Raw genomic sequence first — 144179 nt, forward strand, 5'->3', positions numbered from 1 at the left:
GAGTCAGAACCGGGATCCGCACGAAACTATGATCCACGGAGAACTGCTAGGGGAGAAAGCACAAAAAACTCCTGGAAAGAAGCTTAATTAGTGATGTACATTAATAAAACATGGATGATTGTGGAAGGAGAGAGTGAGAGTGTGAGAGTGAGAGAGGGGCTCGGTATGTCCTAAGAAGTCCCCCGGCAGTCTAAGCCTAAAGCAGCTTAACTAAGGGCTGGTCCAGGCTAACCTGAGCCCGCCCTAACTATAAGCAATATCAAAGAGGAACGTTTTAAGCTTTATCTTAAATGAACTGACCGAGTCTGTCGGACTCTGTCAGTCTAGAAGTAACAAATGCATGAACTAGTTTTTCTGCATCACTTTGAGACAGGAAGTTCCTGATTTTCGATATATTACGTAGATGAAAAAAGGCTGTCCTTGGAGTCTTCTTTATATGAGAGTTGAAGGACATATCCTGGTCGAAGAGAACTCCAAGATTTCTGGCGGTGCTGTTGGATACAAGAGCAATTCCATCCATAAAGACTGTATCACGTGACAGCTGACTTCGAAGGCGCTCTGGGCCTATCATGATAACTTCCGTTTTTTCCGAGTTTAACATCAGGAAGTTGCAGGTCATCCATGTTTTGATGTCTCCAAGACAATCCTGAAGTCTAACAAGTTGGTTGGTGTCTTCTGGCTTGATCGATAGATACAGTTGAGTATCGTCTGCATAACAATGGAAGTTTATGTGGTGTTTTCTGATAACGTCGCCCAAAGGAAGCATGTACAGGGTAAATAGAATCGGTCCAAGCACAGAACCTTGTGGGACTCCGTGACCAACATTGGTGGTCCTTGATGATTCACCGTTCACAAACACATCACAAATCCATTGCAGCGTTCACGATTGTGAGCACTACCATCACAACCACGTATGAAAACCTGTATTTAAGAAAATATATTTAAAAAAAGATCGGAACGATCAGGATTCGAACCCCGTGGGTCAAAACTAAAGCCAACAAGCCCACTGCTCTACGCAGTGAACTATGGAGAGTCACAGGTTTTAGTTGATGATTTTAAACCATGAAAAACATCCCAAGACCATTATCCCACCTTCAAAATGTGTCAATATAATTTTGCCTGCAGTATATAGTGTAGCAAGGTAGTCTTGCTACACTATAGACCCCCCAAGAGTCCTAAGTCATTTCGAACCCTGCTATCAGGTATACTGCACATCTTTTTTACTCACCTTATTCATCCACTGATCCACTTTGGCTCAAAGCATCAATTCAGGGTCCAGTGATTTAGTAACTTTTTGACCAAATGAAGATCTTGCGCAAATTTACACAGGAAGTCTAAGCCTGTAGCGTATTTCTCTTACATCTTCCCATCTCTCCTCACACATGCAAGCTGGAGCTGTCAATCAAGACGTCAGCTGTTCACATCTGCCGGTCTCTCCTCTGCAAAAAAACACAAGGAAACCATTGCAATGTTTGCCTGTCATCTTGCTGCAGTCTCTTCTAAATATGAATGTCTATCCACACTCAGTACGTTCATCCCTTTTAGCATCCCTTCACTCTCCTTCTCTGCCCAATCTTCATCAGATTAATCAGCTTCATCAAATCATCATTCTAGCAGCCTCCTCAGCCAACATCACCAACAGGCTCCACAATGGGATGTATCCTGCCACAGCTCAGGTTAGAATTAGTTACTAATTTAAAAATATACATGAAGTATACATTCATTTTCTAATTCATTCAAAATCTCCTCTGTGACTGTTTCAAATCCCATTCAAAAGCCAAATTTCTCTTTTCATAGCAGACCCACTCCTAACGTGCACATGGGGACGCATGAAGGCGAGGGGCAGGTGAAACATCTTTGTCAGGCTGCAGCACTGGGTCGTGCTGTGAAGTGACCACAGAGTGTGACAAGGACCTACAGGGGCCAGACTGCTCCAGTCTTAATGTGTTAACCTGTGCCTTGTTCCTGTCACATTCCTCTTACACAAGAACAGAAAGGAGGGCGGCGTGGGGGGCCTGGCACCAGCATACCTGCCATTTGCCCTCCCATGCTGCCGCCTTAGCCAGATGGACATCTTCCTGACTGTTAACGACACGGGTTGAAGGGATTAGAAGAAGAATAGACATGTCTGCCGCCTAATGTTAGGGGTCACGTCATGTTTACTGGAGCAAGACAGACAGAAATTAGAGGAATTTTTCATGGGTGGAATGGTGTCCCAGCTTCAGAGTGAAATTCCTCATGAAAAAAAGAGAATGAATTCTTATTGTGTGATTTGAGGAGGGCTGGGGGAGAAGTGAGAGTCAGTTTTGGGATGTTTTACAGCACCCGTGGGGAAAATAGTGTAAATGCTGTCAGGATGCAGATGTAGGTTATATTTCCTTCAATGGTCCTATTTGAGATGATGTTCTGTCTAAATAGGATTTTTATTTTGTTCTAAATGTTCTGTTTCCAGATCGCCCTTTAACTGCCTCATTGAATGTCATGGAATTCCACCTCTAAAGTCTTGGGTCAAATCACAAATGTGGAGACGTTTTTCTTAGTTAATTTTTAACTTAAGCTACACAAATTACTTGTCCATGTTAAGCAAAGTATTGGCTCTTATTTCAGTGGTACCTCTCTGTTTCATCACAAGTTCTACTCAACAGAGAAGATTCACTTTCAACTTCTTTGCGAAGACTTGCAATGTCTTTCAGCTTTCAGCATCATATGTAGTTCAGCACCAAATACATTTTAACTTTATTAGTAAGGTGAGGAAAATACAGTGTTTCACAAGGAGTCCTTATGGCGAAACAATCGGAGAGGCACTCTGATTGGCAGTTATAAATGCTAAACTTTGTCAGGGCAACCAATGAATCAATCAGAAAAGCGACCAAACTCAAGATAATTGAAATGTAATATAGTTAATCATGATACATTTATTTTAGTTACAAATGCATGATCACCAATACACAAATGAAACTGGGTTAACTGCACTTGAAACTTCCTTTCGAACCAGCAGTGGAATCTGCATCACAAAAGCAGGAAAACGTGAACAAGTGAAGGATATTAACTTCACAGCTGGAACTCAATATAAATCGTACACGTTTATATATATGTAAATATATCATACATTTGAGACAAAAGTTTTCACAAGCTCCATAGCACACACTTGAAACTGTGGCTCACTGGTAGTTACTTAACTCCATAATTGCTCCAAAAAGCTGTTCCTCCAGTGTTAACGGGTATGAATGATACGTTAGTCCTGATGGCAGCCTCTACCAGTATCAATGGGAGAAAGGATGGCGTGTCAGCAGCATTTTGAGTCAGTCACATCACTCCTAGTCAGCAGAAAAGGCCTCACTGAGAGCAACCCCGGAATGATGACTTCTCAGGGCGCGAACCACATCCCACACTTTACCCTCTGGACGGCGCTTTGCCCTCCGGCAGCTGCCTACACACCGGCAGCGTGCGTGTGCACGTTACACTTCTGTTAGATTCCAACCCTGATTTTAATGCAGCTATTAATTTGCTACAATTCAGTGGATACTTTCAGGTATTTAAACCTGCACTTACCAACTGCTTTACACAACACATCTCAGTTATTTATGGTAGACTGGGGGGGGACGTCAGAACCGACAAAACATTTGACCGACAAAACATGATCAGCAAAGAAAGCAGCCTCCCTGATCTAGTGCCCTTGAGCAAACTTCAACAAAAACAATATTGATCTGAAGTTCCACTTTACAAGGACCTTGCCTCAATGTGGAAAAAAACAAAAACAAACCCATTAACTGGAACACACATTTTATGCTTTATTTACAAAAGAGAAACTGTTGAGTTTTTGAATCATAAATAATGAAGTCAATATGAGTGCTCTTAAATGTAGAATACGTTTTGGGGTGATGCATTACAGCACTTAAATGGCAACACAGATGCTTTACAAGAATTACCCGATACAGGGAACTATTCAGTCACTTTTTCCAGTGGTACAAACACATCACTTCTGAGCTTTGTTTTACAGTTTGAATTTAAAAAAGGCACATTATGTAGATACCATTTCCATCCAAATTTATTATCGCGTACGTCCGGCACCAGTCTAATGACTAAGTGTCTCCTGAAGTGCAGTTAACCCCACTCGAGTAATGTGTTCAAAACCGCTGCAATATCTGAAGTATCTCCGCCTCAGGAGACTGTTACCTTTGGCCCAGATTATTTCACACAGATCATAATCCATCCAGTCCAACACAATGCGGAACCTCTCCTTTGAAGATTTGTAGAAAATTCCCCACCTCTTCTGCCACGGCATCACTAAAGGGAGTCCGTCCGTCAGCTTGGCGTCCTTCATCCTGTCCACCAGTCCGTGAAACACAGTGCGCACGCTGTGGTAGTCCTCAGCCGCCGACACCTCGTAGAAGTGGCAGTCCGTGTTGCGCGCCAGCAGCCGGCCCTCCTCGCTCAGCACGGTTCGCCTGTGGTGCAGGTCCCGCTTGTTGCCCACGATCACGATGGGCCCTTTATCTGCGTTCACGTAGTCTTTGGTGGACTTGATGGTCTCAATGAGCCTGCTGACAGAGTTGAAACTGGCCCGGTCGCAGATGCTGTAGACAAGGACGTAGCAGTCTGCCCATTGGACCTTCTTCTCAAAGAGGGAGGTCTCCGAGGACAAATCCTGCAAAAGTTAGGGGAGTACATGAGTTCAGGGTACAAAGGAGCAATATAAATTAACCGCAAAATGGACATTAAGAGTTTTTTTTCCACTTTAGGTTACTTTTTACTTGTACACCACTTCATTTCAGACAGCGAAGCTTGTCACTAGACAAGTGAAGTAAATCATTGACGTAATCGTTCTTCACCTCAGAATAAGGCGAATCCCAAATATTGAGGGTGAATTCCCTTCCAAAACTGTGACTGTAGATGGATTCTGCGAGATGAAAGTTCCGTTAGTGTAAAGCCGCGAGCAGGTAGAATAAGACACTGCATCGCTGTTAGTAAAACGGACTTACCGATATCCCCATACTCTCCGATGAATCTCCGAGTCAGCAGACGCACCGTAATCGCTGCAAAACAACAACAGCAATTCACAAACGTGCACCGGAAGGCGACACACGCATAGAGCTATTTATCCGCCACAGGCGTGTTTTTACCTGATTTCCCGACACTTTCTGTCCCCATAACGACAATGTTCGCATCCATTTTCAGCGGGACGGCAGCGTGCCGCGTCCGGGCTGACTGGGAGCTTTCTTATAGGACCCGCAAGGTGGGCGGGGGGAACAAAACCACCTCCGAGAACAATGGCAGCAATTATTGCAGTCACGTGGTCTTGCTCACGCGTATCAACGCGCTGCAGGTGAATGGAGGTAAAAGAAGAAGAAGGAAAAAAAAGAACGACACGTGAACGTAGCTTCAGGACATTTAGAAAAAAACAGTAATTATATCCAATAGCTGTACTTCAATGGGCTACCAGATGTAGCGCTGCTTATACCTGAACGCACCGGTAATGACAAAGACTTCATATGATATCACATGCAGGGATATTCTGCTTTTGCATGCCACATTTTGCTTATATATATGTATATATATTACTTTTTACTACAAAGTAATATGTTCGTGTATCTGGTTTAATAAGAAACCACAACTTGATAAAATACCACAAGTTGTTCCAACGTCAAAGCCAAAGTTTTTCTATGAGGCTGTAAAAATGCAGTCTCAAGGTTTTTTACTATGCAAATTAAATTGAAATACTGTTTATGTATCACAGTGTATTTAGGTGTTGCTCATTTTTAAGTTAAAGTTTCACCTTTATAAACAATGAATCCAATGAATAGTTGTTGGTGTTGCAGCATTAAGAGCAGCCACAAGAGGGAGCTATAATTCAATAATTGGGTCCCACAAACGGATTACTGTATTTTTCCTCAGAAAAGACCAGTAAGCCATCTAGACACTGATCGGTTTGTTGATGTGTGTGCGCATACACGTCTGCGTGTATGTGTGTGACGGATAGATTTTTCTCGCTTTACTTACTCTGCTGAGGGCTACACTTTTTCTCCCCCAGTAACCTGGCTTCTATTGTGCAAGTACAGATTGTGCATGGTTATAATATTCTGTGTATCACCCAAGATCAAGTCAAGTATTCTTTAAGATGCAACTTTACAAATGTTTTTAAATTTGATTTACCTCTGTTTTCTTTCATTTTTGTTATTGCTGTATTGGCACTTATTTCAGTTTCAGCACTAAAATCAGATCACAGAAACCTTTCTTATCCTCTCTAACATAATTTGTTCTCTCATACCCTGTGTTAATTAGATATTGTATTTGCAATGATGTTGTCAGAATTTGAGGCATGTATTTTCCACATAAGATGTGGAACAGCTTGAGCTTTACCCTCAGAGGTTTATTGCCATCTACTAAAAACAATGTTGCTTTCAGTGTGTCATGAAATAACGTGATCACTACTTATTTAGCATTTATGTCAATTAGAATCAGCATACATGCTAAACATATATTTTAAGTAATTGCCCTGTAACCCTGTTTATCGGTTCATTAACTGAATCATAATTAATAGCATTTTCATAAAAACATACTGTAATATACATAACCCCAATAGTGTGTAAAACTACGTGGTTGGGAGTGTGAATGTATGCTTTGAATCAGCCGGTTGTCACATTTTTAATTGACAAATGACCTTTTACCATCCTGACGTGTCCGTGTAAGATTCATCACAGGAATCAGAAGCACATGAAGTTTCCGGGCCATCCAAGGTGCCACATTCATGAAAATGGTAGTGCAGCTGCTGAAATACTAGAGTGCTGAGATTGACCAAAACAGAGGGATCTATGTTGAGTTATTTGTGTCTACAATAAAACATCTTTTTCTTAATAACACATGTGTTTTAGCTTTAGATAAAAAAAAAATTCCACTGGCATCTCATTTAGTCACTGTAAATAACCACTAAAAATGTGTCTGTGATGACGGCGCTCACACTTCAGCAAACTGAACTTAAACTTCCTCAAACTATTTGCAAAATGCAATCATTGAAGTGATTAAATGCAACATCAAACACAGAATTTTGAAGATTTAATTGAGCAAATTGGTCATGTTCCATAATTCATCTTTATTCTTCAATGAATTGAAAATAGGGAAATGTGGGGGTTTAATCATTTCAAAGGACTCGGGTATTACTGTAGGTGTTAACATTACCATCAAACACATTTATGAATACATTGAAATGAACATTTTTACAATAAATTAGAGCAATACAAACACAAACCTCTGCAAAACCCAGAGGTACAGTACTATTATACTACCAACAAGGTCTTTTTTATCAGTAGATGTTTCCCAGGAAGTTGCTTTGGCTGTGTGTGCTTATGCAAATAAATCCTCTGTGGGACTTCACTTGCTCTCACTGTATGTTTGGGATAATTCCCGGTTTCCCTGTTAGAGGAGTGCAATAAGGAAATGAGCTGAAAACTATCCGCCTTATTAAAGACTTCTGATGTCAGGCTGTATTTAAATTTTACAATTAATTTGCAATTCTGTTTGAAATGTGCCACTCTAAAAAGGAAAATTATAAAACTCAACTGAACAGAGGCTCTGCTTGACAGAGATGTGCAAGCATTCTTAGCTGTATTGGTCTGGTTGAAATATGACAGCATGTCTATATACACACACACACACAGGTCTACGTGTTCATAGTGGTCTGTGCTCAACTTAAAGATGTGTTATTTGATCTGCAGCAAAACAACTTTTTAAACTTTTCATCTAAGAAGAAATGAGCCTCTGTTTGAAGTTGTTTTTGTATTCATGTGATGAAAGTTTAATCTCTTTTTGCTTCTTCTTTGGTCTCCCACAACCCTTAAGGGAAATACTTGGATCTTAAACTGCTAAACGCTCCACTATGTTCACCAGTTGTTAACTCTTCAGTCTGCTGTTAAGGGCTAAGCAGGAAGTGTCCTGCGAGTCTCTCAGAGATGTATTGCCAAAAAGAGCTGCCTGCCAAACCATACAATTGCAAACTATAAAACGTAGAACGACCTTTAAATAGCTTGTGGCGATAAGGAGAACTTTCTATATATTTTTATGGGTTAATCACTACACCCCCCCCTTCCATCACACGTGGTAAATAAATCTGGGATGTTAAAGACTAGGTCTCCAGCCATGCTAGCAATTTTGTGATGTTGCACTGAGGCACAATAATGCCCCGAACGTCTGTTGGATTCATATTGTGAACCACGAATGTCTGTACAAGACGTCATGCCAATCAAACTATTTGAGAGATTTCCGTCTGGACCAAGTGGTGGACTGACCGCCAAAACAGAAGGACACTGCCAGCGTGCATAAAACCATTCATCACAGCCTCTTTTAATATGTGCACATATTGTGATTGTGAGTGAGAATATTGCCATCACTAAAGGATGCAAAACAGAAATCCATATTTGGTAATCTGCAGACAAACACCGATTGAGATTTCAATCCAATGAAAAAGGATAATTTCTTTAGAGTTAATCAGCTTGCAGCTGATAAAACTGAAGGCATCCATCATCAGCAGCCACTTAAACAGTAATGCTCTCATTAGACAGCTGCAATGCCGGACTAGAGAAGAGGGAAGAGCAGGCCATTAGCATGTAATTTCCCAGACAGGAAGGAAGCTTTCAGACTCTTACTATCAGAATTACAGGATGAGGAAAAAGACTAGGGCACACTAGCCTCTGTATACAGAGATTCTTCCTCGTGCATGGGCAGCAAAAGAGGAGAAAAGAGGCCTCTCTAAAACCATACATTCAGTTTCAATGAATAACGAACTCATGTAAGAGCATCAACAATGTGTTTCTGATTCAAAGTGTAACACATGAGGGTTTTTTTCCAGCAGATATTATATTCAATTATATTAAAGATTAGATTTAATAGCATGAACATACAGTAATGACTTCAGTTTTCCTTGCTTAATAAAAAACGAACATTTTCCACAGGCAGCTGTCCCACTGCGGCTGGGTCTGTCAAGTGGCTGTTTGTCTACATGTTGCTTTCTAGTTTTGTTACATTTCAGTAGTTGTGTGTTTACTGTGAAAAGTGCTGTCTGAATATTTCATGGTATAAATACGGTAAGTGGTTTGTAATGGTCCCGGGAGGCGCTTCAGAATTCCACATAACGTCCGCGCCATCTTGCCCCATGTTTCCTCTCACTTTGTGCCCCAGGGCGAGAGTGCTGCTGAATGTTTTCTACACCTAAACCACTTTTTGATAGATAGAATTACAGAGGCTACAATGCAAGCTGTTTGCTAAAACATTCACTGTTTTAACACTATTTCACCTAAAAGCATGATGTTCACATAATGATGTTTGGATTTGAGATGAACCAGTACTTGAACAGGCGTTTCATAACTCAACAGCTGCACTGATAAACCTTCTTTTCAATTTCAATGAAAAGCTTCCTCTGTAATGCGTAACGGGTTGATAGTAGAAATTAACTTGCGTGTGATGGTCTAAAATTCCCATAAGCTCAACAGCGTTTTAAAATTGTTTGACAGCCATCATCTTTGTTCAATTGATTTTCAAAGCTCTTGTTAGCAGCGGACAGCGGTTCGGCCCTCTGGTCATTGCACGCAACAACAAAGTGACACTGCGAGCCACGAACGGGTGAGTTAAGTAGAGCCTTTTGCAGCTAAAGAAGTTGGTGGAGACCCAAACAAAGCTAAAATGGGCTGGTAGCAAAAAGTAATTGGTGACCAAAAGAGAGCTAATAATAGTTATAATGTTGCTCCAGATGTTTAAAATCAGGTTGTTTAATAGAACAGTTCGCTCTGCTGCTCCTTGTGTATCAGAGAATAATTACAGAGAAAGCAGGGTCCATGCGGAGTTCTCTATTTGGTCTCTATTTGGCCCTGTTTTGAGTCTTGAAATAAGAAGTTTTGATGAATAGTGACAATAGCAACATCCCATATTCAGATGTTGTATTACATTTCTGAAGCTGCCACTGCGCTGATACTAGGAGTGCCACTGGCGCCAGGAAAGTCACATGAATATCTTTTGCTGTGCTGAGCAAAATATGGAAGTGAATTATCTCTTTAGCTGCATGAAATCATCTTAACTGGACAGCCTCTAGTGACAGTGAACCTTTTGGATGTAGAGTCCAATTAGTCAGCTTTTCAACATGAATTATTTGCCGACCACATGTCAAACACGGACCATCAACATGCCAGCAAAGCTAATATTTGGAAAAAGATCAATGGAGTGAAGGGATGAAAGCCTGCATTGCTGTTACTAAGGATTGTTTTGTGCTTTTCAAAAAATGAAACCATACTGCTGAGGTATGTGCTGGTTACTGTTTCTCATCAGTGTGGCTGACAGAGCCCACCATGTGGATGACCCAAGTCATTTTAAACAAAGCTTTGCTTAAACTTCCCCTTAAGTGCAGAATAGCAACATTTAATTTATGAGTATTTTGCTCTGCACTTGCCAGTTGAAGCTGAGCCACAGAAAGAAGGCTTTAATTAAAGGGATTATAGGCCTGTGGTAAGAAGTCACATGACAAAACGTATACTTGCACTAAAAGCTTTTTGCCCATAACCCTTCACTCTTAAAGGGCCATTGTTTAGCATCTCGGAGGATTTATAAAGAGAAATATAATACAATATTCCTAACTATGTTTCAATTGGTGCATTATGACCTGAAACCTGACCTGTGTTTTCATTTGGCCTCCATGTCTTCACGGAGGCATGGTTGCACCGGCATGTTGCTACAGTAGCCCATAACAGACAAACCAAACACTGGCTCAATTTTATGTTTACGCATTACCCAAAGGATATCCTAAATCTTAGACTGTCAGTGTGACCATCTGGTGACCTGGTGCCTCCAAAACAACTTGGAGCTCCATGCTTCGAAGACAGTGTAGTAGATGGTGGACTTCAGGAAGAACGCAGTCCCACCTCCCCCCATCACCCTGTGTGACTCTCCCATCACCGCTGTGGAGTCCTTTCTGTTGGCACTAAAAAGGCTCAGCAGAAGTTGTTCTTCTTGAGGCAGCTGAAGACATTCAACCTGCCAAAGACAACGATGGTGCACCTCTACGCCGCCATCGTCGAGTCTGGCACGCTGCAGTAGAGGACCAGGGCAGGCTGCAGCGTGTCCTCCGCTCTGTAGGGAGGGGGTTCGGCTGCATCTGCCGTCTCTCTAGGAGTTGTTTGCTTCTAGGTCCTTGAAGAGAGAAACATTGTAGCCGGCCCCACTCACCCCGGACAAAAACTGTTTGTGTCCCTTTCATCCGGCAGAAGGCCTCGCGGGTCTCCCACTGACTGACTGACTACTCAAAACGCCTTTGGACATCGGTTTGCCTGTGTACTTTATCCATTTCATTTTGTATTTCATATTTTATATCCTTTTAAATTCCATTGCTGATTACATTGTACGTCATTCTACTTTGTTCCATCAATGCCTAGTGACAATTTTCTCGTATGTCACCAACATATCTGGCAAATAAATGTTTCTGATTTGTTCATTCTATACCACGAGACATATGAATATATGAAAACCACAATGATACAAGAATACATGTTGACTGTGCAAGTGTTGCCCGCCAAATTTGTTTAGGCTCAACTGTAATAATTTGGTGTGGTAATAAAATAATCCAGAGGCATATGCTTCTTAAGCTATTTTAAAGTGTAATAAATAATGTTATGATAACTTCCTCTGAGCGTTAGGGTTGGATCTGTTTGCCTTCCTGTGACACCTCAATTTGTATAGCAAACATGGGATTGTTCTCTGAAAAAAACGTATTTTCATGGGACATTCGTGTATTTCTGGATCACATACTTACAAAGCCAAAAAACCTTGTCTCAAAAGGTCATAAAGGCTTGAACTTCTGTCAATAAAGTCCCACTGCAGTCGCTCCCGATTTCACATGTTCATGACCTCATGGCGGCACAACTCTTGTGGGGTTTTTTTTTGCTTTGGGAGCAAGTTGTTCCTGTTTGCAAATATTGTTTTGACAGACAAATGCAGCCTGATGTGATAAAAAACAATCTATTCAAATCCAGACTGAAATGTCCTTTCGACGGTTCCTCAGGGCCATCTATTCTGTCCTTCCATTGTTTCCATCTCACCCCACTTGTAACTCTAAACGTTCTTTCTGTGCGCTCTCAGGCTCAGGCAGCCCTCAGTGCTTCTTTGTCACTCACTCTTTGTTTGAATGCCATCGGACTCTCTGGTTTTAGTAGCTTTGTATTTCTCCTCCCTATGAACACATGAAAACATTCTTGTGTTTCACTCCCATGAAGCAGGTTGGGCCTGTGTCCAAAAAGTTCTTCTGACAATACCATCTTGGACTCCAGTGTGATTTTATTATCACATGTTCAGGAAAAATTTATATTGTAAGCGAATAGCAGATTGAAATCCTCATTTAGCCGCAGACGTTATTACTCTGTTTTAAAACCACAAGATGCCCTCTCTGTTGATATTGAGGTAAAAATAGACATCTGAGCAGCGGCATGAAATGGTTTAACATCTAGAACAGACAGTAGCACTATTTTTAGACAGGAAACAATAAAAAAAAGGGTCCGGTTGACATTTTAGTAGCTACTCATTGAAGCTGCAAATGCCATTTCACTGTCCTTTGGTCCATGCAGTATTAGTATTTATCTCCACTTATATCAGAGGAGAACATTGGCTTTGAGGTGTTATTTGCTATGTATGTTTGTTATTTGCTTGTAGTCAAAGTGACTACAAGCAAATATATATAGGAACGAAATATTTGAAGCCACTCATTGAATCTGCTAACTTCATTACTCCTCCTCATGGAAGGGAGATCTTCACCATATTTTTCTTTGCAGTGTGGGGAATCATGCAGGGACGGTGGGCTCGTCATATTGATATTGATAAACACAAATACTGTGGATTCTCAAGTTATACTATTTCACATTTATAGTAGTATACAGTAAAGGTTTCAATCCAGCACTGACTATTTTAACACAACACATACGCACAAACAAATCACAACAATTGCTCTCATTACTTGACTCAATGTGGCTGATCCAACAAAGCATAGAGCTGTGGGGCAACATTACTACATATTGCAGTAAAAATTAAATATTGTGGCACATTGAGTAGCGTGGTGTGCTGGGAACTGCAGGCTTGGTGGTTTGAATCCCGGATGCTCCATGTGCCATGCCTAAGTTTCCCTGAGCAAGACACCTAGCCCCTAATTGCTCCCCAGGCAAAATGTAACGCATGGGTTTATAATGCAATGTAAGTTGCTTTGGATAAAAGCGTCAGTTAAATGACATGTAATGTAATATTCACGGGGGCTCAGTGGTAAAATACACACTTAAATGCTTACATTTAAGTTAAAAAAAGGTGACCGAATAGTGACCTTTCTCTGCCCAGAAAGCTTCCCCCAAGCCTCGCTGAAATCCCTCAACATCAATGGTGTGCCTGCTTCCGTCTTTCGTTTAGCGTAGTTATTGTGATAGAGTAAATTTCTAATCTTCTTTCCAGAGGTGATTTAAGAAAACTGAGTGAGTTTAGGACTGTTTTCGGGTACCAAAGTTGTTCCCTCCGTAATCAACTGAAAGGTCGCAGTGTGAAGGTCTGTTTTGTGCGGTTTCATGTACTATGCGTTTGGCCTCTCTCTTGGTTTCAGCAACGTGGTGAAGTCCCAACAGCAGTATCTGTGAGTTTTATGTAAATGCCTTTCTCTGCAGAGGCCACTCCCTCCAGGGGAAATTCCAGCTCAGCACTGCTGCACGTCTGAATGATGCAGCACACAGGGCCAGAATGGCTTGGCATCTGTCTGACAGAGACCGCTTTAGGCTCAGGACTAAAGAGGACGCTCTCACTGTTTGAACATGCAGGGCGGCTTAGCAAGCAGAACTCTGTATAAAAGAGTTCTTTTTGTGTGTGTATAGATAAGTTGGACCTTTTGTCCTCAGGTTCATAATTCCTAATGATGGATGGATTGATGGGCATAATCAATATTGGCATTGGATAACATAAGTTGATTTTAGCCGACAACATTGGTGAAAGATGGGTCTTTCTTCCCCACGCTTCTGTATTAAATGCATGCACTTGTCAAATCAAAACCTTAATGACACAAAGCAAAGTTGGCCATAGGAAAATGTGTTTTTTCTGCTTTAAATGACAGGTAAGGTTTATATCTACGTTTTTAAGGAAATCAATATGTTACATTTTGAGTGTCATTTTATAAATTACAGACTTCAGTCAAAGATTAATCCGGTGACCTTTACAATTAAATGATTTACATTTTGAGGATACAGACGCAGCCTCATAAACCAGCTAAATCAATAGCATTTCCAATTAAAGCTGTAGATACACTCACGACTGTCCCACTAAAAGACCCTCTGCACTGTTCCTGCTGCCCGCATCCTCCATTTCCATGGCAACCACCGCTTAGGAGAAAGGCTGGAGATGTTTTGGATGGATGCAGAGAGTTAACAACGGATGAGAAAAGAATTGCAAAACATTTAGACTTTCTTTGTGAAAATACAAATAAAAAGAAACATCAAATTGCAATGTGCATTTGAATAAAGAAAAAGCTGAGGATGTTCTCATCCAATGTCAAGTTTGAATTTGTGTTTAAGGTTTCAGTTGTTGAGGCAGAAACTACTCTTGACAGCTGTGGGTAACAGACAAAGACAGACTGTTCTGAGCCTTTTACTGGAGGTGGAACCCTGTGTGGGACCAAAAGTGCAGTGAAGAATGAAAAATAGGAGACACTGTTCCTTTGTGAAGGTAATGGTTTATGGCTCGTTTACACACTGGATCTGTACAAGAAACGTGATGTTTCTCAGAATACTGAGTTGTGTGAAATAATAGGTAGTGCAGGCCTGCTTTCCTCAAAAGTTAAACAGGAAAACTTGCATTGTTTGTATTCCCAGTTATGCCTTTGACTTCTCCCATTTCCCACTTTCTCCCAGCAGACATGCTAGGCTTCTTTTTCAAAGTGAAATCCTCTAAATAGCAGTTTTTTAGAGTGCAGAACAATAGTCTGCAGGTTTTCCATTCATACATTCCTGGCACCGGTCTGAGGCGTCTCCGCCCACGGTCACTACGTGACTCATGTCAGTGCACGTTTACTGTACGTAAACAGTGCTGCAAACACACACTGACCCCATCACACACACACACACACATTTCTGCTCCTACTATTATTTTCCCTCACACACTGATGTGAACAGACTTCTAACTTGTTGCAATAATAGCAGAACTGTAGCCTATAAAGTGTTTAGCTACCACAAGGTACCACTGCAACAGGGTCCGATAGACTTCCCTGCTCACTCCTGGTTGTGTTTCTCTAGTGTCCTCTCCCTCCAGCGGGCCCAGCGTTACTGCCCCCCAGCAAGGCAAAAGCTCTGATCCTTGCAGGAAGAAGAAACGCAGCTGCCGGGCACTGAGCTCTGCTCGCCGCGCCCAAGCTTCCCCTCAGCAGGTTGAAGGCAGAGCCAGACATGTGTCTGAGCGCGTTGGGCCTGCTGATGCCGGAGGCCCCACGGGAGTCCGAGCTGGAGGACCTTCTGTCTATCTCGTATGCTAAAGACACAATCGGTGCTGTCTCGAATGTTTCTCGGTTCACTACACCTTTTGTCACAGACAAGGGTTCCACCTGCAGTAGAAGGATCAGGGCAGTCGCTCTTTGTCTTTTTGTTACCTGCAGCTGTCATGAGCAGTTTTTGGTATCAGTATCTACAACTGAAACCTCAACCACAAAATCCAACTTGACGTGGCATCATCTGCAGCCGTGTGTTCTAATCAGGCAGAACCACTAAAGACAAATGTGTCGGGCCTTTACACACACACACACACACACACACACACACACATACACACACACAAACACAAGTTATCCTGTTGCAGGTTACATGGAATTAAAACCAATCTCTGAAACTGACATGTGGCTTAGACCACACTATAGATTTACATTTCTCGCAAGACTCTTATTTCACCTGCTAATGTTTACATACTTTAGCTTTGGCACATCAGCGCTCGGTGGGATTTTAAAAACTGTCAGCTGGACAGTCAACGTTTTGCTCCCGCGGCAGCAAGCTGCCTGCAACAGCGTAGGAAGGATTTCTGTGTGGGAGTGTGTGCTGGTCGGAAGGGAGAGAGTGTCTTTGATTGATGACCATTTTGCTTTGGACACATTTGGACACATGCCAAAAACCCAGACTGAGAACGAAGAGGCGTCCCTGAATCACAGTCGCCTGTTAAATCACACAGTGACCCTTTCTCATTTTTTTTTGTCGTGGGTTCATTGGTTGTTCTAACAGGAGACAGCTCCTCTGGTTTACTATGAAAGGACAAAATGTCATACAATTGTGTTGATTGACTACCACATCGTCAGTCCACGCTGAATGTTCGCAGGCCATTAACAAAATCAACCTCAGATCATTTGACCAGCACAATAGCAAAATGTTCCAACACGTTGGAATTCGACGCTGGAAATGGTCAAGCGCGTGAGCAGAAATAAAGAGGCCGTCATCGCCATACTTGCCAACCTTGAGACCTCAGAATTAGGGAGATATTCAAAAGGACCGGGGGGGTGCGGGTGCTAGCGGTCAACGGGGGTAGGGAGGGTTGGGGGGGGGTGCTAGCGGTTTTCTTTGCAGCGCCAGTCTCATCTTTTTCCGTTCTAGTTGCCGCGCTTGACTTCAAGGTGTCACCTTAATTATTGTTCGGTCTGAAACGGCGCTCCCAGTGACGGATGGTGTAGCAATATTGTTGTTAGGGTGGAAATCGGGAGAAATTCGGGGTAAGGGCGGTCCGGGAGATTTTCGGGAGGGGCTTTGAAATTCGGGAGTCTCCCGGAAATATCGGGAGGGTTGACATGTCTGGTCTTCGCAGCCCTGGACCATCAGGAGCACAAACTCGTTTTGCCGACCGCAGCAGAGTGGGATTAACGGCAGAGGCTCGAGACCCTTCTAGAGCCATGCAGGGAAATCAGTCTGTAACTTATCAAATAATATTGCTTTGATTATTTTCTGGAATGAATTAAACCAAGTCAAATATCAATGTAAAACATGTAAAAAATAATAATGATGATAATAATAATCATAATTATGTATGAAGTTATTTATCTTTGGTAAAAAAAGAAAGAAAAAATGGTTAGGATTCAGGTGTAATTGCAAATAGTGATTAATCCTGATTAATCCACTTAAAATTCTGATTAATTTGATTAAAATTTGTAATCATTTGACAGCCCTAGTAAAAAGCATATATCCTCAATGATCATCCGTATTTATCGCGAAAATAACTTAAATGGCAAATAGGTATGAAAAAAATATATATGTTGCATTTCTAAGCAAACTGAGAATCTCAACGATCAGATTGAACAAGACAATAGAATACATTGGATTAAGTTAGAATTATTATTATTATATATGACTATAATAGAAAATAAATTGTCAGAAAATAATACAAAATGTGCTTTACAGTTTTCTAGAGTGTGGCATGACTCGTCCTAAGTCCCAAAATATTTACTTTACTTTGATTGAAGAAAAAATATGAACAATAACAACCATTGTTTTGGAGGGATGGGAAGTGTATTCTGCATTTTTGCTTGTATAATGACTCAAACATTTTGCACTTAATATCCTGCTGATTGACCAAGTTATTAATCAATTAATCAATCTATCTCAAATAGAATTAGTCTGAAACATCTAATAAAGCTCTCATGAACTATCTGACATGTTATCTTATTGTTTTAAACTGTTTTACAGTTCACCATTACCTTAACCTTTACATGTCCTTGTGCTGCTGTTTCAAGACAGAGAAAACAGCTTCAGCCTTTACACAAGATTTGTTTACCATCCTGAGAAGTTCCACCCGTCATCACCAACACCATCATCACATTATGTGGTTACATTACATCATAACCAGTGAAATACCTCATGGAGACACGCTGACAACACGATAATCCCATAATAAATGCTGGGAAAATGGGCAAACATCTCCTGCTTAAACTTCACCAAAGAGCTGCAGTGATAATGCTATTAGTCAGCAGCTATTTTACAAAATGATAAATTGTTTTTAAAGAAACTGTTTTTAGGAATACCAAATCCCCTTCACGTTCACAACAGTTCAGCTCTTTTGGATGATCGTGTGGACTGAATTGTAGTTGTTCCCCACTTTTCAAGTCTTCATCGTCAAACTCTAAACAAGAAAGCGGATGAGAGTCTTTGATTGTTTGGTCTCTTAATTTAGATACTCAGGTATCACATTTAGACTTCATGGGCTGAGGAATAAAATACAAAGATTGTCTATTTACAGAAACATACTTGCATCAATTTGCAATTTCAACTGCCGGATCACAAATAACGAAAATCCATCTTGAAATGGATTTAGAAATCTACTTAGTCTAGTAAGCCACGAACACGGACCAAACAGCATCGTGTGAGGAGCTGCCGTCAGGTAGAGGTTGGTTTATGTGTGTGTAACCATGTCCACATGGAGAGGAACCAGACAATAGTGTTTCTCTAAGACACAAGAGCAGAAATATCACTGCAGGCTTTTCCAGATGGAAAACAGTTTTTTCTTACAGTGTGGAACCTTTTTCCAAACATTTACCGAGGGCTTTCAGTAAATGACCAGCAGGTCAAGTTAAAGCAACACATTCACACATTGGAGAAGCCCGAGTCATCTCTACAATAATAATAATACAAATATTTAATATAAATAATACAATCTTTTCACATTCATCCAACGACGCATCAGAAAGAAGCATTAAGTAAACTAAACGCGCGCGTGCACGCGCACAGACGCGCACTACTGTACGGTGATTGTCCAAGTCCAAGGCGCGTGGAGGAGACGTGTGATGCTGCAACAGCGCGCCGGTAGGGCCGTGCGTGCGCTGCCAGAGGAGCGAGAGGGAGGAGGAACGCGGACATGAAGAGCACTCACTGTGCGCCAAGGACCACGACGGTCCGGAGCGGCGCGAGTTAGAAGAGCAGAAGAAGAAGAAGGAGGAGGAATAAGAGGAAGAAGATTTGAACCAGGACCTTCTCCTGCACCCGAGGAGGGAAACATGCGATGTGACAGCGATTCGGCCGCGCGTGGCTCACTTTTGCCTTTGCGAACGCCCTCGGGGAGTTCACTCTTACCGCTGCATGGTCCTGCGCGTCGACGAGGAGGCGACGTTTAGGCGCAGACTGCCGGCACCGCAGCGCGGACACCAACGTGCGTGAAGACTAAGTAGCGACAAGGAGCCGCGCGAATGTAGTCGTCGGCTCGAGTACAAAGCGAAACGCCGTGCCTGCCGGGTGTCACTTTTCCTGCGATCACTCTGCTGTGTGTTTTGTTTCGCGCGCGCGCGCGTGTGTGTGAGTGTGTGTGTGCGTGTTGCTGTTGCAGAACCGCGTGGAGTAAAAAGTAAAGGCGAATATGCAGGTGAAGAAGCACCGAGATTCGGGCCGGAGCGGCGGGGACATGCTGGAAGAAGACGGCCCGCGCAAAAACTCTTCGTGCTTCTCAAATATCAAGATATTCTTGGTTTCGGAATGCGCCCTCATGTTGGCTCAGGGCACAGTCGGAGCGTACCTGGTGAGTGCAACGCAAACCTCCACCTATGGATCACGTGGATCACGTGGATCGCCGTGGGTCATCTAGACAGACTGGCGGTGTCCGGGTCCAGGCTTTGCTTTATGCTGTTTTCTGTTTTAAAACCTATTTATATAGCAGAGCTGCTGTAAAGTACAGTCTGCAGGACATTTACGTACACCAACTGTCTCTTGAGTGTAATAGTTGTGTTGAGAATATAATGCTGCGTCGGTGCCGTGATGTCTGATTTATCTTTACAGGCGGATTATTTATGCATTTAGCTGTCACTATTTATTAAACGGAGCCCTTCTAATCAACCGTGCATCATCAGCTATAGGGTGAGCTTAGAATTTATGTTGATGCTGTTTTCAGAAAAGCAATCATTGGATAATTCTACCCAAAATGTCATCCAAGGTCAAGGGCTCCCTTCCCTTCGATTACTTTGACTTTCTCTTTGGTTTCAGTTATATTTTACTCATTTTTTAAAATGAATCACACCAAATGGGTGGTTTTACACATAAGGTTTTAATACTTCCCCTCTTCTCATAATATCTCAAAATGTGTAGTTTTGTTTTGCGGATGCAGTGAAGATATAACAAAATCTCAACTTCTTCAGAGACATATACAGTATATGTCCCAAATATTCCTCAAAGCGTCCCAAATTGTTGTTTTGTTTATTCTTGAAGAATAAAGCTTGGGTTGCTCGCAATTAATAGATTAAACCCTGGATGCATTTTCCATATTTGGATCGGAACATCTTATCTTCTCTGCTAGTGGACCTGCTGAGCATCAAGTCTCCACGCAGCTCCGAACAGCGACAGCAACTCCGAATTAGTTAGCATGATGGCCTAAAGAGGACTTCCTTACTATTGTTCATTGCAAGAGAGGCTTTTGTTCTGTTTTTTTTATCGCCTTAGTTCTGCAAAACTGTTTGAAACCAGATAAACCAGATGAGGTCTCGAATGGTTTATATTTATACTGCCTTTCATCCAACGGAGCTAATTGACATGGAGTTTTTTTTTACATGCTGTAAGTAGGACATTGGGTAACTGGTTTGGTGACAATCTGGTGAACTGGCGTCGACCTACATGGGCTATCTCTCATTGGATGATGGGACTTAAGAGTGCTTGCTGGCAGGGAACGGCCCGAACTCCGATATCATGGCCCCCTTTGCTTTCTGTGAGCCGCTCACTGTACCAGACACTTAGCAGCATGCTGGGCGTCCTGATTCATAGAGCCTGACTGCGAATACACAGACAACCTGGAGCACAAATACCTCAGTATACATGGAAGTGTCAGTTTGTGGGTTTTCTTCAGAAAGTCCCTTAGCTCTGTTTACCATTTATGTGTGAGAGACGCTGAATTGAATTTACGTCTATGAATTCTATAAAAAATATCTTTGTCTATAAATGTGGAATTATCCAAATTGTTGCAGAATATTTTCTTGTCAATTGACTTTTCGATCATTTCATCGTTTCTGCTCAAATGGACGTAGAATACATAGAACACGGGCTGGGGATGTATCCTTCTTTATAAACAGCCAATACATTGATTAATTGTTGTTGTTGTTGTCATATTGTTCTATAGTTCAAGAGTTGAATATAGATCAGAAAACTAACTTGTAGCCTTTTTTGTTTATTTTACTCATTGTTCTATCCAAAAGGGCAACATTCCACCATGTGCTTTATTACGTTTTCACGTATTTCTGACATTATACTAGCATACCTCCATAATAAAAGTAATCTTTGGTTCGTGCTCCAGCGGGTCCCAGAACCAACTTCACATTCCTCTGAGTCCATTTAGACAAAGACAAAGTTACATGCACAGATCTTTCCTTCACACTTTACTGCAGTAACCAGCAGATTTGAATTGCTGTTTGTATTATAAATGAAGCTCTGGAAAGTTCTATTTGTGATTTCTGCATATGCATCGAGGTTTTTATTTAACACCTCCCTGATCAGAACCAGTTCTGACACGGCAGAGCTTAAGCTGCTAAGTGCAACTAACACCTGAACTGTGTTAACCTGAACTGAATAGTTGCACAAAATCTTGATTGTGATTTTTAACAAAAACATTAGGGCTGCAACTAACGATTATTTTGATAATCGATGAATGGGTCAATAATTTTTTCGATTAATCAATGAATCGGATAAAATACTTTAAAATTTATTCCAAGACAGAACTGCAAATTCACATTGCAAAAATACTTCCGAAAGTACAGGTTGCTCCTTGAACATATTAATTTATTTAAAATAAACAAATACAAATCAGAAAATTTAACAGGATTGGTTTTAACGTCGCAACTTGTTCTCTATACTACACTCACAGACGCACAAACTCTCACACTCAGACACACTCTGATACACACCCCCACGTTCACTTGAAGCTTATTCATTAAAGTATTACCATCATTGTAGTGCAAGTTAAGTAAATGTATACACCACATCTACATAGAGCTAAACAATAGCCAAGTGCTAGGGTGGATTCAGGTATGTTGGGACATTTTATGTAGGGGGTTGCTTCTTGTTTGATGCTGACCACACACCGCTGTGTGATGTCACCTACGTGATGTCATATGGCTAAGCAATGTGTTAGCACACCTAACTTTACCATAGCCTTTTCAAGGCAGAAGTAAAATGCTTTTTTCTTATGCTGTCCCGAATTACCTGAATTTAAAATGGCATTTGTAAATAAGTGCATTAGAAGCTTCTTAGTTAGCCGCGCTGGTTTAATAGATCACCGTGTGTCTACAGGCATAACATCAACTACCGTATAACCCACAGTAGTTGCGCATTAGACTACCGTGTATGACAGCATTACAAAGTAAAACACATACAAATATATTAATCAACAATAACCAACATGGGACAAAGCAAAAAGTATATTGAAAATTGAATGGTCCAAAAAAGGCGAGTAAATAAAAAAAGCGTCTTTAGTCTTGCTAACTGCTTTACTGCTGTTATTAGCAAGCTAACGCTAGCTTGATCAGCTGGATGACGAGTAAACAGCAGCAGCAGAAGAGCTGCTGGTGGCTCCTTACGTTCCTCACATCAAAACGGGACAACGTGGTTTATACAAAATCTGCTTAACTGTATGTGTGGTACTTTACACGCAAACATAAACTAAAAATAAAGGATAGAAAATACACAAGCTAAAAATGATTTTGAAATATATCCACAGGGCCTTGATGCACTGTAGATGTAGCTCATTTCATTTAAATTATTTTAAATACAGAGTCGTCAGTTGTGTGTGTCCCTTCACAAGTAGCATAATTTCACCGTTTTCACGTTGATTCTAACCCTTAATGAGATGAGAAACGTTAAGTCGCTTTTTAGCCTAAACCTCTCAGAGAAGCCTGGGAAATGTCTGTGGAAGTTGGGATTCCTCGTGTTCGGATAAGGCTCGCCGTCTGCCCGTTGCTTGGGTGTTCCGCAACATGACGGACAATATTTTGTTCTGTTGCCATGCAACAGATTAAACATTTCCCCAGTTTGAGTTATCTGGAGAAAATGTAGCTGTCACCACAGACCGGTCCAATCCACTCGATTCTTTCCTGTATAATTTTGTCATGGTGTTTTCTTCCTGGAAGGCTGCCTTTAAGGCATTTAAGGCACAGTGGGATAAGCATAAACAACAAGGAAAGCCGTAAACACGTTGAACCAGAAGACGAGGGCTAAAGCTCATCCACAGTGTTTCCACCACTCCGCTGCACGACGTGCTTGGGTTGCTCCGCTGTAACTTTGCCGCAGTGTCTCGGTCTCTGTTGAGACGAAGCTACAGTGTCAACAGGCTGGTTGTCAGGGCCTCGCTTCTAGGAGCTGAATCCTCAGCGTGAGTGTTGCCTGTCCAGTTTTTTTTTCCGCTTAGTGAGGAAAAAGACCCCCAAGTGGGCGCCACGACTCAGCAGGTAGTTTTCTGTCGACTCCTCGTCACCAACAGCACTCCGGCTGAGCCGCCCCAAAAAATCCTCCTCCCCCGTGCTTTGATGTGTAGCAAAGGAGTCTGCAGCTGTGTCCACAGCAGCTGCAAAATCAACCTGCTGTCATTTCTGCTTCTGAACAGTCACAGAAGACGCCGCTTTGTTCTACTGCAATTACAAGACCGGCTGTCCAGCCTCTGTTTCAATGGCAGCAACATCTCCTCACTAATGCGCCTGTTGTGCATTAAATATTGTTTCAAAGGGTCAGAAACTAATCATATTTTTACAGGTAGGTTCTGGGATTCACTCTTCACTCTTTAGATTTTAGTTTTGTAGAATAAAATCAATTGAATCTCTAAAGAGTGTGAAAAGCACATAATGGAAAAAGCAGAAGCCCAAAGTGTTCACACCGTATATGTCGCCGGAGGTGGATGACACATGGTCAACTAAACAGAAAGTGGGAGTAACCCCCCCCCCACCCAAAAATCTAAATTTTTCCAACAGAAGGAAGTCTGTTGCAGATGACATTTAATAAGAAGCGAAGTTTGCCATGACATAACCTTAAAGGTCATTTTCTTTGTTTAATAAACATACTCAGATCGAATCCACTTCAACTGTGGTAATTAACATAATTCTGCATTTGTTGGGAAATATTTTCCAACAACAAAACCACAACCACATCATGCGGTGAAGTCACTTTTCTTTCTTTTTTTTTGAAAGGGATGTTTGTGTTGGCAGGATCCTTTTTTTTGTTGGACTGAGCTCAGTCAGAACACTTTTACGCAGCCAGTGGGGGAAATGGAAAATTGTGATGCCCTTTCAAGGGCAGTTTGGGACATAGCTGAAAATAGCATCATAACTGTTTAAATGTGACGACGTGGTTCACATGGCACACTGATACTTTTCCCACAGGCCAACACAGCCCTGCTCTGCTTGAAAACAGCTCATTTATGAGGTCTTTAACTTTGAATCATCACAAACTTATAGTTTCACGCTCAGCAACGTGTGCGCGATGATCTTTCGGGTGCCGAATTAATGCTGCTACTCAAGCCAAAAGCTTTGCACATTTTTTTTTTCTGTCTTTCAATCCCACAATAAAGCAGGGGTTGTTGCAGACACACCTGGCAGAGATCTGAACTCTAAGGGCACCGTTGCGGTTCAACACTGTGCTGCGAGTTGCTGGTGGGCTCTAGCACTGGATGACAGCTGGTTATAGCTGGAAAGAAGCTTGCGATGGGCTGTTGACACTAAAACTCGATGATCTCCCTGCCCAGCTATTCAGAACCAGCGACCTGTTTCCAGGGAGGAGCCGCTGTGTGCAACGCCGTGTTATTTAAGATATTCCGATGAAAAGCCGCAGTTTGGAATTCATGAGGAACACGTGCTTTCTGAGAATATTGGCCCCATTTTCTCCTTATTGTTAGCATGTGCTGTGTCTGGATAATGATCCACAGGCCTTTGCACATACACCTGGTCTGGGAACCCATCAGATCTTAACCGGCTGATCGGATTTCGTTCCGGTCTCATTTGTTTATCCAGATGCGACGTCGAGACTTGGTTACATGACGCCAGGTGTGGATATAGTCAAAGAGTTTCCTACGTCGATGAATAGACAACGCATTTTCTTTTTCTGTCTGAGACAATAGATTTCCACATGCTTGTTTTTTTAGATTTTTTATTTCTCGTGACTGGCCTCTGACGTTGTGTCCTGTTGTTTACAGGTGAGTGTGCTGACGACCCTGGAGCGGCGGTTCAACCTGCAAAGTGCCGACGTAGGAGTGATAGCCAGTAGCTTCGAGATAGGGAACCTCGCTCTGATCCTGTTTGTCAGCTACTTTGGGGCCAAAGCGCACCGGCCCCGTCTGATCGGCTGCGGGGGCATCGTCATGGCGCTCGGCGCCCTTCTCTCAGCTCTGCCTGAGTTTCTGACCAAGCAGTATAAGATAGGGAAAATGTGGCGGACTGACGTGGGCCGGGACATTTGCTCCAACGCCAGCAGCAGCGAGGCCCAGCAGGCCGAGGACGCGGTGTGCGACAACAGGACCAACACCAACATGATGTACCTGCTGCTGATCGGGGCCCAGGTCTTGCTGGGGATTGGAGCCACACCTGTGCAACCCCTGGGAGTGTCATACATCGATGATCACGTGAAGAAGAAAGACTCATCCCTCTATATAGGTGAGCCACATCCCTAAAACTCTGTGAAGAACATGTTAAAAGGCCAGATTGTTCTCTAATCTGTTACAAAAAAAGGTGAATGTGGTAAGTAACCAAACGGTAGCTGTGTGCTGACGGTTTGATGATCTCCGGCTGAATTAAATTGCTGTTCAAGCAAAGCGGTGTTCAATGAAACAGATGATTATCACACTGTAAATTAAATCTATTTGCCGCAGCACACTGATTTCCCAAGGCAACTAAGACTGGCAAAGCGGAAAGACGCCATGAATGGGTTTGTCCATCACGTGCAATGTTTGCCCAGTTTGAGTAAACACAGTGTACACAGTGTGTGCTCTTGTGCTGCACGCCATATGCCTTTTTTTCCCCAACAACAGGCCTGGCCATGTGCGTGCCAGGTGAGCAAATCTTGGAGCTTTTTAATCTTCATTACAGCCGTTTCAGTGGCCAAAAACGGGGTCAAATGTCTCTGCTTTGCTCAATCCCGTCTCAAAGGAAACATGCTGCTGATGTGGCTTCTTCGAGGTTTAAAGGTGCATTCAAAGAGCTTTCTGTGCAAAGTTCTTAACACAGTGGCTGTTTAGGGGATATATATTTTCTGTGAGAAGGATTTTCACTGCAGTTTTTCCTGTGTGTCCACGTCAGATGTCACACAGGAACAACCCCCAGTGAAATATGTTAACGGCATGTACATATATATTGTGCATGAAGGAAAGCAACACATGCAACCTATTTTGGGAAATGTGTTTATCAGCTTTCTCACCGAGATACCATCAATACACCTCTGAAAGTGAGGAGTGTATCTACTACCGACAAAGTGCACAATAGTTCATTACGTCATAGCAGTTGAAAGTAACTTTCAGCGGCGGCCGTTGCCGCATGACGAACCTTTCGAGCCACAGACAGAAATCTGTGGAATGGTAGGTTTCCTTGTTTTGTTGTCCAGACTGCCACATGGGCCTTTGATCGAGTGGATGAGATGTGTCTGCGTGGTTTGTGCTGTTTGTTATCAGCGTGGAGCAGAGACAATGAGAGCCTGTGTGGCGGAGGCGTTTACCCTTTCTCTGATACAGACACACAGCAGCGCGCCGCGCGGCTGCCTTTTGTCACTAAAATACAGATGTGACCATCGGACAAAGGCAGCCGTGTGCTCCCTAATCTCAAGTCCAAAGCTGATATTCTCAATTGCCATTCGTGGTGTTTTCGTTCGTCCCAAACATGAGAGCTCCTTGAGCATTATTTGGAACAATAAAAAACCTGAGGAAAGTGCCACAAAGAGGCTTTGACATATTTGCCACCACTGTTCACAGTGAGCAGTGGACTGCGAGTGATTCAAGTTTGGTGACATAAGGGATGCAAGATTTGGTTCTGTCCTCCTCTGATAAGCTGCAAGGCGAGTTGGAGGAAAAACAAGCGGTGAGCGGTGAGAAACAATGTGGTATTGAGTTGGGCTCAGCTGATCGTCCTAATCCTTCTGCTGCAGGCACATCATGTGCCCCCCGCTGCATGAATGGAGTAGATTGTCTGAAATTCTGTGAGATTTCGCACTGTTACCGCAGCTGTAGAACATTATGTCTTTGTCCTGGCTAAATATTTGCTTACTTCCTGTTGGTTTTGCAGAAGTTTTGTACACTTCAGCTTCAGTCTTATATTAAATTCACTAGAAATACTACAGGAAATGGGAGGATATTTTCCAAACATGAAAGTAAATCTGCCCATCATCAGTTGTGTTATTTTGATTCTGCAGACAGGTAATGCGGAAGGGGATTTTTTTTCAAGAGATTCAAAGAAACCGTTAAAGCAAAATTAGATGAGAACACCTTTGGAATTTGATAGCAGAAATTTGAACCTGACATGTGTCTCATAACAGCTGCAGACAGATGTACTGTGTGAGCATGTAAAGTAAAAGTAGCTGCAGGCTCATATTTTCCTAACGCCAGATTACAAGTGTGTAAATCTTCATGGTTTTTGTCACGTAGACTCTTGCACAGCTTTAAGTGTTGAAACGTTTTCACACACTCGCTGCGAGGACAAGTTGAAAGCAAAGTATTATTTCATTCTCTTATTCCCTTTGATTTATCTTATAAGAAATAAGGTCAGTCCAAAGGGAAGAACATCATGATTCACTCCAGACACACCGAGTGGAATTGAAAATACCGCTTCTCCCCCAGTAACTGTTACCCGCTGCTGATGTCGGTGCCCATTTGTGCCTGGTGATGTGTTATTGTTGAAATTAGAGGCTGAGCCAAATGGCCAGGTGGAAAGTGTGAGCCTCTGACAGGCCAACCCCGCCCTCTTAAGACCATTGCCGTGCAGGAAGAGCAGCCGACCGGCCTGGAGAAGAGCCATAATTACAGAGTGAGGCAGGAATGCCAACCAGCCGGCCGCAAGGTGGGCCCGAGTGGGCCGGGCTGCACAAGCATACCACACAGCCCTGTGGAAAAACAACTCCTTCAGAGGCTCCAACTGCCTGCTCTGTGTACACGGCGGCAGGCTCGATCTGCGGCTGTTTCAACAGCTGTAAAACACAGGCTGTGGCTCTTTAGGGAGCTTTTCGGCTCTGTCCGGCTGCGATGGCTTCGCTGTTATTGTTGATTGTACTTTAAGGAGATTGTATTGCTACGCAGGACATGTTGATCTTCAAAAGGAAGCACTTTGGTGTTTGAATGCCGTCACCAAGCAGAGTCCAACATTAACACCATGTATTCTTACCGCACGGTGTTGTTTTGGTTGGTTTCTCCCGAGGTCTAGACGTAGGCACTGGTCTGTAGCCAAAGGAAATACATATAATTGGGAAGGTTGCGTCAACAGGATCTCTATTCCCACTGCCCTTTGACCTTTCACTATCCACGGCTAATTCTGGCTCTTCCCACAGGACCCCTGCATAAATATTCTGTACAGGACACAGAGAAGGGTTTAGAGCTGGCGAGAGCACAGACGCCACCCTTCTGCCTCTCCAGGTTTCAGAAGCTAGCCTGGGAATTTGTCATGAAAATATAATGTCCAGTATGTGGTGCCTGGTGAAGTACATATGTATGGCTCAACTCAAAGTGTGGCATTAATTAATTCATCAGTCTCAAGCCTTTTATTCGAAAACCCAGACCGTTCCACCTGTAGACATTGCTTGTTATATAATTAACGTATGATCAAATTTAAAAGCGGTGTGCACCTTTCTAATTCAGCTTTCTACACTGGCAAAACTGATTTGAACACTTTTGTAGCTTTGTAAGTCATTGTTGTGCTTCAGTTGCATGTCCTGTGCTCACCACGGTCATGGTGACTGCTAGGTGACGTTTTAACGTACACACTGTAGTTGTTGCTGTGTTGTTGCGGTGTGGGTTCACTTCCTGTTTTATTTTGTAGTTTCCTGCCTCTCATGTGTTTTCCCCTGTGAGTGCGATTGTCCGCCGTGTCCCTGATGGTGTCCTCCTGTGTCCAATCACCTGCACCTTCCCAGTGTATTTAAACCATGTGTGTCCCTCGTCTCATTGTAGGTTCACAGTGTGTCGGTTATTGGTTTGGTTGGTTGGTTTTCCTTGTGTCTCGATCTCCGTTTGCCCTTGGGCATTCTATAGTTTAGTATTCTACATGTTACTTAAGTATTTGTGTTTTTGAAATCTGCCTTTTAGTCCTCTGTGTCCCCTGTCTTCCTGTGTCAGGAAAAAATCCTGACAGTGGTGGTTTAAGCTGAATGCAAATGTTAGCTGACCAAAGGGCTTGTGAACCTTAATATGCAGGTACAAAAAGGGGATCATTTCTTTAGATTTCAGACTCTAGTCACCAACGTCAAACAACTTTAACAGTTTGCAGCAGCACATGAAATGTTACCGTATTCTGCCTCTATTTTTCTCAGCCAAAGTACAAAATTTATTTACATATTCCTGCAAAATTCTGTGTTCACTTGGGCTCAACGGGGATAAATCGCTTCAGGTTTGTTTGGAAAACAGAAGTAGTAGCATGGACAATAGTCCCCGAGGGATCCTCAAGGGACTTGTCAACATTCCTGCTAAAATGCTCCGACTCCAAGCGGTTTCTGCAGTGGGGCGTTTGTATAAGCTACTTAAACTCGGTGCATGTTAATGTCATCTTGAAGGATTAGACTCTAAATGGGTTTTTCCGTTACTGCCATAAGCTGCGTGCTCACTTTGCCTAGCAACATGAGTTTGTTTTATCTCGAGATGATAAATGGCGTGGCAGTAATCGTTCGTCAGCCAGCCGCTGCTCCTCTGCGTGGTTCTAATGAACTGTGTGAGCTTGTCTTTCCACCACGTGTCACAGGAAGCTCCACAGCCTGCTTTGCTCCGAGCTGAATGAACCACAAGCGTTTACTATAAACGGCTCGCGCCGAGGCCTCCCGCTGCTCGGTTACCTCGGGTCGGTCCTAGAGGGCAACCCGAGATTACCTTGTATCCAACTTGTCAACAGCGTGTTGTTATCCCCAAATGTTATCAATTACAGTATAATTTACTGAAGTGAGAACGGAAGCGGGCTGAGCAGAGGAAGAATTTGGCTGTTCACAGTGCTCCCGTTTTGGTAAATGTCATTGTATTTGATGAGTGGCTGCCCCGAGTTGAGGTTTGATTAAATCCCAGCAGGAACAGTTATTTGATTTCCATCTGCTGTCCTTCAAATCTAAACCTCTCAGTCCTGCTTGTTTATGAGGCGCAAAATCAGGGGCAAATTTGTCTGCTGTTTATCATTTTACGGTCTCCCTCCGAGGGGATGTGCCTCGGTTGATTATTCCATGCCCATATTTCCGCTTGTCAGACTGTATAGTAGTCTCATAAAGACTCGTCATCCAGCTGCTCGTCAGAAGGGAATCACCTCCCCCAGTCAATCTGGTGTTTTTGTAGGATGGTATTGCACTGACGGTAAATATGCCGTTGTATGTTTTACCACAGTCTGCACGGTCCTGTCTGTCGGATGTCTGGGCGGTCGGATCGGACCAGATAAGCATCCAAAGGTTTCACAAAATCCCCTTTTTGTTTTGATTTCCACAGCTTACACACAAAAACATAGAGGAAAGCAGCTTAACCTTTGTGAACCAATTTCCATTTCAATTGTTCCAAGGACCAAATATATAGTAGTAGAACACAGAAGAGTTAGCTTGGAGGTCTGGAAGATGACTTATTAGGCATAAAATAGGTCTTTATCTTTGTGAAACTGTCCGGACTTGTCCAACTTGCAACGTTAAGTCTGAGGTCTTTTTAGCAAACTCTTTAGCCTCTTAATGGCACAATTTGGTAACCCTCAAAAGATTTTTTATTTCTCAAATTCCCCCTGAAGATTGGCCAACTGTGATAAACCTTTCATCCCTCAGTTGGACTATGACAGAACTGAGAAAGCGTCAGTTTGGAAGCCAGTAAATAGGTCAGACCTCTGCAGGAAACAGATCAGTGTTGGATGATATGAAACCGTCAGGCCGTCCCACCAGGGCCTGCAGAGCCGTATGTTGGAGCTCCTTCCTCATTGCCGCGAGTGCTTCTTTTTTTTTTTTTCTACCAGATCATCTGCAGCAGTGGAGACGAGGCAGCGGCCACCTGCGAGGTGACCCATGCAGCATCCTGCTGCATTGTGGCTAGTATTTTGGCTTAAAAATGCATTTGGCACCCTGCCCCCCCCCCCCTATCGTGATTCCCTGTGGCTTCAGTAAACCTCACCATGTCTTCAGTCTCGAGGCCATCTGGGTCAGGTTCTGTTACTGCTGATTAAAAAAATTATTTTTTTGGTCACTCACGGGGGGGAGCGTGGGGATAAGAGGTGTGTGGAGGCAGATGATAAACACAGTAGCAGCAGCAGCAGCAGCCAGTCGTTGCCACAGAAACGGTCTTTTGTTAGGCTGTTGTGTTTTTTTTTTTTTACTATTAGATTGAGATGCTCAGTCCTGCTGTGGCGGATGCAGATGCCCTTATAAGGCACTATGTATTGAGACATGGCTAATCTTTTTCCGGCATGTTTCCTAGAGTGTTTAGAGATCACCCGAATGGCTCTCGCGTCTTGGAGTTGCGAGACGCACAATTGTTGTGAAAAATTAGGAGTTTTAACTGTACGGCAAGAACGTGACCTCGGACAAGGACTCTCCTCAGGAAGTCCAGATGCCTGCAGCGCCTGGCTTTAACACAAATCTCAAGCCGCATTGATTGAGTGGTGTGTAAGTGGTTGCTCTCTGCGCTCCAAGGATTACTCAGAAGCATGTCTTTCACTTAATCCCCATATCACTGATGGCGAGGAGTGAGGGATAACAGTGCCTAATTAAATGGACTCTGATCAATATGTGGGTCGGTAATTAAAATTAACCGCTTGATTCAGTCAATTCAAATGAAAGAAAAGCGTTTTTACACTGGCTTGAGATGTTTTCTGCCTTTGTCAATGAAATATTTATGCCCCAAATGGATTCTGAATACATTCGGACGTAGCAAACATTTAACTCACATTGATGATGTCGGCGCCTTCCCGGATGTATATTCATTTTGTCTTTGTCTCCAAACAGCTTGAGGCTTGGCAAATGCCAGCTGACATTAACGAACAAATGAAACTCGCCTCTGTGAAGATTTTTCTTTTTTCTTGTGAAGATTTGTGTCTCGTCGATGTTTTGACGACCAATTGTTTCTTTTAACGGAGGTCTACCTCTAATTAAACTGATGGGTTACACCCATGCAACTCATGACCCAACTACCTTGTTGCTGAGTTTATTCACTCCAGACTAAGTTCAAACATCAGGTAAGCTAATAAACAATAAAACTGTGAATCACCCGCCCAAAGGTTTGAAGGTTTGAGCTGATGTGATCTTTGAACTGTTCCCCCCCTCCCCACCCGAGTTTTGTCACACTTAATAACCACCTTACTTTTTAGAAGTTTAAAAAGACCAATAGAGAAGCCTCATCCCGGTGAAAACCTTGTCAGTAACACTGAGTCCTCGTTTGTTTTTATTCCTCAAAACACCTCCCATGTGTGTCCTTCTCCATCACTTCTCTTCCTCAGGATCCAGCACAACTACTGCCCCGTTATAATTGGCGGCAAACACGGTGTCATTCCGCATATTGTGCGCCGGCTTCTCACATGTTCCCGGAGAAAGGGGGGGGGGGGGGCAACGAGCTGTTGGCATGCTCTATGGTGACAATGAGGCCAAGCCACCTGCTGAAGATGCTGTTACCAGCTGCTGTCAAATAAGTCCCAAACCTCTCTGCAGCTGCGAATCTCGATCGGAGAGACGTGTGTGCGCGCTGTGCTCTTTTTGCCCTTTCTCCTTCATGCCTTCATCCTACCGCCCGACCGCCCAACAATGGAGACTGTGGGTAGCGGCGTCTCGGAGCAAACATCTGAAGCGGGATTACAAACGGACCACTGTAGCAGGGCGGCGAGACAAGCCTTCGCTCTGTTACGTTGACTCCCGCCCGCCGCCCCGTCCGTCCGTCTGTCCGTCCTTCGCTCCGTCCACCGTCCTGCTGAGCTGGTGTTCACAGAGCCGGCAGGTCAGCCTCCAGCGTCGCATCACATGCCCAGTCTGTTAGTGTGATCTGATGGCACAGGAAGAATGGCGTTGTTTATTGTTACAGCCGCACAAAGCGCACACTGCCGGCGTGAAGATCATTTTGTTAGTTTAGGAGCGTGGATTTAAATCTGTCGGACATGGAAAAACAAAACAAATGGACTTTCAGTCAGAGCGGACAAGAAATAATGCCATTCAGGTTAATGCGGGTAGTTTCCTGGAATAGTTGACGCCGTGATGACACAAGGTCAGCGGGACTCACAGATTAAGTGGGTACACGTCGGGTTAAAGCAGCCTAATGCCACTGATCTGCAGGGTTGAAGAAGAGCCCGATTACAGGCTGCCTGAGCACATCCAGACACATGTTTTATGTTCACATTAGCTACTTCGCTTGTCTGGATAAGTAGAGTAAGAAACAATACGTCAACATGAGCAAAACATGTTTTTTTAGATGATATATAACTCACTGCATGCTGAAGGTGAGACCAGTTCATTTAAGCAGCTTAATAGAATTATTCATTTTAGTTTTAACACCTGTGCTTTTCTCTCTGTGACATGTCAAATAGTCTAAACACCTTGGAGCTCTTCTCAGGGCTGTGGGGGCGGGAACAGCCGGTCCCTCATTAACATCTCCTTTACTCTCCTGTCAAACAGATTACCAGTTTATCCCCCCGGTTACTACGCCTGGTAACATCACAGGTTTGGAAGTCTTCATGAAGTTTAACTGCTAAGGAAGTCGAGTTCAGACAGCGATGCAGACAAAACAGATAATAGCTTTTTAAAGAATAATTCCCAACTGTTTCATTTTCCCTTGTGTCTGTTACTCGACCTTTCTTTGCTTTCATTAGCAACATCCAAGTCCTACCCTCAAGTATTGGACACAAGGAGTCTCACAGGATAGTATCACACTCACGTAGAGTTTGTTATTTTCCTGAAGTTTGATATGATGGCTTCAGTCTGTTTTGTATAACAAAACAGGGCCGGATGTGGATATTTTTCAGATTGAAAAACAAAAACAATTACTGATATCAGGACTTCGCTGTTCCAGCCATGTCGAACACAAATGCTCAATTTACAATGATATGAATGGAGCAAAACAACAAATCCTAACATTTGAGAAGCTGGAAACAGAAAAGGTTTGCTTTACAAATGTCTGAAGCAATTAGTCCCTCCTACTTTTACTTTTACTACTGTTTTATAGTAGTCAAGACCCCCAGACCCCCCCCCCCCCCCCCTTCATCACAGGCCGTCACCTGTCGGGGGCTTAGATGAGCTCAGCCTCATGTGACGTGTTGTAGGGGATCAGAGGTGCCCCTCTAAAGACATCTTCGCCCTCATGGTCAAAACGCTGAAAGTTTTTAAAAAACGTCCGTTTTGCATCAGTGGAACCCTTGTCTGCTCCGGGTCAAAGGTCAGAGATGACCAGACGAGAAGACTGCTTTTTGACTTCAAAGGTCATTGAAGTCATTTCAGTGAATTTGAGAGTGTTTGACGTCATCAGGAGTTAAAGCAGGATGATCCTGATGTAACGGCGTTTGAATGGAGTTGAGAGCCTACTTTAAGCTTTGGCATGTTATTTAGGTCATTGCTGTGCAGGGTCAACGGGGTTACTATACGGTACAACTGACCAGCCAGCAATCTTGGGTTGGTCCCTTTTTTATAGTAAATTGATCATTAATAATCGAAAAAAAATTGTGAAAAATTCAGGACAACAGCTGAGCCGTTTTTTTCATTATAGTCATTTAATTTAATTTTCATTTAGTGGTAACTGTATCCTATAAGACGTTTTAAACGGCTAGTACAACTTCCTGCCTTCGGTGCAGGCTTATTGTTTGGCTGAAACAAATTGATCATCATGTCCACAGAATCAGAAGTCAATTATGTTAAATATCAAATCAAGATTTAATGATTTACATTTGCACCGTTGCTCTCTGCAATCTTGTTATTTCTGTTTTTTGCTGGCTGTCAACATCCAGGAGTCACTGTGCAACAGTCTGCAGTTTGATTATGGTGTTAGGAGTATCGTCCAAAGTAAAAGGAAGGGGAAATGGCGCTTTGTAAGATATTGTTTGAGAAATGTAAGATAAGAATTTGTTCGGTCCCTGAAGAGTGCTTGTAGACCAAAGACTTTGTGATTGAGATCAGATGAGATCGGTCAAAATGAGACTGCACAACCAGTTCCTTAGCGTTTATTTTTCTTGAAACATATTTGACTATAAGTTGTTCAGCAGAGTTTCGCTGTGTTATTAGCAAATAGATTGGGCAAAAATTTCAGAGCCACTGTTGATGTAATTGCATGTGTGTAAAGCTTCTTACTTAAGAGCCAATATCTTAATGCACTTTCTATTGAAATCCTGGTGAGAAACCGCAGTGGGTTGTCAGTGATGAGAAATGGGACACAAGCTTGGTAATAAAAAATGTTCCGTTTGACCCCAAATAACTATTGACCTGCAACTAGCTACAATAAATGTTTGTCACAGTCAGATCACGTCACAAAACATATTTTTTACCTTTTTCTGCAGCCTTTTTTTTTTTTTTTTTTTGCAGCGTCCAAATGCATCATCAATGCTGGTAATTCAACTGCGTTGCACCCCGTAAACACAGCACCGATTGATGAGTTTACGACCACCAATCACTCCGAGCGCTTGTGGCAATGATCAATGCAGGACGTTTTGTCATCGTGCATATTTACTGCCTAGCTCGTAGTCTGTAGTCAGTCTAAAGCGGCGGGTAAAACCGAGGCAGTTGAAGGTGGAGCGAAGGTACAAATAGTTATCAATCATTTGTTCAGTCAATCATAAGTTGAGGGACTCACTCAGCCCTCCAAATGAAGCTTTATTCACGCCGGCAGGATGTGGCATAGCACACTAAATAAGCATTCCACTTCTTCAGAAACAGAGAACATGCGTTAACAATAACCAAGGATGCATGATAATAACAGGATACAACTATCTAACTCCATCAAAAAATAACTTTTTTTCAAATGTTTAAACCCCTAATTTTTAAATATTAAACGGTTAACAGACCAAATGGCTTTTAAACCTTTTAAAATGAAGCCTGTGTGATGAAGAAATGCATTTAACTTGAGCAATATCAATGAATACCACTGCAAAATAAATACACATATTATATATTTGATATAGTCAGTTTTTAGTTTTTGTTAGTTTTTACTATGTTCATTTATTTATTTTTCCTTTAATGTTTGATTTCTTATTTTCTTATTACTGACAATGTTTGTTGTGGAACTACACCCTTTACTGTCAATGTCTCCGCTGTGGGACAAATTAAGGATCAAGTTATCTGAAACGTGGCCCAGAACAGATTGAGTAGTTTCTGTTTCTGTGCAGTCGATGAGAGGAGAGGAAACGCGTGAGTGGGAAGTGGTAGTTGTCGGGTGTGGTGCTTGAGGTGAGGTGGGTCCGACGTCCTTTGTGTAACTGTCAGCGTGAGCGATGCCCCCATATTCCAATGGACATGCAGGAAATAGTCTCTTCAAGCTCAAAAAATGTCTTTGCTCTCCTACTCAGAGGATGTTGTCGCCTGATGCGGTTCGGTCGTTGAGGATGACGGGGACTTTGGTTTGAAAGCTCTTTAAATTGCGTGGTGTCGAAACAGTACACTTGAAATCTTGTTTCCGCTCTTTTTGTTACTGCTGCCTATTGACCTTTGGGCATGAAGTCATGTTGGGGCGCTGCAGATGAAGAGCTGAGACACTGGCTTTACAGTAAGTATTAATTTAGCCCCTCCCCCTTCCCGGGCCCACAAGCTCATTGGCCTCCAACATCGCCACGTCCTTCTGTTCTTATTAACTCATCTTGGGGAGGATTAATGGAGGAGAATTCCCTTCGTACAGTGGGAGAGCATGAAATACACTGAATGCATCTGACATTTCGATTACCATGAGCTTCTCTTTCCAACCTCACGCTGTGTTCAATTACAATGTCAACCCGGCTCTGGAGGCCTACAGAAATTTGACTTTGGGAGGAGATTTTTTTTTAATTATCTTTGTTGAGGACCTTGTATCTGTGTGGAGCGGCATCAAATCGGCCGCTGGCCGGGTTTCACCTGTTCCACACTTCTCCTTTATTATGGCTTAATCTTTGCATACTGTTTTGGCTGAGCCAATACAGAAGACCATAAGGGGCTTGTATGTGGCCATGTGTGGACGCAAATTTCTGTTTGTCCACAGAAACATTTTTTCATATGAGATGAAACCTCCTTGTAAACTCGTCCAGGTCGACTTTCAGTGGCTCGTCTCCCGGCTCCGCTGGTTCACGTCATCGCGTGTCCTTCGTCAAGAAATTTAACGGTGGCAATATGCATGAATGGTTGAATGGTTGAAGTGTTAAAGTGCTTCACAGTTTCACTTACCATTCATCATATTTCTGTGGAAACGCTCGCCACGCCGAATGCATGACGTCAAGGACCTTCCTCTTTTGCTACACCACAAGTGCTTCATGTGAAGAGACATGCAGTGTGCAGTCTCTCTCTGTGTTCTATAAGGGGACTGCGTGGGTAAATTCAACATTTACCTTAAGACTACTATTCAAATCTAGTTCATGGTATGTGGGATGTTTCTGTGGGTCAAGTAATATCCGGAAAAGGACATGCGCCATGGAAAGTATTTTTCCACGCTTTTTCTTCTATTCTCTAAACAAATTTGAGGCAAACAAAAACAATAGATAGTAGCTTTGTTATGGAATTACATCTGACACGCTCCCCTGAGAGTATAACTCACAGGATGCTGAAGGGCTCGGGCGAACAACATGAACAAATTAGTTTGCTTTTGTACTTGTAAGTGGACCGCTGGAAGGGCAAAAATGGAGTTTGTGAAATTTAAGAAAAGTGGTGTGTGGTTACGTATGGTCCTTTTTGGAGATTTAATGTGCTTGCTGGTAGTCTCCTCTGCTCTGCTTCTCCCTGTATGCAGAAGAGTTTACTTGAAAGAATGTTACCATGAGGGGAATTCTTCTTTTTTCATTATTTTTAATATAACTCCCTAAAATGTTGACCTGTTCCTTCAGGCCAAACTGGAGAATTTAACACATGGTCTGTGTTACTCAACACGTAGCAGCTTCCCGAACGCCTCACATTCAGTAGATATTGGCTCTGGTTGGTGGAGAAAACATAAAAAACTATACTAAAGCAGACTCATGTTTTGACTACATGAGTTTCATGTGGGGCACTCCGCCTGCTGCATGCTTCTCCTCTGCTGGTTTTAACCTTAAGAAAATCTTTCATCTGAAGATTATCATCAGCTTCACACGTGTGTTTGCCTTGTTTCCTGCGCAGTGGCAGCGTGTGGATGAGAAGGCTCTTCTTCATTAGATTAGTGATCTCCGCCACATACGAGGCTCGCGCTGTGCCACAAGGTTATCATCAAGGAGACAGCGTTTCTTAGAGCGACCAGGGGTTGCCACAGATCTCTCTGTGCAAAACGCTACCTGACATGTTTTCTCCTGCGAGGTGATTTCACTATATTTCCTGTTTGAAGTATTCGTGATGTTGTTGCTATGGGAAGAAGTGCTGTAATGTGCACTAACTAGTGAACACTTCCTCATGTGCCACAACCGCTCTTCTCTGTTTGTTTGGGGGTGTGAATCTTTCTCTCTGTCTCGATAAAATGTATTGAAACACCTTGTTGTTTGAGCTTAATTGCTTTCCATTGTGATTTCAGACTGAACATACCACAGAGACATGTATCTGTATCTTAGTTATTTTCCGTGCTGGCTTGACCGCACAGATGTTTCCACTGAATATGCAAAACAAAAAACATAAAAAAAATCATTAAGCTCTTTTTCTTTCGTTTTACTCCTTGTCTTGCCTAAACAAGTCTCTTCATAGCACATTAGGGAGCCGCACCTAACAAATCTGTGAGCCATTTCCTCTATGTGGAAAATAAACTATGGTGTGAATGAGGCTACAATTATGTGAACGTGTTGCCTCCTTTGCTAAGTGGGTGGTCAAGGCGGGAAGCCGGCTCTCAGCGCTAGCACAGCCCTGCAGAGCTTAGTCACAGTTTCCGCGCTTGGTCATTACGTGGCTGCTGCTGGCATTCAAACAACTTCTTAACTGGAGGCTGTGTGCTGATCGCAGACATGCTGGGGCCAATAGTAAAAGGGCAATTTTTTAATGCTGCAGGCCCATGGGGAGGAAGTGGAGTAGCAGAGATAATTGAATTTAATTTTTGATACTTATCTGATGCTGTTCATTGTCGTTTTTGTAATTCTAAAAAAACTGTCTTTTTCATATATACGCGTCAGCAGGGCAGACTGATAACACCACACGTCACAGGAAATGCAGGCAGCGTGACCGACTCTCCCAAATTGAGCTTTTGAGTTTTCATTATGCACGCAGTCGTGAGTCACAGCGCCAGACCCCCCCCCGCTGACGGCGCCCTAATGAGGACTCGGGATCTCCAGCATGCCCACTGGAGCGTAATGGGACACAACAGCTGGATTCTGTTGTTTGGCGTCATCCTAGCAGCGTGTTTTTGTATCGGCCTGTGCTTCGCTGCGCACTACCCTTCAAGGGTGAGAAGGCGGAGCCATGTGATCACAACGTGTACTGTCACGGCTTGCCGCCGCTTCCCCTGTCTTGGGGTTTTAACTAGCTGATTTGATCTTTGATGGCAGCCAAAACGCTTCCCTTTCTGCTTTCTTGCTTCACACTGAACCTCCTGGAAAATGCCACATCAACATAGAGTTGAAGTGAAGCTCAAATGTCAAATTCTCTCTGGGCTCAGCCACTCAAATGTCAAGATGTGTAGCTTTTCTGTGTTTTATATCATTTAAAATTGAATACCTTAGATTTTAGATTTAGAGTTAGACAAAGCAAAACATTTGACGATGGCATTTTTCTCGTTACATTGTATTGACTTCAGCGGACACAAAATCAAATAAAAGACAGACAATTTGTAATTAATTCCTTGCCTTTGTTTATTTAAATATATCTGTGAGATAAAGACATTAAACACACAGGAACAAAATACTAATAATCTTCAATACAAGTGCAAAGGTTGATGCTACTTATTGAAACCTCCCGACATGGGGACATAGACTTGGGAGTTCACCAGAACGGGACGTCCTTTCAATCCCCCGTTCTCCTTCCCCACATGTCAACGTGTCCTAGTGCGGGACGCTGAGCATCCCAGTGGCTCCCCGAGCACTTCACAGTAGTCCCCTACCTCCTGATGCTTCGAGTGGCTCAGAGGCTGAAGTCAAACATCATGTATGTCACCTTTTTTCATACAAAGGTTCCTGTTTTGGTCTATCAGAGGTGTTTTATAGCATTACAAAGAGATAATTTTGATCCAATATTCGCAGTGGTTTTATAAACTAAAATTTTATTTAAAATTATTCACTTGATAAAACAAGATATTTTTTGTTTGTTTCCCTGCAGGGATCCTCTTTTCCACTCTGGTGTTCGGGCCTGCCTGTGGTTTTATCCTTGGCTCCCTGTGTACTAAGTTCTACGTGGATGCTATCTCCCTTGACACCAGTGAGTTCAAGATTTTTCCAGTGTTGCGTTGCCTCAGCGTGTCCCTCTGTGTGCGTGATTCACGGACTCCTGCTGTGCCTCTCCGCAGATCTGCTGGGCATCACTCCAGAAGACCCGCGATGGATCGGCGCCTGGTGGGCCGGCTTCCTGCTGTGCGGTGCCTTGCTCTTTTGCTCGGCTCTCTTCATGTTTGGTTTCCCTCAGTCACTGCCGACCGGCGAGAGAGAGGAGGGGGCTGAGAGTGAGCAGGTCATGCTCCCTCCCTCTCCCAGCGCCGACCACGAGACCCAGAAGACCAGCAATGGGGTTGCACACAACCACGAGCCTGCCAACAGCCCCACCTGCTGTCAGCAGCTCAGGGGTGAGTTTGCAGGAGCCGGCAGAGCGCTGCAGGGCTGCCGTTGCAAGGATGTTACTCTTTAAGATACACGAGACACGTATTTTGCTGTTGGATTGCTAAAAATATTTTAACGATATTTTGATAGAAGTGTCCGACTTAAAGGCAAGAGGAGGATGGTTGTACTGCTTGCCGGCGTGCTAGTCTACAAATGGTCATCATTCATTCATTCCTTCATGACCAGTGATCCCGAAGGTGACCAAGCACCTCCTGTCGAACCCGGTGTTCACCTGCATCGTCCTGGCGGCCTGTATGGAGATCGCGGTCGTGGCCGGCTTTGCCGCCTTTCTGGGGAAATACCTCGAGCAGCAGTTCAACCTCACCACATCCTCCGCAAACCAGCTGTTAGGTCTGTGCCCCGGAGCAAACGGCCACGAGCGCCATGAACCCCCCCCCCCCAAAGTCGGCATGATCTAAAAATAGGTTCAACTTTATCTTCAAGGTATGACAGCCATTCCGTGTGCGTGTCTGGGGATCTTCATGGGCGGCCTTCTGGTGAAGAAGCTGAACTTGTCGGCGCTGGGAGCCATCCGCATGGCCATGCTGGTCAACCTGATCTCCACGGCCTGCTACGTCTCCTTCCTGTTCCTGGGCTGCAACACCGGCCCCGTCGCAGGAGTAACGGTTACGTACGGCAACGAGTAAGCGAGAGAAAGATGGCAGCCATTTGTGTTATGCTTCGAATGAGGGGTTGGCAGACGAGGAGTGCAGACAAAAAACACTTTATTATTTAAAATTTGTTGATGATTTGTTCTTTTGTGAGACACATTTTCTGTCAATATAAACAGAAAATGTGATAATATACTATTTCCATTGCAAGAAGATCTTCTTATGATGGATATAGTGTTAATTGACTCTTCTAAAAATGTCATCAGTAATGAGTCCACTTGTCTCTTTAACAACAACCAAAATAAATCCAGATTCTTGAATTGTTTTTTTTTTTGCAATGTTTGTTGGAACATTTAAGAGGATTTACTTAATATATAAATTTACAACTCATTTGCATTAGTGCATCGGGACGAACCAAGAAGTGCAGTGTTTTCATCAGCTTATTAACCCTTCATGTCCACATATGGAGCAGCTCCTCCCCCCAGAGGTCACAATGTTGCATCACCTACACCTGACACCCAACATTTTCCAGATTAGCCAAGATTTAAGTTTCATTACAAAGCTGGTTTTGTAACGACTCACATGCAGGTTGTGAAAGCTATACTTAACCGCCTTAGCAGCAAACATGTGTCAATATAAATTAATTTCACCAACGGCCATTGGAGCCCATTGGGTTTTTATTCAAACAACTTTATGTAATTTAAGTCTAATTCTAATTTGTGGCCTTGTGTTCCTCCGTGCCGCAACGTCTGAATAAGAACGACTTCATGATGTCTCAACAGACTTTTCAAAGGAATTTCAAATAGATTTTTATGATTATTTAGTTAATCTTCCTTTAATTTATCCTTGATTATCAAAATCCTAAAATGATGATGTTTCATGCTAAAAGGACATATTTTAGGTACACTGAAATGTGAACATCCACTCTGTTCTGTGGAAACTTCCAGTGTTCCCCTTTACTTTGGATTACAGATCACTTTGTAAGTGATTAACCAGAGGCTGTCTGTAAACTTGCACCGAGCCTTTTTTTCATGCATTATCTTTCAGCTTTTTATCTTTTTAAAATTAAAAACACCATCGACTGATCTGGACTTTTGGTTTCTTCTAACAAAATTGTACGCTCTAATACGCAGCCATACAGTTACCTTTGGATCGCTGTGGCAGCCGTATTTTTGTCCATGAAGTGGGCCGGTAGAAATACTGTCTTTAGGTCTTAACTACATTTTCATTTGGTAGCCTGAACCCAGTCTGCTTCTGCCCTGCAGTTTCCAAGGAGATGTTAAACGTGATCTATTTCACTGATAAAAAGCTGAAAAAGTGCTTCTTTAACTTTGTTTGTGCCACATACAGATGTAACTCGTAGTTACATCAGGTTTCTCTGTGTGTCTCTGTTCAGGACTCTGCAAGTGGGCAAGAAACCAGACGCTCCATGCATCAGTAAGTGCAACTGCTTCACCTCCTCCATCAGCCCTGTGTGCGGCTCCAACGGTGTCACCTACCTGTCTGCCTGCTTTGCCGGCTGCACCCAGACGGGCAGCTCTCGGACCACATCAAACATCCCCCAGGTCTTTACCCTTTAAGCCTTGAGGTAGCGGATTAGTAACACTCATTGTGTTCAGCGGGAAAAAATGACTGCAAATGAATTGCACTCGGGGCAAACTTTTCTAACTTCTTAAAACGTGCTTTGATGGTAAAGCTCAAGTAAAGGAGAGCTGTAGTATCCCACAGGCCAGTTATCAGCTTACACATTCGACTTCAGATTGCTGTCTTTAGTATTTGAATCAAATGTTTTGGATTTCACAGAACCTGACAGGATGCGCATGTGTATCCTCGGAAAGCGAACTGGCCACAGCCGTTCCGGGCAAATGTCCGATGCCCGGCTGCCAGGAGTCTTTCCTCATCTTCCTGTGCGTGATCTGTGCCTGTAGCCTCGTCGGAGCCATGGCCCAGACGCCTTCTGTCATTATCCTAATCAGGTACGTCGGATACCCACGTGTGTGGATATGTGTGTTCCTGCATCGAATTCAATAACACAACTGTGATGTACTCCATCTGCCTCCCGTGTAGGACTGTGAGCCCGGAGCTTAAATCGTATGCACTTGGAGTGTTGTTTCTTTTGCTGCGACTCCTCGGTAAGACTTTCTATCAGATAACACATGCATTTCAGATACGTTTAGTACGGTATAGCATGTCTCAGCACTCAGACTTGGTCTTTTTGCCGCAGGACTCCCTCACTCAGATAATCTGAGGAGCAATCTCATCATTCCAATCAATACTCTCCTAAATCGACCTGAATATGCATTTTGTTTTTCTTGTGTCATCAACTCTAATGCAGTTGGGCTGATCTGATTTGTCTGTGTGGGGGATGAAAACTAGCAAAGCATCTCAGGTCGATCGAGGCCTGTATTGGTGGGAGAAGTAATATAATTAAGGACTAAATTGAGTTACCGCGGGTCTACTTCTACAGATCATAAATGATATATTCTCTTTAATTATCTGTTTGGGAAGTATACGGGACATATTTTGTATTTTGTTTTGTTCCGTGTTTTTTTGCTTAGCTGTTTACCAAACATTTATGAGCTTGGAACCGAATTTAATATCTAAATACCAGCGCATAAAAAGCAAAAGAAAATAACCCTCTAGATGATAGACAAAAAGAAGCGACAGAGTTATTTGAAGTTGACCCCAAAAGTAGTCTTTCTTATCTTTTGAATTATTTTTTTTGTGTGACAATTCCATGTGCTCAGTGAGAGTTTCTGTCTGGCAGGATTCATCCCGCCTCCCCTGATATTCGGTGCCGGGATCGACTCCACTTGCCTATTCTGGAGTTCAGACTGCGGCGAGCGGGGCGCCTGCCTGCTGTACGACAACGTGGCCTACAGGCACCTGTACGTGAGCCTCGCCATCATGCTCAAGAGCGTGGCCTTCCTCCTCTACGCCACCACGTGGTATTGTTTACGCAGGAATTACAAAAAGTACATCAAAAGTAACGAGGGCTACATGACGGCGACCGAGTTTTACCCCTCCCTGACGGACGGCCCCAAACTGGTCGACCGGACAAAGTTTATATACAACCTGGAGAACCACGAGGTGTGCGAAAATATGGAGTCCGTTTTATAAGTTTGTCACGCACGTCTTTCATATCCTCTCAAAAGAATTATTATTTTTTTTTAATTTCCTTCAAAGGATGAAATGAGTTGTTTTTGATGACGGCCGGTCGCAGATGGTGTTGCTCGCCCCTGCCGCCGCGTCCTCGGTAAACGTTCCAGGGTCCATTGCAGTCGTTTGGCGTACCAGCGAGGTGTCGCCCAGTGTTGCCGGTGAATTCCTGTGTTGGCCCGGTGGTAGAGGAAAAGACCAAAGTACTGTCAGGCTCAGTCCTCGACCAAAGGCAGTGAGCGGACACACTTTTTACAACTAGTTGCCATATTGCTTTAGGTCTGTTATGATTCCATTGTTATGTGTGAAAAATGACAGTTTCCTTTCAGCCAGTGCACTGTGTGTTCTGTCTGTTCATGCTCTCAAAAATGGGATTTGTATGATAGGAAAAAAAAAAGACTCCTCCAGTTATTCATATTTAAAAGTTGCCACGTGTTTACAGACTAATAGTTAAGTTAATTCATTTGAATTCAATGCAGGAAGGTTTCTTTTAAAAAGAGAACAGAAACTGTATAGTGGCCTACTACATGTTTTAACTGTCCTAAATCAACTCTAGTACCTTTTAAACAAGGTGGTGTTTTCATGTAATCATGCACTGTCTGGTTTCTGGTTTCTGGTTCTCCTGCTGAAACAGCCACTGTTTTTGATACTGTTTAGACTAGACCGTGAAGTCTTGTCTCATAGATACACATGTGCAATTCATATCTGACACATCAATGTTTATTACTAGCTTTGTGTCAGACTGCGAAGTTGTTTTTCATTATAGCCATTATAGCTGTTTTATTTCCATATACGTTTTTACGTCTGCAGAGTTTATCCAGCCTAACATGTCTTAATAAGGGATTATTCAAATAAGAATGTTAATCATATTTTCTTTGTCTTTTGCACCTAGGGGAAGAGCAGACTAGAAAATCAAGAGTAGTATTTCTATATATATTGAAGTAAAAGAGATGGGGAGTAATATATTAGTTGTTTTAAGCCCAGAATGATTTATTAGATATAGTATAAATTTGATATACTCTAATTGTCTGAGATATGTGTCTGCTGTCATAGTAGATTTGGGACAATTCATATAACACAAATAGTATGCTGCAATGTTGGTGCAAACCAAAAAAAAAACTAGACTTGTAATGTCTGGAATAGGGCTGCACAACACTTTATACTTTATTGAAATAACAGTTTGACTGATTACAATTTCCAAATTACCTTTTGCACAATAATTGTAAGAACTAAATCTGTCTCACAAAACTATTTCAGATTCAGATCTTGGTTTGGTACAGAGACCTGAAACATTACGCTATTGTCATTTAAAATTTGAGTAGACATGTAAAATAAATCACTTCCACTATTATTCCAAATCAGTAGGCAAATGCAATATCGGTCAAACCGCAATTGGGTTCAATTGTGCAGCTCTAATTTGGAATAAAAAAGACAGAAATAAAAGATTTTGTGTGGTCAAACAAAGTGAACAAAGAACACACTGAATTTATGAGACTCACTGAGTCTGTCTGCTTTCATTTGAAGAGCTCATTAACACGACTTGGCACACACTGTATGACCTTTTTCTCTGATCTTTAATCTCTCCACATTTAAAGTTTTGACATCGTCCCTTTTCTTACACTTTTTGTATGGCAAAATTTCATTTATTTTACTCTGGAAATAAATTATTTTTCAGAAAAGAAATTCTCATATGAGTGTTTTTGAAAGCCTTTTTTACAGGACTTTTCATGAGCTGCTTTGAGCCTTTGGTTTTCAGTCAAGTGCTTAAAAAAAATATATATAGTTACATTTTACAATGAATTTTCCATTTTCATCTATCTTGCATAGACATTGTTTCTATTAAGCCATAAAGGGAGGAGCATTACATTTATTCATGACTCCTCAATATAATACTAAGTGCCCACTTGGTAACATGATATTTTGAAATGAAAACTGAATGCAGACCTAAGACTACTGAGATTTTAATTCACACAGTAGATCGACATCTTCTAGTTTATCTTATATCCTTCAGTCACTATTCAAAAAGGGGCTGATGAGAATATTGAGTGGTTGTTATATACTGTATATCGTAGATACACATTATATATATATATATATATATATGTTAATATTTCAGCTGCTTAATTTTCTTGGAACCAAAACTGACAAATATTTGGAGCTTTGACTGTAACATCTTGGCCGTGAAATGAGGCGACATTTCTTTGAAGCCAACAGCCATATTCTTAAAATATTTGAAGGTCACCGAATCCTTCCACAAGGTAGCTGCACACCTGCGTGTAGCCAATTAGAGGCTGACATAAGGGTCAGCGGTAGGTTTATTGTGTTTTTTGCTTTTACACATGCACTTTTTAAGTGCTTTGAAGTTGAAGACTGATCCGAGAAGCTTGTGCTTGAAATGTTCATAAATGGTTCAGGCTGAAGGCTTTCTGCAGATCTAAACATCTGAGCCAAGACTAAGCTTTTGGTTTTAGTGGCAGCTGCCTTGTGGTAATATTCAGTGGTAATATTCATCAAGGCTGGTTTGTCCAATGATTTCCTACCTCATATTACTGCTTATTATCAAATGATCAAAATGCAGTGTGCTGGACTAGATTGAATCTTGGCATTTTATTATATCAAATATCTCACTGGGATAGAATACTTTATTTAAACCATGTAAAAAATAAAAAAAATAAATCACAACTTTATTCTAAATGTCAATGTTTGGCTTGTGTACAGATCACAGAAAAAGTATCTTGTCAGGACATGTCATATCAATAATTTCTTACATCTTCTGAATCCGAATATAACAAACTGAGTGTAGTTGTAACATCTAATAATAACACGAAGATAAAATAAAATCTGGTGTATGACAACAGCTACAGTGTCAGAAGCATCTCCCTCAACATCCCTGTGTGATACCTAACTCGCTCCTGACGCTCGTCTCATCAAAGACACATAAAATGCAACTACGAGACTCCGGGAGACATGTCCTTGTTGAAAGTCAAAAAGGGCACAAAAAGCAAGCAACCTATATAGAAGCTGCTGCAGGAGGGAAGAGTTTTCTATTTCAATCAAGCAGTGTCAATTAGCCTAATGGGTGCTTTAGCCAGACAAACTTGTGCAACTCCAGCAGGAAAAAACAAAGCAATGAATCGTCCCCGTTGAAGTTTGACTCATTTCTTTTTTCAGACTTAATACTTTTTCATAGGAATATAATGTTTTTGTTTCAGTGAATTTTCATCTGGTGGAGTGAGTGACTCACTGAGTTCAGCCTGCTGACGTTTAGATGCTTATTTTTCAACAACATCCCAAACTGCAAAACGTCAATGCAAATAGGAGCTTCTCATCGCATCACTTTAGTGAACGCTATATAAATATATATACGCAGAATACTGTATGTGAATCAGCGCTAGTGTTAGATATTATGAGCCGGGTGAATATGAGTCCTGTCATTATGTGAGGCTCCATGCAGCTGCACCTTTCACTCTATGTAAATCGGCCGTTTATCCATGTCTATAAAACTGAATTGTGTAGATAATATATGCACCTCATTTGAAAAAGCCCGATCTAACCCTTTCATTCGCTTTTGCAGATTAATGCTTCATTTGCAATTAGATCCAAACCAGCCATGTGCTCAACTTTAATGCATATAGTTTAAATTAGTACATAAAAATAAAATGTGATTCAGCTGAAAATGTGAGGTTATTTAACAACTTTGACGTCTGACGTGCAAAGCAGGTGCTAATCATCGGATGAAGATGAGCAGGACGGAGAGAAAGTCCTGAGAAAGTCCCTGAACGATGAAGCTGATGAACAAATGCCCAATGTCATTTGTGAGGGCTTTAAATAAGCCATACTCTAAAAAACATCATTCTTTTTGTTGCATTTAGTTGTCTAGGACGTGAGCACCAACACAATAGCTGCTAAATTGTGGCCACAGTGTTCTCACACACCTTCTGACGGCTTTCAGTGTAGCAGAAATGATAAAATCTTATGTTTGTAACATATAGATAATTCAATTAAAAACACATTTTTATACACACAATTCTTAATTACTGGTTAATCAAGCAGCAATGTGTGAATCTACAGTATTGCTGTTAGGGGAAATATATTGTAACCACCTTTAACATTTACGTTCTGGGCCATAGTAAACATTTTAGCATGAAACTGCAAGAAAATATGCCCTGCTAGCTTTTTCCGGATAAACAAAGGCTTTGGGAAATATATAAATAATAAAAAGTGTAGACACAGCAGAGCTGGTGGTAGTGACGGTAATACAAAGATCTATGTTCTGATTTCTTTTTTCCAGGATCAGCAGCTGCACTTTGTAGCAGAAAAAAAATCCCTGACTGATGTCCAACATTCATGAATATCTGTTAAATGCACCACAAACCTGCACAGCGTATTAGAAGTATTTTGGTTCTACATGACATCAATAAATACTTCTATTCAAAATTCTGCATAAACGTATCAAGTGTTGCAGCCGTTAGAGGTGGAGCTAGCTTTAACTACTTTATATTTGCTTCAGTGGTTCCCAATCGAGAGGTCAGACCCTCTCCTTTGGGTCACGAGACAAATCTGAAGGGTCATTAGTGATTGATTGGATTAGAAAGAAGAAGCTGTGCAGCACATATTTCTATTTCCTCCCCTTTAGGCTGTTTTGAGATCATTTCACATGGTCAGTTCTTGAACAGGCCTTCAAATAAAACCACCTGGAAGTAACAGAAGTAAAACCAGTCTTCAGTGGAACTGCTGGTGACAAATGGCTTCAAGTGTTTTATCTCAAAACACTTTGTTTGAAAGCACCCAGAACCCAAATTGGGACTAACAAATTTAACCATGAACAAAGCATTCATAGTTTTAAGTCAAATAAAAATATGTATAAAGCTGTATAATGCAAACGTAGTGGAGTAAAACTTAGTGTTTCTTTGTGAAATACAGTGGAAGCTCAACCCTCCACTGGCGTCCAGAGCTATTAAAAGATGTCCCCATTAGATTCAGCACTTGTCTAATTGGGGCTCACTTGCTGCGCGTGGGGACCACGTGAGCTTCTCTCGAGCTTCGACCTCTATTATATTCCTACATTAGACATCCATTCTTCTCCTCGTTGCCAACCTGCCCGCTGCACCTGTGACTCTCTCTCTCTCTCTCTCTTACCATGACACCCCCCCCCCCCCCCCTCAGTGAGCCGACTACACCTGTAGGGGGAGAGCTGGTGACCACTGCGCCTTTAAGACCGGCGGGGAGGAGGGAGAGGGGGGGGTCTCTACATCTCGCTGCTCCCATGACCGGCCGTGGAGGCGCAAGGTTTCAAAGTTTGACTGGGGAATAAGAGAAAAGGAGGGGGGGTAACACTGGAGACGGCAGCAGCATCGCCCCGCCGGGAAAACCGACACTAAAAAAAAACCCTCCTCCTCCTCTGGAGGAGAAGTGTAGGTGGGTAGGGAAGGTGGGGGCTGGGGGCTGGGGGGCGCAGCTGGCCGAGGACTGTCCGGCTCCGGCGATGAGAACAATAAGCGAGAGATGGCTGAGCGCATCTCGGATTGATAAATGGGAAACACGAGGAGACTAATGTAACGCAGTGTTTGCAGAAAGGAGGGACTCCAGGCTGCACCCCCCCCCCCTCTCTCTCTCTCTCTCTCTCTCTCGCTCTCTCCCTCCCCAGCCCTCAACCATGTCGCTTGTATTCCGTACGTTGTTGTTCGGCTTCGTAACGCTGCTGGCTGTGGTTTTGATCATTGATGATGTCGCAGAAGTGGAGGAAGAAACACCGTAAGTAGAACTATACGTGTGTGTGTGTCCATTGTATTCTTGTCCGGCAGGTTGTTTCCTATTAAGGTTGAAGTGACGGCGGGGGTGAAAAAGAAATAACTGAGTGACATAAAAGAGGTTCTCGTTATTGGACGTAAGTACACAATGGGTGCTTGGCTTCTTTTTGTAACACTTGGGTGCAGCAGCAGCAGCTGTCCCGGGGTCTCCAGGGATTAGGCTATTTGTCTTGCAGCAGCCTGCATGCGGGATGGGATACATTTTCAGTATAGGAGTAGACTCAGACAGGTTTGGGGAGGGGGGCAACCGATTGGAAACAAACGAAGCTTTCCTCTTTTTTCTTTTTCATTTGCACTCCTTGAAATGTTGAGCTCTGCTGCAGACATCCTCATGCCCCACTTGTATTTGACCTGCAGAAATACATTCTTAACTGAGGACTAGAATAAATTGTGTCAAATGTAAAAACCAGCCGTGCAGACCTTGAAGGTGCAACATCCCTCTCTACCTCTCCTCATTATCACTACACTTTAAGATGTGGTTTGTTATATTGCTCTGTGCAGCTTTCGGAATAATCACATCTGCCTTTCAGCAAGAACATTTTGCGTTGAATGCAATTACTTGGCTGTGGCTCACGTTGTATTGAGGTCATATTGGTTTGTGATGTGAGAGGACGACCAGAACTAATTCAACTTCTGCATAACACGATTGTAACAATATATTTAAAGGCACCAGGATTGTAAAATGAGTGAGAACCGCTCTGTCAGAGGAGCAGTTTTTCACTGAGAGCTTGTCATTGTTTTGCCACAAGGTCATCATTTAAATAATTCAGTATGTTTACTATGAATGCATGTTGGTTGCATGGTGTATACGCCATTTTATAAAAGATCCTTTTGGTAGGATTGCTCCTTTAAGTATATGGGGCTTGTTGTGTTCAAATAATGAAGAAACACCAGACAGACGGGAGACATCTTGGGGTGAACAGTTAAAATCAAAAGTATTTGTTGTACACTAAATGCATTTTATCTATAGTTAATTTATGAACCTGGTCGTCAATTCATTTTTTAATATCCTACAGGCTCCATTAGGCCCCATTTCTCCTCATTACATCAGAAAATGGGCCCATGGTGCATTGCTTTAAAAATACCTTGATGGATGCTATCCCACCTTTATTTTCTTCTGAAACGACGGAAGCACAGGGCATGGGATTGAAGGAAGTGGGTGCATTATTGCTATATGATTACAGGAAGGACTCTAATAATCAGTCCATTTTCAACCAAGCCTTTGTGTTGCAGTGTGTGATTCATAATTCAATATAAACCATCTTTTTTCCCCTTGTAGAAATACCGGACATTCAGAGAAGATGAAGTTACATCGGCTCATCCCTAAACCGCACAGGTCTGCGATCCAATTATCTCTACACTCATGCGTATAGCTGTAGAGCACCAGTGCAGAGCTCACTGGTCTTTACATTTCCTTTTTATAGTTGCCATTGGGCATTTTAGTCCTTTGCAGCCTTCACAGTGAGTCATTCGCAGTGAGCGTCTCATTACTTTTGAGAAGGCAGCTGCTATAAATACCCATCAATGCGGCGGTATCATGTGATAAGAAAAGAATTACGCTGGATGAAATAGTAAATAACATCAACTTGATGTTGAACTCATTGCAGCCATGTCAATTTCGCCTAAAGAAAGCGGTGGATGAATAATTCGGATTTGAAGTGAGAGTTGTTTATTGATCACAACTTTAAATATCAACAACGACGTGTCAATGACACCACTTTCCGTTCTCATTTAGAAAGGCTGCAGCGCACGTGGATCCGACGGCTCCGACAAGACCGAGCAAAGATTCAAATCATTCCAGTTCAAGCTACAATAACACTGCCGACAACTGGATCTTCAACAAGACCCTCTCCAACCTCATCAGGCAAACTCAGCACTCTGCGCCATTATCTTGTTTCACGCTCCACTCAGCACAGTCTTTCACATCCTAGTGTGTGTTTTCTCTTTTCACAGAAAGAATATTCTGAGGTTTCTCGATCCGGAGAGGGACATCTCGATTCTAAAGGGCACACTGAAACCAGGAGATATCATCCACTATGTGTTTGATCCCCACAGCACCACTAACATCTCAGAAAATCTATATCGTCTTTTGCCGACTATATCGCCCATGAAGAACCAACATCACAGACGTTGTGCCATTGTGGGAAACTCTGGGATTCTACTGAACAGCAGCTGTGGACCCGACATCGACTCGCATGACTTTGTTATCAGGTATTTTTTTTCTTCTCAGAAATGTTATCAGTGATTACAGGTTTGGAAAGCCTCCACTCGGAATAAATGAGTTGTGATTCTAATTGTACCGGTATTGAAATGAATAGGAATTAGAGTATAATTCACATTGGAATGATAATCACTTTCTCCATTTTACTCTGGTTTAGAGTTGCTCACACACCTGGAAATATATTACATGCACTTTTGAATAAACTGCCTTTTAGTGATTTAAAGTTGGAAATGAGCAGCCAGACTGAGAGCAATTAAATATATGATTAAACATTACACTGACATTTTCAAAAAGGCCTCTGCATCCAACTGAAGCACATTGTGCCTTTTAGAGAAACACCAGTGCTTTCAGGGGTCCTGCTCCCATTCATTGTGTTTAGGAAGCCATCAGCGGGCTCTTTCTCGTGTTTAAGGAGTCGCTGAGTGGCTTATTCATCATTATTCACTTGTTATTGGAGGAAAATAAACCCGTCTGTGGCCGTATTATAATAAAATATGTAAAAGAAAAACAAATATAGAGCAGAACAATCTGACAAACCATGCAGAGCGAACCACTGTGAGCCTCTAATAAATCAATGATTTTAATGTTGCTGTATCAATGGAGCAGAGAGTAGCCCTCTGTGATAGCACCTCATTGAGCTAATTGATCGGTAGCTAAATAGGCCTCAAGATCCTTTTTTGTGTCCTTTTCTTATTCTGAAGTGGGGAGAATCTCGTCTTGGTGAGGAGGGGTCACGATTTCCAGACCACAGCAGCAGGATCATAACGCGGGGCCACGGCGCTGATAGTTGGCTGAAGACAGACAAAGGGGGATGTGACATTTTGAGAAGCTGAGGAATTTTCTCTTGACATTCACATATCCGATACAGAGATAATGCCTCGGCTAAAAATAGCTCTTTGTCCCATGGTGGGTTCCCACAGATTAGGTGAACAGTATTTTGGGTTCAAGAGTGTTATGATATAATGGAACAATTTGGCATCCTGGAGCAATTTATTCGACCTTTTACCAATAGATCAGTCTGCTGATGGTGCATATTTGCCATGTTTTCTCTTTGAACCTATTCCTAAATAGTATATTGACAGTAACCATTAAGCTGTAATGGTTACCGTCTAGTGGAAATCATGCATCTATTCCTGAAGATTTGGAGTTTTTGGATGAAACTTAGTTAAATTAATTGTGTTGTTTTGCATACTCATAAGTTCACACTGGACGGTGACCACAAGTTTCAAATTAGATGTTAAGCTATTAAAAACGGGCACTGATGCTTTGTTTCCCTTCCACACAGAGAATAGAGTTGCCTCATCATGAAGATAATTACCGTCTAACCAGGATTTTTTGGTATTTACTTGAAGGACTAGGTTAGCAGCAGGCTTTTCTGCAGAATTTCACTTGTATTTCTGCTCTGTTTCACTCTTGGTAGTGAATTCTGTGGGGCAAAAAGTCTGACTAGCTTGAGGACATAAACAGATAGAGCGTAGATTTAAGGGGAATACTAAAACTAACAAGTTGTCTTCATATTCTTTTATGAAATGCTTTTAAGCGCCCGCTATGTGTGTGATGTCAAATCTTTATCCGTCAGTGACTCTGAACTGAGTTAGACGTGTCAGCTATCATGCTACAGACCTGTCCCCTCCCCTATTTATATACCAAGTGGGTTTTTGAAGCTGTGTTGGAAGCTCAGCATGTTTTTTTCTTCATTTAGAAAATGTAGCTTTGTGTGTGTGGTAGAGATGCTCAAATCTGAGAGAGAAAGAGAGAAACCAGACAAAGGAAATCATTTCCCATTGCCATTTCCCACTTTGAAAATGAGCGGCGCGCTTTGCTTTCTCTCAGGTGTAACCTAGCACCAGTGGAGGACTTCTCTCGGGACGTGGGGCGGCGGACCAACTTGGTGACCATGAACCCTTCGGTAGTGCAGCGTGCCTTCCAGGACCTGGTCAGCGACGAGTGGAGGGACCGGTTCCTGCGGCGGCTGCAAAGCCTCAGCGGCAGCGTGCTGTGGATTCCGGCCTTCATGGCCAAGGGGGGAGAGGAGCGCGTGGAGTGGGCCCTTCGCCTCATCCTGTCGCACACCGTGGACGTACGCACCGCCTTCCCCTCGCTGCGCCTTCTCCACGCCGTCAGAGGGTAAGAGGCTGACCGGGCTGTTCCCGGGTTAAGATCACTTGTGAGCGGTGTGCTTAAAGGGGGGTTGGCTCCCTCTAATCTGTATCCCTGGTGGCTATTCTTAAACAGAGCTTTACAGGCAGATGTCCTGAGGCAGCGGGTGCGAGAACGCTACTGGGCCTGTCTTCTCTCATTGTGCACCTGGAGCCATTAGGAAATGAAGGTCAAGTAGACATGTGCTGTGCTAGGAACAATTATCTAGGCTCTTCAACCAACTGGTGAAACATTTTGGGATATGCACTTATTGGTTTTCTTGAGTTGGAGCGTTGGCTTAGATGGTCGCTAAAACTAATCTCAAGTTTGTGTTTTAAGTAAGAAGCAGGAGTGAGGAGATGAGCTTAGTGTGGAAAAGCTGAGCCGGCTCATTTCAAATTAGTAAGACCTAGGCCCAACAGCTCTCATTATCACATTGTTTCTTTGTTTAATTTGCTCACAAGCAGAAATTAGACAATGAATAGAACATGTGACAAGAGGAAGGAGTATATAAAAGTGGTGGCTTTGTGAGGACTAAAGGACAACGTCTTAAATATTTAGTATGTGTAATACATATTTACCATTTAGTGCATTTGCACGTTTGAATCATGGCAGAAAACAGAGTAAGACAGAGACTTTTGGCAAAGTCATTAGCTTTTACTGGGACTTACTTTGGCAATTTCTTCTTAAACAAAAGCCCGGTGCAGTGAGTTCCCGTAGCCGTGTCCTCACAGTGAGGTTACCAAGCAACCAGCTGAAGTCTACAAAAAGTGGATATCACATAATGCAGCTCACTTCTTTTTATCCAATTCTGTTGTTTAGATATGTCAATATTCATACATATACTGTTAAGCTGTGGTATAATAGGACAATTCTATTTTGATAACCCTTATTTTGTTGACATATTTTAGAACTTGACGATTTTTGCTGAGTTTTTTTGGCAGATCTTTGAAATACAGCATTCATTGCCTTAAGGCTCTGAGCAATTTTTGTTGCTCTCCTTGCCTCTCTCATCACAAACACGCTGTGCTCTGGTTCTTTCCTGATTTAATGAAAAAGCCCAACAACCGCTGGTCAGTCTATGCCCCAACTAACACTCTAATTGCAGAGCGGTGGAACTGGGCCATTATTTTTATATGAAAAAACGATTCACCTGAAACCTTTTTTGAAATAAATCCAATGCTTTTTTTCATTTTTTCATTTGGTGTCTGATGAATACTCCCACTGACCTTGTAATTTTCTCAGTAAGACTGAGCTTCAAAGCATTTATGTGCAAAAAAGTATCTACTCATAGTCACTCCACCCAAATGCCACATCAGACCATTTCACCGGTTAGGCCGTCTCCTCTGCTTGGTAGAATGCCTGCTGTAGTGTTTGGTTGGACTGTAAACCAGCCCTACAGAGTTTTTGCCCTTCATGTCACACAAACTGCTTATAGTACAACATCTGCATCTCAATGTGACCTTCCTCACCAACCACCGAGTGCACAGCCTGAGGAAGCAGCAGTAGCCTCGAGGCAGGAGAAATAGACGAGTGACTGGAAAGAAAAATGAAGGAGGGGCAAGGTAACGTCCGACCACCTGTCCCTGGAGCTGCTCCCGAGGGCATCAGCCGGCATTTCACGGTCACAACAGTAGAAGAAGTAGAAGGATGCAAGTGTGCACAACCGTGCCAGTTTGTAAAGAAACATTCAGTGAAATCTCTGCCAATGAAGTGCAGATCCAAGACACATAAACGTTATTTGTTCACTGTGCAGATGGCTGCAAAAGTTTCAAGATGAAGAAGATATGTTATTGATATATTATTATTGATTAATTGGATGCACAATTTGTCTTTGTCAACAGGTATTGGTTAACCAACAATGTCCACATAAAACGTCCCACCACTGGGCTCCTCATGTACACGATGGCCACTCGCTTCTGTGAAGAAATCCATCTTTACGGCTTCTGGCCCTTCCGGCACGACCCGCAGGGAAAACCGGCCAAGTACCACTACTACGACACTCTGAAGTACGAGTACACGTCCAGCTCCAGTCCTCACACCATGCCTTTGGAATTCAGGACGCTGAGCGCGTTGCACAGACAGGGGGCGCTCCGGCTCCACACTGACACCTGTGGCTGAGAGAGGAGGCCGCAGAAGGAGCAGCAGAGCAACCAACTCGAAGGATCACCGCGGAAACCACTTGGGGCGGACTTCACACAAACCATCTTCTCGTAACCGTACTTTTATGAAACTTGAATTAACTTATTTTCGGCAACTGGAAAAGTAAATGAACTTTTTCTATTTCAAGCTCTTTTAGTGACTTGTTTAACTGGTGTATTTTACCTTTTTAATTAGATTTCTATGGCAGCCTTTACAATAATGAGGCCCTTTTTTACACGGAGATACTCTCATCTCTTAGCCCTTTATTTTACTGAAATGGACCACTCTAAAAGTTTCATTGACTTTATAACATGTTTCCAGTATGGTTAAGTAGGACACATTTTTAGATGCTGTTAATCAACGATACATTTGTGAACAGGGCTGTATTACAGGTGCGTTGTTATTCATCCAGCATGTCAACGTCACAAAGAGCAGCTCAATTATTGGCTCCTGTGAGACACTTATTGGGCTACAAAATGTGAGCACTTAATAATCAGGGAGAACAATTGTTGGTCAATATTTGTTTGACATGACGTTCCACTGACGTGAAAAGTTTTCTTTGTCAGAGAACATTTTACGCTTTTGTATATTCTTTTCTATATTCTTATAAGGTCCCCGGTGTAAAACAGGTTATTCAGAAGCAAAAAATTCCAAAGGTCAAGTCAACCAGAGCTGCCAAGTGATAAGGTTAGTTACCCTGAGAGCCGAATGAAGGAACGGAGGCACCAGCTGTTCACATAGGAATGTTTGCAGAGTCAGGCGGATGTAAACTCACAATGTGAACTTTTCTCAAAGAATACCAGCTCTTCTCCTGCACCACTGCACTAGACTGAGGTCAGGTTGTAGCCATGTTTTGGTAGTAAGAAGAGCTTAGCTTTTTTTTCAAATGAAATGAATGTATTGGTGGTAAAAGCTGTAAGAAATTAACCTCATAATGTGCTTTAAATGAATTTATAGTTGAAGTTAGGAGACGTTTCAGCAGTAGAGACCGATAACGCGTATGCCTTTATCTATTTAAAATGACGTATGAGTTATACTTCTGTAGAGAGTTTGGGTTAGTACTTCAACCAATAAAGGTTGATGCAGATGTTTGTGGATTTTTATTGTATTTTGTGCCCATAATAATGATATTAATAATCAATAAATTAAACCATTGTACCATTCACAATCCCAGAAATAAAATGTTTATTCAAGTCATTCTTAACATGATGAAACAGATGGAAAAAGTCACATGACTGTCTCAATAATGTCACTTAGTAATAACAGACACAAAATATCTATTTATTCAAAGGCCGTATCAGGCTGATTTGTCAAACTAGTTAAACATCAGTCAAAAGTTTGGATTGTGTTTTTCTTTGATGTCTCAAAGTCTAGTTTTTAGGTTTTATAGAAGTTGTCTTGATATTTGCTTTTTAAGAATTTCTTCGAGACAAAATGCTTCTTTTAATAATTACCCAAAATTGGATTTATTCCTCTCTTTGGATAAACAGTCAGCGTGTCTTGCGCTTCCAGCCACGTGATTTGTTCATGTTTTTTTCACGCGGCAGTCGACTTGTAAAGTATAAAGTTAAGAATAGAGCTGGCAGGCTGAGGCAATGAAAAGGTTTATTTGTGACAGCTTCTCTGAGCTCGGCAAAAACGGAAACAGTAAAATGTGTGAATAATTTTCTGAAAAAGAAGACACAAAAATTCATAATGGAAAACAAGTTACGCCTCACACCTGCAGATTTTTTTTCCGGTAGTGTTTTCAACAAAATGCCAACAGAGAACACAGTTATGGACACACACACATCAACAGTTTTTTTGCTTCAGATGTGGGTTTAGGGAAATTAGCTACAGTCTTCAAAAAGCTACCACAATTACTTTAAGTATTTTACAACAGGAAATGTCTGCAGCAAATGATTAAGTTGTAGTAAAAGTATACAATCGGCCTCTGTAGATGAGCAGGGTTTTTCCACAAGTAAATATAAAATAAAAGATGTTTCCACAATGCAAAAGCATAGCTGCACATGGGTGACACACTCTTCTGAGACAAAAGCAGACGCACAACAAAGGGTCTGTACTTTTCTGCACATACAGTGAAAAACCTAAATAAAACATGACAAAATACTGAAACAAAAAGTGGTCATTTAGTCTGAACTATGACACGAGACAGCAGACCGATGAGATCATTATATCAAAAACAAGTTGAACGGTTTGATTCAGAAATTATTCCAACCACAACCCTCCAGGTCGCTTTTATATCCAACATCAACAAGAAATATATTCAGTCTTTTGTAAATGTCAATTACTTTGTTTCTAACAACTTGAAAGAAAGAGTTGTACGAGTGGGGAATTACGATGTTTTCTTTTAGTAAGGGCTGCTTGTCAATGATACACAGCTCTAAGCCCCAGTGCACTCAATCCAACAACAGTTTTCATTAAAACATAAAGTCACCTAAACACCCTCATTCCCAATTTAATGCACATACCTTTTCTAGTTGTATTCGGCAACAGGTTTTGTTTACTTTAACTCGATTAAGGGTGCACACAGAGGTCAAACCCACGAGTCAAAACCAGTGTTGCTACTTGAAGGAACACTTTATTCATGTGATTATTCAGCAGCACTTGTACGGCACAGAGAAGCAACTCTACAGAGGGGAAATCAGTCAATTTCTAGTTAGACATTAGGACTCAGTGAGCCTTTAGTAGAAATTATTGTGGGAGACCTTCCATTTTCTACATATCACAAACAAGAGATGCCAGATTGTTATTAAGAAAGAAGATAAACAAGTTAAATACTGCACTTGATGATGTTCAGTCGTTGCTTGATTAAACACAACAATGTCACATGATTGAGCACACTTGATCACAACAGACTACAGCATTCACACTCATAGCAAACGGTTGTATTTCATAAACCCCTCACAAATATACCCTGGATCTATCATTTGAACCTTTAAACCAATTAGAACACCGAAAACTGCTCGTAGCAGAAAAACAGGAACGTCTAGAACATACAGTAAAAAATAATGTATACTTAGTTTGTACATACAGAAAGGACACACCCCTTCAGCAGTGTGAATGCGCAACAAAGTGGTTAGTAGATAGAAATATATTTGGTATTAAATTTGAGTTTTTAAAAAATCAATTGCTGTATATCAACAGATTTTTCAAATTCTGCACATTTTTACAGGTCGCAGGTTATAATTTGATGATATATATATATCATTGACAAAGAATGTCATTTTTTTTTAAATGTCCTTCTAATCTTACTATTAGAAAAATTTGTGCAGGCAATTTGGGTCATATGATGGAAGCAGCCGTAAAGCGACAAAAAATGATATCCATGGGGGTTAACACAAACTAAAGCCATGCACAAGCAGTGTAAGTATCTGATCTGATGAGACTTGAACTACACAAAAAAACAGGAAATCAATTTCCGTGGAAAACAGGAGGTATCAAATATTGATGTCCATGCTGGGATTCACCTGCAGAAGAAAATGGAAAGTCACAGTTGTTACCACTACCACCATGGTGAGGAGGAAATATTCCCAAGCAAATTCCGGTCTGACTTGGATGTCGAGAATGTCAGGTAAACAGGACGGCATATCTTTCTTAGAGGAAATGGTTGTGTGTTGAAGAACAATGGAGAGGACGGAAAGGGTGAAACCGAACATCGACATCAGATCAGACCTACTACAACATTTCTTTAAAATAGCAACTTCCTTTAAGAAGCTCAAGCAGCAAATACACCTTTTAAAGGCATACTTAAATATTTGTATTCTGCTGCTGTAGTTTTGTGCTGGATCGCATTACTTCTTAATATGAAGGCAAATAGAAGTTTACTAAAAGCAGTTGGACATCTGCCCTACTGGCACTGAACGAACTTTGTCACAACTATGGGGCCACACAGCAACATGTGATAGTCAAATCGGAGTCGATAGATTCATTGTATTAGGAAAATCAAGGAAAAAAATTTCCATGAAGGTAAAACATGAGATAAGAAGAGGGATTGAGGAAAAGTAAGACAAGTTCATTCAACCAATTTTGAAAGCATACAATTACCACAATGGGGTAAATGCAATAGAGTGCCACAGAAGGGAACTAGTATCAATAGAGTGAATTCGCCCTCCCGTGTCACTCTATCACCACTCTAAATAGGATGAAGTTGTTCTCATTTGATCAGTAGGAACTGAAGAAAGTGTTCGCCGATCTGAAGATAACATTGACTATTTTCTATTAAAAAACAAACAAACCTGTATTTGACATCGAAGAGGGTCGAGTCATCCTCATCATCGTTCTCCTCATTAAGAGGGGCCATCTCCACACGCTCAGCAGGTGTCGTCATTATGTCATATTTCCTGGTTTTTCTCATTCGTCTGCCGGATCTTTGGGAAAGATAAAGTTGCCAAACATGAAATTGGCAGAAATAAAATCTCACAGATTTGTCCAACTGAATAAACAACGTCAGCTTTACACCTTTTTTCTCCCACACTGTGAAGACTTAAGTGGTGGCATCTTACAGCCTCAAATCAATCGTTTCCTCACATTAAAAAGTGAAACAATAATTCTATCAATAATAATTGAAAACATATTGCCAACATTTGTGTGTGAGCATTCTTTGGTTTGAAATGTTCAAATCATGATTGAATATGCTTTTTCCTGTTATATATCTTTGCAAAGCAATCTGAAGACATTACATTGAACTCTTGGAACTTGTGAAGGCCATTTTCACTATTTTCTGGTATTTTATTAACTAAAATATCTACTGATTAACCAGGAAAGGCAACTGATTCATCTGCAAAAAGAATATTGCAGCAGTAATGTGAAATATGATGACAGTGAACTTAAAATACATCCTGTGGCGAATGCAGAGCTATATGGATGAGGATTTAGTAAAAGACACCCTTCACATATGGTCACAGACACATCAGGACACAAAATAGCCTACACATTGCACCATGAGGTTGCTTAGTGCCTTCCCACCAGAATACTATTAACAGGCCCACACTTCTGCAACCACGTGCTCTTAATCAATAACTTAACGGTGAACAATAACCGGGCATTTATACCGTGATCTGTACATTGTGACTGCGTCCTTGTGATGCTTGCTTATCATACCACCGTCTAATGCAACAGACCAACCTGCGTACCTGACTACTCTGACGACCAGGCACGTGATGAGAGCAGCTGTCAACACGCACATGCAAATTACGATGGTTTTCAGAGTTGGAAGGTGAGTCATTAGAGATGAAATCCGGGAGCCCACGGCGGCATCGGTGACATTATGAGGCAGCTCTCCGCCTTTGCTGATAACTGATGGTGATGTTGTATTAAACTGCATCGTAGACGAAGGATGTGTTTGTGGCTCTGCGCCGACCCTCCAAAGAGCCGCGAAAACCAGAGTTAATATTAGATTATACGTCACCATGGTGCTGGGATAATGATGCAAAAAAACAAAAAAACAGCAAGCAGATCGCTGTTTCACTAGTTTCTGAAAAGTAGATGAAATGCGACAGCAGCTGTCATATTATGGAAAGTCGGCTTATCATTGGTAGATTCCGATATTCACACGATCACGCGAAACGCAGACATATCCATCTCCGCCCCGGTCCAAGCTTCTCCTGGTGGGGAACCTCTAGGACGTAACTTGCTTTTGCTTCTAAACGCATTACCCCTCCGTGTGAGTTATAGCAATCCTTCCGGTTCGCATTAGGACGAGTGGAAGGCAGAGATGGGGATTATCCGCCTCCGGAAGGGCTCTGCAGGCTGGCCCTCTGCTGCCGGTGCTGAAGAGGAGACGTATGAGAGCCGGTGCTGCTTTCACGGACGCCTCGTACTTCCTAACGCCCAGAGGCCTGCCGTCAACAAGTCGACCGTTGGTTGCACTGGCTTATGTTTGATGACTATGTGAATAATAATAGAAGAATAGAAGGGAATAGAATATGATGAATCACACATTTCGGTATTAAGTATTAGGATAGACCCGACCTAGTGGAGGGGGAAGTGCTATTTTAGGCTGCTATTGCTAAATATAGCAATACTTTGAATACAGTAGAAATACTATAAAATAAAAGAATCATGATAAAGTTGAGGCTACTTTCTATACATATTTTTTAAATATTTTATTCTTATAAACTGCTCGGTAGCTTTCATCCATAATCATACATCCAGATTAAATCCTTAACTTGTATGTTGTATTTTGATAAACTGCTGAGAGTCATTCACCCATTCACCTATTCATGCACTGATGGAAGAGGCTATCGGGTCCGTTGCAACTAACTCATTCATATCTAAAGGTACAGCCGAAGGGAGCAATTTGAGGTTGGAGCTGGGCAATATTCTACCTCTGAACCACAGTTGCCACATACTAATAATCCAAGATGCAAGTATAAGTAGCTAATATTATGCTGTGGAGTTATGTGAACTAAAGAAAAACTACAATTTGGGGTAAAATCCAGAGGAATAGAAGTATAAAGTGGAAATACTAAAGTAAAGTAGTTCTTAAATTGTAATTTAATACGATACTTAAGTGAACGTACTTGATTGTATTCCACCTCTGCACCTTTACTTGTATAAGAAGAAATGGCTATGTCTAGTCTATAAAAATATTTAAGAACAGGAATATTAATATATACAAATAAAAATAGGAGTATAGGAAAGTCCTTACTATTGTATAATTTGTTTGTGGTATGCAATTGAGAAGTGTTAAATACAATTAGTCAATCTCACATACTACCAGGTATACAATTCAGGGTAATGAAATCTACATTTCTTGATTTAATTTGTTTAATATCAGTGATCACTGAGTTGTCAAAAGTCTTGCAGTTGCATTATTTATTCAGCTGAACAGACGCAACCCTACAGCCAACACAGTGTTGCATTACACTACTTTGTTTTTAATGACAAAACATTGAAAATAGTAAAGATGTTTAGGTCTAATAATTGTAAATAGTACAATACCTTGACTTTCGCTGACACAGTGACCAGATCCCATTATGAAGGCTTGGGTGCAAGTCAACCGGTCTGACGTTCTCTCAGAGAACATTTGGAGTGGACTGTTAAGTTTCCAACCGTATGTGAAGGCAGCATTTATCAGTTTGCACGTGGGCCACAGCAAACACATTTTTCCAAGGACATCAGACTCTCAGAACAAAGATCGAAAGGGAAAATATTCCCCAGACAACCAATTCATTAGCAATCAATTGACCACTAATGTGCAAATATATAGGAATAACGCAAACACAAAGAAAAGCTTTGTCCTGGTCTCACTCACTCAGACACACACAGAGCCACGATTTATGCAATCTGCATTTATATTTTCACCAGGCTTATGGGTGTACAATCTGAATAGTGCTTTTGAAAAAGTAAAATAACAATTCAATTTGCCACTACAAATAATCCCTCTGGTGTCTAGTGGGTACGGTGACTTCAGTCTCACCACGTGTAAACCTTTTGAATGATCATATTTCCGTGTAGCCATGGTTCATGCTGTCTCTCCCCTGCCCTCCTGTATGCGAGAGCCAATCAGAGCCCACTAGATGGCAGCACAAAATAACAACAGAAATGTTCCTTTGCTGCACAGGTCAGAATTCAGCACTGACTGTTGAGCATATAGAGCAGGAGAGGAAACGAGGGACATACTGTACACAAACATGAACGCAAGGCCAGAAAGTCCTTGGACACTATGTTGAGGGTTAATTTGGCAACGCTATTTATCTTTTGATCCTTACAAAGGAAGCTACAGATCTAAAGCTAAAGCGGGTTGTCACATTCTGAGAGGACGGCCTGCACTTTGCACAGAGAAGCAGCTTTGAATGTGATCACGTGATCAGGTTACAGTGCTTCAAACCGGCTTATGTGTTTTGTTTCTTAGTCAATGTTCGTGTAAAGTGCAGAGAGGAAAAAGACAAATTAATATATTGTTTAAGAGAATGTATAAGCCTCGACATTGGAACAAAAATGACCTAAGAAGCCAAAGGTTGTGTTTGGGAGGTTTTTGAAGTTGACAATACTTGATTCATTTGAAACGTGATTCTCTAGTCCCTTCAAGGCCTATAAGTCCTGGGCTTGCCTCCCCATTATTCTCCACTGTTTGTGCAGCAACATTGACCAAACCAGTATACACAACCATTTGTCTAGATAATCAGAAAACAAACAAAAGAACCCAGCTTACCTGCTCTTATGTTTTACAGTTTAAAATAACGTCTAGGCAAACCTGAAATAAAACCCCCATTGATGTGATGCTGCCTGTTATTGTGTTTTTGAGCCACACATTTCTGCCACACTAAAGGTTAACAAATGGCTGCATTTACGCTTTCAAAATATGACAAGAAAAAGTTTCATGTTAAATGCTGTATGTGCTTGTGTGTTATTGCAAGTCATATGTATGACAACAACCCCCGCCAATTATTCCAATTATCAGTCCCTGTTGCAACATTCAGATGCCATAAAGGTTAAAGACGTCTCTTATTTTGGGATCTAGACATATTTGGTGGGAAAGCACATCCCTTTTTAAACCGATCCAACCAATGTTCACTTCCCTTACTGGCCTTAAATTCTGATGCACTTGCAGAGAGGGCGCTCTTGTTACTAGGCTGGGGATCTTTTTAAGGAAATCTTCCACTGCAGAGAGCATGCGCTGTCGTGGGAAACATCTCATTGGTCAGTGATGGGGGTGGAGTGCGTATCAGACTTTCCCAGCCAGGCTGCACTGAATAAACAGCCAAAGTTTGCTTAATTTGGCTGTCCCCTTTGTTCGAACTTTTCTTCTCTTCAGTTAAATCGAATGATACAATATTTATTGATTTCCTCACAACCAACACAGGCATTGGCGTTTGGTTCTTATTATTTCTATTCAGCAAAGCCTTGAGGAGGCATCTTTCCTTGAGATTAATTGTTTGTATAGGTCTGTAACAGAGCTGTAAACAATAAAAAAATAAAAATAAACCCTGTGTTTGGCATATCTAAATCCAAAATGCAATGATCTATGGATCCAATTAGTTTTTCGTTAGTGGGAAATGGCCGAAATCACTATCAGGAACTACCCTGAATTGTGATGTTATAGGCTTCATAGGCCCAGAAAGAAACATGACAGATACTTTATTGACAGATCTGCATTTAAAAACATCTCCCTCCATATCAAACATGTTTAAAGAAGGCTAGTGTTTCTGAAGCAATACCCAGCTTTGGTCTATTGCATAACTAAGATACCTTGGTGTTTTGAGGAAAGGCATTTATTTATTTGATGGAGAAGTTGTTGAAAAAGAGGAAATGTGTTTTTTTTCTTCATAGTTACAGTAATACCACTACACAGGTATTTAAGTATATGACTATCACTGTTTTACAAATCCATCTTTTTCTTTGCAAAATGTTGAAGTTGTGTACACTAACAGTCGACGTTTACCAACGTCCCATTTTATTTGAATATCACTCCATGGAAAATAAATGTGTTTCTAAAATGACTTTATGGTGTTTAACGTTTTCTTAAATAGTCTTAACCGAGTTTTCGGCGCGCCTGTTCGGAGGTGCGCTGCACGAGCCGCCTGAGAGAGGAAGTGCAGTGTGTCTTACGTTGAGAGCAAAGTGGGCAGAGCCGCGGCTGAAGGATATCAGCTCGGGCGGGAGGGAGCGACGAGGACACACAGCACACAGGAGCCAGGCGCCGAGGACGCGCGGCAGCAGCGAGAGAGAGACAGAGAGAGAGAGAGATGCGGCCCCGGCGAAACGAAGGAAAACGCCCGAACATGCCGAGGGAGACGTCGGCGGGTTGAGTCGGCCTAAAGGAAAACTGGGTGAGAATGAGCGATAATCGGGGAGGTTTGGAGGCGTAGAGCACGAGTTGGGGCGCGAGGCAATATGGTGGATGGAAGGACAGCTAGTCGCAGTGTTGCGAGAGAAAAAAATGGCCATGGTGTGTCTGTCGACCAAGAACAGAGAAAAACAGCTCAAGGAGCTCAAACTGCGTTTATTTGTGTTTTACTTCGTGGGATTTGCATGTTTGCTAGCCCTGTTTCGAGTTACCCTAGTTAGTATTTCGAGAAGTACATTTGTTCTCGACCGGTTTCGAGTTATTTCAACCTACGCATTTAAAATTTGCTTTGTCCTTGAAAGGGCAAATGCCCTTGTCTGAATTTACTCGACAAAAACGTTTAGTACAACCAACATATTCGTCTTTTAAATGCTGTATTGAGACTCATTGCCATCATCACTACAATATATGAAGCATATTTTCTGTGTTTTTCAGTAAATTAGCCTTTTTAGGTTTTTCATCGCAGTGTAAATCAAGAAAATATTTTAAAATGTAGCATTTCTAACAATGTTTATGATTGTAGGTTACAGATGTAGTTTCTAACAATATATGAGAAACCTTTTGATGCTTTATCATTTATGAATAGATTAAATGCATTGTGACAAGTTGTCAAAATGCTCCAAATATGACTATTGTCAACAATTTGTCTCTTGTAGACCGTAAACACACATCACACTTGCTTTGTTAGCCATGTAAAGGTTCTATATGTGATAAAAGCTTAGATATACTTCGAAATACAAAATAAGGTGTTGGCTTTAACCCTTTAGGACACTGACTGGAGAATAATTTAAATATGTACATTATTTTGTTTTACACTACATCTGCAGGACATGTAAAGACTTTCATGTTAGAAAGCCACACTTAAATGAATATTGGAGTAAACCTCAAAATACGCTATTAATATTAAATAAAAATCTAATTTCATCATATCACAGCCTCACTTACAAGGTTGTTGATGTATCCACACAAAATCGTAAATAATACATACAATACAACCAATAACATGATCTTTTATAGGGGGATTGTTATATCAAGTTATATTGCTAAATTCAGGATTAGGATTAGTACCACCGGGCACAAAAGAGAATGTCTTCTCAACACTGACCTGAGTTGGGATGTTCCCGTTTAGGACTGATTTACTTCCATTTTGTGTCAGCTAGGTGCACAAAGACAAGAATTCTCAACTACACATGCTACGAGTAATTTAGATTTTTCTTATTAGTGAGTTCTGAAACATTCTTAAAAATATGTTTAAACCTATAGCGTTTTAAATTTCCGTATTTAATGCCAACCAATGTTGCGATTTAATTTGAACCACTAAAATATTCATGTTTTCTTTTTTGCAGGGATTCCCTTGAAGTTTAGAGAAATTGTGTCAAAGGAGAAAATGGATCGTCTCATCCATGCTAAATGGTATGTCATTTGTAAAAGGTTGTCTCCGGGCTAACTAGCTTCATTTTTTTAACCGCTTCATACATGCAGCCAGTAGGAGGTGCTGTTGTCACAATATCGCTCTGAACCGATATTTTCCCTTTTTAAGGGGTCAACATTTAACCACCAGGGAGCGATGAGTGGAAGAATACTGGAGATTCGTACTGCAACTCGGAATTGTGAGTATAATTTCTGTAAATCCATTGTGTTATCCGTGCATTGAGCTTTTCAAAATTTGTGGACTAAATTTAAATTCATGTATAGGTTTGTGTGTGTGTGTGTGTGTGTGTGTATATATGTGAAAAAATGCTGCTTAACAAGTGTTATTTTGTTCCTGTACATAATTGTGGTTAATTTGGACCAAAAGTAACTTAAAAGACATGTACAGCCTTTAAAATCTTTCATTGTCCTATCAAACTGACTTGACGATCATCCTACTCGTGGCAAATCCATTTGAAACACGCACATCTTCAAACCATACGTTTCTGCAACCGGTCAATCTAATGCTTGGCGAGTGCCGTGCTAGGCTGTTGTAGTGGTGTTATAGTTGTAGTGAAAGGTATCTTAAATGGCTAGCTTTAGAGCACATTTTTGCAAAACTATTCAAAGACTGCTTTTAATTTCATCCGAACAAAAATCAAAACATCTGGTCTTATTAGCCGTTGCACTGAAATTTGTTTTCAAAACATCAACATTGGGGGAAAAAACAGCTGTAATCTGAAAATAAAAGAATTTTGAAACAAATGTCTCAACTTTACACAATAAAACAATTCCATGTGAAAAGAAGTGCATCACTGCAAAATCGCATCTGACTCAATCTTTATGATATAGTATTTTTAGCATATTGTCTTAGTGTCTTAAGTCTTTCCAGGTTTATTTAACCAGCGGAACAGAATAAATCTTTCAAGTCGATATAAAGAAAATCCTCTTGTCAGAAGGAGATAACCGTCAAGCATCCCACACATTCTTGGTCATTACCTTACTGGAGTCGACCTGAGTTGCGTTGGAATGAAATTAAATGCGTCCTTTGGCATTTTTTTTCAATCAATCGCACGCAATGTTTGTACTGGTGGTACTGCCTTTGCGATGGTGTTTTCAAAAGTAATTTCCAGCAAAAACCGCTGTATGGAAAATTGGTCAACAATCTACAGTCATAATTGCATTTTCTGAGAAGCTCATTTCACAAATGGTTCCATGAGGGTAACTTTTTGTCTGTAATCTATAGTCTCTTACAATCAACATTTTAAACCAATAAACCCAAACACGTAGTGGTCAACTTATTTTCACTGGCTGTGTGAATGTGTTGATATGGGCGGCATTCATTGTTTCTTTTCTTTTTCCCTCAGCAAACATGATGATATGGGGTGAAGATTTTCAAATTTTGAAGAAAAAGAAGACTGCTATGTAAGTTCTTCGTTTAAATTAAGTGTTATTAACTGAGCGTGTTAATATAATGAAAGGTAAATTAAACTTAGGAAAATGTTATTTGTATCCCATTCGAATAGGTTTTTAAGGAGACTGTACGCTAGGTTTATCTGGAAAGTTTATTGCTAATTTACTATTGGTTGTATGGTTAGCAAAATACTTTAGCAGAATGGAGTGCAAACACTTTAGTAAATGGAAATTTCTAGTGGTACACGCCAAAACATTTTCATTATGCAGCTACTTCCATTACTAATTACAATGTTAGCTAACGTCACAGCGGCTTTGGTGGACATTGATTGCATTTCCTCCTTGGCATTTTGCACTAAAGCTTTTTTCCAAGAGTTTTAATATTGGCTACTTTTGCAAAAATCTGATTGCCATTAACGTTGAACAAGATAAAAAATTGACAATGATATGGAACTTTTTAAATCCAGATTTCAAATGTATATCGCTTCATCTTTTTTTCATTGATGTGTTTAGGCAAAAGGTTGCTTTAATAGTTATTGGCTACGACAATGTTCTCCCTTTGTTGGTCAATCATGCATTTGTTTTGATTACTTTGGAATGTATTTAGTCATTTAAGGATATGGGACTTTAATTTGCATACAGCATTTGTTATTTACACATAGTGTTGTTAAGATCCGTGCAAAATGCATTTTGTGAAATAGGCTATCTCTGGACTCGACACACCCCTGGTGGGCAGTTGATGAATATCTTTGCAAATTCTACGCATTTACTCAACTGAAACTTAATTTTGCCAATTTCTTTTCGACTTCACCAAACTGTCAATTTGTAACAATTTGACTGCTTTTCCATTACTAGTAGGCATGCTGCATTTCTAACTGCAACGATGTACCAAGAATCCCAAGATTCTTCCAAATGTTTTAATTCATTACATATTGTACAGCAACATTTGGAATGCAATATTTCAATAATTTAGCTCCTAAATAAAAAGGTTGTGACACTGGATGACAACGCCCAACAATTGGTAGCCAGCATTCTACACGTCGTTGATGCGATGAGTTTTAATCGTAATTCAGGAGAATAGCAATTTAGTTTTCATAGAAGTGTAATTGTTAAACCTCATATTTTAGAATGACACATGCAGATTTACAATGCTAGCTGAAGCATTTCAAAGCTAGCCTTCAATGTTAATCTACTTTATAATAGCGTAGCTTAGCACACTTGGCCGGACAGCGAGTCATCCTTCATTTCCAGTCGCACTGTGGGCTTACAATTGTTTCCTTCTTGTTTTTATCCTATCAAGACGCCAGTCAACTGGATATTGCTGAAGTGGCGACAGCGTTTTTTAACGTGAAGATGGAAGCATTTTTTGGGCGGTAAACCAAAAGTTTACGAGATACAACCGTTTTTTTTTTTGTTTTTTTTACTGGACTTTGCCATTTGGATCATTTGATTTTTGACAACCTGGAGACTGGAACGAAGTTGTCGGCTGTTTGGCGGACTTGAACAATTGGTTATTTTTTTTCGCGAAATCAGCCTTTGTACATTTGATTTTCAAATATTTTTAAATAAAGTGTATGTAATCGCATTTTTCCCCTGGCTTTGTTTCAATAACTAACAATGCAGAAAATTACAATGGGACATTCAGTGTAATATTTTGATAACAGCAGAGCTAAAAAAGGACAGTTCTCAACATTCCGTTATTTTGTAATACAAATTAACTTGGTTTGCACTGGCTTCGTTTCAGTCAGTCATCAATGGATGCTAATTTCGGGAAGCTTCGTACTCTGTCGGCGGATCTCCTGAAGTATAGCTCTAATTCAGAAGACGTATCGATTCTACAAAATGATTAGATAAAATAAGTGTGTGAAATGTGTCGGTTCCAATCAGTCTCACTGGTAACTCTGCTTAATCCATTAAAACCACTGAAGAACACAAACATTCAATATGACGAGAGGCAACAAAGGATTTGGCTTGAACAGAAATGGTTTCCAAAGGCTCTCTAAAATGGCTCCTGGTTGTCCTTCTTCCGGTCTGAGCAGGAAGTGATGCAATTGGTGCAACCCAAATTATATACTTTTAAACCCCTCCGTTGTCCCACCATCTTTTTTAACGAAGTTGGAAGTAAATATTTTAATCTCAGTTCTTGGCCTTTAAAAAAAATGACGTTTGATTTTAAAAGCACATTTTAAACATAATAAAAGGGGTGGGACTTAACCATCACCTGAGTGTGTGGGTAAATGGAAATAACGTCAATCAAAAGGCGAAGCTTTCAGAGCTAGGAAGGAGCTCTAGATGGCGGCTGAGCCTTGGGAAGGGTGCCATTGGCTTTCGTCAGACAGTTTCTCTGCTCCGGTTTTCGACGGAGACCGCCCGATTTTTACCAAAAATTAAAGCGCCCCGGTCGTTCGGTCGGTGTTTTATCGAGCGTTTGGGCATTTTCTCGTGTTTTTGGGGGTCGTTTTGGTCGAGCCGAGCGAGGCGCCCGCGCGGAGGGAGAGCTCGTCGTTGTTTGCTGTGCTGGGCTCCGGCGGCCATGGCGTGCCTCCATTTTTACTGTGCTGCTCGCCTCTGTCGCTCTGAGCCTAACAGCAGACTCTAAAGGCCCTAATAAGTGATCACCAACCATAGCTCTTTTTTGGAATTTAATGTCGAGTTGTTACTTTCTTTACCGGCTGCCGTTTTTTATTTGAATTGGGTAAAAAAAAGCTTATGGTAGCGCGAGCGTGAATCTTAAGTTAATGGTTCATTTATCGGTTACAACCTGTCATCACTTTGAATCGGTCTGTTTACATTGTGTAGGTTAAATTTAACGGAATTCCACATCCTTAAATCTTGTATTTGGAACTCTTTATGTGATGACGCAGTTATAATTAATTGCATGCGGCTTGATCAGTGCACTATATTGAAGGACGTTGGATATTACACGTATTTTAGCAGCACGTATAATATTTCTTTGCTATATTTTAAATTAGCGATGTAAACAATGCTACTAATATCTTCCGATTTAATGCCCTTTTCTTAACTCGTGTCGCACCGCCGAGGCATTTACTGCCACTTGAGCAAAGGCTTTCTATTGGGACTTTTATGATAGTTTATGCTTGCTCTAAACTTTTTGACCGTAAATACCACCACAAAAGACCAACCTTACAAAGGTTTTCAGGATATTACCATGATGAAGAACAAAAGTAAAAAACAACTGGATGAAGGGTCGACTCAAAGCAATGCATCAAGGTATGATCCTTATTCATTTTATACCACTTTCATATCTGGTGTGATTGTTTACCTTGTCGATCATGGCTGCTCCTGCGTGTGTGTATTTGCAAAGTGGGTTTGAAGAAGTGTGCGATACTGTCACCAATGACCTTGCTATTGTTTAATAGCCACACCCTGATTTGACCAATTCTTACACTCCACACGGAAGTTTCTGGCCTGTGTTAGGAGATTATTTCCCACAAGATGCATGTCATGTGTTAGACCACAGGTAAACTCGTCCTGTATTATATTTTAAATTACGTGTCACAATGTTGCATCTCCTCTCGCTGTAATGTAATGACCTTGTCTATCTAGTTGGTACTGCATTGCACCATTTTATCAACGTTGTTTATTATTTTTTTATTTTTGCAAACATATTTTTACTTTACTTATGGTCAGTATTTTTAAAATATGTTATGTGTGTGTACTTTGATTACTTTATTCTTAATTCGGTTTGCATGGTGCTTCAGTTTACTTTCTCTTCTCAATCTGTAAGCTTTTACTGGGGTCCTTACTTAAGGTTTGGACTCATTTTGGAGAGTTTTTAAGAAATCCCAAGTGAATTTATGATCATTTATTCTCATCCAAGCCCTTTAGTTCAAATATTCGAATTCCCCTTTATTGATTTTGTCTTGTTTTATATGGATCACAAAACTTAAAACTACTTTCCTAATTTTTATGACATTATGTCAATGTTCACATGCAATGTTAACTTAATGTTTTCAGGAGACGGTGCTTTTTACTTTTGTTTTGAGGCCTTAATGCAATGGATGATTACAGACTAAAATTTTAACTTAAATGTTTGATATTTTTGGAAAATTGCATTGTTGCTTTCATTTAAGAAGCAAGATACATTAATGGCCCCAAACGCCTACATTTATTGTAATTTTTATAGTATCAGTTTATAAGGCACTTGTATTAATGTTGTCTCTTTGGATATTGATGTGTTGAAGCATTTGTCTTGACCCTCTTTGCTTGTGAATGTTACAGAATAACAATGTTCTGTTCTATTTGAATCAAGCTTTATCTCTTGTCAGCTGAATTACATTTGAATGCCTATGGCACTAAAATGTATTGTTTCACAGTACTGTCTGCTTTTTGTGTTTATTTTTTCCCTAAGGTATCTGAATCTTCAAATATCAATTATTTTCATAAATAAAGATGTTTTATAACCCCCACTAATAACAGGTGCATTTGCATGTTGTCAGAACACTGCAGGATTTCAGAAACTGCAGCCATTATTACTTTAAATGTTTATTGATTGTATAAATTCTACTGCCCAACAGAAGTTAGTGCTAGGAAGGCTGCCATGTTTCTACAATAAATGCAGCTTCATCACAATAGACTGTTGTGTTTTTAGATGAATTCACAGAAGTTTGGTTACTAAATACAGGTAATCACCTTCACAGTATTTTACTGACCGTACACTGCAGCAGGCTACATCACACTTGTAGTTCTGTGTGATCTTGAGGCAGCCATTTTAGTATTTTCAGCTGTGTATGAAATGTGTGTCCTGATACTGATGGCAGCCTAACTTTTACAGACCGCTAGATGAGCACTGTGAGCCAGCAGAAAGAGCAGCAAGACATTGTTTGAGTAAATGCAACATGAACTCTTACCAAACTACTACACAAACATGCTCTCCTCATTCACAAAATGGCCCTTGCTTTGTGTGCCCAGTTTGCTCACTTATCTGAATTATAACTCCGCTCCGAACTACTTGGAGGACCAGGAAGAGTTTTGACATGGGCAGGCCTCCACCCTGCGCTCTCATAGGCCAGAATCCCACCTAGGAACACTGCAGCCAATAATAAGACAATGTTCCTATGTCCCGCCTACTGTTGACCCTATTCAAAGCGGAAGCGGTCATGTACTTCCGAGTTTGGCAAGGGATTCTGCTGATGTCTCAGGCTGTGAAATTTAGTATCCCAGTCATAATACTTCCATTTACATAAATTGGGATTGTTTTTAATTGTTCCCAACAAATCAATTTGTCATGTTCCTGTTTTTTTTTTTTTTTTATCAATGTCAGTATGCAGTCATAGTTTCTTTAGTTACTATTACAAATATGAATTGTGTTGTCAGAAAGAAAAATAATTGAAATATATTAATAATAATCTTAGTTACACATAAGTCCTTCAAATACATCTATGTGAGGCGGTGATTTCTTGATTTATACCGAGTGAGGGCCCCCCCCTGCGTCAACACGCGGTACTGCATGTGAGAAGCCTGAGGAGAGGTCACCATTTCAAGTGGTTTTATCCATGTCCCCCATACAATTAATAGTCATCTAGAAATACCAGCTACAGTCTAAATATAGTTTACAAATTGTATACTGTATATTGGTTTCAAATTTGAACTTCATTGCATCAAGATATTGGGGTCCAGAAAATCATGTGATGATTTTTATCTGAACAAATCTCATGTTGTCACAGTGGTTTGTTACCAACCAGGTGTGTGTGGAGATGCCCATTTGGAGGGGTCATACTGGGATTAGGGGTGTTTTGTTTTTAAAGATGCTTTTCTTTGCTCTATTATACCTAGTGTTGTTTTTTTTATTTCCCTTTGATGCAAAGATTAGCAGAGGTTAGCAGAGGGAAATTATTGAATGGTAAGTCACCACTCGAAGTAATGACGTGTTAAACTCTAAACGTGTTAATTTACAGATGAAAGTACAACTCTTAAAAGTGATTAAGTAGATTTGTGTGCCTTGGAGAGAATGAGCTCATAAGTCTGTTAGCTGCATGATGTAATTAGGTTTCTATTTACTTTCAGCTGATGTCACAATTCCCTCATGTCGTGAAGCTCCATGTATTAGTGAGAGTGTGTGCACTTTGAGGTGCCACAACTCTACTGCCATTGTTTTCCCATAATTTGTCTTGCAAGCAACGTAGCACAACATATGCACTGCAAGATGGAAAGAATCAACATGTTCTTGTTCCTGTAGCAATTCGGCCTCGGAGGAATCCAACCGCTCTGCGTCAGAGTCGGCCAGTCAGTCCGAGAGTGAGCATGGCAACGAGAGGAGGAGATCGCACAACTCCGAGTCGAACAGCTCCTCCGACTCAGAGTGTCACTCGGGGTCAGAGAGCGAGTCGGCAGCCCGGCGAGCCACAGCAGAAGTGAAAGACAAGCCCGTTAGAAAGAAGGAGCGACTGGCTGATGTAAAGAAGGTAAAGGTCATTTAACTGAATCTGTTTCTAGAGCGGCTCCTGTTCTCTTAATTATGGGGATGGACTTAACTCTGCTTGTTCGATCAGGCTTTCAATGTAATTATGAAGATGTTAGACATTTGTATCGCCCAATTTCCCTCATAATGACTTTGTGTCCACATTGGTGTAGCTGTACACTTTTGCTAGGTAGCAGATGAAATATAAACAACTATTTTGACAATTGATTATTGCAATTTCAACGCCTATTTTCTACCATAAATGTCACAAAATATTGCTTTTATAAAAGCTTAGTTGTCAGAATCAGAAGCAATTTATTGGCACATATGTTACACATAGAGGAATTTGACTTGGTGCATTGATGAATGTCTTCTCAGTTTAGATTTTTCAGTAGTAGATTTTTATGTACTATAAACTCAGGGTTTTGTACTGTTGGTCGGCCAGAGTACTCCTTGGACTGACTGAATGGGACATCTATTAATATGGAATTAAAGACAAATCAACTAGTTGTGATAATAAAGAAAAAAAAAATTTCAGCCCAATGCCACATTGTTACAAATTATAATTAGACAAGACGTATTTGTGTAGCGTTGTGAAAAAGTCCTCTCTGATAGCTCTCTGTTTACAGATGTGGGACGAACATCCAGATGTATATGGAGTCAGGAGGTCAAATCGCAGTAGACAGGAGCCGGCTCGTTTGAACATAGGAGCTGGGGTAAGAAGACCATCATTCTATCGTATTATTGCAATTATATCTCCTGTCATTCACAAGCCACGTGTGCCACCTAGTGGACGCCCTGAAGAAGTGCAGTTGTATTTCACCTGGGAAGGATGCTCTGGGTAAAATGTTTGCATTCACAGGGGAGCAGTGACTCGGAGATCGAAAGTCCCAAGAGAAAAACCTCCCGCGCAAAGAAAAAAGAGTAAGTGTGTAGACTAAGTGTCTTTGGGTGTTATTTCATCGTCATTTATTTTATTTCATATTATGTTCAGACACTTAAACCAAACTTTTTTTTTAAGCAAAGTTTTTGTTATTTAACAATAAACCCATGCAGTAGTTTTGCCCAACTCATGTCTGTTTTTATCATTGTGTTGACAGTCTGTGTTCATATTGTGATTTTCATCAGTTTAAGGTTATTTGTAAACATGTTTGTTCTAAATGGGCTCAGTTAGTTTCAGTCAGGCAAAGTTCTACGTTTACATTAAAACTGATTGGTGCGATAACTGGAACCTCAATCAAATTGCGTTGTCGTGGACACCCTATGGCCAGTATTAAATTAAAATTTGGTTGTAGCATTGGCCTTGGAGGGTGAACTTCTGAAATTTCTTTGTTGTAAGAAATGTCTGGGACTCAAATGATGAAGACGAGGAGGAGGAGGCTTCCGACAGTGCAGACAGTGAGCAGGAAGAGAGAAAAGTTAGATCCAGACGACTTCCTGCTAGAAGGTAAGAGCGTAGCGAGGCCTGGCCGTCAGACAGCTAAACTCTTCCCTCTTGGTGCCTTGGTGTGAAGAAGAATATGCTGCCTGAAATACTACAGCCAAAACCTAAAATGTATTCTAATAACGGAACAATCATTTTTTTAAATTGCAAATTAAATGTGAGCGCTGCCGGTAGTGATGATGAGGAGACTGGTCCCTTTTATTGTTGTCTCTAAGTGGTTTGTGTGTTTCTGTGCTTGACTGTGTGTTTTCCAGACCTCAGGCCAAGTCGTCAACCACCAAAAAGCAGCTGTCTCAAAAAAGCAGGAAGTCCAGGAAACAGGACTCCTCTGCAGACGAGGACGATGACGAGGACGATGATGAAGAGGACGACGATGACGAAGACACTCCAAAGAGACTGACTCGGAAAAGGAGTGCAACGAAAGTCAAAAGGTGTGTGTGTGTCAACCTAATGCGTGTTCTACCATCCTTCTGCTGGGGGACGTTTAGTGTCCTTTTCAGGACTCCGGACTAAAGTTCAGCCTCTGTTGTGTTGCAGTTATAAAGAGGACCAACACGACTTTGAAACCGACTCTGATGACCTGATTGAGATGACGGGCGATGCAGGCGAGGAGCAGCAGGATGATGACAGTGAGACCATTGAGAAGGTTATGGACACAAGGACAGGGAAAAAAGGAGGTAGTTTTTTTTTTTACATGAGCATTTTGACTATTTTGAAAACCGTTTGTGTCTCATCAACACTCACTTTGCAACATGTCTAAAAAATTTTTTTTTTCCTCCTGTAGCAACTGGGGCTTCCACCACCGGCTACGCCATGCAGGAAAACGGTGACCCCAACGAAGGCTTCGACCCCGAGAAAGATGAAGGGGAGACTCAGTATCTCATCAAGTGGAAGGACTGGTCCTACATCCACAACACGTGGGAGAGCATGGACTCTCTGCTGCAGCAAAAAGTCAAGGGACTGAAGAAAATGGACAACTACAAAAGGAAACAAGAGGAGCTGAATTCCTGGTAAAATCATTTGTCTTTCACAGTTAACAAAGGCTTGCTGATGTTCTTCCTTTTGAGGATATTTGGAGTAAATTCTGTCCTTGTCCGTAGGTTGAACAGAGTGTCCCCGGAGGACATTGAGTTTCATAACTGCCAACAAGAGCTCATATCTGACCTGAACAAGCAGTTTCAGAACGTGGAGCGTATTATCGGTACGAGTTCATTATCCTGATGGGTATCCTGATGTTCTCTTCAGTCTGATGATCCTGCAGAACCTTCTTTTTTCCTTTTTTTTCATTTAACTTGAGATGTAATAAAAGGAATTTTTATTATCAACAGCAACAAAAACAGGAAAGACACCAGGATCCTCTGACTTTCCTTGTAAGTCCACTTGCCAACCTTTTACCATCACTTCTACATTCCGTTGACTTTTAAATGTTAAATCACATGTGGGCTTTGACTTACGCCATAATCATTTGTCAGCTCACAGTCACAAGATTCCACCTTCCAATGAGCCAGAGTATCTCTGCAAGTGGATGGGCTTGCCTTATTCCGAGTGCAGCTGGGAGGATGGAGCTTTGGTTGGAAGGAAGTTTCAGCACTGCATCGACAGCTTCATCAACAGAAACTCCAGTAAATGCGTCCCCTCGAAAGACTGCAAGGTAAGAGGGACATGACCACGAATGGACAGGTTTTATATTCTTTAATTCCTTTTTTAAAATATTGTTTTTTTTTCTCCTCCCTGCTAAAGTCTTTTTCTTTTCTTGTCTAACTATCATTTCAGGTGTTGAAGCAAAGACCGCGGTTCTCTCCTCTGAAGAAACAACCATCGTATATCGGAGACGATAACCTTCAACTGAGAGATTATCAGCTGGATGGGTTGAACTGGTTGGCCCACTCCTGGTGCAGGTACTGTGTACATCATGTCTGTAATATAACTGTGCTGGTTTGTGGATAATATCACAAATGGCTTTTGTTCATTTTTTGTTTTAATGCTGTGCCTCAGGTGCAATAGCGTCATCCTCGCTGATGAGATGGGGCTAGGAAAGACCATCCAGACCATCTCCTTCCTGTCGTACCTTTTTCACCAGCATCAGCTGTACGGGCCCTTCTTGGTGGTGGTGCCTCTTTCCACGCTCAGCTCTTGGCAGAGGGAGTTTGAGACCTGGGCGCCTCAAATGAACGTGGTGGTCTACCTCGGCGATGTCATGAGCAGGAAATCGGTACGTTGACGCCCGATTGTCCCTCAGTCCAGTGGTCTCTCTAATGTCGGTTACATTAACTTCTCTTCTTGCTTCCGCTGACGTAGATCCGGGACTACGAGTGGATCAACCATCAAACCAAGAGAATCCGCTTCAACGCGCTTTTAACCACCTATGAAATTCTACTCAAAGACAAGGTACTTATAATAAGCAGCATTTCTTCAGGACTGTGTTTCTAGTTTGATTTTGCCCGAAGTGTGGCTTACAGAAGCCTAACATCTGTCTGCAGGGGGTTCTGGGGAACATCAACTGGGCGTTTCTGGGCGTGGATGAAGCTCACAGGCTGAAGAATGACGACTCCCTGCTGTACAAAACACTAATGGAGTTCAGGTCCAACCACAGGCTCCTCATTACCGGCACCCCACTGCAGAACTCCCTCAAAGAGCTCTGGTCGTTGTTGCACTTCCTCATGCCCGACAAGTACGTCCTGCTTTAGACGTTTCACACGGTACAGAGGGGGAAAAAGTTAGGGGAAACGCCAGGCGGTTTGAATCCCAGCCGGGGATGAGTGACGTCTGTTATCTTTGTCGTGCACAACAGGTTTGATTCCTGGGAGGATTTTGACGACGTACACGGGAAAGGAAGTGACAACGGTTATCAGAGTCTCCACAAGGTCCTTGAGCCCTTCCTTCTGCGGCGCGTTAAGAAAGACGTGGAAAAATCTCTCCCTGCCAAAGTAGAGCAGATTCTCCGTGTGGACATGACTGCACAGCAAAAGCAATTCTACAAGTATGAATGCGTTTCTGTCGTTTGAACTTTTTCTGTCAGTCTTTCAAATTGTCTTGCATAGCAGCTGCGTTTCGCCTCCCTATTAACTTGATTTGTTCCCCAATATTTCCCAGGTGGATTTTAACGAGGAATTACAGAGCTCTTTTCAAAGGCACCCGAGGCAGCTCTTCTGGCTTCCTGAACATAGTTATGGAGCTTAAAAAGTGTTGCAACCACAGTTTCCTCATTAAACAGCCTGAGGATGGAGACAGTGAAACGCAACAGGAACACCTGAAGGTATTTCTCCTTGTGAACCCTCCTTAGCTCCCAGCGACCCCTCGGGTCTCCTCTGCAGAGGAAACGAGTCCCTGATGGAAGCTCAGTGCTTCCTAATTTCTCCTGACAGCCTCATTTGGTCCTTGTTCCAGAGTGTAGTGCGAGGCAGTGGGAAGCTGGTGCTGCTGGACAAGCTGCTGACCAGACTGCGAGAAAGAGGCAACAGAGTCCTGATCTTCTCCCAGATGGTCAGGATGTTGGACATTCTGGCTGAATATCTCGCCAAAAATCGCTACCCATTCCAGGTACGACTTGAACATTTTTCAGGGCTCCATTGTGCATTTCCGTTCTTCACGTCTCGTTTGTTTTGTGCCAAAATTATTTTGGTTTAATTGAGCAGCATAGTTGTAAAATGTACAGAGACTACCTTTTGATGAAATCAAAACATTTTGTGCTACTTTTATCCCCATAAACGGTGTCCATTCAGAACAATTTACAGAGTCGAACAGCTGGACTGGTCTTTACTGGTGTTTACAGTGCAGGGAGCTGTTGGGTTGGTTGTTAGGTGGCTTCAAATGGGATCAGGCTCGGATGTCACTGTTGTTGCACATAAACTCCGCCAGGCTGAGATATCTTGTTATGTTATTTATATCTACAGCAGTTATTTACTGCCAGAGACCAGACAAACTCCTGCAAGTCAGAGGTCTTCGGTTGTCTCTGCCAACTCAGTGTAGACATTGGTGTAGACCGATGCGAGCAGTCGATGCACATGGACTGGCCATCCAATGATGCATCGAGCAAAGTGATGCCGAGCTGATGGCAGTTGGCCGCCCTGGGAAATCTTCAAAGGTTAATTCCTCTTTGTTTTTCTCTCTCCGCTTCAGCGGCTGGACGGTTCCATAAAAGGAGAAATACGAAAGCAAGCACTTGACCACTTCAATGCGGAAGGATCAGAAGTATGTATACTCCGAATTTATACTGAATTTATTGTAGCCAACGGAAGGAAGTAGAAAACATTGCTTCTAAAATGCATACCTCATTTATTTTATTATTTCATATTCCAAAAAGGAACATTCTATTGGGATGATGGCTACAAACACGGTTCATTCATTTAACTATTTTTATTTTATTATTATCTTATTATATTTGTAGAGGAGTTGCAGCAGAAAGATGTATTTTCATAAATGTTGATAAAAGGATGAAAATCACATTATTACTTTCAAGAGCAGCATTTAATTCACCAGTATTCAGTTGAATTTCAATTCCAAATGGTGGGAGGTGGTGTGTATTGCTAAATGAGAACCATATTAACAGTTACATCTGTTTTCCAGGACTTCTGCTTCCTGTTGTCCACCAGAGCTGGAGGCTTAGGGATAAACTTGGCCTCAGCAGACACCGTTGTCATCTTTGACTCTGACTGGAACCCTCAAAATGACCTGCAGGCACAGGCCAGGGCTCACAGGATCGGCCAGAAGAAACAGGTAATCATTGGGCCTAAATGATGGCTTCCACTGTAATGATGGTAAATTATGAAATGGATTGTTGTTTCTCAGAAAGTGACATCAATGATTACCTTTTCCTAGGTGAATATTTATCGGCTGGTAACCAAAGGCACGGTGGAGGAGGACATCATTGAGAGGGCAAAAAAGAAGATGGTTTTGGACCATCTCGTCATCCAGAGAATGGACACTACTGGTCGAACTGTACTTGACAGCAACTCAGGAAACACAAAGTAAGATGTCAGAAATCACCCTGTAACAGTTAGACACTGAAGCTCTGTTACATGAACGTTGTTGTCTTTTTCCCAGTTCAAACCCATTCAATAAGGAGGAACTGACTGCCATCCTCAAGTTTGGTGCAGAGGAGCTTTTCAAAGAGGCAGAAGGAGAGGAGTCTGAACCGCAGGTATTCCAACCAAAAATAATCTTGTGTGCATTCAAGACACTTGTTACATATTTGTAGAAATAAACCACAATGTGTTTCTTCCTGTAGGAGATGGACATTGAAGAGATCCTGAGGTTGGCTGAAACAAGAGAAAGTGACCAAAGCTCAAGTGCTACGGATGAACTTCTCTCTCAGTTTAAGGTTCCTGTCCCCCTTTTTTTGTACCGATGCGTTATTGTAAAGCGCCAATAGATCCCTCTCTTTTCAAACCTGATCCGTCCCTTTCTTCCTCCTGATGTTGCTGCAGGTAGCCAATTTCTCAAGCATGGAAGAGAGCGCGCCAGAGTTTGTGGACAAGTCCATACGGGAGTGGGATGATATCATCCCCGAAGAGCAGCGGCGCAAAGTTGAGGAGGAGGAGAAGCAGCGCGAGATGGACGACATCTTCATGCTGCCCAGGAGCAGAAGCTCTAACAAGAGGGTAACGGGAGGGTTTTTACACATTTATTTGAGGATGAACAACATGTTGTTTGACTTTGTGTACACATTTCACTGACATAAACGGGGAATTACTGCATCTCGAAGTTCTACTTCACAATGGTTTCTGTCTTCCCGCAGCTTATTTGAGGTGTCGCTGTGGTTGCTTTATGCGTTTCAGGCCCAGGCAAATGATAGTGACAGTGACGTGGGCTCCAAGCTGAAGAACCGCTCCTCGGGCTCCGAAAGTGAGACTGATGACAGTGATGACGACAAGAAGCCGAAGAAGAGAGGCAGACCGAGAGCCCGCAAGAACAACGTGGAGGGTTTCACCGATGCAGAGATCCGCAGGTAAAGTACTTTTATTCATTCTTTGGGGATTAGAGATTAATTTTTAACTGAATTAAAGTCTGTATTGTGATAATATAATTTTTTACAACAGGTTCATAAAGGCATACAAGAAATTTGGATCTCCGCTCGAAAGGTAAGCTTTGCTTTTATTAGTAGTAAATGTCCGGCCACGTCATTCGATCACATGGTTTGTTAGACATCTTAATAGCTCAAACAGTGAAGCTCGTCTTTCTGCATCCAGGTTGGAGGCCATTGCCCGAGATTCTGAGCTGGTGGACAAATCCATCGCGGACCTGAAGAGACTTGGTGAACTGATTCATACTAGTTGTTTGACTGCAGTGCAGGAGCACGAGGAGCACCTCAAAGAGAACCCAGTCGAAGGTAAGCTGGTTAAACTTGGTTACAGGTCTTTGAAATCACAGTTGGTTTTTTCCCCCGCACCCCAAAAATGTTGCATGTGATTATTTCAGCTAAAGGCCCGGGGAAGCGGCGAGGAATTAACATCAAGATCTCGGGAGTGCAGGTGAACGCCAAGTCCATCGTCCAGCACGAGGAAGAGTTTGAGCCCCTGCACAAAGTGGTGCCCTCCAATCCGTCTGAGAGATATAAGTAAGATACCGCAGCAGCTTGGGCTTTGCATCACACTCGCTGGTCTGTTCTATGTTGCAGGTTCAATTTGACCAATCTGTTTCCCACAGGTTCCATCTAGCGTGCAGGGTGAAGGTAGCCCACTTTGACGTAGACTGGGAGCTGCAGGATGACATCCAGCTCTTGCTTGGTATCTATGAGCATGGCTTTGGCAACTGGGATCTGATCAAGACGGATTCTGACCTTAAACTCGCTGACAAGGCAATTTTTCTCATTTCTATTTTTATTGCCAAGTTGGAGATAAGTAAAAATGGAAAAATTAAATTTCAGCACACACTCGACTTAAATTAATACATTTATTTTGTACTGTTAAACCAAAACTGCTTCCTTTTTGAAAATTGTAAAACCTTTTAATATGTCAAGTTTGGGTCAGAATGTTTAGAAGGCAGCTAGAACTCGATTTGTCTTATTTGCACTTGATCGGCACTCGTTTTAATGGGTCTGACATTTTCCTCTCCCTTTGCACAGATTCTCCCTGACGATCCGTGCAAGAAGCCTCAGGCCAAGCAGTTGCAGGCGAGAGCCGAGTATCTTCTCAAGATGTTGAAAAAAGAACAAGACACCACGGACCTGTCTAAAACAGGGGAGGAGGTACGCTGCCGTCAGTCAGAGCAACTCATCCCTGCCGTTCTAAACCACAGGAAGTTTCCCTTTCCCCTACTAGCGACACAGCTCATCCAGTCTGTTTCTCCAAAAGGTCAAAGTGAGGAAGAGGAAGCCTCGGGTGAAAAAGGAGAACAAGATCCTCAAGGACGAGCAAGGCAATGACATCTCCTCCCCCCGCCTGTCCGACAACCTGTCAGAAGAGGGCGAGGTCAAGGTCAGTGTTCCCAGCTGGTCTGTATGCTTACTTCTGCTTTCCTGATGATGGTTCATTCCACTCATTTGATTCTGCGATGCAGCAAAGCCATTTCAGGTCCAGAGCATGTCATTTGCAGGGGTGGATAAATGACCACTTAACAGCAAAGTGTAATTAAACTTTGCTTTTAGATGAGCAGAGCAATGTTACACTGGATTTAATACTCGTCCTCAACCTGCTGTCATTTTGTTTCACATACACTGATTTTTGCGTCTGAACAGGATGATGGAACAGAGAAATCCCCCACCAAGAAACGACAAAAGAAAAAGGACAACAAAGAGAACAAAGAAAAACAGGGAACTCCTAAAAAGGAAAAAGACGGGGACAAAGACAAAAAGGGACCAAAGCCCAGGAAAGAAAAGGTATTTATTCTCAAATTTACTTGGACATGCGGTTGACGTAATCATGTTTTTAATGCTGCTCTTCATCATATTGAAATGCAAGATGTAGCTCAAGGAGCACGGCTATAAAGCCCGTCACCACCCTGTGAATCAGCCGTTGTGGGTTTATTGTCCTTGTGTCTGTGGCGTTTGTTCTCTTCCAGGCTAAAGGAGCTAAAGGGAAGAAGACTCAAGGTCCAGTCCACATAACGGCTGGGTCCGACCCCATTCCCATTGAAGGAAAGGAGGATGATGGACTTGACCAGGACACTTTCAGTGTTGTAAGTCTCTCCTTGTTCTTCCTCTGCAGAGATTAAGCCAGCCACATTGGATACGAGTTTGCCAGCACTGCAGTACAATAATTAAAGCAATTTGCACCTGTGTGTAGTGTAAGGAGCGCATGAGACCGGTCAAAAAGGCCCTGAAGCAGCTGGATAAACCCGACGAGGGTCTGTCTGATCAGGAGCAGCTCCAGCACACCCGCACATGCCTGCTGAAGATTGGAGACCGAATCACAGAGTGCCTTAAAGCCTACAGTGACCCGGAACATGTTAAGATATGGCGCAGGTAAGCGGTTTGATCCTTGTCACCTTTTTTGTGTAGTGAATCAGGAGGCTCACCTGTTTAACCCGGCTCGTAACTGTTTCTCTCCCTTTGGTCAGAAACCTTTGGATATTTGTATCCAAGTTCACAGAGTTTGGTGCCAGGAAGCTTCACAAGCTTTACAAAATGGCGCAGAAGAAGCGATCACACGAGGAAGAGGCAAGCGGCTCCCATTTTTAAGAAGTTGTACGTTGTACAAAAACCACCCCTGAACGTGTCCTGTTGTGTTTCCAGAAAGAGCAGAAGAAGAAGGAGGATTCTGGAGGGAGGGGCAAAAACTTCCGCCCCGAGCCCTGCGGCTCCAGTAGAGAATCCACGGGTACCCAGTCGTCCTGCAAACCCGGATCGCACTCCTCTCAGACGGGCCCCCACGGACACCACAGAGAGCCGTACAACTCGGCTAACAAACGGCACTTTGGCAATGACGGTACGTGAGGAAAGGATTACGTTGGTTTAAAGAAAATGGGAGAAGAGAACGTGAGCTTTAGAGTTGCCGGCAGACCGATGTAGTTCACGTTGGACGGAGCCGGGCTAACGGTTTCCTACTGTTAGCAGGCCCGATGCTAAGCTAATCATTCAGCACACCAGAGTGGTATCTATCTTATTCAACATCTTTATTTCCCCTCCCATTGTTACAGATAGAGGAGACTGGCAGAGGGACCGTAAATACAATTACCCGAGCAACAGCAACCAGTCGTGGCAGGGCGAGCGGCATCACACGTACGATCGCTACAAGGATCACTATGGCGACCGGCGACCACATGGAGATTCGTACCGCAGCTCGGGCAGTTACCGCAACAACAGCTCCCCTCGAAAAAGGACCTACGAGCAGTACAGCAACGACCGGGACCACAGGGGCCACAGGCCCTATTACGACAGGTGAGCCGGCCTCGGTTTGCCTGATTTCAGCTTTGTTTCATGCCACCGGTTAAAAAAAATAAAAACAATGCTGTGAATGCAATCCCAGGAACTCGGATCCCAAAAGAAGGCGTCCCGATGAGTTCCGTCCCAACTACCACCAGGGAAGAGAGGGCCCCCTGCAGGACTTCAGGAGGATGCCAGAGCAGAGGCTGACTGGTCCGCCCGGGCCGGAGCACTACGGCCGGCCCTTCAACGCCGACAAACCCCCCCCGCCACTGGACCCCCGCTCGCCGCAGGCAGAGAAGTCTCCGCAGGACTCGCGCTCTCCACCGGAGCGGCCCGCCGACCCCAACGCCGCAGCCGACCCCAACTGGAACAACAGGAAAACATGAGAGGACGCCAGGTGCTGCCGACGGAGCCTCGACCCCGACCAATCTTAAGCTCACAGAGCGAGACGAACACGTGCCCTTCTTGACCGGCAAAAACTACTCGTTGCTCGTTTCCCTCTCGGTGACACGGGCTGTGAATGATGAAGGAAGCTGCTTGTTTGTCCGTCTTCTTCAAGATGGAGGGGAAAAAGAAACTTAAAAAACAAGCATCTGTATTTAAACAAATTGACTCAAATCAGTCAATCGTGGTTCGACTGAGTGAAGGATGCTTAGTCCCGTGGACTAGTTCTAAGGAGAATTTAGGATGCATGAACTGATGAATGATCTCAATCCTAAAAGTGCCTGGAGGCTTTGACCTTTCTGAATGGTAAATGTTGGGATTCTTCCCAGAGGAATCGCAACATGGACATTTATTTGTTTGTGTTTAGCTTTAAGTATTGCGAATGATGTCATTAGAAGATTCTGTTATGAAAGGCTGCGTCATGTGTTCATGTCATCATCCGCGCCGTGTACATGTAGCTGAACTGAACCCCCCACGAGGGTTAAAATGGTGACGTGACGGCCTAATTCTTGAGAAATGAACAACAAAGCCAGTACGTTCCTTTCAAACACTCTACGAGTTGTTTGAACACTGTTTTTAGCAGACTCCTATCTCGTGTGTACAGATGATTGGTTCTGACATTGTATAGCTCTATAAATCATGGCAATCCTCTTGCTTTGTTCACTTTAACCACTTTCCCCTCTTAGTAGGTCCAATGACATGGAAGCTTTGTAAAGCAGTATTTATTGCAACAAGTTGTGCAAAGGTTGATAACACTAATTCGGGACAATCCTTTCTTTTTGTTGCCTTTCAGTGTTCTGGTGGTTAAGGATGGTACTTCAGTGTAGTTTCATTAATTCATTTTCCCACCTACGTAAGTTCTCGATGACGTCTTTGTGAAATACTTTGTGATGAAAACCTTTCTTACCTTATCAATTGTTTGAGGGTTATCTGGGATTTGCTAATGGCATTTCTTTGTTTATTACCTTTTGGTCACTCTTTTATTGTGCCAAACCTGCTCTGGCCCTCAATCGTTTTGTTTTTTTATGCTTCTCCATTTGTGCCTTATTTATTTGTGTATTATCATACTGTATAACTTTCATGGACAGTACTTGGGCCTGATACAGGCAGGGTTTAGTATTACAGTCTCATTTTAAGGAAATTGCTCTAAACAAACTGGTAAGGGATCACTTATTCTGGTCTTCACCATGTAATTCTGTGGTTTCCAAAAGTGTTGATTAAACTAAAGAAACCCTCAGTTTGGTCCAGCCACCGCATCTTTTTCTCTGTTAAGGTAGCTGCCGTTTCTGTGCTGTCTAAATTTATTTTTCTGACCACCACTCTTCATATGTAATAAACTTTGTTACACACTGAAAATGTATCTAGTTTGATTTGAAAGCCGTCTACCTGATTCCATCAGCGGGCCTCCTCTGAAAGTCTGCAATGGATGTTCACGGTTGATATGTATCAGGAATAAATTGAAGCATTTTTAACCAAGTAATAAAAAACAGAAATTCTGTTGAGTTTGAAAGCCAATAAATTAAAGTTAATTTTTACAGATTTTCATAAATGTTTGCTATAACGTGTATGGGAACGTTTGTCCTTTGGTGCTTAAATTCGGATTAGTGGGTAATCTTTATGGACTTAACATCAACATTTGTCTGCGCTAAAGTGTCTTAATTTATCTAAAAGGCTTTAACCAAATATACATTTACTAGATGAATGGATATACAGATTACCAAACATTTGTTGTCATCTAGCACCACATCTTTGCAGCAGGGGGCAGTGGAACACTTCAGATCACTAAAAAGACATTTCAACAAACCCTCTCAAAGCAACTGAAACAAGACACCAGATTAACAAGACATTTGCTTTAATTCAATAAATAATTTACATTATTAACAGCTGGCGGTTGGCACCACATTTACTCTACGTACAAACAGCTTGATCTTTCTGAAGTTTCCCATTGAATCTTTTGAAAACTCTTTTACAAGTCTGACTAATTCAAATGGAATAAGAGCTAAATGGAAAAGAAAACATAAAGTGCTTTAAACTCAAAAACCTGAACACCCCGGAACAACATCTACATGATGTGGACTGCATTTAGAAGTGATGACAACCAGCATTTTATCACTTCCTCCGTAACAACTAGGTGGGTAAACTGGATAAAGTAAAGAATATTTTGCTCTGTGGTGTTCATGTTTTTGCAAGAAAATCCCTTTTTAAATAAAAGAAAAAAAGGTTCACATTCACTGAAATATCTGATGTACAAAACAAGTGATCAATTCAAAACACAACCGGTAAAATACAAATTCAAACTCACAAAACGCATGAACAACCTCACATTTCAAATGTAGAACTATATACTGTAAATCTCACAACACAATCTATTAACACAAGATTCCACATTACAATCATTTGTGTGAGCTTTTTTTTGTTGTTGTCAAACTGCACCATAACGTGTTCCAAATAGCAGCAGTAAGGTCTGCCAAACACTTCAGTGTAAAGGATGAATGACGCTGTGCCGGAGTGGTACCTGTATCACCAGCACGAGGGACCCACACGTTTCTGAGCACCCGAGTTCAAATGGAAGCGTTATCGTGACACACGAGAAAAGCAAAAAGGTGCGACTGCTGAAACTGAAACTACTGCAACTCGTAGGCCACCGACAAAACACAAGATCTACACAACGAAGGACCCACTAAGACACCGAAGGATGGAAACATTGGCACGGGGAAGGGGAGGGGGGGGCTTGTTCTTTGGCGTGGGATCACTTCTTAGGACAAATGCTGATCATTTACACACAAAAGCCACCGTGGGGTCTATAAAATGCTGAAGCTGCTAGAGAGGGACGTCTTTACAGCGAATACCAACAGAATCCACACCAACAGAATCAAGAGTTAAATTCACAAAATGCTATCCGAGGGTGTGACGGGTCGCTGTACATTCTGTAAACGCCCTTCACTAAAAGGTACATTAAGCTACATTCACATTACAGACGTAGGGATACAAAACACCGCCTGATGGCCGTGTCGACCCAAACAACGGGGCAACGGTCTGTGTGACATTGAAAGGAGATTTGCTTTATTATCATTTTTTTTCTTCTCACCATTTCCCGTTTGGGCCTCTCCACTTGGCAGATCGAGGCCGCACTGACCGATCGCAGAGCGCCTCATCTTTTCTTTTTTTAAAATTTGGGGTTCCACAGACATGGGAATGATGTCATCTGGAACCACAAAACGCATATAATTAACCACAGATGCTTCTGCACACATATTTTACACACACACACACACACACACACACACACACACACACACACACACACACACACACACACACACACACACACACCAATTTGACCCATTAATCTCCGCAGCAGACAACTGGAGACGCTGCTCTGACATGGTTTTGGCTGAGCGCTTCCTCCAAAAGGCTGAGGCCTTTTTCCAGAGCTGGAAACTAATCAAACATAGAGCAGCTTCTGGCCTTAGGTTAACAAAAGCCCCTGTCAGGTCCCCTCGCCTTGCCACATGAGCCTGTGAGAGCTCCACTGGCGCGGCACCAGTGGGTGGATCAGGAGAGGGAGGATCAGCGGACTTCTGTCTGCAGAAGATCATCTCGTGCGGCTTTCCACTAGGCACCTCGCGGGCCCCGCTGAGAATGTGGGATTTAATCCGAGGTGGATAACCCGAGCTCGGGAGTCGCCTCGGCTCTCTCACCGCCGCGCTCATCAAAGACCCGCCGCATGGACCAGCTAAACACACGTGATGATAGGTGGAGGAGTACGGCGAACCTCTCCTCCTCCTCGGCGTCACGCTGGAGTCAAGACATCGAGAGGATCCACAGGAGGGGGCGAGGGGGGGGCAACCGCCATTCGAGTCCCAGAACCACAGCAGACGAGGAGGGGAAGGGGGGGGCCCAAAGTGCGACGACACGGTACTCTAACACTCACTGACGAACACACCACGAAGATAACTGCCGTAACGCGGCTGCGGGCGAACGGTTCAGCATTCGACCCACAGGAGGGCGGCCAGGACGCTGAGGAGGAGAAGTGAGAGAGAGCCGTTGCCCCTCCGGCCCACGCTGCTCATCAGAGCGTCTCCTTCAAAGAGGTGGTATCTCTTGCTGTTGGAGTGGAGCATTTTTACGTCCTCGAGGGCATAGTAGGCTGCCATGGTGAAGTTTATGTCTCCGGAGGAGAGCAGGTCGAACACGCAGGAATGGAAGTACAGGTCCTCCACCGGGAGCCGCTCCTTGCACTTGGCCGCGGCGGCCTGGCGGGTGAAGCCGCGCGGGGCCCCCTCGCCGCCGGCCCTGGTCCGGCCCGCGCCCTGGGCCTCCGTCGCTCGGGCCTTGAGGTGGCGGAGGTCGATGCGCTGGTTGGCGGGGCAGCCGTGGAGGCACAGGTACAAGTCCTGGTCGTCGCCTTCCTCCACCGAGTTCACCACCTCCTCCGGCATCCGCACGGCGAAGGTCAGGTAGCGGCCGACCTGCCGCACCACTATGGTCGTTCCGATGTACTTGGCCTGAATCTCCACATGCTGCCCGGGAACCTTCTCCACCACCCGCAGCGCGTTGGCTCCGTGGCGATCGCCGCCGTTCTTGGAGCCGTCGGCGAATGCAGCCGGCAGCTCGTCCGTCTCTGCGTGGTACATCTTCTGGTCCACACACTCCTGGAAGTTCTTAAAGATGATCGTCAGCTGCAAGAGAACATTAAAAAAAAAATAGAAGACATTTTAGCAGGGATAATCATCTTTAAGCATCTTATGAATGTAGGTATGTAGACATTTGTTGCTGAAAGTCAATGCAAACGTCAGGCTTAGAAATTTGCGCTATATGTGCCACCCACCGCACTTAAGTGTCCTATTTCAGCAACTAGCTCAGCGTGGTGGAGGCCAAGGTAAAAAAAAAAAAACACGAGTCTCGGGCCATGTAAAATCAGGCCTCAGTCTGCAGACACAAAGAGGATCCATTCATAGCGCTGACAAACCTGCCGGTGAACCCCCAGAACTATGCTGCGCGGGGAGTGGCGTCGGGCCCGGACACAGCAACACACTCAGCAGCTAATTAAGGGAGACTCGACAAGCGGGGCTTCACCAGGACACCAATGAGCCATTGTCAGCGCGGCGATAGCAGGAAGGCCGAGGGACTGATGTCTGCTGGCTTGTGACCGAGGAGGGGGAGAAGGTCAGGAGGAGGGGGGGGGTCAAAGAGAATACGCAAATAGCTCGACAATTTATCCGTTGTACCAATTCAGTCTCAACCTCCCCCCCCCCGTAGGATTCCTTCCTAAAAACGAACACATGTCCCTCCGTGATCCAGCCGTCAGAACGGCGATGGAAGCAGAGGCTCTTTGTATCTGCAGCGAGAAGCAATGCAGCCACACACAGCTCTGCTGTTTCAGAAGGAGTCTTGTTTGCACAGGTGGCTATGTTTTCCCTTTGTCCAGAATAAAGATCTTAGACATTTTTTTTAAGCTGTCTCATTTGCTTCCAAGAACAGCATTAAAAAAATGTCATTACTTTAAGCGCACAAATACTTAACAGGGTATCATTAAGACAGCGTAATAGCAGATAATTATACTCTATCTACAAATGTACCCAAGGACAAAATGCTCCTGCTATATGCCTCGGTCTAAATACCTCCGTTACGAGACTCTGCAAAGTGGCTGAGCTCTTAATCATTGCAGTTGAAACTTTGCCAAATCTGCAACAGCTCCAAGTAAATCTGCCGAGTGCAAACACTCCTACTTCTCTGCTTTGACCTCAAGTTCTACTGAAAGTCATTTCAGGGACAGAAATCCCAACAGAGCCATGCACCATTTAACAAAACAACAATAACAAGGAATGCACGGTTGATGAAGCTATGAAGGAAAATATATTCTAATGTCGCAGAGATTTCTATAGTTCTGTGCAGACACAATACGTCCTAATTTAATGAGCTCAGTCGGACCTACACTGGACGTCCAAACATCAGCGAGAGCTGTCCACTGGCGGAAAAAAGATCAAAATGGAGCCATGTGTTAACATTTAATGCAGCACTGCTGTTGTAATGTGAACATATCATTTATTAAGCTTATCAAGATCTTGGCAATTGAGCCGGGTTTGGATTCGGTATCTGTCACAGTGGAGCTCATCCAAACACTAACCAGAGTCCACAGTATGACAGAAGCAGAAACAAACCACAAAACAGACTCATACCAACCAAAGGAAGAAGATATGTTGAGAAACAAACACTGCATGTCAATGTATCAAAGAAAAAAAACTACAATATTAGCTGGCTACCAGAGCATAAATCTTGCAGCAGTTATTTTTTCAATGTAAAATAACAATAAATCAATATTCACATCAGAGAAGCGAGAATGAATCAGAAGACGAGCCGTTAAATGAAAACACTTGTTAGATGCAGCTCCAGGCTGATTTAATGTTGAACAAAGACCGTGTCCACGTGCACACAGGAGCAAAATAAGAACGGATCCCCCACCTTGCTTGTGGCGGTGGCCAAAGAGCCCGGCACCACGGGAGTGTTGGTCACCTGGACCGACAGGTACTTGTTGTGGATGAGCGGCCAGGCTCCCTCCACCTTACACGTCTGGAAGTCATCCCCGAACGTCCGCAGGTGTGGATCCCCGAAGAAGCCGCAGTGGGTGTAGTTGGGCGGCGCCGCACCGCGGCTGAGGCTGCGCTCGTAGTGGCACACCTCCGGGCCGTCGGAGCGCTCCTGGCTGTCGGGCTGCAGCGGCGGGGGCGGAGGGGGGAGAGGGGTGTGGGCCCGGGGCTGGGACGTGGGCCCCTCCTTGGAGCAGTTGTGTTGGCCCATCAGATCCTCTATGCCATGCTGGGCCGAGTGGTACGCCAGGTCCCCCCTGCAGGTCCGAGCGGTGCGGCGCACGCAGGCGTTGTACGCTCGCAGCGCCGTGCAGAACTCCTCCTCGGGACCGGAGCGTGAGGTGGAGGCCCAGAATTCGGAGTTGCACTTGAGTATCTTGCACTGCAGGCTCACTGTCGGGGGAGGGAACCGCATGCAGGGTGAATGAAAGGAGGACGGCTACAGGTCATTTAGGAACTCTGGCTGCTCCCGATGACAGTTTTAAAAGCAGAAATAATAGTGAATCTTTAAACAAGAATAATCAGCATTTCCAACATGGCATTCACAGCCCTTGTGGTGGCGGCAGTCCAAAGTAAAAGCCCCATTCTAGATTTGCTTGTACATTATTCAAAGGGGTAGATAACATAAGGCCTATATTTACACACTTCTTTTCTGCAAGCAGTGACCGAGACACAGCTCTGAACATTACTGTGGCGAACCTTTGACACCCATTGGCGATCACTTGATACAAAAGTAAAAATGGCCCTTTGTGAATCCTTATCCACACCTTTAGTGATAGTAAACACTACAGATGGTAGATTGTTGCGTCGAGCTTTATTGGTACATCCTGCCATCTCTTTACAAAATGCCTTGTTGTCACACCGTGTTTGACTTTAGAATTTATTTGAATTGGCTATAAGAAGTTTCACCCACGGTCTCAAAGTGGGAAAAAGCCATATCAACACTTATACACAGTAATACTTCAATACAGCTCTCTCAAACCCACAAAACGCCTCCCCACCCAGCACCCGTTTGATAGGAGGCAATAAACTACTCTCCATCTCAACAGTTTGTGCATTATCACTTTGTTGTTTGATTTAAGATGGAAACTGATAAGAGTTTGAAGAACACGCAAGGTGAGCTGAAAAAACGGGCCCCCACTGCAAAAAGTGACTGACAGCAATAATGCCATTGTCAAATTATTATTAAGTTGAAATAAAATGCATACATGTCTAATATAATGCTACACTTTCACTACAATAGTTCACTGGCTCCTTTACAGAAATTCTCATTGAATTAAAACCTATCAACGTATGATTTCCAGCCAAACTTAAAGTCAAGGAGCCACTGCAAACTACAGAGATAAGCACCATTCCCCAAACACAGTACGAGTTGGGGGCTCACTTTGTGTCCTGATTAAATAAAGGAAAAAGCACTGAATAAAGATATAAAGTTGGTGGAAGTAGTCGAAATGCGGTGTAACTGCATGGTTGTTAACTTGTTGTAATATCAGCACACATCAACTTTTTTCTCAGACGTCTGCACGTAACACTTGGATCTCGGTAATCTAGATTGCAGTAGATTATAATCAGTGTTTTATTGAGTTTGACTGGAATGACAAATTATTTTTTCTAGGATATATATATTTATTTATCGCTATTTTTATAGTAAATTGCGAAACAGAGCAAAAAATGTTTCATGTTTGTGCCGTGTAACTCAAGAGGAATTATGATAATAGTGACACATTTCTGCTTATAAATAGTGACCGAACCTGGCAACCTATAGAAACCAAAACTGGCAACCTTTCTAAACCCAAGGTGAAAAAAAGTTTGTTGAGCCTTTAAACCAACCACGTTATGAGTTATAAAGTGCAAAATGTAACGTTAACCAACGCTACTAACTTTAAGGTTGCCTTTAAAATAATAATTAAAAAAAATATCTTTTAAATTTCAAAGTGAAAAGTCTCATCTTACCGGAGGGGAAGAGTGAGAGAAACACCGCCAGGACTCTGCACACGTCAAGCGCCGAGGGTCTCCCTCTTTCCCCCATAACCATCCATCCAGCTCGGGGTCGCGCTTCACTCCTCTCCCTGGTCCACCCGGGTGAAGGAAGAGCAGAGAAGAGTTAGAGCCCCCGAGTCCCCCGTTCACAAAGCCCCACAAATCAAGTCCCCAAAAGAGGTCCGCGGTCCCGTCATCTCGCCACTAGCCCGGTGAGAACTGTCGTCGTCGCCCCCCTCCCTCGCTCTCTTGCTCTTTCTCTCTTTCCCCTCTTTTCCCTCTTCTCCCACTTTTCCTTCTCCCTCGCTTTGCCACTCAGTGCGGGACGGCCGGCTGGAAGCAGCCAAGCAATCCGTCTTCCTTTTTAGGGAGTGTCGTGAAGGGGAGCAGCCTCCGTGGGCCAGAGGACACGCGGAACCAATCACGTGCTGCCTGCTGCTGCCCCGCAAAAAAAAATCCCCCTCCTCCAACACCCCTCTGCGTGTGTCGGGTTACAACTCACCCCCCGAGTGCCTCGCGACCCGCCAGGTCTGATGTCAACTAGGGGGGGCGAGCTGGAAAACGAACACGTGCGATGTGAGCTTTCAAATGATTTTCACACACCTGGAGCAGGTCTGCTTTTACTTCTGATTCTTCTACAATGGTGCTTAAAACGAGGCTTAAAGGTGTTATTTTCAACTCCACAGAGGTAGGTCAACATCCCAACATTTATTGTATCTTATAGTGGAGATACTAAAGGTTCAGAAGATGCCAATTTATTAAATCTGGCTGATGTTGGATAAATTAAAGACACATTGATGGACAAGAAACTGAGAATATTCCCATTTGATCAAAAAACTCACAACTGAACATTTCACCAAGGGTTAACAACACAAATGGAATTTGATCAATGTACCAGCAACTATTTTGACTAATAATCAAACTGCTTGTTGTTTTATTGATTACTTATTATTCTACATTATAACGTTTGAGAGGACTGGGAAGATTGGCCATGACGGTTTCCCCAAAACTCCCCACACATGATTTATTCCGACAGTGGTACTAAACCCAAAGATTTCTAAATGAAATACAAAAACATCAAATCAACATGTCTGACAGGGTGCAACAACTGAATCTTTAAGCACCAACGCTGAAATGATTAACCAATGATTAACCAGACACAAGTTATAAATCTGCTGATGAAATTGCCCTTGTTTCTTGTTCTTTGAGTTTCCCTACGGTTGAAATGCACTTATTGTAAATCGCTTTGGATAAAAGCGTCAGCTAAATGACGGCCTGGCCTAGTGAGGCTTACAGATATCAAAGGCAAGAATGAATGAAAGCTGAATTACACTTTGTTAAATATGCCCTTAGTAATTTGATTGTGCCATCTCATCTTTGGTTGTTAAATTCCTCCCCAAAAAACACCAAGAATATGAGCGCTTTGTTCTCAATGATCGCTGCATAGTTGGAAAGGACATTGTACTCTTCACTGATGCCAATATTTAACTTGCAAAACAAACCCTGATGCCTCGCCTTACTTCAAACCACCTGACGACACACCAAGTAATCAAAGCCACGGCCGCATGCACAGGTTGACGCTTCAGCAACTAAGAATGCTGGACTTCTAATAGAGTGGGCCTATTTAATGCAGGTTAATGCCCCCCCCCCCCAAAAGGCGTGATACCCTCTTTTTAGTTATCTACATCACTGTAGTCGTTTTTCTGCCGTTTGTACCAAAATAACACCAAGCACACGAGTGGATGCACACTCACGTCATGGCTGGCTGTACAGTATTTTCCACAGTGCGGTGATTGTCTCTCTGAATGCTTGCTGTCCCTCTCGTGGATGATGGATACGTTCGTGTACAATGAGGCCAGAGCCTACACATGTTTTCAACAAGGGTGGCCCTGTGCAGACGGATGCACCATGCATTCACATCTGAAGTGTACGACTGAAACTATGAGGTGTGAGCTGCGTGAGGATCCTTTTTTGATGCATTGTCGATCCCTTTGGGGGCTTTTAGCAGCGACACATGTAGGTGTGGAGGCGAACACAGAAATTATATTGTGCTACAGTTTTGCAGATATCTTTATTTGACTGATTCACAGGTTTGTGGATTGTTTCCATAACATCTGGAAAGTGCATGGTGCAGATATTAGATATGAAACCCGTTGCAGCAACTTTGCATGCAACGGAGTCTGTTCATTATGTACTATCAAGATATGGATTGCTGTCTTGTTAGTAAATTATCTTTAGCCGATTACTTGTTTTTGAATTGTCTTTTCATTAACAATAAGCTAATAGTTGGTGGTCATTGCATTTCTGAACCCACAATAGTAGGAGTTAGATAGAAAGATATTGAGAGATTCTTGTGCATGACAGTGATCTTTGGTTCATAGATAGCAACTTATTTTGACGTCCACAATCCATTTCTTCATATACGACCTATGCATTCCTTATTCTGTATGAAATATCAGATGTTAACTACAGTAAATGGCTAGTCTATTAGTAGATTGTCAACTCTTTTGATGGAAAAAATGCTAACCATTTGGTGGTTTCATCTTGGCTAATGCAAAAATTCACGAATGTTCTCAATCAATGTATTTGTGGTTTGGTTTCTTTGTTGGAGTATAGAAGCAATATGGATCCCTCATCTTGAGCTCTGACAAATTGTGATACTATTTCTGACCCATTTTCTGGAATTCCAATTGACTTAATAATTAAATCAATAGCGAAAGTAATGGTTCACTGCAACCTGCCGCCCTAATTCTCTTCACAAAGGCACTTGATCAACTTGACTACGAGGTGGCGTTTTTTTCCTCTCCTACAGCCTTTTCTCTTCAAGCATTTGCTATCGGCTGTTTTTTTGTGTGATAGTTTTAGTTTAAGAACCTCTTTCTAGAGGGATTTCCAAAAACGCATCGTGCAGATCTTGTGCTTCTCCTGCTGTGACAGGTAAAGGTGACTGATACCTGAACGATAACACGTTCAGTTGATCCAGTGGATTTAAAATAATCACGTTTATTGATGTGCTTTAAATCTCTGTTGTCACCAGTCACACCGTTTTGAAATGTCGATACACTGAATAGAGTGTTATCCAAGTGCCATTGGTGCAGCCATTCGTCACTTCTTTAGTGTTGAGTTGTGCACTGCATTTTTATAGGCATCTGTGTCGCTGGTCACAGCAGGACTGATCCTCTTTTCCAACAGATGGCGCTTGTTAGGAGCTCTGATATGAAACCTCATATCATGGCACAAACGCACATGGCATCATGAGGACGGCCAAACCTGTCATTAAATATGAGCATCATAGGACAGCTCGTTTATTGGTCTAATTGCATGCTGCCGAGCAATTAGGGTTTGAAAAGAGTGAAGGTGCAGGCAGCAGGCGCATTGGTCCTGTTGCACTGGCCCGAAGAAGATTCTTTTCATTCAGGGTGTCAGAAAGAAGTCCAGCCTCTTATGCTATTAAGTGGGGCATTAAATACTGCTGCATATTTAAAAAGGCACAAGGTGGTGAATGTAGGTGTTATGCGTAATGCTTAATAAGTGAAACTTGCAAAGGGTTGACGTTGTTAATATTAAGGAAATCAAGCCCCCCCCTCCCCCGATCGCACATCTGAAAAATATGCATATCCATGGACACAGAGAACCCGTTTTAAAGCCCCCACCCTGCCTGGATTCCGAAATACAGACATAATATTGTTTTAAAATTCTCAAACTAAGGATGAACCAACCTTGGCGACTGCATGGGCTCTCCACGACTCTGGAGTCCTGCAGGAACCCGGAGGACAGCGAACAAGAGCGAGAGGGGGAGAGAAAGGGAGAGAGAGAGAGGGGGGGCAGACTCCTAAAAAATCTCCCCCTTCAAAAAACGACTCGTCCTGCGTGTCCCTGTAATTCCGAATCAAACGCCCTCGGTTCCTCTCTGAGTGTTGAATCCGCAAATCTGTGCATGGTGACCACCGCCAATCTTCTCCTCGGTGAAATTAAAGTGTTTTTTGGTTGTTTTCTTTTTTAGATTCATTAAAAAAAAGAAAAAAGGCACTTCTCGCACCCGAAGGAAGACTTAAATACCTTCAGCCATTGCGTAACTCATTTGACTATCGGTCGATCGGAAAGGTGGCACCAATTCCAATAAGTGCCCCCCCCCCCCCCCGCCAATCTGCGCCTTGGATCCAAATTTTTAGTTATGCTCGACGTCGGGGAGAGAAGAAAAAAGAAAAGCCCCGAGGGCGAAGCCGCTGCTGCTGCGTGCGGCCGATCCGTTGTGTGGATGTTGAGAAATGGCTAGTTAGAAAGTGTGAGAGAGACAATGATCGGCTCTGCATGACGCCGCTGTGAGCCCCAGATCTCAGCTGTGGACACCCCCCCCCCACACACACACACTTTTTTCCCCTCCAAGTTGTTTTCTGTGGGAGATAGGAATCCTTATGCGGTCGAAAAATAGTGAGTTCTACAATGTTATTTTCTGTTAAAGCAGAAAAAGTCCGTGTAATCTCTGTTTCCACTTTCCTTCAAAGGTCACACGTGCCATAATTTCACCTTTTCACACAGTAGGGCTATTAAACCGGACTGAACGGCTACTTAATTTACACATGGCTTTATAATTTAGTGTTTATGTGTGAATGCCCCCCCCCACCTCCTCCCAATTGTTCCATCCATCCCATCACCAGAAAACCTTCAGCAGACCCTCAGCTCTGAGACAAAAGACAAATCCATAATAATCAGGATTTTCAGGAGGATCAGATGGACAAATGCGTTGCATCAGGGAGGAGGGGGTGGGCTATGCTCAAAGGCAGAAAGGGTTGCATGGAGGCTGCACCTGTGTTTTAAGATTAGACTGCATGCAGGAACCCCCCCTCCCCCTCCCTCTCCCCCTTTTCCTCCTCAGCCTCTCCAGTCTCCACTGTAAAACATAACTGATTATCTCTGCTCCAGTTTTCGGCGCTTCAGGAAAATCCATCGCGCCAGGTGGGGGGTGGGGGGAGACTCACAGCTACCTGACCAAAACAGCAGAGAGACCAGTCCGGTGTTCTTAATGTCTGCCAGGGTGACAATTGACGTACACAATCAAGCAGAAAAGCAGAAGTGATGGTAGATAGCGTTGTGATGTTGACATAGACGTTGTTGGCAGGCGGCTACAGGACAGAGCCGCCACGTCGCAACGCCCCTTTGTGCATCCAGCAAGAGACTGACCCCTGTAACCCACTCGCTTTACTATCACAGCACAGGCCGGCCCTCTCCAGATGGCCGCTGAGATGCAGCACATTTCACATCGGTGTAACATTAGAACATGAAAGAGTCCCACCCCGGTGTGAAGAGACCGGTTTTAGAGGTGCCGGATGCCGGCCTCGTCTCTAACACAGCTGCCGCAGTTGCTGCCTCGCTGAGGTGTTACGGTTAGTTAACAGCAGATCTGCTTCACCTATCACCAGATTAGTAAAACACGTTTGTTCCCGCTGCCTGTCAGTCAGTTACTATAATACAGGATCAAATTAAACAAGCCTTCAGTGATAGCTTGGGTCTCTCTCCTTAATTTTCTTCATTATCAATAGTGATTTTGGTCAGTTGAAGAAATCTTTTGAACTTGAACTTTAGTTGTTGAACTTCATGTTTGTGGTACTCGTATAAATAAATCTCTTTATATATTTATATATATACATAAAGAGATTTGACAGAAGCTGTTTGAGATTATAGACATTATTGTGACAAAAATTAAAATACAGTGTATAGAAATAAGTATGAAATAAAGGAATTCACTCTTCCTTTATTGTGAAACAATTTAAACAATAGTATTCCCATATCATGTGGAGTTAATTAGATTATACATTTATGTAAAATGTAAGATCTCAAAAGATTACAGCAATTAATTTGATTTTAATCGTTTAATATCTTTTCAATTTTAATCTTGAGACTTTCCGTATTACTTTACCTTAATAAATTAATAATGTTGTTGTAATGTGAGTATTTATGTTTGATCTTTGTTGAGACATTTGATGTTTCCAGGCATTTATAAACCAAAAAGGAAATCCCTTCATTAAGAAAATAATTCTGTTGTCATAACCGCTGGTTACATCTAAAATAAAAAGAACCACACTCAATTAGTTTTATTTATAATAGCATAAGAAGTAATTTATCTTTAAAGGGATATTTCATATTTCTTCAGGAGGGGTTGTGTTGCGATATATGTTTAGATTTCGGACATATCAATACTTGCCAAATGAATGAGGTTACATTTTTTTTAAATAAACTGTATACCATACATAGGCATTTAACTGCTGACATAACTGTGCCATAACATACCGTATAGCTTATATAATGCTTGAGCATGCTTGAGCTTTTGTATGTTCTGCCATGTTGACTTTGAATAGGATTTCTAACAACTGTAGCAAATGACAATGTCTACCTGCTGATTTGATCGTATTCTCAAGATAATGTGCATGACATCCATTTATGTATAAGTCACGCATTGTGTATATGCATATCTCCTGGTGTGCACAGTTGTATTGCTGGCGTGGTATTCAAAACTGAATTATATCTTCTAGACCCCACTGAGTAGATCAAATAGTAATGGCCATTTTCATTGTTAAAACTGTCCAGTTGCCGCCAAAGCTTTGTCGTCTTCTGAAAGCTATTAAATGAGGCAATACAGTGAATGAGTCCCTGTGTGTTCAGTGAGGATACAAACTAGTGGGGGACGTGCATCCCCCACCACAGTCTTTGGTAATAAGGTGTGGGGTATGAATTCAAAAAACTCTATTCGGAGGTGATATGTGGGGCTGCGATACAGAATTACTTCCACTGTCAGTAACAGTGTGAACCCTTCGGCCCGTCCATGCAGATAGAGGAATGGGCTTGAATGTTCAAAGCCTCATTACAGAATCTTTTCTCATTTGTCTTCTTTTTTTTCTTTCCTTCTAAAGCCGGACTGCAATCCAGAAAGAATAACGAACACTGTTTAATTCCAGACGCGGAGCGAACGAGACGCCGTGTGTAGAGGCGGCGAGAAAAATGATTAGCTCCGCTGCTAAACACAACACCTCTCAGGAAAAGACACGACATGTCAAGCCAACATTTTGGGCAGCACCCATTTAGACAATGAATGATCATTACAATTTATTGACCTGAGAGGGTTTAAAAAAAACAATAAACAGAATGTTGGTGAGAAGCCATGATTCTATTAACATGCAAGATGCGCTACTCGCATGCAAGACAACTGGGGCTTATCTTAATAATACAGCTGCTTTTTTAATTTCCTGCCTCCGAAATTCTATGCAGAAAGTGAAAGACTCCGTTTATGAACAGAAAATTAGACGTTGCGCGCCATACAGTGTGACACGCCTTTCCAGCTATTTAATTTATGGTAATTTCCAACTAATCAGTCTTAGAAATAATAAGACATTTTGTAATTAAGCATTCATTTTTCTATACTGTCATAAAAAAAATTTTTGGTGCGTTTTACACAGACAAGTTGGAAATGACATTTGTCACCTTTATTCTTCACACCACTTCTATAGTGTTTGATATGTGTATGTTAGTAAACCTATTCTTCCCTGTTACAGCTCTACTGGCAGTAGAAGTATTATTCTAGTAGAACTATTGGGCAATTCTCTATAACTTCCTCTCAACTCTTATCCATAAAATGACCCGTGTGACTAACACAAATACAAGAACAGACAAAGTGTTGACTGATTCACAGTCTGGTATTTGTATTAAGTGCATTTTGTCAGCCAATCAGAATTCTTCACATATTTTTTACATCTTCTTCTGATTGGTGGTCGAACAACCTGAGTCCTGCAGTGTTGTCCTGTATGCACAGCTGCAGGTCATGGCCTTCCTTTTGTCCCATCTAGTCACAATAGCTGCAGAGGAAAGCTCTGGTCGTTGCCAGCAAATTGTTGGCGGCCTCAGAGTCGCTCTGCAGCCTTCACACTCTGCTGATGGGGAGAATCAGGAATCAGGCTGATTCTTTAAGAGAAGCAGAACCTTGCTGCGGCTTCAACGTGTATCATATGAACACACAAACATCACAATGCTAAAATCTTTAGCATTATGGAACTCTGTCTGCAAGTTTTTCATCGTTTGATTTTATCCCTGACTGCTTCCACCCCTCCCTCCCTTAATTACTTTAACCAAACCCATTGACTTTAAAGTAGTGTTGCCGAGTCAGGATCGCTGCCCCTACAACTCCCTCAACTCGCTCCATTTCACATTTTAATACGCTATTTCCTTTCAGATTTTTCTTTCAAGCAAACGTGATCGTTATTGCACTAACAACTTTGGAGTAATTAATTCTATTCTATATCTGTGCAATAAAGTATTTCCTTTGCAATGGAATGTGGCGGTCCTGTTATAGTTTTAAACGATTTTCACAGGTCACATGCTCGATAGAATTTTAGAACAATCTCTTTCAAGAGCGTAATTGTATACTCGCTGGGTGGAGGGAAATGGATTTGCACGTCTAAGGCAATAGAAAAAGATCACTTTCATGCTGAAATATTCATGGTCTCCTTAAAACTGTTGGAGAGTGGAATTCAATGGTTGCTGAAAGAACAGATGAATCCGAAAATCATTAAGATGCATGCTATCTCCTCAGCAGGCCAGACAGGAGCTGTTTCCTCTTAAATGCTCCAAAACATTTGCAAATGCCTGTTGTATTGTGAAGACAGCAGAGCCACAGCACTATTAAATGTCACACGTGTTTGTATCCCTGTGCAGCCTTGTAGTCCCCTTCATCTTTGTGAAGTGTGCGGTGGCTCATTACTGAGCTGTGGAAATGTCAGGGCTTTGGGTTCAGATTAATTGAAGAGCCCACGGACGTCTAATTACAGGAGAAGGACTTACAGATATCCCCAGCCCTCACAGACAGTGGGCCTTTCCACCCCCGGGCTAAATTATACTGTTATTGATCCTAATATGTAAAATGATCCTGTAATTTCTGCGTCTCGTTTGTAGCAGCGGCAGCGGGTTAATTGGATCAGACCCTGCAAAGGGGAGAAAAAAGTAAAAACATTGGTGCTGAACAAGCTATGATTTGTTGGGCCTTAGCTCGAGGATTGTGCCTCATGTGCAATGATGTTATTTAACAGTTGAATGGCCGTGGACCTCCACATTCCTCGTGGTTTGACGGCATCTGGTGTTTGGTCAGGTGTTTTTTATTGAAAAGCGCAATGGAGACGGGGGCTGTTTTTAACTGACTTCATGGCGAGCGCCTCAAACTGCAGGGTACGACTGAAAGGTTGTGAGACAGGAGGAGACTCGAGCCCAAAAAAAAACAACCAATACCAGAGCCAAAATAACATCAGTGTGTCATAGTTGCCTCCAGGCCACGTTGACTTTATCTCCTCTGTCTCAACACGCAGGCTGGTCCTCTCACCAGTAACTTTAATTAAAGCTAGAGGAAGAGTCACCACATATTTAAACTCATCGTAATATGCACAACTGCACAATTTGTGATCGATGGCCAGGATTGAAGTGCTCGGATTGCGAAAAGAGTTGTCAAGTCAAGATTTAGACTTATGCAACTAAAAAATATAAATTAATACAACAACACAATGTGGATTAAAAAAATCAATGTGAGCCAATGTTTTACAACCTCCCCCTTTTCACCTGGCAGGAAAGTTACAAGAGTGAAAGAGAATGGTGGCTTTCATGACTAATATAGGAAAAGTCGGATCAGACTGTTTGCCTCTACTTGCCCGTGTATTGTCTACCTTTTCTTTCATTTGCGCCAATCAAAGCAAACCACAGAAGGCACATACCATTGGTTGATGAATTGACATGAAAAATGACATATTAGTTCAAATAGGTTACCTTTCATGAAGAGATACCACGTGTCCTGACAGACACTTTCTGTAACTGATGCACATAAATCTCCTCAAACTTTGGCTGTAAAACCAAGGAAGAAAGCTATTCCCCCTTTTCTGTTCAGAGGGGTGTGATATATTGTAGCGATTGTAGACAATATAATATATACAATCCATGCGCTATTAGACACCGTGCACTGTTCTTGAAACATTGAGCTTCCAAATTTGCTTTGAGGGTAGAAAACGCGTCCAAAAAGGCATGCAGGTACAATAACCCAGAATATCCATGACAGGAAACCGTGATTTCCTCGCCCGATTGGTTCAAGTCACACACTACATAGAGTAGTTCACTCCACATTGAAAATATTCTAATACAATATAGTATATATTTTGTAAATATAAAAGCAAAAGAAGTTAATGTGACCAAAATCTGGATTAAGGAAATAATATTACCCCAAAACCTCAGTTGACAAGACTAAATGTGTGCTGCCACAGCTTGTTAGTGTGCTGGCGTGAGGCTATTACTGATAGGAGACACCTCCACTCTGCTGCTGGTGTGAGCAGCCAGGGAGATGACGCTAAATGCTCATCGAACTGAACCGCACATCCGTGAGGTGACCAATGGGTTTTCTTTGTTGGAAAACCTGCAATAATGTTTCACCTTAGTCAGTATCACTGACCACCACTATTGAGTGATACAGATCAATAGTGTTTTGCTGCTTTCAAATTGGCGATCAATGTTGGCCACTTTACTGGCATGTTGCCAGGGTTTGTTGTAGTTTCTTTCTCAAAGTGGGAGATATCGTAGTCGTCAGAATGACAACTTGGAGGCTTGGGTGAATGCTTTTTCCATCGTGGAGATTTCTTCTTTCATGTCTGAACAGTTAAACCTGAATGCAGCACAAACCCTTAAAATAGTGCAGTTTCTTTGAAGAATGGGAGTTGTGGTCATGGGGAAAGCTTTGATTGATGACAAAAGTGTGACAGCATGCTTAAACTCAAGTGCTTGTTGGTTGTTTAATGGCAATGTTGCTTTGTAGAAAATAAAGGTACTTAAAATTATCACCTCAAAAAACTTTGGGGAGAGAGGACTCTCTCGCAGCGGACTCGTTCGGGGATAAACGATCCAACACCCGAGCATTTCTGCTTCACAAAACAGTCGACGTGACAAGATCAAAAAGCGCTGTTGGAATATAACGCTGTTTTATCGTCATGGAGATTGGGTGGAGAAACACAAATAGCTTTAGGAGGTATAATAGTAGTTTACTTTGCTAGTTATTATAACCCGCTAAACACATTTCATATTGGCCACAGCAGGTGCAGCCCACTTGTGGTCTAGTCTCCGGCAAATGTAAAGGCACATGGGCCAAAACATTTGAACTTGTATATTATTGTATTATACTAAGGAATGTACATGTTATAAGCTTGTTGAACGTGAGAAGGGATCTGTTGGTGACTAAAGGGTGCGCTAAAGCTCAAATTTGTTGCATTGATTTTGTTGTAACTAACTAAAAATGACCTCAAGTTGTCTGTGAAAATCCTTTTTTTTCCACTGCTGATTTAGCAAAGTAAAATGACTCCTTTGTCTCAGCAGAGTGTTTTGGGAGACTTTTCCAGATGGCTGACACATTCACGTTCATTTGCTTCCCAGCTGCTATCAGTCTCTTTTTCACAGTAAGGTGATCCATGTTCGTGATCCCAGCTGCATCTTTGGAACAAATTCCACAGTATCAGCAGTCAAACACTCAGCATCTCTCGGCTGAGACCCAACTTCACCACTTTTGGCAACCGGCACACGAGAATAAAACAGAGTGCGCGCCAGGGAAATGGGAATGTGAAGGAAAAAAGAATCAGACTTTAAATGTAGCCTTGGTTAAAGTGTGTTTCTTACACATTGGCTACTATCAGGAGAACTGGAAAGATTGACTGGACCTTGCACCCTCCTCACTTTAAATTTTTCGCATTTTGACGAAAACACTGAATTTACGTCAGATCCCGAAGCCAAGCAAGCATTCTGCAGCTTTTCTTTGCACCTGTGAACCTTCTGTCACAAAGCAGCAGGCTGACAAATGAACAGAATCCCTGTTTTCACACAACTACCAGCCTGTAGTTATAACACAAGGGAGGGATAAAAAAAGAAAAGGAAAACTCGACTTAAGCGTTAAATTAGAACCACACAAGCAAACTGCTCCAATAAAGCTGGAGAGAGGGGAGACGGAGAGAGAAGACAAAAGCATGGAGGTCCTATAAAAAGTGAGCGAGGTTCCAGAGATGAGACAGGCCTCACAGCGATCCACAGCGGCATCCATGCAGTTGGATCAACACCACTGAAAGCAAATCAAATATTTTGGAGAGACAGTTTATTTGCCATAGACATTCAAGATCATAATTTATTTTGACAGCCATGCAAGCAGGGGCAACATCGGTATTTATATTTGCTTAATCAGTGATTTCATGCTATGTTTTACCCTTCCGTTGTCAAGCTTTTCCTGCAAACACAACACAGGTTGATATACTCTGATATCAAGCAGAGAAGATCAAGAACAATTGTTTATTTAGTGAACAAATAAAAGCTTTGAAACACCTTTCAGTTCCAAAAGATGATCTGAATCCAGATAAAGAAAGTTTAGTTCAACCCCATTTCTACTAGTATCTTTTTAACTACCTCAACTTGCTTCAAATTGCATAAATCCTTTCCTGCTGCTCCCAGCCCGACTCCCAGAATTCTCTTGGTTGTGACATAAGAGTGCAGCTGTGATTGGACTTGATTGGGCTCGCGCTGTTCTTTGGTTGAGAAACCCGTTGGAAGCCACTGGGCGTTCTTTGTGCCGCGCAGAGAGCTCAGCAATAAAACCCTTAACTTGTCAAGCTGGTTGAATTGTTTTCCGACGGGCTACTTTGTCTGCTAACAACACCACGGATTATCCGCTGAACCATTTCCCATGTACCATTTACCATGTCCTGTAATTACATTTCACTTTTTAAACCCTGACATCATTGCCCGCCGCCGATACTTCCACTGCTCCACGTGGGACCCACCCGCGCTCAGGAATTCACCAGCCTGAACTTTCAACTGCTGAGGGGTTTGTGAGGGAAACGGAAGCACAACAACGTTTGAATGTGTCTTGCTCTGCGGCAGCAGAGTGTTTTTTTGCTCTCCTAATCCTCGACACAAAGCCCGGTTTAGCAGCACCTTTGTGCTTCGTCAGAAAGGCTGGCTTAAAAAACAGGCCTCTGCAGGCATGCAGCAGCGACCCGCTGGAAACCTTGCTGACACTGAGAACATCTGCAGGACGCGGCGGAATGATGCTGGCAAAAAGCATGTACACACGCGACAAATGCGTTTGTTTTTACCGCTGTGAATTGGATTCGGTTGGGAGTGAATGCTTGAGGGTTGGAATTTGGATAAAGTTTAAGAAAAAATAAGTGAATTTGGTGTAGTCTGTTAAGAAAGACAGATGCTACGAGTTTCCCCATGTTCTCATTCCCGTTTAGCCTCGTTTAATACATATATTATCACTCCGCTATATATTTATCACACTATAGTTACTTGTCAGACATGGATTTAAAATGAACATTGCTCTAAGATGAAAACAACGTCTCGCATCTGTTTGACTTGGATTTTTTCAGCTTACAAGTATAAAATTACATGGATCTTTTGATGATCCTATATATATATATATATATATATATATATATATATATGTGTGTGTGTTAGACCGATAGAGCAATCAAACCGCCCTCCAGCCATGTCAGCCCTTTGTCTCACGCTCATTCCGGCTAATTTTGGCTCATTTATGAGCAGCACAGAAAGTGTCTGGATTCGGCTGTTAGCGTTTTTACAACTGTTTTACATTTTGCGTCCAATGGCTTTCCACGAGAAACCCGAAAGTTGTAATTCCACAGTTTGGCTGCTATGGAAAAATTTGCTTTGAAGCCTCGCGCTCTTCCTGGAGACTCTCTAGACTGGAGGCAATGGTGGTTTGGATTCAATAAAATTAATCATGACAAAAATCGTCGTTGCAGAAACACTTAGCGGAGATCTGCTGTTTGCAGAATGCACATTTCCAGTTTATTTTGTGATAATTCAAAATAGCTCCAACTTGACCAACCGCAACACTACAATGCTGTCGACGCTTTGATACATCAGTTAAAATTCAAATAATTAATCTGTTACCGTAAGTATTTTTCTGCATATTCTTAATAATCTATATAATTTTAGTTTTTTAATGACTCACTATATGGGTGCACAGGTACTTTTGCTTTAATAAAAGCTCTGAGCATTCTCTGTGTCTGTGTCAGTAGGTGTTTTTAAAGAAAGCTTTTCCTTAAAAATGGTTCTTTCTGTACTTCAGAGCCTGCAAATGTGTCAATCTTTAAAAGCACGTGGGGATGTTCTTTCTGGAAGTTATGAGGTATTCAGAGAAGCTCCCACAGAGGCAAAAAAACTTTGTAGCAGCAGATTCAGGAAGTTGTAGCAGCAGCAGCTGCAGATTCACAGGAGAAACTTCCTAACACATTTGGTTCATCTACAAACGAAAGTGAGTGAATATGAACATCTATAAGGACTTCATTGTTGTCTAGAATTCAGTTTAATCACTTTCATTATTGATTTAACTGTATTTGACATCACATTCAGAAAGAAACAATGACCATGACTAAAAATGTGTGTGAATAAAACATTAAAAAATACTTTCACTGAAGCTCACTGCAGTCCAAAGCCCCTTCTGTCCATGCAATTCATGAATCTCTATTTCAGGTAATGTCAGACTTTTATTTTTGACTATTCTAACCGTGCGATGTGCTTTTGTGGAGCGTAACACATTTGGATGCTGCCATTTTCATTAACGCTGTCGTGGTTCTCTGGAGCTCCCAGAGGCAAAGTCATTTTGGCAGCCTGGCGTTGGATCAGGCCAACCACCTGTCATCCTAATTCTGCACATGGCCTCTTCTGTCAAACACTCCCTCACATACCTCCCTGCGCCCCACACAGCACCTGTGATTGACTCGCCTAGCACCATCGCAGCTGTCAGGCTCACCCTCAGCCTTAATTAAAGCCATAGACCTTCCAAAAAGCTGTTTTTTTTAAAGAGCAAACACTTCAGATAATTATGAATATAATTTACACAACGTATGGCAAGTTTCTCAGTGCTATTGTCTGAGACATTCATTGAATTAAAATGTTTGTTTTCAGCTTCTCCAATGAGCAGATTTAATGTTTTTCTCTGGCATATATGATAAAGTAAACATTGTTCTAGTTTGAACATGTCATAGGAATCTGGGTAGAGTAATTTCTTTCATTTTTTTGTATTTTCTGACCATTTTCAAACGAATCAAATGATTGACTGATGATGAAAATATGAATTAGTTGAAGGCTTTGTATAATGACTTGAGTCATTTCACATACTTACCTTTTGGAATGTTGTGTCATAGTATCTCTATGACATTGCTCCAACATTTTGGAGTTTCAGTCATAGAGAAACAAACACAAATGTGCAACATCCCTTTTGCAATTGGATTTGTGTCAACTGCGTCTCCAGGGACTTTTGTTCCCCGATTCAGCACAATGACTTACAACACATTGATCCAATTCACACATCATTTAGTAAGCACATTTTTTATTATTTTTATTAATTTTATTCACTCTCAAAAAATCAATTTCTACTCGACATAATTTCACCTAGAAAAGTCTGGGAAAAATACAATTTGGTGAAATAAATAATAAAACAAGAGCTATTTACCTAAAATGTATGAAACTATAAGACGAAAATAGCTTCATTCCTATTTTTCAACATAAACACTATGAATGTGAAAAGCATGTTGTTGATCATGAGACAGGCTCACTGAAAAAGTCAAACGTGTCATTGGAATTGGGGTTAAAACATATTTAAGTAAAAGCCAGATGGAGGGAAAAATAACTGAATTTGTAAACAAAAGAGAAAAGATGGAGTTTTTGTTTAAAGCCAAATTCTTACTGCTGTGCCAAACTGTGACTTAGTCAACATTATGGATCAATCTACACCAATCGTATTGGATTATTCTACAGCAGCTAGGCTTCTGAAAATACCATCTTTTGATCCATTTTGTAGTGCTAATGCTTTACTGAAAATACAGTGCATGTGTCAGCTGAAAATATTTTCTTCTTCTAATGAGATGAAGTCTTTGCATTTTTACAATGGAGGATAACTACAAACTCCAAAAGCAGTAAACAGTTGTTTTAATTGTTCATGAAATGTGTGCAAAGCCGATGAGGAAAGGATCCACGTAAGGTTGCATAAAAGATTTGTATGACAAACGGTGTTCCCTTCCAGAAAAATAGAAAAAGAAAATCCCATAAAATTAAGTTTGAAATTAGAGAAAAACTAATTTCCCCCTGAATGCCATGCATTATTCATGCATGTGACAGTTGAACTGGTCGTCACCAAAAGCCAATTTATTGTTGTGTTTTAAAAGGACTTCTGAAGTTTTTTCTCCTCTGGGTCCCCTTTTCTCTCATTCAACTTTGACAGAGACCAACTTTGATGTTTTCAGAGAGCGTAAATGGGAGCACAGCTGAATGGATCCGCTGGGTATCACTGGTTGACTGACTTTTCTTTTCACTTGCGAACACCCGTAGCCAAGCAGAGCCTCAGCTGTGGATAAAGCATCTGATCTGCGCCCTCCAACACTGTCGGGCCTCTACCGTATTTACTAGATAGGCTTGTTAGAATTATTATCCTGATAAGAGAAAACAGAAAAAAACATGGGGGGTGCGGGACTTTGAATGAGGCAAATCTTTTACCACAATGACACTCAATCAAATTAGCTAGTAATGACGCTTTATTTTTCCTGAATGGCTGCACAGTGTTTTGTTCAGCTGACGAATTGGCAAAGCCTGAAGGAGTTCCTGGAAAAAAAACAAAAACTTTTTTTTAAATGCCCCCATTCAGGCCAAAGGAAAGGATTTTCTTCCCAAGCCCAGTGTTCTCACACTCCGTCCAGAATAAACTGCCTATGGATTCCCAACTTCACAGAATGGCAGTAGGGGGAGGGCAATCAGGGGCGGATGGAGTTAGGAAGGGGAGGGCAAGGCGGGGGGGCAAAAGAGGGTTTTATAGAGATGCTGATTTCTTATTCAGTGGTCCTCTGTAGGAATAGAAACCCAGAGGAATGCACATTGAAAGCTTCAGAGGCCATAATGCATCCGTCGTTTATGAGCTCAAAAAGAGTTCCCGGTGGGAAAATAGTGACCCCCCGAACCCGGTGGAATGATAGCTGCTGTACAGGGGGAGGGGCGGGGGGGCGAACGGGTGCTGCAAAGGTGCATTGTGGAGCGCTGCCTCTCACCTGCACTGAAAGGGATCGAAAGCGCTCTCGATGGGCCCTCTTCTACATTGCAAGTGGAGCGAAGCAATGACAACATAAGTCCTGGCTGAAAGTGCTGAAATGCCCCTGTTGCTATAGATCTTAATCGGACCATTCATTCTTTTTTTTGCGGGGGGGGGGGCTGAGGTAGATCACGTGAAGATCTTCACGACAAAAAGAGGCGTCCCATCTGATAAGCAGTATTAAAATCTCCAACTACATCAAAAAGAGTTCGATGAGGCTAAGCAAACATAAATTACAGTTTTTAAAGTGCTAAGCGTTTCCAGCAGCCATTTCAACAACATCTCAAGTAACTTACTAAAAATGGTCGAACCTAAAAATAACATTTCACACACCAAATGTAATATGAGCTTTGCTGTTTATGTTTTGGACTACTGGAGGCACACAGTGATACTGTACAATTCAGATGGGGCCAACCCAAACCATAAATGAGAGCCAGTTACAGTTTATCTATATCTTGGCAGGAGTGCATATATATTTCTTATTTTCCCTGCGTTATTGGAGCCAGCATTAAGCACGAACCGTGCCCCATTTGAAGGAAATACACATTATCCACTATTCCAGCTGACAGGACTGTTAAACAGATGTTGAATTGGAGACAGATATTCTCAGAAGAGAGAAGCCAAGAACACCCACTGGATTTACAAACTGCACTGATGGACACATGACATTTGTGTTTGTGTGTGTGGGACAAAGTGCACGCTTTACATACGGACAAAGAAACTAAACAACAGGGCTGTGAACACAGCGGGCAGACGCATCCTGTAGTTGGAGAGCAATGACGACTCAGAGGCAGTTTCCCGGGTGACATTCGGGTTTAGAGACCGCAAGGTTTTGTTGCGGGGGACGTACGGCACATGTTAACCTCATACAAATATTTCTGTAATGTGATTCTACACTACTTTACAAATCATCATATTGTAACCGAAATGGTTTTAGAAGGAAATTAAATAAATAGAGCTTAAAGCAATGTTTCTGCCATAAAAAACCTTAAAACCATCACTTGTCTCAGATCATGACAATTCCAAATGAATCATGTTGTGTGATGAATGGATGGAGTCTTAGACCCCTTTAATGTTGATAGTGTCTCACACTAAGGCCTAAATAAACGACTTCAGCTGATAGCTGTTGAATCTCCATGAGTAAGTCCAGGGGTGGAAACACCCTATTAACAGAAATTAATGATAAGCTATTTGCTAAAGTTTATAACAAAAATACATCCTAGCATGCACACAGCGTGGCATTAAGTGGCTTAAGTTAAAATTTTAATTCAAAGTTTAGAACAAAAAGAACCTTCTATTTTTCTAAACTGGAATTTGAGTTCTCCCTCCTGACGTATGTTTTATGAAATATATAGCATTCCATTTGTATTACTTGTGGACACTATAAGTATCACATTAAATGTATTCTGCTCTGCCTGTTGACTCAGTTTGTCGTAATAACGGGGCGTCTCAACGCTGCAAATAGCTGCTGTGAGCTCCAACCTTTGGAATTAGAATAAGGCTCCCTGCGTTCATCAAGAATACTGACCGATGGAAATTTTCCAATCAATAAGCAGTTCAGACTTGGAAATGGTTTGAGCTTAAGTTGCCAAAGTTCATCCATCTCACGGTTGCACCACGAGCTTCAGTAGAAAAAGTGTGATTGTGTCATAGTGCGTCAGCAGTGTGGGTGGTCTGGCACCACTGGCTCTTGCTGTAGGAGTGATTTTGGTCTGTTTTGAATACTCCAGCTGTCTTTAGATGAAACAGTTGACTTCCGTCTTTGACATTTTAATTGTGGTGCTCTATTGCTTTCGCCATCTCGTATCTGGCTTGATTTTTTGTACCATGTAAGGTAATGTGTTTGATGTGTTATTTGTGCCAGATGATGTGAATGTGTGAACAAAATATTTGTTTCAAATACGATTAAACGCCTCGTCCCTCCTCAGCTTTGACAAAGATGCTGTTGCAGCTGCCCCTGCATTCTTGAATACAAACATTTCGCTAACGCATTAGTTTTTTGAAAACAAATATAAAGAATCTAAAAAAAAAAACGGGTTGGCCAATTGCAGTTTCTTAGAAGATTAATAGAGATCAATAGAGTTTGATATCAACACACTGGATGCTTGTTTCTGATCCACGTTATTTGTGAATTAACCAATGAATTAATTCAACCAGGCAACCATTGAGAACTAAAGTAATTTGACTCCCCTAGTGACAGAGAGTTGTTTATGATTTCGGTGCTCGGCAACTGAGTCCCCGGAAAATACAGAGCAGCAAATAAGCCCTCGGGGCGGTCCCACACCTCTAATTGGGCTCTCACCAGTGACGGGCCTCGCTAAGGCTGAGCACTGGTCACACATAAATTGGGAGGAGAGAGAAAGTTTATTATTCTTAGAGACTGAGGAGAATGAAAGGTGGCCTCCTTTTCGGAGGTGGGCAGGAGTTGTGCCAAACTTGAAGGACACATCCGTTCCCAGCAGAGCGAGAGAGCTCAGTGCTGAAATGTTTCAGGGCTGCTGGCGTCATTCGCCAATAAACTCAGATCAAGATGGTAATCCTACCAATATGTACTTCTTGGAAAATCGGAAATGATAAAAAAACAGAAGAAGAAAAACAAGTTTCAGGGTCAGTGCTGTTTTTTGGAGATGACTTTTGTCTTTGTCAAAGAGCAATATATAAATTGGCGCCATAGCTTCGTTATTCAATCCAACAATCTGCTAAATAGTTATTATATAAATAGTTATTATTATTATTAAAATCACTGTTTCTAAATCAAATGTGTCAGGATCTGATTGGTTTGTCACTTTAGCTGCAAGAAATAATGAATCATTTCATATTACTACAATATTCACTCCTAATTAATATATTTAAAAAAATGTTAATTTTTGAGAGATGGTTGCTGGCATAAAATTATGCAAAGCAACATCCATATTATTTTATGTGTCATTATTGGCTGCTGATGTTTTTATTCATATGAGTGCAGCTTCATTCTATACAAATAAGTATGTTATACTGCAGATATTTTGGGACACTGTGTATATAATTTATGTCTCAGACATTGTAGTTCAAAGCCAAAAAATGTAGAAATTGGAGCAAAAGTAGATTTATTTTTATGTATTATAAATATTTAGTTATCCAACATAAGAAAATGTAAAGATTAAACATGCTAAACCACACATGAAAATGTTTATGATTAAACGCAAGGGAGGAAAATACACCACCAGTGTTTGCAGTCTTTGAGAAAATACTCTTTAAAATGATGGCATTACCATATTCAAGCTAGCTATTTCACATATAAACAACAAAAATACAAAACTCATTTTTTTTGGAAGTCGTTGAAAATATGTCTGGGGCATGTGGGAAATTTAAAGGCGATTCAAGACAGCAACAAGTTAAAAATGTCTTTGTACGACCCACTTTTTGTTCGTTCATGCTGGTGGTCGACCCTCACAGATGCAGACTCCCAAGTCAAATCGGTCCAGTTTGTTGAGGTAAGCGAACAGTCAGATGGCAGCAGATGGTCTAATACCAAAACTGTCAGCAGCCATGAGGGAGAGCAGGAAGCCCCGCTGTGAGCACGCTCAGACCTCCCACATTTGTTTGGAGTGGTCAAGTCATTAGCCAAGAGTGTTTGTGCTGCAAAGTGACACACTCCCCCGTGTGGGACACTGACAGGTGGTGAAAAGGATGATTTGATATAAACAGAAACTAAACCCATTGTTATTTAGCTGGCAATAATGAAAGCTAAGACATTCAAGCCTTTATTGAAGTTTGACAGAACTTTGTTTATGCTTAAACAGTTATTCTGACAAAGAGTAAATTATGGATCTTAACATTCTAATCTAGCTGCCCAAACAGCATTGATGTATGCAGAGCAGAAAAAAAGCAAAAATAACTACTTGTGTCTCACAAAAATGACTCTTTTCGTGAATGGTTTCTTCTGTGTGCATATATATAACACCTCACTAAGAAAAGGGGGATTCCTCATGCTAACGTAACGTTTCCGACGCTGGTGGAACTGGCTCAGTAACAAAAACAAAACACAAACCTCTATTCAAACCAGACACCAATGTCTCTGCACCACCAAACTATGACTTTTACATACTTGACATTGCTCTGATGAGACTGAATGTTTTTCTTTACACTGCCTGCTCCCTCAGGAGTTGACGGATGAAACAAAGGCAAGCTCGTAGGTGGCGGTCCGGAGGCGCAGGCCTCAGGTGTGAACAGGTGTAGGTTCACTGCCATGCTGGAATGGGAACAGTTCCAGGTGCACAGCTGCGGGGTGGGGCTCACACTCATATATATGTGTGTATATGTTTATATATATACACGCCCGGCTTGTGTTGAAATACTGAGTCCCTGAAAAAAAGGGGAGAGGCGGGCTGGGCGGGGTTTCTGGGTAAATTTGATCTTGCATTGCCGTCACTTTGAACGGGGACGTTTGAGGGTTAATAGAGTGGAGGGTTAGAGGGCGATCTGTGGCGGGGGAATCTGTGGCAAAGCAAAGGGGAGGTTTTGAATTCTACGTGTGTAGGCGTGAGTGATCCGTGTATATTTAAGAAGCAGTAGGGCCGTAAGCAAACAGAGTGACAAAGAATGACGTTTGGGAGGTTGTGTGTCTGGGAGCTAAATGCGCGGCAGTCTGGTCTCCCGGGAAACTATTGTTCTTATCAATCCGTGATTAAACAACTCTGGTAATTTGCAATCCTGCTGTAACACATCCTGTTGAAAGAACAGGTCTGTGTTAAACTTCTCTAAGCCCTGGACGGCATCAATCTCAAGCCCGGGACAGATTAGGTTGGAGACAAGCCCTCTGTTTGCAGGGCATACATGATCTCCAAGTCCCCTCCATGAAAGGTCAGGGCGGCCGAGTGAAGAGGATCACCGGGGCGTTGTGTTGGCTGGGGAGTCTGAAAGGGGAAATGGGTCAGTGGATTCTGTGGATGGGCTCGCTTGTGCCACAAATACAAGCCCACACATGCTGTCCAGGGACAGAAATATATATGGACAGTGGACAGTAATGCAGGAAAGCCGCCACAGATTGTGTGTATGGATTTGGAGCTCGCCATTCTGCAGCTTTAATCCCCGGTTTTTCTTGTTCAACGTAGTCCCAGCAGTCCCATTGACTGCTAGACAGTGTGCCAGGCGAGCAGCTTGACCTTTACCGTCCTTGGAACAGTTGAGGCTGTGTAATATATTCTGCAGCTGATTCCTTTTTTCGTCCTATGAATTTTAACATTTTTTTTTTGCCACCTCCATGCCGAAGCAGTGAGTCTTTCTCTCTGAGTCTGCAGGATATTATTCCTCCTATTACCTTTCAGAACTCCAATCAGTCCTGTGGAGAAACAAAGCAGCAATGGCACAGTCAGAGATGGAAACGGCGGCGGCAATGCCAATTTCCTCCAATTTCCTCCGGATTGGAGGAGAGTTCTTTTCATGCAGGTTCACATTAGGTCAATGTCAAATCTGAGACCCAATGAGCTAAGATGTGCTGAGACAAACGGCGAATGTGGGAGTGAATACCAAAGTATGCTGCATGCGCTGCCAGACAGCTGTCCACCCATTCCAACTCGATCCCGTGATGTGAATCCATTTGTCAATCGCAGCTGCCGTTGATATTTCTCTTAGTTTCAAATCAGCTGAAGATAAGACAAGGGATGCCAAGAGTGTCCATCAGAATCCATTAGTCCTCTGTGACTAATTACCAGTGACTCTGGGGTTGATTAAAAGAAATCACCAAGCAGCAGCACACACCATTATGCTAATGAGAACTCATTTGGAGAGGCATGTATTCGGACGGATTCACTGTGCAGCCGGGCTGGCTGGAGTAAATGGCTTCTTCGACAGCATATCATTACAGGACTACAGGAGAACCAACCCTTTCCATGGTGATGACGTTGGTAGGATGTAAATCATGTTTATCTTGTCCAAAGACTTCACCAATGGATTTAGATTTTATGCCCGCACTTTCCCTGTGGCAGTAATCGTGACAGAAAGTGCATATATAATATGTTTGTTTTGTTTTGTTATCTTATTGGAAACCCTTCAGCGCAGCTCCTAATTACTATCAGGCTTTGATGCCAGCAAGTTTCCATATGAAGATGTCAGAAGAAGCCAAGGTGTACTGACAGCATAAACACATGCTAAGAGACATTGATTATTCATTACATAGGCAATGCAAAGATCAATACTCCATGATTAATGCTCTCTGTAAGCCACGTGGAGCATTGCGTCCAGTCAAAACAAACCCAAATGTTTTTACAACTTTACAATGAACAGAACGGAATGAATTAATCAGAATAGCTCGCATTGTTTCATCAAGTCAGGTGACTCTTTTTAAAAGAAGGGTTTTAAGAAAAATACTCAAGTACATTTCAAAACCTCAGTATTTGAGTAAATGTAATAACCTATGTATTTAGTCGTGCTGCCAGTAAAAACATTCTTTCAGTCTTTTCATCAAAAACAAAATGTTCTCTTATTACTTTCCTACATCCGGCAAGAAATCCAGTGGACTTTATTGCAACAGCCTCGAGCCTAATCCTGCTTCCTTTGTTTGATGAAAAATAGCCCCGGGGCTTTCCAGAGGTTCATCCTCATGCAGTTTGGCTCCAAATTCACCATCCAGCCCCTGAACACCTGTTAAAGGCCACTTTTCCTCTGCATCAAATAAACTGCTCCAACGTTTTATCCTCTTATGGCTTCCGGGCCACTTTTTCATCCCTCACATCTGTGACTCCCCCAAGCATTTCCAAAGATCCCCTTGGCAGTGCAGTGATCTCTCTCAGCTGTCGCCGTGCCCTCGGGCCAGGGCAGCGTTGCTATGCGCTCCAGCTGCAGCCTTTGCGATGGTCATGGGGCCCCACTGAAGGGCACTATTGTCCATTCATGGGGTTCACTCTGTAAGAGGTCAGATGAGGCAGAGCCCGCACTGGGGCCTGGCAGGAAATGAAGGTGGGGTTTGGAGCGCTATGTGGGGCTTGAGCCTGAATAAATAATAATAGTCCAAATAAGCAGAGAAAATAAGTTGAGTCACTACTTTATACTACCAAGTGTGCGTTACACTGAGGGCAATGAGGATTCTTTGTAAGAAAGGAATTTCTAGAACAAAAACTTGAAAAGTGTTATTTGTGGTGTGATGTGTGCAATTTGAAGTTCAGACACACTGTGACTGAGAAGCCGCAGCGCCTCGCAACATCTTCCTTTTTTTCACCCAGTCGAACAATTCAGTCAGCTTCAAGACAAAATAACCTCTCAGGAGGCTTCAAAGCTGCAGGAACAAATTGAAGAACAAACAGTTGCACTGCGTCATTCACATTTTCCATTATCTGAAAAGTCAAAGGACCTCAGGAGGTGGGCTGAACAATAACACACATGTTGTGATACTACGGTGACACTTTTCAAAACTACATTTCCTACACAAATCTTTCATAAGTCATTTTCGAAATCCTCCACCCAGATGCCGCTGAAGTGGTTTCACAGGAGACAAAATCAAGGGGCTTTGTGAAGAGACTGAAAATTTAAGTCCAGCCTTAGTGAGAGTGGAGTGCACTTTCCAAACGGCTTTGGCTGTGATGCCAAATGGACAAACCTTTTTTTTTTAATCCAAAGAACTCCAGGAGCCTAATCAGATGTGCTGAACTACCCCTTTGTCTCAGCTCTTTGGTAGATTGTAAACCTGGATCCAAGGACGGAAACCTTTAAGTACTATTTCACCAGGATCCTCACTTTCACATTCTCCGCAGCTCCTGGTGACTTTATAAGTAAATGTATGAAGAAATGCATCAAGTTAATATGGAACAGATGGTCAGTGAGACCGACACTCCCCAAGGTTTACTATATTTATCTGTAAAACAGCACCTCCATGGTATTTAAACAGCCAGTGAGATACTATCAAATGATCTCAGTTTGCCTAACAAGCTGACTGAGTTCACCCTCTATGTTGTGAATGCTGCAATGCTGACAAGCTTAAGTCTCGAGCTGTATTGGACTTCATGAATTAAAACGAATGGGAGGATGTTCACCTAGAAGGGAGATGCATATATCTCTACACATAATACAGCTAATTATTTCTGTACAAGCAGCTCCTTTTTAGCTGCAAACAAAAGCTGGGATTGAAAAAAAGAAAGCGGAGGAATCCCTCCATTACGGAGGAAAACAGGATTCTTGAGGGAATTTTCCAAAACCCTCTTGAATCTTGATGAGAGGCGAAATGGAGAAAGAGGAAAGAAGCACTTGCTTTCAAACAATGCATCGCTGCTACGTCTATTTTCTTGTGACCAAACAAGGTCACATATTTTAAGCTAATTAGAGACCCTTTTTGAAAAGAGAAGCAAAGACCAAACACACAGAGGTAGCGCCTTGACATCAGCTGCGTGTTTTCTTCTTTTTCCTTTTTTTATCCACTGAACAGTGAAAGGAAAAGAGTCAAAATCAGGAAAGGGGGTGATACAGATTGCCCTCCGTCCTCAGAGGTGTGGAGGTGGGGAGGGGGGAGGGGCGACAAAGACACGGGTTGTTGAGGCATTATGAGCCAAAAGGGTCAAAAGCGGCAGACCAGCTGACCTTTCTCTACACTGCACTGGCAACTGGTAATCAGGGGCAATTATGAAGGTCTCTTGGCCACAAATCACCTAATCCTGTTGTGGGAGTGGGAGCCAAATGTAATTAGGGCACTCTGGTACACTGACCCTGCTCCTAGTGGAACTAAGTCCAGAAGCCAAGCAGACTGATCCTGACCGGCAGCTTTAGCTCAGTCCAGGGAAGAATACCAAAGGATTTTCATTAGGTCTGAAAGCGAGAACCACCTGTTTCCTGCAGCTACTGCTTTATTATTCTCCTGGCAGCACTTTGCACAATGTGAGTACGTATAAATGTGACATGGATGGCACCTTTTGTTAAATTAAACTAACTAACTAAAGTATTTTTGTATGCATCACTGACTGTTGGGGATTTCTGTCTTTACAGAGACATTTCAAATCAAAACCAATTAATTTGAATGGATCTCAGAGGTTAAAACAGTCATCCTAAATCTATGCAGAGCCTTTGCATAGAAATTGGCATAGACTTTGGTGACCTTTAACACCCTAATTTGTGCTGTTAACCTATCGCAACTGTCTTGACAGCACTGACCTTTATGAGGAATTGGACAGTCCAAAATGTAGGAAACGGATCAGAGTCGATTATGCAAATACAGAGGACGAATACGATTATTAACAACGTTAATGCAAACCCTTTTTATCGCGAGATTAAGGTTTTCTTTAAAAAATGGATAGATGACTGTTTGGCAATGTTGTTTTTCAGTAAAATAAAACATTTGCATAAAGCATTTTTCCATGTTGATAATTACTACGACATAAAGCAATCAAATATTTTAATCGTTTGACAGCACTAGTATTGACACTAATATAGGTTATGATTTTAACTATTTTTACTGTAAATAATTTACTGGCCATCTATATTGACATGTATGTGACATAGCTCTTGTCACAATATACAATAAAAAGTAGGAATGATCCTTTAAGCAGCAGCAAGGTAAGTAACTCTAGCGTCTATGAAGCAGCTGCTCATCAATATGTGAAGCAGACACCAGAGTATCTTTAAGTCAGAAGGGAAACTCCATTACCAGCCTCCAACTTCAACAACAGATTGATCCGTCTGCACAACCGGCTCCGACAATCCTTTATTGACTGCTCTATTTATTTCTTCACTGACTTCCTTCCACAGACTGAAAGTTTGCTTTCTTCAAAAAACGAGAGTAGAACCCAACTGCTAAAGTTAAAAGCAGATTTTGTACCACTAGAGGTTTTTAATCAGTTGACCGATCTCTACGTCCATGCCCTTAATTTTACGTCCATGCCCTTAATTTTACATTGTTCCAAAAATGAACCTCATGACTTATTGCATGAAGGTAGCACTTCCCATATTCCTCTCAGGTGCAAATAAAGGGATGAGGGTGAGTTTAGAGCAGCGACAGCGGCACCATGTCAAATCAGATTAGAATTAATTCCAACATCACGTTAAACACCATTCATTTATTGCACCTTTGACTTAACAACATAATTTATTTAACGCACCATTGATTTTACTTCACAACATAATCATTTGATTGATTTCATTGGTGTACCACCTGGAATAATTTAAAACTCTGCAGCAAGCCAATATTGGTGGGTTGCTATTCAGTTTCTCCTTTAATCTGCTGCAGAGCGGGGGACGTGAAATAGGCTTCGATTTTCACAGGACATTTTTCCTATGTAGGAGTGAATACACCTTTTTTGAGGCTTTATTTTCATTCTGTTAACATTATTAGGCCAAACTCCTGAAATGAAAACAATACGTTAAAAAAGCTCTTATCTGACAAGAATTAAACATCCATCTCAATTTCCTTTTTTCGCAAGTGTGTTTGCTTCATCTGTGACAAAATCAAGCTGAGCCGAGTGGGTGAAGAGCGACACAATAAAAATTGTACTTAGAATAATGTAGGGGTATTAAATGTCAGTCAAACTCTGATAATTTATACTTTTCAATATCCCAAAAATGAATCTACCTGTTTTTTTGCTTGGCAACTAAATTAAATTAAAATAGCAATCAATCACTGTCTGGCAGGTCGTAAGTCTCTGGGGACAGACCAGACTGTCTCTTTGAAAAAAAAAAGGGACAGATCAGGCATCAAGTGAATAGAGAAGCAGCCGGGCCAATGAGGTTCAGCTCATAGTGGTGCAATCAAACTCATTTAGAGATGTAACCAAGGCCAATTCCACCGTGACTGTAATAGATTTCTTTAACCTTTCACGTCGTTGGATCTTTTATTTGGAGTAAGAAGAAATAAAAGTATATATTTACAGTAAGACCAATACCTACCAGACAATATGTTTATTTAACAGACTAGCCGTGATAGCCAATCATAGCGAAGCAATAGCTCGGTCCAGGGTCTGACTGGTAACCGGCCCGTGCCCAATGGAACTGTTAAGGAATTTTTGTTGTTGTGTTAAAGTGATTCTACTTGTAAAAACCTGTGCAGCTAAAACTGGTAGCGCATGTTAGCACATAATTAATGACTGTGTCATTTTTCATATCGGGAAACTACATTTAGACATGATGCACCCGGTTCTCCTTTAGAATGCTGGTCCCACGATAATTAGGTCAACATCATTGTTTCTATTTTTTATTTATTTTTATTTTGTTGGTTTTTCTGGCCATCAACAAATACAAGTCCAATATTTGATCTCTTTTAGCTTTGTTTTTGTTCTGGCTGCTTAAAGCTGCACTGTTCCAGCTAATTTGCAAACCGTGTCTGTTGTTTGCCGCTTTGAAAACATCTGCTGCTGCATCTTCAACAGATGCTGGTCAAGGTGGACTGAAATATTGAACTAAAACATGAGCTGAAAAACATGAACACGCTGAGGAGAGTTCCTTATCAGGCAGCCTATGATTGTCTGTAGGTTTACCTTTCACAACACATACGATCCATTTCTTTCAAATTAAATGATTGATTATAGCCACATGAACAATCACCTCGCAATTCCTTAAAAAATAGAGATCATGTTCTCTTATCTTAGTGGTGCATGGAAAGAGAGGTGATGTATTAATTTTTCATTTCACATCTAAAAACATTCGGTGTGTTTTCTTGTTGTGGCGCTCCAGGCGAGTTTATTGAAGCATGTCTAGACGAAAAATTAGTCAACACAGCTCACAGTGTGACACAACAAAGAGTTAAACCTTTCTTTCAGATTGCAGCATCTCCTGTTTCCAGCGAAGGTCTTTGAGGGGTAAAATAATGACGGATGAAGATGCAACGGAGGCATCTAGCATTACAGAGAAGTGCTCCCTTGAGCCAGCAGGGCAAGAGGAGAGGGACCAGGAGATAGACAAGTACAGGCAGAGGGCAAACTGCCTCTCAGGTCAGACTGATAACTGCATTCCTCACAAAATATTACCAACTTTAGACAATCTTCATGTTATGCCCCAAAATATGTGGTTTGAGTGTTCACTTACCAGCCAACAGGATTGATCAGATTTTTAAACGAGTGTTTGAATGTGGTTTTACAATAGAATCAGGTGTACTTGTATCATTCAAGCTTGCTGTCTCTGTAAGAGGATTTTTGAATAAACTCCTCTGAAAGGGAACCCGGATGTTATCAGATGACTGCAGTGATTCTCCTGCGAGAATTTCCAGTCAACTGACTCCTAATGAGTTTTCTGTAGAAACAATTAGATGTCAGCCATGCAAGACACCCAAAAACTGGGCATCATGCCACATCGATTCAGTGCAGCAACTCACAGTCCTTACATTTCTGATAAATGTCATTCTTTGGTTTCACGCTAACAAATGATGGGCCAGTTTATTGGACATTGTGTTGCATCAGTGAATGCATGACACTTGGCACATTAAGGTGTTCAAATAATGTCCTTTGTTAATCAGATAATTGCTCTATAGCCATTAGTTTAATGCTGAAATATAGCGAAAAACTTGAAACGTGAAAGTTAAAGTAGGAGAATGCAAACACTCGTGTTTTGTCTGAGGCGCTCCTCTGGTGCCCTTTTAGAAACTGATTTCAGTCTGAAATTTTGATGATGTATTTTGCTTCCCTTACTGTGCGTATCAGCTAGGAAGCAGAGAGGCTCGTGGGAATATTTGTGATGATTCCCAAGCTTGTTTCGAAAAGAGGCCGCACGCTCATCAGAGCAGCAGAATCTATGAGTCCTGCTCACAACCTAGCAGCGTTTTTGCAATTATTTTACCCCCATGGTGCTTCAGCTCGCAGTCGGGTACTCTCCCTGATACCGCTCATAAAATACATTCAATGGAACATTTAGACTTTGAGATGAAATATTGATAGCGTCTAGCATGTATGAAGGTCAGGTCATTGTCTTGATTGCAGTAGTACAAAGGCAGCCATCACACGGGGGAGACTTTGTCACTCTGAGCCAAATCAATGTTCTGACATTTTGCAGTGAAGGTTCAGGGCAGCAGGGGTGAGACCGGAGCACGTTGTGTACGAAGGATGGGCTTTGGAGAGGGCCGACCGGCCCCCGGTGTGACCATTAGCTCTGTGAGACACCCTCTGGAGCTTGAGGAGTGGGAGGTTGGCAAAGCGCTGTGGGCTTTTAATTTAGGAAACCCGACAGCGGACCCAGATGAATAAGTCAGCTGGGGAACAGAGCATGATGGCAGGTTGAGTCTTCGATACAGATCTCAACGGGAACCAACAAAGCAAATCATAGTGATGCATTTCAATTTCAGGCAAAATAACAATGTGCTCTGGATCCACAGAAGGCCATTCGGTGTAGACTGTGAGGCACATGTGTTGTTTGTGTTGTAATGTGTGCGCTCAGGGTGATGGATTCATGCTTCATTTTGACTGCGAATGCATCAGTCACGGAAACAGTGTGTCTGAGTGACACGTTCACTGATGCCTGTACATTTAATGCCTGACTGACAGAAAAACAAATACAAATTTAATGAGTAGAGCTAAGAGAAACACTTAAAAACCTTGCACATAATATGAAGTTAATTGTTATGCTACAATAGCGAAGGAGCTTTTGTTCTTATCTTTGCTCCCAGATGAGTATTGACAGGTTCACATTTTCAATTCATTAAAAACAATGAATTGGTGATGAGCGTAGCAACAACAATGGACAAAGCTGCGGTTTCCTTCAATAAAATCTACATAATTAGATGGTGTAAAATAGATAAAAAAACATATTAAAGTACTTTAGAGAAGTGACACAGTTCAAATTGTGGGTTTTCATCAGATTTGGGAGAGAAGGTCAGTTTCATCGCATTTAACATGATGATGCAATGACATGATATTTGGAAAGACTCTCTTTGTGAGACTGATTGCCTCTCAGAAAGGGACATTTTCTGTCTTGCAGTGTCTAATTCAAGGGGGAGAACAGAACGAGTGACTCAAGCATCAGAATATTGATTTCAACTAAAGGGATTTCATCATTGTTATCATGCACGATGCGTCTCTGTGAGCCGATCTGCTGGGAAGATTCTGCCGTCATGTCCTCTGGGACCTGCCCCTGACGAGTACTATGAAATAATGAGGGATTTGAACCAGTGGATCAATAATTGAGCAGGTTTATTTTCTCTCAAACTGTCGTCGCCTGACTGAAAAACGTTTGCTGTATTAACATGTTGCAGTGAGGCTGCTGCAGGTTTGTTCTTCCCTCTGTACACCGGCCCACAGGCCAGCAACACATTGTACCTTTATACTTATGCTACTCGTATATTGAGAGCAACAAACTCCGTATTACTTGCAATTTGAAGTCTGTTTTCCAATACAGCACAAATGAAAGGATTCATTTCAACAGATATTACTTTCAAGTTCAAGTTCAAGTGATTTGTTTTCAAATGTATTTAATTCTCTGTGTTTAAGACTGTTGAGGCTACAATATTTCTCTCTTACCAGTGAAACAGAGGAGATAATCAATGGGACATGCCAAACAATAGAACACAATGATTTGAGTTTAATACCCTTGGCTCGAGAATCACTAATGTTGCTGTTGCAGAAAATCGATCTGCTCCACACCGGAGCGGCTCTAACTGAAATGCTCGGGAGGGAAAGTACATCAAACACATGCAGTGCTGCAGTGTGCCGCGCATGCAGTGTGACGTGAGCATGATACACAACGTACTCGGGTCTGTCTATTAGTCATGCTGTGAATGGCTGAAAACAACAACTGAGGTGTTTACATTTAATGAGTTCCAATAGTTCAACTTGTAAACATGCATAAACACACACGCTTTTATCCATAAACACACACTCACACTTGTTCATGTGCTTCATTCACACTCAACAAACACACACATAGACACGTGACCGTGACCATAATCCATTTGATCTGTTTTATTGTTTTTTGACGTGCTAGTGGCGTTGTTGTAAGAACCATGGCCATAGGACGCATAGTCTGCAAATATTATCAAATAAAGAAAAGATTTATATCTATATATTTGCATTGTGAATTCTTCATCACATGACGGATTTGTTTGCTTCAGCGACGCCATGGAGAGAGAGATACAGTACATTGCTAGACAGGAAATGTTAAGGCTGCTGTGTGTCTTCTTGGGATTTGGGCTACATTTAGTTTATTCTCTCAGATGAATTCAAACAGTAAATTGTACCACATCGGTAAGAGAGTTGGAACAAATGTGAAATAACTTTGAGAGGTTGGCGCAGAGGGTTAAGTGTAGAAACCAACATGTAATTAATTAACCATGTCCCAGAGGCAGAAAATGACAGCCACATTTTAGGGCTTCTATTACAGGGTGTCGAGTTGCAGGGCTCGAGGGGTGAGGCGGGGCGAGGGGGAGGGGGGGGGGTTGGGGGTTGGCACATCTCAGGAACTGCTCCCCCTTCAAATCGGATACATGATGAATATTCAATGACACATGGGCTTATGGGTAACAACGGGCTCTGTTTCCCCCGAACTTGACGGGAGAGGGGCTCGACGGAGCAACGTAACACAGATCCTCAAACCAAAGCGGGAGTCTGCATCAACACCCCCTCGGGATCCACCCTCTGATCTCTAAAACCGTAGACGCCAGTGTCAGTAAATGATCCCCGCAGCACACTGCTCTTCTTACAGGTAAAAGCACACTGCCCCACCAACCCGTGTTCACACAAAGAGACGGAAGTGTGATGGCATGAAAGCATATTTAATATTTAAAGCCCTTTTTGTTGTCGTCAGTAAAACCCATTTTTTTGTCCCCCTCCTGCGCCTCGGTGCAAGGGGTAAATGTTCGCTCTGTTTGCTTTAGCAGCCACTGAAGTCCCTCTCTGACAGCATGATCAATACTGCAGATAACTTCACACTGTCAGCTATCACCTTTCTCTCAGAGCTGGGTGGAAGAGCTCAAAGCACCAGCAATGCAGAGTACAAGTTGTTTGTGAGGGTGTCTGCGTGAAAATGTTTAAAAAAAACATATTTTGGACCAATAAGTCCCAATGTAACAAACCTATGAGGCACCACAAAACAAAATATCCAATTACATGAAATTTCAAGGAAGCTATTTTGGCGTAATCATAGGTGTAATGCTTTGTGGCTGAAAAACTCTCATTGTCTCACGTGGGCACATTGAACAAAGAGGTATGTTAATGAGGCAGAGGACACGCTAACTATGCTCTCAACTGTGACCTTAATTAAGTCATCAGACTGGGTTCCTTGACCGGCGGTCAGGACCCTCCGTCACACGGAAACGCAGCTCTAACCAGACACAAAATCTGCTTTTGATGAAGAAGATTACAAGGTTTTGTGTCCCGGCAGCATGGTGTATGACTCCACAATGGATTTCTAAAATGCTGTGTCCTATAATGGACACAGCCTCTCTATGGATTTATATTCTTAGACTTTTGACTCACACATTCATGCTCTCTTTTTCTAAGCTTTTTAACCACATTATTGTTCATTTGGTGTTGTAGTTGAAAGTTCTTCCTAAAATGTTCTGTCCTGTTTCTAGACCTAAAATAACAGTGTTGTTACTCAGCAGTCACATATTTACAATTGAGTTGTCCCATCAAGGTTGTTCATTTGACTTCTTTGTTCCGTCAGGAAGCTTTAAACCAGGAAGTAATCAAAGCTGAGCTTACCGTGGCACTTTTAGCCATGTGGTCAGGTTTAGGCAAGTGGATATTATAGGGAAAACCACATTTTTACCATTCAGAAACTGTATTTATACAACACAATATGGAGGCTGTATTGCATTTCTATGAAAAGACATTTGATGTTGCAAATGCATCATATGAACACAGTTTAAGGAGACCAGGTAAATTGTAGACAGAGATGTACAAAAGTATTTCATTTAGAAAACCGCCTCACGGGTATATCTAAGCAGCTTGATCTCATGCACAGGTTGTGTTTTTTCCCTCTGTTTTGTTTTTTCAAAAATAATTAGCATTTGCCGGCGCTTGAGGTGCATTACGCACAAACTCAATTTACTTTTTAATCTTCCCGAGACTGATTTCTGAAACACAGAAGAAGAGATATGATGATGGGAAACCACATTTGTAATGACCCTGCATAGTCTTGAAAGTTAATTAGTGTGGTGTGATTCGATTGGCTGTATGACGTGCAGCTCACAAGGTAAACGTGAGCAGAAAACATTTGCTTTGAGCCTAAGGTTTGGCCATTAGTCTCCATGGACACACTGCAGCTTACACATTAAGAGTCCTGGGTCTCATACGTCTTAATCCTATTGCTTACATACTGTAAAACACCAAGTCAATAGAGATACATGCAATCGCATTACTACCGAAAAAGAAAGATTGCCCTAAAGATACTTAAGATGATATTAATTTCACTCTATTGATGAGGCCCAGGGAAGGCAATGATGCTGATACTCTGACATTTGACAGGGGGAAACTGGTTTCATGAATACTTCATGGGCTTTGGGAGAATATTCCCACACTTCCACAACCCGTTTGTCCTGCTTGAAATGAGTCAGTAGAGCGCAGCAATTTAAAGGAATGTGATATTGTGCTTCAAAGTGTTACTTATAAATGTACCTTTCCCGTGTGACATGTTGACACTAACATTAGAACCTGGATCCTTGCTGGTCCAACCTGCAGCATCAATTCACAGTCCTCTCCATGGCAACCTGATTGCACATGCAGGGGTCTGAATGAGTATCATTAACTGAACCGTGTAAATTAAACCACAATATAGGATTAAAATTCATTTCACACTTATTCAATCTAAAGCCAATCAAAGAGCAGAGAGTTATATGCAGAGTCAAACCATCACTCCTTTGCCCTCACATCTTCATAGGTAGAAATAAACAAACTCCCTCTCAGTGGAGCTTGTCAGCTTAGCCGTGACCTAATTAATACCAGTGAGCAGTGCCTTGGAGAGTGCTGTTGCAGTGCTTAGCCATACTAATGAGTTCAGCCTCCTCTTAAGAACTGCTAGTGACTTCACGGCTGCTATGTAATTTTGTTTTTATTCATGAAATGGTTACTAAGACTGTATCTGCATCAACATGGGGAAGAAGCTCCACTGTGACAGTGTAGTAATGCAGAACAATGAGGGTAATGGTAGAACAGAAACTACCAGTACAATTACAGATAATCACATGAGGTGTCATTCATTCCGCGGGTTGTCAATTTGATGTTAAGCTGCAGCTGACAGCTGGTGGAACAGGTTGAAAATAATGGTTTGATCTACTTTGGAGAAACCGAAAGTTGCTTCGTTAAGACGAAAATATATTTTTGAATTCAATTTTGCACACGTGCCTTCAAATTGGAGGATATTTGCCTTTTCCAGTATCCTGTGTAGAATCAAATGGTCAGTATGATCTAAAATGATACTTTACTGGACACAGACGGTGAACATAGATTTAGAGTGTTTTTTCATCAACACAATTTTCGATGCTTTCATATACAGCAAGGCAGCTCTTTTAATCTATTTGAAGTGCCCTCCAATCTTAGCTCGACCTTCAAGAGCTCCGCTAGAGAGTCAGGAGTGCAGAGCTGACTATTATGTGCTGCCCTGCTCCATCAGGCAGAGTGAGATGCAGCCACTCGAGAGGAAAAACCAACCGAGTGTCTGAGTCTGTATGGCTTCTGTCGTTCCAAATTTACAACGTACTCGAGACAAATTGCAAAACAAAATAACAGAAAATGGCTTATTTTTACGCGAGTTTGAAGCACACCCGAGGGTGAATACAGAGAGTAACAAGCTTTTATCTTCAGGCGATATGCTTTTGAAAATATTTTAGAATCATTACACAAAAGAACACTACACTTTACAATTCGTTTGTGTCGGGCTTTGAAGAGTGGAAGCGAAAACTGCTCCAGTGTCAAAAATAGATTGTGTTAAGTGTTTTGTCATGATTTATGGAGCATTCCCAAAGATGCACTAATCCCAGAACTATTGTATAGTGGAGTTCTAGCATCGAGTCATGATAGAAAACAGAGCAGGTCAATATAATGAATTTTAACAATACGACTCTCATTGGTTGGAATAATGCCAAAATGAATGCAACATAAGTCAATTAGGGCTAAATAGTATTTCTGCTCATGAGTAATGACAGCGATCCGTGTTACCTTTACTTGTTGTAGTCACCTCCATCATCACTGGAGGAGAATAGCAGATACAATCACAGTCATTCCGGGACTTCAGCTCTTTAGAGTGCAGACGCAGGTAATTGCAATCAGTTGTACAAAACTGTGAGGGTAATTGCTCCTTTCAAGGGTTATTTTGTAACTTTCTAAAATGTTCAGTTCCCAGAACCCAGACTTATATAAAGAGTTGATTTAGTTTAATCTCACATAGACTAAATTAGGACAAATTTGTTTTCATTGGACCATGGAAAAATGTGCCGCCCCGCCTAAATTCCTAAAGCCAGTAATGATGATGTAAATAAGAACGATCTATATTGTGAATTTGTGAATTAGAAAATGCACAGCTTACAATATGACTATGAACCCTAAGCTTTCCCCAGTGCTTGTGACTTTCCAAAAAAACTAATTGAAACAGATTTTATTATTCTGCTGACACTTGTACAAGAGGGGCAATTCTCAGTGTATTCTCGAAAAAGGCACTTTGAAATGTAAATGACCATTTAATGCTTTTCTTCCTACTGGGAGAGTTTAACACGGTGAAGCAAAAACACTGCCTCATTTCCATACAGTAGAAGAAAAGAACTACTCACATTACCCTTCTGGCTGACGAGTGTTGCTCTTTGCCGTTTTATGCAGATCAAAATTTTGGCATTTCAAAATTCAAATGTGGACTTGACGTTGAACATCCTAAAACATAGAGTACAGCATTTGTGATCACAGGAAACCTTTCCAACACCACGAAAGCAGGTTGAAACATATTATTGATTAAGCACTTTGACAAAGTGTTAGTTGTAACTCAGAGCTGTTTTCCCCAGAGCTTTTTACCAAGGAACATAACCTAAAACACAACCTCACTAAGAATGTATTTCTGTGGCTTGCTGTATGGTTTTGGTGATGATATGTGTCACATTTGGTCTTTTTAGGAACACAGAGCAGCTACTACAGCTGCTGACCGACAAAAAATACAGACACACATGGCTTCGAGACATGAAACAATATCCACTGTTATCCATTGGACCTTTGCCTGCACTGTAATCTTTTAGTTGTATTTGAACTGCACAATGACATTCTGAATGTATCAAATGGTATTGCTGTTATATGAGCTGTAATGTGTCCCGTTGGTCAGGTATAATTCTCCCTTTGTGTGTGTAAAGTCCTAGGTTCAAATGTAAGAATTGTGTCCACACCTTTGACTGATTAAAATAAATAAGATACTTCGAGAAAGAGCCGTTTGATCCTGATAAGCAGTAGCAATATTCAAAAGCGATTCTAGGAATAAAAAAACATGCCTCCTTAAATGGATTGCAGGATCGTTAGCTTGGGTCCTTATCTCTCACAGAGACAGAGAGAGAAATAGATGGAGATATTTATCTCAGAGTGGATTTCTGCTTTGATACTCCTTTTCAATAAATCTGTCTCCAATCTTCAAAGAGAGAATGACGTCTCCAAGCAACATATTCTGTCAGCATGAAGCCTGAAAACCTTCATCCATGCTTTGTCTTCACATCTTTAACTGTTTCTCCAACCTTTGTGTAATAAAGTTAAATAAACCGTCCTCCTTGTTGTATTTAGCCACAATAATGAGCAGGTACTTAATGTCAAGAAGAGAGAGGAATTGCAAATCAATTATTTCTATTATCTCTAAACGGATTCACTTTGCAAAGAACAAAGGAAATGAGAGCCAATAGCACAGTGAGGACGGATAGATCTTCAAGAAACATGCATTGGCTGTAGGTTGGCAAATGACGTTTTAAACTGCCCCATTAATCTTAATCTGAAAGATAAGACGTTTATATTACTTATAACTCCTGAAGAGTCACTGGCAATGCGGGTTGTGGTGGGCAGGCTGTGGTCATCTCACGCCTACGCTGTCGTTACTCCCTGCTGGCAGACCTACATGCCAGCGCCATCCCACCTCTGCAGGACATCCAAAACTACTGCTCTTTGACCCAAATTCACAGAAGCTACTCCGCTCCGCCGTTGCCTTCACTGGTTGCCAGTGGCTGCACGCGTGCATTTCAAAACATCGGTGCTTGCGCACCATGCTAGGAGCAGATCAGCTCCGGTCTACATGCAGGACATGGTCAAACCTTTATTTTTATTACCTGACCACAAAAGGATTATTTTTCCTTGCTTTTCCAAGGAACAAAACTGCTAGTTTTCTAAATGAAATGTTTTGTGAATCTTTTGAGGCTAACCAATAATCAATGCATTTAGTTTGTAAAAGATAATCACTGTGTCAAGTCTTATTTCTTTTTTTTAACACAGATCTTGTGTTGGCATCTTCTCAAAATGTGGTGCAGACTTAGTTCTCCGTAGTCATTTTGAAGCTTTTCAGAGGGGGCATTTTCCACCAACCAGGCTAGCGGCTTCATGATCAAACAATGTTGTTTTTTCCAAAGCTGATTATGAAAAGAATTTACCATCTCGCTCCCTTCTTATCGCTGTTAGGAGTTGTACAGTAAAGGCGTTCATGAGCTTAAGCACAAACAAGCATTTCAATGATGGAAACAGGAGTTTAGTTGTATAGCATCAGGGGTACTTTGCGTATTTAAAGATTAAACATGGCCATTCTACACTTGTGTATTTGTTTTTTTATTTGATAACCACTTATAGAGCATTTGTATTTTAAAAATTGACAAGTAGATTTCTGACCCACCTGCCTAACTGGGCAAGTAAAGTAAAGTGCTTCAGTAAAACTGACATAAGGGTTCTCCACTCTTGGTTTCTTTCAGTGAAGTATATCTCTTTCAAACACAAAGAAAAGAGAATATTCTATGAATGTAATTGGGATGGACAGTCTGCTGGAGTCCAAGAGACGCGGCAGCCTGAACAATCGGGCACTCCTGTAGTAATGATTGGAAAAGAGCTAAAAACTCCTAAGCGTTAGAGCTTTGGTTGGGATCAGGCCTGGAGCTTGACATGGACCGTGCCGATTGTGAAGACAGGCTCATTAAAGGCTGCCTCCCCTTGTGTGACAGCAGCCATTTGTTTAGGAGCCTATCTCCTCTCCAGCCAACCCACATGTGATAAGTTAAAGCATTTGAGCGTTTGCAAAGACCCCTGACAAATGACTGCGGGTACCTGCCTCAGATCATAGCAGCATCTCTAAGGAAGAGTCATTTCCAAGAGAAATCAATTTCCTGCAATTAATCTCGGCCAAGACAAAAATCTGCAAGATGTTTATAGAAATATGTGTACACATATGGTCTGATGAGAAGATATCCTTAGATGTAGGAAGAATGCAATATGTGCAGCACCAGATGTGTTTCAGATTATTGCATTCAATAAAATATTCACTAATGTATCACTGGAAGAGTTTGCTATCTAAAATAACAATAGATTGATATGTATATATATATATATGTATATGTATGCAAAACATATTTTCTTCATTTAAATATGTAACACTGAAGCACATCATCAGGGTCAAAACCTTGGGGAGAAAAACAATCTAAAAAAAACCTGAGAAAATCTGAGAAATTAGAAATGTCAATGACTCCTTCAGAAATGTTTTAACTCATGTCATCCAAAAAACAGCTCAAGAACAGCTACTAAATAAAGTAAAAGGAATATTAATTGCTCAGAAGAACAAAATATTGCCTTTCATGATGTACTGTATGTCATTCTCTTTAAATCTTGGCTCATCAACCTTCTCCTTTTCCACTTCTTGAGACTATTCTGGCTCAAAGCGATAAGTGCGGCACAAAAAAAGTTTAAAATAAAACAATCTGAAGCAAACTCACGTCTAGTAATCTCAGCCTGTTACAGTAATCACAGTAATAATCACAGCAGTAAATAGAATACAGCTGCATGGCAGCTTTTAGTAAATGAAATGTATTTCATGAATTATAAAGAAAACTAAATAACCATAAAGCAAACCATAGAATGTCTCCTCTACCTTTTTTAAACAACTGCAAGACTCTACAACTTCATTTAGGAGCTCTCAGCTGTAAAATGTGGCATTCGTAACACATCATTGAGCCCCAGAATGCTTTTGCTTTTGAAGAGGCATTTTCAACATCTTTCATAAATGCTTGGGTGTAGTGGGTGCTGGGTGAACCCACTGCCTGAAAAAAATGTCTTACTATAATAGATCATATAAATGGCACTGTATAGAATCCACCTCCAATATTTCTAATACCACTGCTAATGTTGACCCACGTACTGCTGCATCCCCAGTCCCTATTCTGCATTTTTCTCTGAGCCACTTAAGACAACATTAAACATTAAAGTGCCAGGAGCCGTGGAGGGTTAAGCTGCTGTAGCATTGTGCTGTCTGTATTTCACTTCCACTATAGCAGTCTCCCTCTGGCTGTATCGAGTGTCTGCTGCTCAGGATGTGGTGCAACAATTAATCCTCAGATTGATTCACTTCCTATTGAATTGCCCCCAAACTCAAGCTGTAATTCAACCTGTCCTTGTTAATCCGAGACCCTGCCTCACTCACACGACTTTTAAAAAAAGGGAGCGATGTTGCAACTGTTTATTTATTCACTTGGAAATTTTACAACATCTAAAAAGTCCAACAATCTTGATATTTGAAAGAGAAGTAATATACTATTTCTTTTAGTCGTAGTGGTATGGTTCGACATTTTGTAGTTGAGAGCTGCACCTTGTTTCTTGGGGAAAAGCTTTATCCTTTATTTTCTTTCTAATTGTAGCAGTTTGTCATATTTGCTGAAGTTAACTCTCACAAGTCTGGGTATTTTGGGGTCTTATAAACGTGGTCGAATGCCCTCGTTGTAACGATTGATAAAACCATTAACTAAATGAACGAAAGTCCAACTCTAAAGCGTTCAACCTTCTACAACTCATTGATTAGTCATTTATCTGCTTAGGGAGATTGATGATCACAAACAGCAGCACAGCCGCTACATTGAACATGTGGTGAGACGGTTTCCTCGTCCTAAAATCGTGTTAACTCGTGGTTTTTTTTTTTCAGTATTTCCTTTGTGTCAAAATGTAAGGAATCCAAAGTGTTGCAAAAGATATGAAATGACAACACTCAGGGTGAAAGAAACAAACAATCCCATGTATTTCATTTCATTTAGCTTCACTGTAACTGCAAAATGTGCTGCAGTCTTAAATAGCTTCTGATCATGTTTCACTTGATAATGTGTTGGAGCAGCGTTTTTTTTTTAGAGATCATATCACTGTTGGGAGATAATATATTTATATTAAAAGCCTCTGTGCAATCAATCTTCCCTCTGGGACATGAAAAAGAAGCTTAATACGTTTTATCAGCAGCAGTTTTTGGTGCCGTGTTCATTATGATTATAGTGCAGCGCTATAGGGCTCAAGGGGCCACTTTGAAATGGTGAGAACAAATATTTCACAACTGGGAGATTTGTGTGAGTTCAGTCGGCCACGTAGTTTGAACCAATGACTTCTGGGGACAGTAGTGCAACGTGAGCCAGGAACAATGCTGATGCTCTTCAAAGGCAACCTGCTTGTCCTTTAAAAGCTCACTCTTCTAGTCAGAAAGTGCCAAAATGGAAACCACTAGGCTGCACTTTGATCTTGCTAAGTCTATTACTTTTGATAAGAGCTTTGAAGCAAATAAGGTAAACTTTGTCAATCACGACTCCAGCTCGGCTGTGTGGCACATTAATTGATGTGAACCGCTGGGAGCTCAAACTGCACAAAGCAAGGGATTGAAATGACATATTTTCCTTGTTTCGTTTTCTTCATTTTTCATGAAAACATGTGTTTGTTTGTCACATTGCTTTAAGATAACATCTGAAACCTTTGAACTTTTATAGCTCTTTCTGTTTATCAAAGAAACTGTCTGTTGATATGCAGTTATCAAAACTGCAAAGAAGAATTGATTTCCTGCAGTGTTATTCATTCACAACATTCAATAGATTGATGTATTATGTGTACAAATAAATATTTTCTGTAGCGTTCGTTAATGCATCTGCTTAGAAATGAAGCTAATGTCACATGAATGTGTGACACTGGATCGGCTGAAAAGGTTGTATTCATAAAAATCTAACCTGCACTCATGTCTAGGAGATGGAGACCTGTATTCTGAGAAAACATTTCTCTCAGTTTTTAGAATTCGTGAGACAGTTCAATGTCTTTTCTGTAGCTTCACACCTCTTTAGCTTCCAAGCCATTTTCTGCTCCTGACACTGAGCGATGGTTTCTCACTAGATGGTAGCCTGGAGACGAACATAATACAAACCAGTGTCTACTTTTACACTCTTTGAGGTGTTGTGTAGATAAAGAGGTGCACAGGGGCAGGGTGTACAGAAGAGCCACAGCTTTGAAGAGTTCCTCAAAACGCAACAATAAACAAGGTTTATTTTTCAGAGAAATACCCAAACTGGCATTGAAGCTACATTCCCCAACCGAGATGTAACCTGGAATAAACAGGAGAGGGTGTGAGAACATTTGGAGCTCATTGTGCTCATGATAATGAGAAACCCGCTGAGTCAATCAGCAGAAAGCTCAGCTGCCGGGGGCCGTCTCCTGTGGAGGCATCCTGCTTCTGCAGAGCTCCAAATCTAAATACTCTTGAGTTGTTGACTTGCTTAAATTAGATGGATGTTCCTCTGATGCCACATAGCAGTCCTCAGACGCATGCAGGAAAATATGAGAAACTTGTATGGCGAGTTTCGTTCACATACTCACGTTCTGAGAAGAATTTGGAGTAATTTCCTGCTGCTGTTTGCACAGCAAAGCGCTTCAGGCTGCATTCTGAATGTTTTAATGGATTACAGTAAAGCCATCTTATTGAGATGTAACTGTATGCAATTGCTACCACTACTTTCACATGAAATATTTAACTACCTACAGGGGCAGGCAGAACTTAAATTATATTATGAAATTATATTATAATTATATTATCAATGAAACAGCTGCTATTTTTGAAACTAGAGATGACAGACGTGACCATTGACGCAATAAGAAACTGGACACCGACGTGTACTAATCAAATAGATACCCTTTGGGGTATTTCCATCCAATATGAATTGACTAAAGGGTTTGAAACTAATGATAAAGTGTAAGAAATTACTTTGTGACTGACGATGGTGATGGTGAATATCAGGTAGGTCACAGATTCATTAAGAATGTCTTAGTAAATGAAAAAGTTGCTGCCTTCTCCCAAAAACCCAAAGTTAGAGATATTTATTATTTAGTGTGCTCAGTATCATAGTGCCGATGTTGTTATTGTCACAGTAAACTACTGTTGAAGATCCCATGTTATTTCTCGGCCTTGATGCAGCACACATCACCGAGCAAAGCTTGCAGAAGAGTGATGAGGATACAGTAGGAGACAAGTGAGCGAGAACATGAGACGCATCGGCCTCTGATCAATAATGAGCTTATGACAGTGATGGACTGCAGGAATTGCAGAGGAAATTGGAGAGACGAATGGTCCAGAGCTCAGAAATGCACACTCCACCTTGTTTCAAGGGCAATGCTTTGAAGATAGATGTGAAACTAATTCTGTCAGGCATGATCTACACGAACTCCCCTGAATTCAAAGGTTCATTAGTGTACGTTTTGTAAATGAATAGTTCAATTCATTGGTGCTGGTTGTAAAAGGTATGTTTTTCTTGTGTTTAATCATATGGAAGCCGCATGTTCATTAAGTGGAAAGCTTCAGAACGGGGGGGAAATATTTAACTTCAGATCGAGGATCACAAACAAGTGAAGTCAACATCTCAAATTTATTCGAAATCAAATTCATAAGCTGAATTTTATATTCAGGATGTTTAATTATCCTAAAAACCCAATGTCTCCCCCATATCAGAACGGTTTGACCCAACCTGGCACACGCTGGTGAAAACATGGACGGACGAGCGGGCGGCAAAAAAACGACACCGCATTAAAAAAGTCCCTTCAAAATAATATCACAGGATGAATTTTTTTTAATTTTTTTATTCTAATTTTTTTTTCCCATGCAAAGACAGAATCACTGGTGTAGATTATGAAATGCTACGAGTAGCATATCTAAGTACAAGTGAACGCAACATGACATTTCATATTTTAATACACTGTAATCAGCACATTGTCGGGATAAAATACTGATTTCTTTTCCCCTGAATACTATAAAGTTTAATTAGAATTTTCTGCAGCTCAGTCAGTTTTTTACTAATGACTCTCTAGTCCCCGTATGGATTTGCCGTTGCAGCAGCCTGTTGTCTGTACTGCGTTGTTGTCCCTAACAGAGGCAGAAAGAGAGAAAAACACTGATTTGGTTTTAGACTTAGCCGGCCTGGAAATAAATCAGCCAACAAAACAAAGTCTAAAATCAATATGATACGGTCAATCTGCCAAACGCTATCTGGTGCTCACACGGAGAAGTTCCTTAAGTGGACTGAACCTGAAATTACAGAAACATGATGCCCACCGCTTACAAATAAGAGGCAGTCTACTTGACCAACGTGGCTTTCTGAATAAAAACCCGTATTTGTTCTGTGAGACAAAGTGTGGCTGTAATCTCAGCCTCAAACCAATAGAATATATTAATTACATGCTGGAAATCGAATCACACTTAGTTTAAAACCACGCACACAGACACATGCTCACACTTAGCTTTTTATTCTCCTGTCTCCTTTCCACAGGCACAGTGATGGGCTTCACATAATAGACACAATTTGGAAGCTGGCGGAGAACATTTTGTGACAAAGGAAGATGACAAGCTCCCAGAACGGTATCTTTTGGCTGTATGAGGGATAGGGATGACGACTGTGTGATACTTCTGGGTCTTTTTCACATTTTAAACCGGGTGTAATCATGAGGGATTAGACTGTTACCAGTCCAATCAGAAGTTGGATACAAAGTACTCCCTTGGAGAGGATCTCATCCTAACAAGTACAGACGTAGGTGACAAGATAATTTAATTTGGTTCTGCATCTACCTTCCCCCGCGCAGCAAGGCGGGTGATCTAATGCAGCAGGCTGGAGCTGTGCCGTATGGGGATACTAAAGGGCGTCTACGGCCCTCTGGTGAGCCATTCATTTATCTCCACGCAAATGAATCCAAGCGCAGGCCTCTGCCACGCACAGACGGCCCCTCTGCCTTCCCAATGTACGTCATATATTCCAACGCCATTACACACAGACACATTTTGGCACCCAATTAAACACGGGTGGAAAAAAGAAAGAGAGAAAAAAAGTTGAATGAACTTGATTAAAAACCTCTGTCAGAGTTTTGAATAATAAGTGCAGTGCAATTCAATATAGACCATCTCGCCTGGATGATGTCAAACCTTCATGGTGTTACCACCCACACACATAGCACACTTTTCATTTTTTTGCAGTTTTAAGCCATTCCTTTAATTTTATCATTATTGTTTATCTTTGATAGATGGAAAATATGTACATTCAGTTTCTTGCTGAAACAAATAACACCATTCTTCTATCTGCGTGGTATCTTCATATAAGACCTGAAATAACGAGCGTGTCCAACGCCTGCAAAGTTCACTATTTGACATGTTGGTTTTCCAGAGTGTCCTTTGCCGAACTCATCATATTAAGTGTAGACATGAGATTGGTCTCTTCTAACTCTCGGCCAGAACTAAATGTCAAAAGCATTCTAATGGTGTTAACCATGCAAACAGTACATATTTGTGGTTTTGGACTGTTACCAAAGTGTTTCAGGTTGCAGTACAACTACACCCAAGCTGGTGGCTTTCTTCTCCAAAAGTGGGGATGTAAATGTCTTTAGGATTGTCTTTTCTGTGTAGCTATATAATCGAGGGGGACGTCTGCTAGAGCTGGACTCCTGAACATTGACGTGGCCTCCATCAAAAAGCGCCTGTCCAGAGCTCGGCTGGTTTCCATGGAAACATGCCATGCTCCCTGTGTCTCTGGGCCTCGGCTTCGAATCGCACTCCTGTGTGCTGCTGTTGCTATTACACACATTACTCTACTGGGACACACTGATATGTTTTCTAGCTGTCATTGTAGCCTTCTTTTTTACTTCTCCAGAGAAAATGAATATATACCAACATACTGCACTAGTGGCTCTTTCTCTCCTCATGTGCTGAACTGTATCTTTTGGTACTCTCACATACAAATGAGAGTTATAGCTTCTGTGACACTTCTACATGGATCGCATACAATGAGTTATGACGATTGCACGTTGCACTGCAACATGTTGGGAAAATATGAAGCTAGTCAAAAGTAAAAACCCGTTCGACACTTTTCTCACATGGCTCTGTATTTGCTATTGTAGCCTTGGTTCATACAAATAATTTGCTAAACATGATTTAGGTCATTTTCACAGTAAGAGGCCCAGATGAATTGAGATTCCCTGAGCTTAGATGAACACCTTTTTTGCAATTTTGCAACAATTTGCACATTTTGTTCTTTTGATTGGAGACCGTCTTAAAACTGGAGAGGTTTGGGGTTTTGTGTCTGAGTCCCCACAGAATGTGTACTTTACTACCTTTGTTAGTTTCAGAGGATAAGCAAAGTTAAGACATTAAATTATAAAGCTCACAACTATTTTCCTAAAAAGGCCTCATATGATAGCAAGGTCATTTAAATGTTAAATGTCCGGATTAGTGTTCTCACCAAACGGGCTGTTGACTCTGACAAAAGAATAAGCCGGTCTGTTCTCACCTAAAGCGTGCACGATGATACACAATGACAGGATCACACACAGATAAACACATTCCTCCTATAGCAGGGACACACACAGACTCACAGGTAAAAACAAGGTTACAGGTAGAACTTGTTTTTGTCATCATTGCACCTTTCAAAAGGTAAATTAATTTGATGTAGTGTGACTTTTAAAATTGAGTCACAGTAGCAGTGAGATGGAAATAACATATTGAAGCCGCATCCCTACAAACGGTTTATTGTTACACAGTTTGTGATCATCTTGCATTAGGAACCTTTGCTATGTATATATATATATATATATATATATATATATATATATATATATATATATATATATATATATATATATATATATATATATATATATATGTATAGACAGTATGTAAGGAAAATCCACACAGAATGAGTGGGCCAAGGAGACAGGAGGAGAGGGAGTTATTGATTTGACAGCAAGTTAATTCAAGTCTTTTGTTACCTAATACCATCTAATCTATCACCAATCACTTCCTACAGCGGAGCACTAAATTCGATTTGCCCCGAGCATGTTGATCCTCTTTCAATAAGACACCTGGGAAAAGAAGAAGGCAATAATATAGAGAGGATTGCTGCAAACAGTGACTCACACGGGGTGAGTCAACAGTGTGAGTGTATTACCAGGAATGTTTAATAAAACAAAAGATGAACTGTAGTTGGATCATAGTATATGTTGAAGTGTATTCAATGCTATGCACAAATAACTGAACTGGATGTACTTACAAAAACATCAAACAAGATGAACACGAAAGTGTATCAAAATACACAAAAACTGTGCAGTGAATGTGTATCGCTCCATTCATTTCCATTATTCCTCTTGTTGTTGTAGATCTAGATCCTGCAGATCACTTGTTAAACAGGAGGTGGGTGTTAATGTATAGTGCATTTTAAGGCTAAATAGTAGCTACTGTATTTGATTTAAAATCAAGGTGGTGTTCTTACTGAGTGTCAACCCTGTAATCTTAGTCTATTCTGTACACTCAGCATCATTATCTATGTCTGTCTGTCCTGCAGGCTTGCAGAGGGATTCTTCCTCAGCTGCTCTCAGTTGGTGGACATAGAATATTACCTATTTGAGTAAAATCACTTGGAAAAAATCAATGGAGTTTTGCCTTTTGTCTTTCTGTGATAATTGAACTCCAGAATTGTGTCCATTGTCCATTTCTCATGTGTGTACAATGGAGATTTTCTTCTGGGAATGTTGACCTAGTTTGTAATAATGCAAATATATAAATAAGTATAAACATGTAATAATTGGGCAACAGACAATGACTTAACAGACATTTATTTCAACTAAAATCTTAGAAATAGATATTTTTATACTCAAAACAAATGGCTGATAAGACAGTAGCAATAATTGCTTTTACATGTTGAGCAATTTTAAAAGCATCCTTGTAAGTTCTTATTCTATGCAACAAACGATAGCGATCGCTTCTGAACCACATCAGGCAATAAACCATAAACCTGCAGGACTGC

At 41.8% G+C, this 144179-nt stretch overlaps 6 protein-coding genes across 8 annotated transcripts; 3 read left to right on the plus strand and 3 right to left on the minus strand.

The window, feature by feature from the left end:
* Positions 1-2724: 2724 nt before the first annotated feature.
* si:dkeyp-59c12.1 (Ras-related and estrogen-regulated growth inhibitor-like protein) lies at positions 2725-5272 on the minus strand. Its single transcript, XM_037452710.2, has 4 exons — positions 5124-5272; positions 4983-5036; positions 4833-4900; positions 2725-4648 (listed from the first exon to the last, which is right to left on the minus strand). The coding sequence occupies exons 1-4, from the start codon at positions 5170-5172 to the stop codon at positions 4076-4078; spliced, it is 744 nt and encodes a 247-aa protein (XP_037308607.2). The 5' UTR covers positions 5173-5272; the 3' UTR covers positions 2725-4075.
* Positions 5273-18780: 13508 nt separating this feature from the next.
* On the plus strand, positions 18781-46449 carry slco3a1a (solute carrier organic anion transporter family member 3A1a). The gene is made up of 10 exons (XM_037451570.2): positions 18781-19521; positions 25159-25615; positions 40503-40601; positions 40690-40962; positions 41183-41347; positions 41441-41639; positions 43004-43172; positions 43411-43583; positions 43675-43739; positions 44375-46449. Exons 1-10 carry the CDS (start codon positions 19363-19365, stop codon positions 44725-44727), a joined length of 2112 nt encoding a protein of 703 aa, XP_037307467.1. The 5' UTR covers positions 18781-19362; the 3' UTR covers positions 44728-46449.
* A 3786-nt stretch (positions 46450-50235) lies between these two features.
* On the plus strand, positions 50236-58359 carry st8sia2 (ST8 alpha-N-acetyl-neuraminide alpha-2,8-sialyltransferase 2). Its single transcript, XM_037451255.2, has 6 exons — positions 50236-50520; positions 51856-51912; positions 52312-52440; positions 52530-52787; positions 54631-54924; positions 56781-58359. Exons 1-6 carry the CDS (start codon positions 50423-50425, stop codon positions 57055-57057), a joined length of 1113 nt encoding a protein of 370 aa, XP_037307152.1. The 5' UTR covers positions 50236-50422; the 3' UTR covers positions 57058-58359.
* Positions 58360-60321: 1962 nt separating this feature from the next.
* Positions 60322-64146, minus strand: fam174b (family with sequence similarity 174 member B). 2 transcript variants are annotated; one of them, XM_037451256.2, is made up of 4 exons: positions 64024-64146; positions 62214-62966; positions 61317-61448; positions 60322-60548 (listed from the first exon to the last, which is right to left on the minus strand). In XM_037451256.2, the coding sequence occupies exons 2-4, from the start codon at positions 62489-62491 to the stop codon at positions 60545-60547; spliced, it is 414 nt and encodes a 137-aa protein (XP_037307153.1). In that variant the 5' UTR covers positions 62492-62966; positions 64024-64146; the 3' UTR covers positions 60322-60544. The 2 variants fall into 2 exon arrangements, with proteins under 2 accessions (XP_037307153.1, XP_037307154.1); XM_037451257.2 differs by having other exon boundaries at positions 62214-62849; positions 64024-64131.
* Positions 64147-66593: 2447 nt separating this feature from the next.
* On the plus strand, positions 66594-88663 carry chd2 (chromodomain helicase DNA binding protein 2). Of its 2 annotated transcripts, XM_037451538.2 has the most exons (42): positions 66594-66854; positions 68218-68284; positions 68412-68481; positions 69649-69706; positions 70995-72925; positions 75894-76119; positions 76745-76831; positions 76978-77039; positions 77455-77562; positions 77814-77990; positions 78097-78236; positions 78344-78569; positions 78660-78760; positions 78888-78929; positions 79032-79210; positions 79333-79457; positions 79555-79771; positions 79858-79947; positions 80040-80230; positions 80351-80539; positions 80653-80815; positions 80947-81099; positions 81679-81750; positions 82126-82275; positions 82378-82526; positions 82603-82699; positions 82787-82879; positions 82986-83159; positions 83337-83506; positions 83598-83639; positions 83748-83887; positions 83977-84115; positions 84205-84355; positions 84623-84745; positions 84852-84974; positions 85235-85375; positions 85558-85674; positions 85782-85960; positions 86056-86155; positions 86231-86423; positions 86635-86875; positions 86964-88663. In XM_037451538.2, the coding sequence occupies exons 5-42, from the start codon at positions 72789-72791 to the stop codon at positions 87247-87249; spliced, it is 5493 nt and encodes a 1830-aa protein (XP_037307435.2). In that variant the 5' UTR covers positions 66594-66854; positions 68218-68284; positions 68412-68481; positions 69649-69706; positions 70995-72788; the 3' UTR covers positions 87250-88663. The 2 variants fall into 2 exon arrangements, with proteins under 2 accessions (XP_037307435.2, XP_037307436.2); XM_037451539.2 differs by lacking the exon at positions 77455-77562.
* A 479-nt stretch (positions 88664-89142) lies between these two features.
* rgma (repulsive guidance molecule BMP co-receptor a) lies at positions 89143-100217 on the minus strand. Its single transcript, XM_037451540.2, has 4 exons — positions 99597-100217; positions 95851-95966; positions 93773-94290; positions 89143-91989 (listed from the first exon to the last, which is right to left on the minus strand). Exons 1-4 carry the CDS (start codon positions 99608-99610, stop codon positions 91294-91296), a joined length of 1344 nt encoding a protein of 447 aa, XP_037307437.1. The 5' UTR covers positions 99611-100217; the 3' UTR covers positions 89143-91293.
* Positions 100218-144179: the final 43962 nt, after the last annotated feature.

The sequence above is a fragment of the Pungitius pungitius genome, chromosome 6 (assembly GCF_949316345.1).
Source record: "Pungitius pungitius chromosome 6, fPunPun2.1, whole genome shotgun sequence".
NCBI lineage: Eukaryota > Metazoa > Chordata > Actinopteri > Perciformes > Gasterosteidae > Pungitius > Pungitius pungitius.

What these genes read in the sequence shown, in the direction of transcription:
- si:dkeyp-59c12.1 (XM_037452710.2), bottom strand. Translation starts at nt 5,172, where the DNA reads ATGGATGCGAACATTGTCGTTATGGGGACAGAAAGTGTCGGGAAATCA. An exon ending in AGAAAGTGTCGGGAAATCAG is followed by an intron (nt 5,037 to 5,123) that starts GTAAAAACACGC and finishes GTTGTTTTGCAG; the next exon opens with CGATTACGGTGCGTCTGCTG. An exon ending in GGGATTCGCCTTATTCTGAG is followed by an intron (nt 4,649 to 4,832) that starts GTGAAGAACGAT and finishes TAACTTTTGCAG; the next exon opens with GATTTGTCCTCGGAGACCTC.
- rgma (XM_037451540.2), bottom strand. An exon ending in TCTCTCACTCTTCCCCTCCG is followed by an intron (nt 94,291 to 95,850) that starts GTAAGATGAGAC and finishes CTCCCCCGACAG; the next exon opens with TGAGCCTGCAGTGCAAGATA. An exon ending in TGGCCACCGCCACAAGCAAG is followed by an intron (nt 91,990 to 93,772) that starts GTGGGGGATCCG and finishes GTTCTCTTGCAG; the next exon opens with CTGACGATCATCTTTAAGAA.
- chd2 (XM_037451538.2), top strand. Translation starts at nt 72,789, where the DNA reads ATGCTTGCTCTAAACTTTTTGACCGTAAATACCACCACAAAAGACCAA. An exon ending in AATCCGTCTGAGAGATATAA is followed by an intron (nt 84,116 to 84,204) that starts GTAAGATACCGC and finishes TGTTTCCCACAG; the next exon opens with GTTCCATCTAGCGTGCAGGG. An exon ending in AGCGATCACACGAGGAAGAG is followed by an intron (nt 86,156 to 86,230) that starts GCAAGCGGCTCC and finishes TTGTGTTTCCAG; the next exon opens with AAAGAGCAGAAGAAGAAGGA.
- st8sia2 (XM_037451255.2), top strand. Translation starts at nt 50,423, where the DNA reads ATGTCGCTTGTATTCCGTACGTTGTTGTTCGGCTTCGTAACGCTGCTG. An exon ending in CTCATCCCTAAACCGCACAG is followed by an intron (nt 51,913 to 52,311) that starts GTCTGCGATCCA and finishes GTTCTCATTTAG; the next exon opens with AAAGGCTGCAGCGCACGTGG. An exon ending in TCGCATGACTTTGTTATCAG is followed by an intron (nt 52,788 to 54,630) that starts GTATTTTTTTTC and finishes GCTTTCTCTCAG; the next exon opens with GTGTAACCTAGCACCAGTGG.
- slco3a1a (XM_037451570.2), top strand. Translation starts at nt 19,363, where the DNA reads ATGCAGGTGAAGAAGCACCGAGATTCGGGCCGGAGCGGCGGGGACATG. An exon ending in CTCCGCAAACCAGCTGTTAG is followed by an intron (nt 41,348 to 41,440) that starts GTCTGTGCCCCG and finishes TTTATCTTCAAG; the next exon opens with GTATGACAGCCATTCCGTGT. An exon ending in CCACATCAAACATCCCCCAG is followed by an intron (nt 43,173 to 43,410) that starts GTCTTTACCCTT and finishes TGGATTTCACAG; the next exon opens with AACCTGACAGGATGCGCATG.
- fam174b (XM_037451256.2), bottom strand. Translation starts at nt 62,491, where the DNA reads ATGGTGACGTATAATCTAATATTAACTCTGGTTTTCGCGGCTCTTTGG. An exon ending in CTGGTCGTCAGAGTAGTCAG is followed by an intron (nt 61,449 to 62,213) that starts GTACGCAGGTTG and finishes TCTTTCCCAAAG; the next exon opens with ATCCGGCAGACGAATGAGAA.